Here is a 107584-nt window from a genome sequence, read left to right on the forward strand (position 1 = left end):
GGACCCTGAGGTCCTAGAGAAGTGGGAGAGCGACTGACAAATGATGTTTCATCCAGCCAAATGTACTGTACTGCGTATCTGCCAGAACTGCCTCCATCAGATTGAGACCAAGTACGCTCTTCATGGAGAGACCCTCCAGTCTGCGGATAGCAGCAAGAATCTTGGCTTAACATTGAGCGATGATCTTCAGTGGAAGAAACACATCAACAATACTGCTGCTAAGGACAACTGTACACTCGGCTTTGTAAGACGGAACCTAACATATTGTTCCCCTGTGGTCAAGGCAGCTGCATTCACTACCATCATCAGACTAGGGCTGGAATATGACAGTAGTGTCTGGGATCCAGCAACAGCTACAGAAGCTCATACACTGGAACAGGTGTAGAGGAAAGCTGCCAGGTTTGTCTGTAATAGTTACACTGCCTGTACTCCTGAATGTGTAACTAAGATGATTCAAAACCTCAGATGCGAATCCCTACTATACCGTCACTACCTGGCCAGAGTGATCATGCTGTTTATGATCAGCAACAGTATTGTTAAGGTGCCAGAGAACCCCCTTGTCCACAGCGATACCAGAACCAGAGGTGCCAACAGATTTTACCAAGAACAATCAGGGATTGGAACTTACTGCCAGCCACCGTCACTAACTGCCAGATGCTCAAAAGCTTCAGGGCAGAGGTTAGGGCCCTCCACCCCCAGCAGCAGTAGTACTCGAGCAAGATGTATACATGTATAATTCTACTTGTAAATAGCCAGCTGTTTTATCAGGCTGTACAGTTTTTTCGCAGGATACTAGACATTCCATCAGGATCTTTACCTTTATATTGGAAGAAGAAAAGAGTACTTTGTGCTCAGTCAAGCTAAAATCTGTTGGAAATTCCTAGCCCAAGTTCTATTGTCTAAAACAGATGGACTTTAATAACAACAAAAACACCATGTACATATTTCAACTATAAATGTATTATATATATTTGTAGTTGCATAAGTTACCTTATGCAGTTTACATCATTTTCCTAGAATATTTTACCAAACAAGTTATTACAAAAATCGGATTCACATTACAAATTAATTTGATGGCAATAACTTACATTATATTGGTAAGGGGAAACATGTTTTAATGCATCAGTTTTCTGTTTGTACTTTTCCCTGTTCAAATTTTCGGCATTTGTATACGAAAGTGGATGGGGTAAAGAATTCCTAACATATAAGTTGACTTCAGACCAACATATGTCAATTTCAAACTAATGTACAGTAAATGAACATTAATATCAGTCTCATATCTTAACTGCGCAAAATTTATGAGAAGAAATTATTTTTTTTTCAAAACAATTTAATATTTCACTTATTGTTTTACAATCATAATAAAGTCACTTATCTGTCAGGATTATGGATTACGGTTATGTATTGTTGTATACTAAATATTTCACAATAACATTTTCAACCACATTTCATAACACTACTTTATCAAAATGTTTTTTTTCGCATGCTCTGTTTACATTTCTTCATACCTAATTCTTAATCCCTCGTGCTTTAGTATTAACATTAAAGAGTTGTACTTTCTACTTGAGGCTTTACTAATACCGGTAGTTAAACAAGAGACACAGCATGAAAATATATATTTCTTAACTCTACTCACTCACATTTCTCAAAAACAAATATTTTTTTAATCATTTTTTTTTAAATTTGCTTGCTGCTTCCTTCATTTAGTTAAACAAATGATTAAGCACCAGATATATATTTCTCTTTGCTCACTTTCCTTAATAAAACGTTATTTAAAAGTTTTTTTTTCAAATTCTGCCTGTCGTCTAACTTTTTTTTTTTAATTTATGCACAACTTTTCAATCTTGCTTTTTGTGCTGCAATAAACATTGGTTTACGAAAGTTTCGCCTCGGTAAGAGATTTCTGAATTCATTTTATAGAATTTAGCATTCTCATGTCACTTACATAGCACTATCACAAACAAATGTCTGATGAATAAAGCTTTTCAATGGATTTCTATACATAACAACATGTGAAAATCCTTGGCAACTTTAAAAATAACTAGAGCTTAACACTGAGATTTCAGTCAAACTATCTGAGCCGTGCCATGAGAAAACCAACATAGTGGCTTTGCGACCAGCATGGATCCAGACCAGCCTGCGCATCCACGCAGTCTGGTCAGGATCCATGCTGTTCGCTTTTAAAGCCTACTGTAATTAGAGAAATCATTAGCGAACAGCATGGATCCTGACCAGACTGCGCGGATGCGCAGGCTGGTCTGGATCCATGCTGGTCGCAAAGCCACTATGTTGGTTTTCTCATGACGCGGCTCATTTAGTTGTTGAACTCTGACTTTTTTCAATTAAGGACACCATGAGTTCATCATATCATGTTTCAACACTCTCATCATCTTCCCCCATCTCTTTGTGTACATGTTTATAGTAAGTTTCATACGTTGTTCTTCCATCTCCATAATGCTCTATGTCCTCGTCATCACTGGATAGTTCAGTACCATCTGAAACAAATCAGCATATAAAGTAAAACTGTTATAAAAGATGAATAGCACAGTATTAATGCAACATCCATTAAATTAAATGTAAAATATATAATTATAGTTATTTTTAAGAGCTGACTAGAAATGATTATCTAAATCTAGCATTTCTACCTGACTAGGGTATGTGTTTTCCTAACCCTTGGGACATCAAAGATAAAAAAACATCAGCAGTGCTTGGTTTTCCATTCCATGCTCTCCCTTGGATTTACGAAAAACCCTGTCTTACAAAGGCAGTCATTTAAGATCCATATAAGGTGCAAAAACTAGTACCAGATAAACCAAATAACTACATGTGTACATTCAACAGTATATACAGGTTTTCATAAAGATGTGTTAGAAGCCATTATATAATAAAATTCATTGCCCCTTTATAGTCAACTTACCAATATTACATCTCCATGACATCCAATCAGCCAGCTGATTACCTGTCTCTGTCTCAAACGCTACATACTCATCCAGATCTGTAATCAGTAAAATACAGCGCAGAATATATAAATACTGCCATGTTGATTAATGATTTCATAGACCTGTAGTATAGAATAAATAAAATTGCCATTTAGATTCATGGTTACACAGATGTCTAGAATACACTTGTTATGCCTTCAATGGTTATTTGCATGCAACTAAATCAGTATTGGCACACGGGTATAGCCCAATATTCATATATATTTCGGAGTGCTAATTACCAAGTAAGGCATATCATTAAGGCCATTAATGTGTTGCTCCTGATCAAACAAAACATAAATTTTGGTTGTTGGAATGTCACATGACTTGCCAACAAGTGGTTACTGTGTAAGCTTTCAGTAACTGGCAGGGGTTAAGGACAATTTTGTTACCATTTAAAGTATGTTATAACTTTTTTTTCCTACAAATATCTATATCAGTTGTGACATGAGCTTTTACATGCATGTTAAAAACAGCAACATGCAGAATAATGTAACTCCAGTTATACAAACATAGTATCATCCTAAACATTTTCAAGATCAAATCATAAAGCACAAAATTCACCATCTGCATATAAAGCACGCCTGTAAAACATTTGTATAAATCATCCATGGAAAAACCTATCACACAGTAAGAAATCAAAAAGAAATTGGCATTTCAAAACCCGAAATGAACAGTGATCATCCAATGTATGTATGTAAATATCCACTTGCCAAAACCTTAACTACTGGTATATAACATCGTCATCAAGTGACGCAGAAACCTCATAGATTTTTAAAAACAAGAGGGCCAAGATGGCCCTAGGTCGCTCACCTAAGAAACACTCCATAACAGTGTAAAACATGTTTGACCTAGTGATTTCATGGAAACAAATATTCTGACCAATATTCATTAAGATTGGACCAAAAAATTGGTCTCTTGCAATAAAACAAGCATTTTCTTAGATATGACCTAGTTTTTGACCCTAGATGACCCCTGTTCAAACTCGACCTAGATTTTATCAAGGCAATCATTCTGACCAAAATTCATGAAGATCAACTGAAAAATACAGCCTCTATCACATACAGAAGTTTTTTCTTTGATTTGACCAAGTGACCTAGTTTTTGACCTCAGATGACCCATATTCAAATTCGACCTAGATTTCATTAAGGCAATCAACCTGACCAAATTTCATAAATATCAACTGAAAAAAAACTGTCTCTATCGCATACACAAGATTTTTCTTTAATTTGACCTAGTGACCTAGTTTTTGACCTCAGATAACCCATATTCAAAACCGACCTAGTTTTCATCAAGGCAATCACTCTGACCAAATTTCATGAAGATCAATTGAAAAATACATCCTCTAATGCATACACAGTGTTTTTCTTCGATTTGACCTAGTGACCTAGTTTTTGACCCCAGATGACCCATTTTCGAAATCAGCCTAGATTTTATCAAGGTAATCATTCTGGCTAAATTTCATGAAGATCAGTTGAAAAATACAGCCTCTACTGCATACACAAGGTTTTTCTTTGATTTGACCTAGTGACCTAGTTTTTGACCCCAGATGACCCATTTTCGAACTTGGTCTAAATTTCATCAAGGCAATCATTCTGACCAAAATTCATGAAGATCAATTGAAAAATACAGCCTCTATCGCATACACAAGGTTTTTACGTGATATGACCTAGTGACCTATTTTTTGACCCCAGATGACCCATTTTCAAACTCGGCCTAGATTTTATCAAGGTAATCATTCTGACCAAAATCAGGGTTCATACAGACAAGGCCAAGTCAAATTCAAGGACTTTTCAAGGACTTTTCAAGCACTAGTCTTATAGTTTTCAAGGACTTATTTATAAATAATACTTACACAGATTACCGTGACGAATTGACGCCATTTTAGTCAGGGGAGACAACGCTAACAGAAAGTACGAAACATTCGTACCCAAACTTCGCTTTCGTCCCGAACACATTCGACCTTTTTTATTACGGCGTTTTCGTAGCTCTGCCCATTGCTCGAAACTTGCCGATTTTATTCTAAAAGATTTACTTTTGATTTTCAGGGAGATTTTAATTGTCTAGCATACGAGAAAATAAGAAATTCAAGTACTTTTAAGGTCTTTGGGCAATTTTCAAGCACTTTTCAAGACAAATTTTGTTTTCAAGGACTTTTCAAGACTGCCCTTCATTTTCAAGTACTTTTCAAGCCTGTGCGAACCCTGAAAATTCATGAAGATCAATTGAAAAATACCGCCTCTATCGCATACACAAGGTTTTTCTTTGATTTGACCTAGTGACCTAGTTTTTGATCCGAGATGACCCATTTTCGAACTCGGCCTAGATTTCATCAAGGCAATCATTCTGACTAAAATTCATGAAGATCAATTGAAAAATACAGCCTCTATCGCATACACAAGGTTTTTCTTTGATTTGACCTAGTGACCTAGTTTTTGACCCGAGATGACCCATTTTCGAACTCGGCCTAGATTTCATCAAGGTTATCATTCTGACCAAAATTCATGAAGATCAATTGAAAAATACAGCCTCTATCGCATACACAAGGTTTTTCTTTGATTTGACCTAGTGACCTAGTTTTTGACCCGAGATGACCCATTTTCGAACTCGGCTTAGATTTCATCAAGGTTATCATTCTGACCAATATTCATGAAGATCAATTGAAAAATACCACCTGTATCGCATACACAAGGTTTTTCTTTGATTTGACCTAGTGACCTAGTTTTTGACCCGAGATGACCCATTTTCGAACTTGGCCTAGATTTCATCAAGTTTATCATTCTGACCAATATTCATGAAGATTAAATAAAAAATACAGTCTCTATCGCATACACAAGGTTTTTCTTTGATTTGACCTAGTGACCTAGTTTTTGACCCGAGATGACCCACTTTCGAACTCGGCCTAGATTTCATCAAGGTTATCATTCTAACCAATATTCATGAAGATTAATTGAAAAATACAGCCTCTATCGCATACACAAGCTAAATGTTGACAGACGACGGACGACAGACGACAGACGACGGACGCCGGACATCGAGCGATCAGAAAAACTCACCTGAGCATTGCTCAGGTGAGCTAAAAATACAACAGCTGAGTTAAAAAAGTTTCCAACATCCAAGTCAGTTATCAGAAGAAATGCTTTATAATTAATTAATATAAATGAACATGTGATGAACTGTATCAAAGTCTGAAGTTTTGTGAAATTCTAAATATGTCATACCGTCACCATAGTAGTAGTTGGAATTCTCATTCTCATAGTATCTGGGATCTTCATCTGGATAATCATTTCTCCAATTACTCTCCGCATTCTCGTCTTCTTCATCTTCATACACAAAATCATCATTATTATCATCAACATCTCGGTCAAAAACAAGGCCACCATTGTAAGCCTCGAATGTCAAGTCTCTTTCAAACATTCTAAAATCAAACTGTCTACTGTTGGTATAGTAAATGTCATATACGTAATCATCATCCTCGGGCCGCTCAGAAACCACTTCACGTTCCATAGGTTCTGAATTACATGTTATCTGTTCAGCAGCAGAACTACCCTGAAAATACAATGACTTAAAAAGTTACTGAATTTCATTCACACTTTTTGGACATATATATATATACAGTCATTACAGCTTTTCTGACCTTATACATTGCAGTAGACCAATATACTTTCTACCTCGTAGGTTGTACAATTAAGTTTGAGACAAATTGAGAATGTAGTCATTCCAAAGGTCAACTTCAATATTTTACTTAGAAACTAACAAATCAGCCTGACACTGGAGTCTTCAAAGTTGTTTCAAACCTTAGGTCATGATTATGAATAAGTTTTTGAAAACTGGATAAAGACTACTTTCTGAAAAGATAATAACATTGATATGTAAAAATTACATAGGCATAGGTCACATTAATAAAATGGTTATTGACAATTGAGATTTTTTTTCTGAACTACAGCATTTTACCCTATAAATTTGTTGTAATTAAATAAATCAAAATATTGTTCTGACTAAGCTAAAAGACAGTTCTCTCTGCATCAGGTCTTTGAAGAACAGTTAACACACATTCTGCATACTTTAGAACACTCCATTTAGACTTAGGACATGATCAGAGTACTCAGACTTTTGAACAAAATATATACAATAATTCAATACAAAAGCAAGTTCCAGAATAAAATCAAAACCCTTACCAATGTCTGTCTGCTTCTTGAATTTTCTGCTTCCATGTCAACAAGACAGAATAAACCATCCCTATCATCCTCAGCTTTGTCCATGTCAGTAATGCATTCAGTAACATTGTCTTTATCACACTCTTTAGCACCAACTGTACATTCCCCAGCCTTTTCCACACTTCCATTTTGTTGGTTCAGAGAAGAATTTTCACTATTATGTTTCATATCACATTTGCAAGTCAATCGTTTTTCTTTCTCTTCACTTGTATCACAAATTTTTGCCTTAAAGTTTTCTTTAGCATTTGAAAGAACATTATCCTCTACCGTAGCTTCAGTCACAGATTTATCACCTTTTTGTTCATTATCAGTTTGTTTCTGACATTTACCATTTGTTTTCTGTCCGCATTTCTGACACACAGTTTGTTCCTCAACATTTGTATCAGCACCAGTATCTAGACGGTCTAACTCCAATGCTCGATGTTTCGATATTACCTTGAACCTGTTCTGCTGTGATTGCTGTCAAGTTAATTATTATAAGAAATTTATTGCCAACTCCACTGTTAAACTTAAATAAATCAATAGAAGTATTTCTAAGAAATATAAAACATACGTTTGTCAATTTCTTCATGTCAAGACAGCTTTTTCAAGCTGAGAAAAATGAAACATCTGACTATAATTTTCCCCAAGGACAAAAAGTTAAATGTTTTCCTTACAAACAAGACTGATTTACTTCAATGTCTACACTGTTGTTAGTTGAGCAAAGTTGTTCATGTTGCTTATATTACCTTTGACCTCCATCTGTAACCTTGACCTTAGACCTAGTGTCCTTGTTATGTGCTCTATGAGGTGTCTTGATAATTATGGTCAAAACTGATGCTAGTTTTATGAAAATCTTCACAGCTGTTAAGTGGACATTATACTTGGTAAAACAGATGAACAGACATTCATGACTCCAATACAGTCCCCATATACTTTATATTTGTGGCTATAACTATCGTACCTAAAATCATATCGTAATCGTATCATGTCCATACAGTCTGATCAAGATCTGCACTGCCTGCCATTCAGTCAGTATCTTTTTGATAAGCACCCCTTTTCGATTTATGCAAGGGAACATCACTTAGAATTGCAAACAGCCGCTTAGGCAGTGATTGTGGTAAGGGGGTGTATACTTGTTATAACAGAAAGGACAAGTTCATTATATAGAAATTAAGCATGGTAAAGGTTAATGTGACCAAATTCTCCCATTTGAATAATTTGAGAGACAACCCTGCCAGGCAGCTACCAAACAAGATTGGTGTATATCTGACAAGTTTCAGAGGATAAGATGTTTTAGTTAAAATGATGAATTGATGATGATGGACACCAGACAATCTGTCTACACCAGTAGCTAATCTGAACAAAGTTCAGGTGAGCTTATAAAATTACCTGATGTTTATGTTGCCTTGTCTCTTGTCTTACTGTTCCAAGAATGTTTGCCTGGTGTTGTTTATACTCTCTCTCCAATTTCTCTTTTCTAATTGCCTCCCTTACCTGACGAGATATTCCATCATCCTTCAAGTATAAATAATAAATAATAGATAACAGAACCATAACCATAGTACAGTCCATAAAATAAACAAACGTGTTTGTAAACATGGACGAATCCAAACAGAAAGGGAAGAAGCATTTTATAGTAATATTTCGATGGCAAAATACAATACATATCCGTAGCCCTGACCAACCTATAAACCGGGCAAGTCTATTTTATAAGTACATAAACACGGCTGACCCATTTAAACGAGCTGTACAGTCAATGTAAAATAATCAAACAAGTGATATGTTTATTGACATAAATATTGGTAATACTAATGCACGATTTCTAAATGTAGTCACAATTTTGTTTACTAGACTGTAGTACACATGATGATCAGCATAAGAAACTAAGGAAGTGTTTGTCATATCACCGTATGAATTTGGAAAAAAAAAAAACTTATAAATTATACATAGTCACATCATTTTAACTTGGTTTTGCTAAAAAAATATGCCTCTGTGCAATGGAACCAACAGAAATCTTTAGCCATTTCTGAGATATTCTGACTCAAAGTTGAAATATTTTGGGGTTTAAAAATTCATAAAATTGCATTAGAGATACTTCATATTGTTTACTCCTCCCCACCCCCATAGGTACCTCACTATGACTTACCGATCTACATTTACAAAATTCATACATGTATATAGAAATACATAAATAATTATCACCTTGTCAAAAGAATTTGTTTAGGATATATGACTGCCTTAAGAATGAAAAATTCCTTCCGCCAACCCAACAAGGAATTACAGACTTTCATTCAAAACAATCTTTATAATGGATTTTTAAATGACCAATGTTAACACTATGTAAGAACAGAAACAGGAGAGTCATTGACCCTAAAGTGCTCACCTGTGTACAAGGCTTCAAGCGTGTTTGTATAAATACAAAGTTAGGTTTCTACTATGTTAGCCTATATTATATACATGTCACATACATTTTTAACCTAAGGGCAATAATTTGAACAAGTATGGTAGAGAGTCAAACCCTTATATCACATGCCAAATATCAAAGCTCTATAGAAAAGGTAGCTCTAGCAATCTATATGAATACTGAGAATGGTATTTTCAAAGAGCTAGGACACTATATTTTTAAAACGGGATATAATTTCAAAAATTTGTTTTCGTATTTTTCTTGTTTTAAAATTTAAATACACAGTAAGTCACAGGAAACAAGAGTATTTCATATTCTTTAATCCCAGCAAAAATACAATTGCAGATTTGACAAATTTATAATTAATAATAGCAATATGTACACTGTGATATTGTTTTTTTCAGGAATGATGAATTAAAATAATGAACTTATTTTTTTCTTTAGTATTTAAGACATGGATTGTGGTCATAATTAGTTGAATTTGTTTTAATGCTCGAGTTTATTAATTTTATTCACCAGTCTCAAGACAAACAAGAAAAACAATAAATGCTTTCGATCACGGCATATAAATTGCTGTTAATTATTTCTCAATTCTGTAATTGTGTTTTTCAAGGGGCAGGGATTAAAGAATAATAAATACATGTTTCCTGCCACTTACCATATATCTAAAACTTGAAACAATGAAAAAATACAGAACAAAATTTTGAAATCAGATCATACAGATAAAATATATAGTGTGCTCTTTGTAATTCTCAGTATTCATATAGTCTAAATAATTCGGCGTTAGATTGTTTTGTATTTGTGACTGGCAAACTAAACGTTAAAACTCTGAAGGACCAAAATAATGAAGGATGAATCACAGTACACAGTCATGTAAAGTTACTGGCTTTATTGCTTGCACATATTAGTGTGTCTACACCCAGTAAACGTTAATCGTGTACAGTACATACAAAGGTTTAAATCATCAGAAAATTCTAATTTTGGTTATTATTTGATAATTTTTACATAAATCAATGAGGATTTGAATCCCCTTTTGATGCATGTAAATTTTATTTGAATTTATGGCCAATTCGTGAAATAATCATCATTTAAACCTATGGCATGTAAAGCTTTGACAGCGATAAAAATTTCATAAGAAAATGCTTCAAATATTTTGGTCTTTCGAGTGTTAGACATGTGTGGGGATATTGCCCATATGAAAGAATTATCTCAATATTTCCTAGGATCACATCAAATGAGTTGGACTAGTATTTATACTGATTACCAGACCTCTAGTCTACCCTGTACAGGTTGCCTAGAGGTCTGGTTACTCTAGAGGTCTGGTTACCAGACTTACCCGGGTCTAGAGGTCCGGTTATCTGAACCCTAGCCAGTTCTAATATAAATGCCAAAACAGAAATGTATCGAAACACACGTCATGAGGTTACGAACACTAATCATCACGACCGTGATGCCGACCAACACTTCTTTATTCATGATAAATCTTTGGCAAATCTTTCACGGAATATTACCTTTACAAGAAGGACCGGAGTTATAATAAATAGGCATAAGCAACTTTTCACACCACGAAAACAAATGACAATTTAACAAACCTTTGACGACACGGTTCCTGCAAACTTAAATATGCTTTTATCATCTGGGGCAACGGAAAACGCTTCGCCTGATGTGTCGTTTCTTTGTTTCTTATTTGCCAGAAGCAAAATTTCAAGCGGATCTTCATCCCTGCGACGTTTCACTCGGACAACAGTTGCCATTTTCGGTCATGTCTAAGTTATCTCCCCTTACCCGGAAGTGGGTTTGATTCTGTTGCTAAAATCGTTTGTAAGTTCCCAATTTGCTTTAATTTATTTTATGTAAAACATCTTTCCTGCAAATAACTTACTTAACATTTTGAAATTGTCAGATGCTGATAGATCTATGAGTTCGCAGTTTATCTGATTTTTGCATATTGAGGAGTGTACCAGTAGCCGAACTTGACTTTGCCATCGGCTAGGTACTGGAAAGATTAAAAAAAAATTAAGATCTTTGCCTTCAGATGATTGTCTAGGAGCAGTCCTATAAATAAGACCTGACATATTTTTTTTAAATTTCATGTCTCTCGGTTATGTCATTTAATGAATGCCGAAGGTAAAAAAATTAGTAAAATAAACGGCAATCTACCAGTTTAGATGGACTATTCCTACTGAATGAAGTACATCACTGTCATCTTCTAGTTACTCACTCACATTCATTCCGTAGAGTTGCCTACAGAATTAAGTACATCACTGTCATCTTTTTGATAAGTTACTTACTCACATTCATTCCGTAGAGTTGATACAGTGACTCCTAAATTATTTCCATTTCTCTTTATTTTCACTATCTCAGTCACTATTATATACTCCTGGTTTAGCCCCTGGGTGCTAAACCAGGAGTATATATAAAGCAATGATGGTGGTTATGGGGGCTAAACCAGGAGTATATATAAGACAATGGGAAAAGACAAAAAATTTAAAATGATTGAGGCATCATGGTATCAACTCTACGGAATGAATGTGTTTTTGTAACTAACTATCTTCAGTTTGATTAGATTCATTCCGTTGAGTTTATACTGCGGCTACTCGTACATAAGAATGGACCTGAGAATGTTGCAAAGTCCATCATCATTGCCTTATATATACTCCTGGTTTAGTGATGTGACAAGATTCTGTGTACATATCCAGTCGTTGATGCACTTCATAATGTTGTTGATGCACTTCAAAATAAATTGACGATTGGCAAGGGAAGACAGCAGTATTTATGTGAGGATTCCGAGGCCAGTCACCAAACTCATGGCACCAATGTAATAGGAGTGGAAAAATTTTTCGAAAAATGTGCAGCCTGATACAGGACTCGAACCTGCAATCTTCTGCTTGCAAATCAGATGCTCTACCAACTGAACTAATTGGACTTGCAAGCAGAAGGTCAAAGGTTCGATTCCTGTATCGGGCTGCACATTTTTCCACTCCTATTACAATGATGCCATGAGTTTGGTGACTGGCCTTGGAATCCTAGAGCTAGGGTGAAGCAATGGCAGGGTTAGTCAAAAGAATCAGAGTTTGTCTTTGAATAAAGGAGGGATGAATGTAGCAGTGTGTATATGATTTATATAATTGGTCTATGATATTGATTGTCTGATTAGCTCATTTGGTAGAGCATCTGACTTACAGGTTCAAGTCCTGTATCGGCCTGCACATTTTCTTCTCCTGTTACATAACAAACAACAAAATTTCATTAAAAACTTCATTTTAGGAATTTATAAACATGCCATTTAAACACGCCGATGATGGTAACATCACTGTGATCATTTGCTGATAACATAACAAAATGTCAGCCGATATGATATGAGTGCGAAAAATAATATGGCGAAATAAACAGGTAAATCACAAATAGTAAATAATAAATCACAAGAAATATAATTTATTTAACTAATCTAATAATACTTTATTATACAGTTTATTAAAGAGCCAGCTACATGTACCATGATTTACATGTTCATATATGATATGTATATATAGAGCTGACTACCTAGACCTTCCGTATAGGTAAGGGTTAAGAACTATACCTTGCTATTTTGTAATGATTTGAATTTATTGTTTTCAGAGTTGACTTTGACATTGTGTTTCTGTTTTGTAGAATGGCACCACAACCACTTGTCACAGGTGTCTCACCGAAGGAAGGACCCCCAGGGACACGGGTCACAATTAGAGGTGAAAATCTTGGCAATGATCCAAGGGATCTTATAGGTACACATTTCCATACAAAGATAAAAAATGTTTGGAACTTAGCATGAATCATTAAGGTGCTCAGCTGTGAGATTGATATGTAAAGGCTTATGTATTTCAGGAATTATTTGAAATATATAACATGAATTTGGCTTTTTGATAAGGTAACAGTGTATTATTTTAAAACGAACACAAATTCATTTTATTCTAACAATATTGATTAAGAAAGAACATGAAGAATATAAATATTTTCAAATAATGTGCTACATTGAACTCATTTACACATAACTGATTTCAGGTTTAAAGATTTGTGGTGTAGATTGTTTGCTGTCAGCAGAATGGAAGTCTAGCAGTAAAATAATTGCCCGAACCGGATCTGGAAAAGGGAAAGGTGACATTACTGTTTGTACCAAGTCTGGTGGAGTTGGGAGCTGTACTGTTGGATTTAGGGGCTTCTTCATACAAATCGGTAAGTTTATAAATACAGTACAGCAACTTTCACAAACTTTCAGCTGTATTTCTAAATGTCTCTTGACAAAGGCAGATATTTTTTCTTCATAAAGTGATCTCTGTAGATGAACAGCCTCTCTAAAAGAACAACAGTTCTACAGGAACAACTTCTATAGAGGAAAAACATTTATAGAGGAACAAACTCTTTAGAGGAACGATCTCTGTAGAGGAACAACCTCTTTAGAGGAACGATCTCTGTAGAGGAACAACCTCTTTAGAGGAACGATCTCTGTAGAGGAACAAACTCTTTAGAGGAACGATCTCTGTAGAGGAACAACCTCTTTAGAGGAACGATCTCTGTAGAGGAACAACCTCTTTAGAGGAACGATCTCTGTAGAGGAACAACCTCTTTAGAGGAACGATCTCTGTAGAGGAGCAACCTTTTGTTTATATTGATTGGGAAGGAAAAGACAAATGTAGGAAAAGACAATTTCTATTAGTTATTGCTTAACTTACAGGTCCTTTACAAGAATCAGCTGTTTGGATTGATGAAACACAGACTGTTCTTAATCAGCTTGGTCGCCGTGGCAACACATCTCCTTTGGCGGGAAAAGATGATGACGACCCACTAGGAATTTCAAATGAAGGAACGAGGGCAAAGTCTGAAGAGGAGATGCTTGAACTCTTTCCAGAGTGTAGGACCTTTTTCTCTTAATCTTTTTAAAGAAATTTTAATCAAGTAAAAAGAGGAAGGGCGGTGTGTAAGAAATTATTAGCTTAACTTGTAAACGTCCCTGGACAAGGGGTTGTCAGTGTAATCTAATTGATGCAAACTAAACTGTGTTGTCTCAGAAGGCTTTGTTAGCTCACCTGTCACCTAGTGACAGGGTGAGCTTTTGTGATCACCCTTCATCCGTCGTCTGTCGTCCGTCCGTCGTCTGTTCAGAGTTTTCTTGTGAACACGATAGAGACTACATTTTTAATTTTTGCACATAACTTGTATGGGCATAATATCTCAGTATCTTGGTATTCATTTTCAAAGGGAGACAACTTTTTCCGATTATTTTAAGTACAAGTGGCTTTCATTTTCAACGGGAGACAACTTTTTCTGATTATTTTAAGTAATCGTCGAGAATAAGTTGTTTCCCTTTGAAATTGAATGCCATTTGTAAAGAAATAAAGATAAACAATTGCTTAAAACTGTGTTCCACCTTGTTATGTGAAATTTCATCACTCGCACGCTATTGCAAATGCATCAAAATGAACATGTGTAACAGTTCTTTGAAAATGGTGAGTTTTTAAAGGCGTTTGACTGTCCGGAAGTGGGGCCCCAATAGGCAGTCATTTTCTGGAATTCAATGTTTGTGTCAGTATACTGAGACTTGTTTCGTAAAGTAATATACATGTTTTACATGCTGTTCAATTTTCATGTCAAACAAATCTTTCTTTCTATGATTTGGTGTTGTTTGATTTTTGTTTCTCAAGGCCTGCTTCGTAACCTTAATGTTTGTGCACACAACTTGTATTGGCATAATATCTTGGTTCCTTTCGAAAACTGGCTAGATCCCATCATGGGTTGCAGAGCTATGGCCCCTTAAAGAGCCAAAATTTGCTATTTTTGGCTTGTGAACACGCTAGAGATCACATTTTGCAATCAACTTTAATCAAACTTGCACACAACTTGTACTGGCATAATATCTCAGTTCCTTTCGAAAACTGGCCAGATCCCATCATGGGTTTCAGAGTTATGGCCCCTTAAAGGGCCAAAATTTGCTATTTTGGCTTTTGCGGCCATATAGAGACTTTATTTATGTTTTGATTTGATACAGCATTGCAAAATATCTTCGACAACAATAAATCTTGGATTCCATGACGAATCTATCAGATCCAATCGTAGGTTCCAGAGTTATTTTATATCTGATTACCTCCCCATTGTAATCAAAATGGATTTATATCAGTAAGTTATACGACTCATTTGAAATTTCATTATTGTCATTAGTTGGACTGAGACAATCAGGGTAGAGAATTATGGACTGATCTTAGGTCAGATTACCTCCATTTATCCCCCCGCCAAAGGCGAAGGGGATATTAGAAATGCTCTCAGTCCGTGCGTGCGTCCGTCCGTCCGTCCGCTACGATCTTTGTCCGGAGCATAACTCCAAAAGTACTGGAGGGATTTTCTTCAAACTTCATACACTGATAGAACACATTGGGAGGCAGTGCAGTGTGCAAGAACAATAACTCTACCTTGCCTATTTTTTTAGTTATTCCCCTTTATCATATTTTCTTAAAAAAAATTGTCCGGAGCATAACTCCGAAAGTACTGGAGTGATTTTCTTCAAACTTCATACACTGATAGAACACATTGAGAGGAAGTGCAGTGTGCAAGAACAATAACTCTACCCTGCCTATTTTTTGAGTTATTCCCCTTTATCATATTTTCTTTAAAAATTTTGTCTGGAGCATAACTCCAAAAGTACTGGAGGGATTTTCTTCAAACTTCATACACTAATAGAACACATTGGGAGGACGTGCATTGTGCAAGAACAATAACTCTACCTTGCCTACTTTTTGAGTTATTCCCCTTTATCATATTTTCTTAAAAAAATTTGTCCGCAGCATATCTTTTTCATGCATGGAGGGATTTTGATATTTCTTGGCACATATGTTCACCACCACGAGATGGAGTGTCTTGCGCAAGAACCAGGTCCCTAGTTCTAAGGTCAAGGTCACACTTAGAGGTCAAAGGATACAAGAATGAAAACCTTGTCCGGAGCACTTCTTCTTCATGCATAGAGGGATTTTGATATAACTTGGCACAAATGTTCACCACCACAAGACAGAGTGTCATGCGCAAGAACCAGGGGAGCGTTTCATCAAAGTTCCTAGGATTTTTATTGTAGGACCGCTCCTAGGATCTTCTTAAGATTTTCTTAAGTGCGTTTCAACAAAAGTTCCTAAGACAAAATACCGACTTAGGAGTTACTCTTCCGAAGGAAGTAAAATCAACGGACCCCGTTGAAATCAACATCCAGTGTTAAGATTATAGCTCTAACCCAAATATATGTAAAAAATATATGGCTGATTTTGAGGTGACATACTTTTAGTTTACCAATAAATGTAGATCTAGATTCTACGTAGATTATACTATGATTGGGAAACTTGGTTTTTTTCTGGCAATTTAGACTAGCTCTATATTTATCAGAATATCTTTGTGTCGGCGGATTGCAGTCTCATTATTTTTTCAACCAAAATTATACAAAAATATTGTTTAATAATGACAAAATGATAATAAGTAGCTCTACTCGGAAATTATTGCTGCCGTTGGCGTTGCACTTATTCGTGACTAGACAGAGTTGTTTATGGCAGATTTGTCTCCCTGGACAGTTACTCTCTGTATCGATTTTTCAGGCAGGTGTAATGAAGTATTTCGACCCCCATAGAATAATGACCCCCTGGTCATTATTCTATAGAAAAAATGACCCCCCGGTCATAGTATTATGACCTCCAGATCATAGTACTATGACTCCCCCATGTGAAGTAAACTGAACCTCACGAAGAATATTGACTCCCATAAAAAAACGACCCCCGGTCATTTGGTCAAATTAAGTGATAACTCGTGTATCTTACGCCTAATTGCTGTATTTTATGCCCCCACTCAGGGGAGGGGGGCATATAGATTTGCCCTTGTCCGCCCGTCTTTCCGTTTGACCATTAGCCCCAGATACCATCACTTGACACAGAAATCAGAGCATTCCGCAACGGGAAAAGGGATTCTATTTCTAGACGCTGTATCTTGGTGTATACATTTTTTTTTCAGGAAAATAACAATTCACAATACGTTCACAAAACACACCAGTGTCAATAATCCCTGCAAACTTCGGTATGATGTAATTCTTCAGAAGAAAACTGCACAAGAAACTGCTAGCATAGAACTGAGTATTAATAGAAGTTGCAATACTTAGCAGTGGCAGTAAAGTATGGTCGCGGCAACAATAGAAAGTAGTAGTAGTAGTAGTAGTAGTAGTAGTAGTAGTAGTAGTAGTGGCAGAGGCAGCGGCAGCGGCAGCAGCAGCAGCAGAGGAATAAGTGACAGCAACAACAGCAGCAGGAGAAGAAGTGGTAGATGTACAAGACGTATAAGTGGAAGCAGGTATAGTAGTATCAGTAGTAGCAGTTGTAGTAGTAGTAGTAGAAGTAGTAGTAGTAGTAGTAGTAGAAGAAGAAGTACATGTAGTAATAGCAATAGAAGTAGCGACACCAGTAGTATTAGTACAATCAAAATGTTAACTATTGGCAGTGAGGGTATTAGAGTTGTAGATCTAGTAAAATTGTCCGTTAGGTTTGGTGGGAATCATTTTTTAATAGATATTGTCATCGAAAGTCTTTTTAGGAGCCGGTGTTTTACACGGAAAGAGTAACTTTTTTAAATAGAATAATGTCCGGGAATCGATATTGTATGAGAGTTCGAATGTAGTAATTTTGGCAGTGAGTATTTTATATGGAAGGAGTCACTTTTTCTATAGAATAATAACCGGGGTCGTTATTCTTTGAGATTCGAAGGGAGTCAGTATTTTACTTTGAGGGGTCAGTTTTTCTATAGAATAATGACCGGGGGCGGGGGGGGGGGCCGTTATTCTATAGAGTTTTCAAAGGGAGTCAGTTTTTAGCTCATCTGATTTTTTGAAAAAAAATGATGAGTTATTGTCATCACTTGAGCGGTTGTCGGCGTCGGCGTCGGCGTCTGCGTCGGCGTTGCCTGGTTAAGTTTTATGTTTAGGTCAGCTTTTCTCCTAAACTATCAAAGCTATTGCTTTGAAACTTGGAATACTTGTTCACCATCATAAGCTGACCCTGTATAGCAAGAAACATAACTCCATCTTGCTTTTTGCAAGATTTATGGCCCCTTTTGTACTTAGAAAATATCAGATTTCTTGGTTAAGTTTTATGTTTAGGTCAACTTTTCTTCTAAACTATCAAAGCTATTGCTTTGAAACTTGGAATACTTGTTTACCATCATAAGCAGACCCTGTACATCAAGAAACATAACTCCATCTTGCTTTTTGCAAGATTTATTGCCCCTTTTGGACTTAGAAAATCAGTTTTCTTGGTTAAGTTTTATGTTTAGGTCAGCTTTTATCCTAAACTATCAAAGCTATTGCTTTAAAAACTTGCAACACTTGTTCACATCATAAGTTGACCTGTATAGCAAGAAACATAACTCCGTCCTGCTTTTTGCAAGATTTATGGCCCCTTTTGGACTTAGAAAATATCAGATTTCTTGGTTAAGTTTTATGTTTAGGTCAACTTTTTCTCTTAACTATCAAAGCTATTGCTTTGAAACTTGCAACACTTTTCACCATCATAAGCTGACCCTGTACAGCAAGCAACATAACTCCATCCAGCTTTTTGCAATAATTATTGCCCCTTTTGGACTTAGAAAATCATTTTCTTGGTTGAGTATTGTGTTTAAGTCAACTTTTCTCATAAACTATCAAAGCTATTGCTTTAAAACTTGCAACAGTTTTTCACCATCATAAGTGGACACTGTACATCAAGAAACATAACTCTATCCTGCTTTTTGCAAGAATGATGGCCCTTTTTAGACTTAGAAAATCATGGGTAGGACAATATTTCTATTACACAAAAAAAATCAGATGAGCGTCAGCACCCGCAAGGCGGTGCTCTTGTTTATAAGGGGAGTCAATATTTTACAGGAAAGGAGTCACATTTTCTATAGAATAATGACCGGGGGGTCGTTATTCTATGGGGGTCGAAAAACTTCATTACACCGGCATTAGGGGTGACCTGTCGCTTTTTAATCCCCCGCCATGGCGGAGGGATTATAGGAATGGTCTGCGTCCGTCCGTCCTTCCGTCCGTAACAAAATCATGTCCGGTCCATATCTACTAAACCCCTTAAAGGATTTTCATGAAACTTTGGTCAAATGATCACCTTATCAAGACGATGTGCAGAACCCATGAGTCAGCCTTGTCGGTTCCAGGTCAAGGTCACAGCTAAAATCAAAGGTTTACCCCTTTCACTATCCATAGCAGTGGCGGGGATTTAGCTGTCTTTCAGACTGCCTTGTATTTTTAGATTTGGATTTTCCAGACTGTTCCATTTATTAAATAAGGGTTTGCAAGATATTTGACTTATTTAAAACTATAAATAAATTTTGAATACTCAGTAGATCGAATTCGCATTGATAGCTCAGTTGGTAGAATTGAGGGATCTTACTAGTGATTCAACTTTTGCGATTAAGAGGCTGTGGGTTCAAATCTCAAACAGGGCGATTTGTTTTATGATTGAGTTTGTTTTATTTATATTTTTCATGTTTTTTGTTTCATTTTATTTTGTCATTTCAATTTCATTTTTCATTCCATTCATACAATTTCAATACATTTCAAACACACGCACCCAATGGAGCATCCTTACACTCCCTGGCGGTGTCGGTTCCCTCCGAGTAAGTGTCATCAGCTAGTCGAATGACCGAACTGTCAAAGAGCTATGTCAACCATGTTGAATAATTCACAAACAAAAGGATATTTGAAAAACCTATGTTATATGCGAAAATAGCAAAATGATACAAGTAATGCAATTCAAATACATCTTTAACATTATTATCATTTTAAATGTATGTTACCAAAACATAAAATGAAAAAAAAATAAAAAAAATATTGATCTCCGTTGGAATTCGAACCCACAAAAGTTAGATTCTAGAGCCGTCACGCTTACCACTGCACCACTGCATCTCCATCTCGAAGAGGCAGTAATTTAAATATTTATTATAGAAATAAGTTATAAAAAGGTAGGGTATCCCTTTACTGAAGTGGTTTATTCCAGTAACCTTTCAAATCTATTAATAAAAGCGACAGGTCACTCCTAAATGCTAGTAGCTACACTAACGCACGGTGTATTACTGCTTCGCTGTTTTCCAAGATTATAAGGAAAATGATAAATTTGGAGGCGCCATCTTTTAAAGCATTTCTGACAAAGCTGAAGCTCTAAATAGTATTCCATTTTTATTAGAAGAAGACAATTAAAAAAGCCCTAATTACAAGTAATTATTGTGTAGATGTACTTAGCATCCAACAATTTGCACTTAGGATAACCCATGAGCACTCCTAAGTTAGGACCATTTTGCACTTAGGAAAAACTTTAGGAATTTTGATGAAACGCATTTTGGGCAAAATGTAGGACTTAAGATGAAATTTTGTCCTAGGAACTTTGATGAAACGAACTCCAGGTCCCTAGGTCTAAGGTCAAGGTCATTCTTAGAGGCCAAAGGTCAGATGCAAGAATGACTTTGTCCGAAGCATTTCTTCTTCATGCATGGAGGGATTTTGATGTAACTTGGCACAATTATACAATTATAATTACAGTAACCTGCGCAGTTCCCTTCTTTAGAATTACTTCCCTTTGTTGTTACTTTAAATAGCTTTTATTGTAACTTTTTCATTACTAGTCGTAGGGAAAAATCGAGACCACTTTTCAGTAGTACAACATGCATGCCACATCCAATTTTGAGGTGTATTTTGACCAATCTGTACCTAGTAAAGACTTTTGTGTGGACTTACAATTTTTTTTTTTTTTTTTTTAAAGATTAACTTCCATTAGTTGTTACTATAAAAACTTTTGTTGTAACATTTTTATAATTGACCACAGGGAAATAACAAGACCACTTTTCTGTAGTACAACCTGGATGTTACTTTCCAATTTTAGGTGTATTTTAAGACATCTCTACCTGGTAAGGAGTTTTTTTGTGGACTTAGAAAAACAAAAGACTTACAATGATTACTAAACAACCACAAAATTAAAATTCCATTTGCAAATACAGCTGCTAGAGTAAAGAAATTTGCTGTGACGGGCATAGATTGTGACATTCTGGCACTCTTGTTTCCTGTTAGCTTTCCATTCCTTCTTTTTACAGTAGTCATATAGAAAAACATCATACAGCTATACTGTTCATGAAAATTAATAAAATTTAGCAGTAAACCACCTCACCACTGAATAATTCTTTCTTCCACATCTTTAAAACCCCTGATGTGGACCACAACTAAACAGTTTTTCAAAGCTTCTCCCAAAATGAATACTTTCAGACACTAACTTGCAAGGAACTTTAGCCTTCAATTATAATATGCCCGGCGGGGGATTGGCCATGTCTAACATGGCTCTTGTTTCAAATTAAAATGGCATATCTCTGTAACTAATGAAGATACTGATCTGAAATTCCATATATGTCAACAGATAGACTTGGACAGTCAGTGAAGATACATATTGACTGAATTTTTGACAAATTACCTCCTTTTATTTTTTTATCTAAGTGAATACACAGTAGCAGCTTCTAATTAGATTGGTTTGAAATGTTATTTATGTCTTCCATGGTAAGTAATAGTCATGTTAGATAACTCTTGATTTAACATTTATTGATATGAATACTTTTCTAATATATTGTTGTATAGGCATGTACTCCGTATCTTCTGCATGTGTATACCAATGCATGATTACCTCCCCTGATTTTAATAAAAATGGATTTATCTCCGTAAATATTTATAGAACTCATTTGAAATTTTATTATTGTCTTTAGTTGGCTTGAGGTAATCAGGGTAGATAGCTATGGACTGATTTTGTGTCAAATTACCTCCCATTGTTTCAAATTAAAATGGGTGTATCTCAGTAACCAATGAAGATACTGATTTGAAATGTCGTTTATGCCATCAGATGGGCTCAGACAATCAGGGTAGATAACTAACTTTTGACTGAATTTATGACAAATTACCTCCCTTTCTTTTATGTAAATGAATATATCACAGCACCATCAAATGAGATTGGTTTCAGATGTTATTTAAGTCTTCCAGGGTAAGGAATAGTCATGCTAGTACAAAAATGCAGCATTTGAGCCTAGGACCCTCAAACTTGGTATTGAAATTGGCCCTTACTAGGTCAAAAGGGACTGTTACAAGAAAATATTTATCCTGATGATTTTAAATGTGTATACTTATGTGCTCGATGTCAAAACTTGATCATATCATTTTGAGCAATTTAACTCAGGTGAGCGATATAGGGCAGTCATGGCCCTCTTGTTTTATAAAGTTGTTGGGTATTAGGATTTGAATAGTGGTGCCTGGTAGTAATTCTGTAGTAATTCTCAGGGATTCAATTTATCATAGAAGCCGAAAAGTAGAGGGTGGTCTTGGAGTCCTTCAGTTTAGAACTTTATTTTCTACACTGAGGGAAAGTAACCGGTGTTCAGACCACTATAGCAGGAAGAAATCTCCACTCCCTAGCCCTTAAGGAAACCCTTGAGTTTTTATGCCCCCGAAGGGAGGCATATAGTTTTTGAACTGTCAGTCTGTTGGTCTGTCCGCAATTTTCGTGTCTGGTCTATATCTTTGTCATCGATGGATGTATTTTCAAATAACTTGGCGTGAATGTGTACCACAGTAAGACGACGTGGCGCGCGCAAGACCCAGGTCCGTGGCTCAAAGGTCAAGGTCACACTTAGACATTAAAGGATAGTGCATTGATGGGCCTGTCCGGTCCATATCTTTGTCATCGATGGATGGATTTTCAAATAACTTGGCATGAATGTGTACCACAGTAAGACGACATGTCGCGCGCAAGACCCAGGTCTGTAGCTCAAAGGTCAAGGTCACACTTAGACGTTAAAGGATAGTGCATTGATGGGCGTGTCCGGCCAATATCTTTGTCATCAATGGATGGATTTTCAAATAACTTGGCATGAATGTGTACCACAGGAGGACAACATGTCGTGCGCAAGACCCAGGTTCGTAGCTCAAAGGTCAAGGTCACACTTAGACATTAAAGGATAGTGCATTGATGGGCGTGTTCGGCCCATATCTTTGTCATCGATGGATGGATTTTCAAATAACTTGGCATGAATGTGTACCACAGTAAAACAACGTGTCACACGCAAGACCCAGGTCTGTAGCTCAAAGGTCAAGGTCACACTTAGACGTTAAAGGTCATTTTTCATGATAGTGCATTGATGGGCATGTCCGGTCCATATCTTTGTCATTCATGCATGGATTTTAAAATAACTATGCATGAATGTGTGACACAGTAAGACGACATGTCGCGCGCAAGACGCAGCTCCGTAGGTCAAAGGTCCTAAACTCTAACATCGGCCATAACTATTCATTCAAAGTGCCATTGGGGGCATATGTCATCCTATGGAGACAGCTCTTGTTGATGGTAGTGGTAGTAGTTTACATGAAGATGATACATGTAATAATAAGAACAACTCTTTTAACATAATACTGAAGTTTGGTTTGTGAATTATATAAATACAAATTTTTGACCATGTTTCACTTGTAGGTTCTGGTAACATGTCTCTGGAGAATTTCTCACCTGCCTGGTACCTGTTGGAAACACATCAAATGGCCAGGTAGGTAAACAGTGTGTACCGTTTGTTTATCCACAGTGTGCCACAAACACATGAACATTACACATTAATGAACACATGAGGCAGGAATAGTATCCATATAGCTATGGCATGATTTTATGTAGTTGTAGAAATCTTGTGTAAAGAAAATATTTAATCTACCGGTAGTTGCTTTATCAATGATGTCAGAAAAATAAAGGTCATAATTTTAGACTGGTAAGAAGTACCATAATAATTATGACTGAAGTTTGGCAAATATCCTTCTAACCCACTTTTATTTAATTGCAATTTTGGAGTATTATACTGTAAACTCATTTAATTTTGTGGGCATAGAAATTCTTGGTTTTTGACCATAACAGATATTTCATAGGGATATAAATTTGTGTTTTTGACCTTTGAACATAAATTGAATGGGATTGGGATTAAATGTCATGGATAGGCTCAACCACGAAATCCATGAACATTAGTCCTCCATGAAAAGTTTTGATATCACAGTTTGTATTTTTACTCCTTTTTTTTTTTTTTTTTTTTCAAACTACAGAAGGCTACACCGAGTCTTACTGAGTTAAATTTTTGTCGGTTAGTAGTGTAAATACTCTAGTATCTTACTATCGGTGTTAATGTACTTACCTGTCTGCTGCAGTTTTGATGACCTGAAGTTAGGCTTGAACAATATGCGTTTGAGTGCAAGAACCAGATCAGAGGGACCAATAGCATTTGTAAAGACAAACATTGGAGCTATATTGGACTGCCTTGACAGCTTAGAAAGTAAGGACACATGCTTCATAATTATTGTGTAGTTATTAAAGACTATTACAAATTGTTTCTTCTGTCAAAAATTATTGTATGTGCCATTAATTGTGCTCCCCAAAATGTTTATGTGGCGCTTAGAATTGCCCTTGTCCATCAATCTGTCCTAGCTTACATTTACATACTTAGGTGGCTATAGGAACAATGAGTAACTGTACTACTTCTTTGATGTCATGCATTCTGTAGGGTTGTATGTGGCTTTTTTTCTTTTACATGGCTAAAGGAACAATAGAAAGAAGAAAAGCATAGCCACATAAATACCCATATGTAGGAACATCCGTCCATCTTTTCGTCTGTCCCAATTTGTGTCGTTCATATCTCAGAAAGTATTTGACCCGGAGTCATCAAACCTCACAGTGATATATTCAGTATCATTGATGAATATTCTAGATCAATTATAAAGTTATAACTGTAAAATACTGCCAACTATATTGATATTTACTAGAAGTTATGTCACACTGCAGTGTATAGTTTATTCAATGGCAGTAAAAATAAGCATGCTTGCATTTATACTATTAGTATGTAAAATACTTGTGGAGAAGTTTAGTTACTGATAACATTTCACATATTTTGATTTTGAACAAATTTAAACAAAGTAGGAAGTAAATACCATCACCAACTTAATGTAAAATATTTTTAGTTGATTAGCTAGTTTTGTGTGTTTTCTCATTTTGTCTAGCAATGTATGAGAAGTTTACCGAGGATGATATTCAGAGAGAATGTATCAGTTCATACGCAGTATCTCTGATGCGTAAGTCTATATCATAACTTTATTTTTTCATCATTATTAATGGTATATAGCTTTGTATGATTTACTTAAACAAGAACAACAGTTAAACATAATACTATGCATAGTAAGTTACTGAGGTAAAGTTAGAAGTGAGATCAGTAGAAATGCCAGACTGTGATACCAAGTGAACAACTGCCTGCATGTACCAGGATACCCTAGTAAACAATGATTACTTTACAACAAACTTTGTGGCAAGACCTACAAACTGACCTGTATATAGATAACCTTGCCCACCATATGATCTTCACCCTTGAATTTAGAACCTCTATGGTCATAACCCCATAGGGATTATTTTACGTTTTGAAAACGCAGCTCTTGTTTTGAATTCCAGCTGTTCTGTTTCATTAGTACTGCATTAAAAGTAAGATGTTGTTAATTTAAGATTAAGGTAATATATGCAAGGTAATTCAAAGTAAAATTTGGCTTTTTCTTACAACTTTATATTCCAGATCATTATATTTTTCTATATTTATGTCATTTTAGAGGCTAAATCTTGTGCTGATGGGTTATTTCAAGATGTATTGGGACGTAAAGACAAAGCTGATGCTACAAGAAATGCTCTCAATGTTTTACAGAGGTTTAAATTTCTCTTCTATCTACCACTCAATATAGAGAGAAACATTCAGAAGGTAAGAGTAAAATATATGAAAGAAACAAATTAAAAGAAACTTCCAGTCCATATGTTAAGAATTTCTTACATTTAATATTCTTTTAATCTAAAAGTGTTTCCAGTAAAAGTAATGAAAGTCTGATTTTTCACGAGGATGAACGGAACAATTTTGCTCAATAAAAGAAAAAAAGTGAAAATTGTATTTCTGATTTTACTCGGTATAGAAATGATGCTGTATTTTACCATGATTTCAGGGAGATTACAATCTGGTGATCAATGACTATGTTAGAGCTAGATCACTCTTTGCAGAAACACAAGTCAAAGTTTTCCAGACAGGTGAGTTTGTAAACTCAAGAGCAGTCTTATTTATTTTGTATATACAATGTATAAGGTATCTCCATGCAGCTATCCCTAAGATTTAAGCTTACACAATGACATCTGTGGGTTATTTTTAAAAGCTTGGTATGTACTTGGCAGTTGGTGGTACATATTTTACGCACAATCATACATATCAACAAACCGGATATGCAGCCATTGTACACATTGTACTGTCTATTTGATGGTTGTTACATACGTTCATAATCTACACCCTGTCCAATTTGGTATGAGTGTAACTTATATTTGCCCCTGTTAAAAGAAAATGACTCTGCTAATTTTGTTCATTCTACTATCTTTTTGGTTTCATGTAACATTTGCAGAAAACTTTTTCAAACCTTTGTTTCTAAATTCTTCAATGACAGCTTCCTGAAATGAAATCTAGTCTTTCTATCTTATATGTCTGTTTGGGATATCACATCCAAGTTCTCCCCTTCCATGGACTTGATTCCATAGTTTTTAACCTCCAGGGTAGGAGCAAACTAAACTCCTACATGGCTTACGCAGGGGCTTTAACCACCGTTTTGGATATTGAAACACGTTGTAAGGTCAGGAATGCAAAATTGTCCGACTTGCCCAGCTTGTTCGAAAGCCCATACCGGCAAGCAGAATTTCACCATATTTTACTATATAACCATTATAAGAACAAGTAGAAAATAGCTCTTGGCAAAATTAACAAGTAAGTCAAAATCAGATTTTGCGGCCCCTGAGATTGCAGTTACACTAGTCCTGCCTCAGACGTTTGTTAGGTCAGTTATATACTTGTTAACTTGTTACCTTTGCAAACAGAGAAATGGCCTGTATAGGACAGCCGTAATTCGAGTCATATAGTGAGACTGAAATTTTGTTTGATACTGTAATAGTTAAGAATTTGGTGTTATTCATTTACAGTATACAAAGAAGTAGAGGAGAGAGTTCATGCTTTCAGAGACATGTTACATGCCAAATTGCTGAAACTTCCCAACACACTGGAAGAACAGAAGAGAGTCATCAGGTTCAGTATTGATTAATTTTCTCTCCTGCTAAAGTGACTGTCAGAGTGAATGAAAAGGACAAACAAATATATAATCAAAACAGAACATCACTGGAGCTTACAGTTGGCTTGTTGTTCATTTGTTGATCATTTGTTGAAAATAGTTTTTATGAAAAAAGTTTGTTTTAGCTTGTTCTATAGCACCCTTTTATTATTTTTCAGATGGTTTGGATTGGACCTGTTTAGGGTCTACCAGAGTAAAAAAAAAAAGGAAAATAATCTTTAAACAAATTCTTCTTGTGAATCAGTTGATGGATCTTCAGTAAACTTGGTCTGTAGCATCCTTATATGGACCTCTGTCAGTTTTATCCATATGTTTCTGCTTGACAGCTGTTAGTGGCCATAGGAGCTAAAAACAGAGAAAGACAAGTACAATTTAATGATTTGATTTTGTTTGTTGCAGATACCTAACTCATTTAGAGTGTAAAGGGGATCCAGCGTGGGAATGTATACAGAACCAGCAGCAGTGGTTTACAGCGTTACTCACAGAGTGTAAGGAACATCACATCAGTGAACCAGATGAATCTAGTCAAAGAAACTCTTCAAATACTGCCCAGGTGCTATACACTAGAGGTTTGTCATCATAAAATTCAATCAAATTTAAATTGAATTTTACTGTCATTTTTTATTTTCCATCAAAGAAAATGAATAGAATTTGAAAAGTCATTCTGTCAGTATGTGATTATAAAGATAGATCTTTATCTACATCACATACAGTTGTATTGTTTTGCATTATTGCAAGTATATATCTCAGATGAGGTGTAGTTGGCATTGCAGACAATCTTGTTTATTATTGGAGGTATGTTTTTGTTGCTTAAAATTTTAATTTTCATTTCAGGTTCAAGAAACTCGGCCTATCTGGGAGAAGGAGGTAAACTGTTAACTGACGCTGCATTCATTCAGATATCTGAAGAAATAATAAATTATTTATAACTTGTATTTAACTTGAATTCTGGACAAAGGGTATTAAGGAGAAACGGCATTCAATTAAAGACTGTTTTTTATTTTTTAGAATTAGTTATGTCTGTCATGTGCAAGATGTACTTAAGAGTATGATATGTTTTGTTTGAGCAGTCGGTACTTGAACTGTATGTTGATAACACTTTATGAGTTTTTTCTACAGTTCTGACACCAGTGTCAGAAATTTTCATTACCCCTCAAAAAATTTTACCCAGAGGGATTTAAACCTGTAACCACTTGGTAAGGAACATTTGCTTTATTTCCAGTTAGTGTATGTCTTTTTTTCAACTTTTGTCAATATAACTTGTAATGATTAGTATCAACAGTGGCTCATGCTGTGAGTTTGAGCCCATTGATGGATTGACTTCATTATGAGAAAGCCATCCAGTTGGCTTGCAGGAGGTTGTTGGTTCATCCCAAATGACTATCTCTGTTTAAAACCTTATTGAGAACTGCATTGGGTCTTCCTTCACAGATTAAGTTTGAAAATAAGACCTGTTAAAGGAAGGTTTTATGTCACTATATGTGTAAACTTCTTTAATAATTCTAGGTTGGAAGTTCAAGACCCCACAGAAAGTTTTATTTGTAGAGGAGTTGACTGAGATTATGACAAATAATTTTCCAGAGTTTTGGAAACTTGGACAGGCTTACATTGCTGGTTCCCTTACTGTCAAAGAGGTAAGCTGGGCACCAACATAATTGTACACTAATCTGGAACTCTTACGTTCATCGTAGGTAGAAATTAAAGAAAAGCTGATTTAATATTTAATGATACTATCTGAGACTTTTATTGCCAGCTAGAAAAAAAACTATATGAGCCATGTCATGAGAAAACCAACATAGTGGCTTTGCAACCAGCATGGATCCAGACCAGCCTGCGCATTCGCGCAGTCTGTTCAGGATCCATGCTGTTTGCTTTCAATGCCTATAGCAATTAGAGAAACCGTTAGCGAACAGCATAGATCCTGACCAGACTGCGCAGATGCGCAGGCTGGTCTGGATCCATGCCGGTTGCAAAGCCACTATGTTGGTTTTCTCATGGCACGGCTCATATACACAAGATGAAAGCAGATTGCAATATGATAAATGAGCTTAAGACCATTCTTGTTATCTTGCTAATGTCTGTACCTGGCAGCTTGAGGCCCTCAGACTTTGTATATGGCCTGTTGTAATAATCTACTTTTAATCATTTTTCACTTAAATTTCCAGGTTTATGTCAAACATTAAAAAAGATTAGAAGTCACATTCTGTTCTGCAAATTTAAGAAGATTTAATAGGGTAATATTTAGTTATCTTTTCATGATAATGATGCCTGCTATTTTCAGGAAGGAAAACCAAGTAAGCCAGATCAAACCAAATATAACACATTTAAGGTAAATTACTTTTGAATAGATATAAGAGGGGTTAAATTATTTGCTGCAAATATGCAAGATGTATTACTCTTGAGTATTCCAATAATTCAAAAAAGCAATTTTGCTTGCTTCTTTGTTTAGGGTTTAATGCCATTTTTTATCTGTATATTTGTTAATCAATTGTCAGCAGTTATCCTAACCAGCTTTCCTAGGTTCTGTAGCAGTACTAACCTGTTTTCCACAAGAAACTTTCAACTTCTCCACATGAATCAGAGGTGGAGGATGAATGATTTCTGACACAATGTGTTTTATCAGTCATCAGGAAGAACATATGTCTTGCCCAGGGATTGAACTCACGGCCCCTTGATCCATAAATCTGCTCTTTCCGTCTTAAGCTAAGCAGGCAGACTCAGTAAAGCAGTTAAATGTTCTAGAATTATTGTTACATAGTAATGGAATGCATTGAAAGTTATGTTTCTATGAATTGTATGATAAATGAGCTGCACCATGAGAAAACCAACATAGTGCGTTTGCGACCAGCATGAATCCAGACCAGCCTGCGCATCCGCAAAGTGTGGTCAGGATCGATGCAGTTCACTTTCAAAGCCTATTGCAATTAAGGAAACCGTTAGTGAACAGCATGGATCCTGACCAGACTGCGCAGATGCTCAGGCTAGTCTAGATCATGTTGGTTGCAAAGGCACTATGTTGGTTTTTTCATGGCGCGGCTCAAATATTACTCATTGAAAATCATGTAACAGGACTTACCCTTTAATTCAAAACTAAGGATAATTATCATGATTTGTAAATTTGTTTTGTTCTTTCAGCAAATGGTGTCTTCAACTATAAAATATTTCTCAAATATTGTAAGAGCGGCATTTCTTCCTAAGTCATTGGAGAATGTTCCAGAGGAAGGCTTGCAAGAGTATGGAATGTGGCCAGAGAGTAAGAAGGATATTCCAGGAGCCTGGCTGCCCCATTGTGTCAGATATGTGAGGTAGGCTTTATATAGGCATGATTTAAAGGTATACTAGACCTATTTTTATCCCCCGCCGATGAAATCGGGAGGGGGGTATTGAAATGGCGTTGTCCGTCCGTCAGTCCGTCCGTCAGTCCGTCCGTCCGTCCGTCCGCAGCCATTTCTCAGTAACTACTTGGTAGAATTTCATGAAACTTGAAATAAACATGAACCAACATACTGCGATGATGCCCGTCAAGTTTTTTTTTTGATTGGTCAATTTCCCTCAGAGTTATTGCCCTTGATTTAATAAAAAATGTCCGTCTGCAACTATTTCTCAGTAACTAACAGGTAGAATTTCATCAAATTTGAAGTAGACATGAACCAAGATACTGTGCTGATGCCCGTCAAGTTTTTTTTTTGATAGGTCAATTTCCGTCAGAGTTATTGCCCTTGATTTAATGAAAAATGTCCGTCTGCAGCCATTTCTCAGTAACTAGCAGGTAGAATTTCATCAAACTTGAAACAGACATGAACCAAGATACTGCGACGATGCCCTTCAAGGTTTTTTTCGATTGGTCAATTTTCCATATAGTTATTGCCCTTTAATTGTTTAAAAATCCACAGATCTGTACATAACAAACCAACCAATTGGAAGAATTTCATTAAACTTCTTTCATTCTTTTCCATGAACATTTATTATAAACATGTGATGTTGTGTACCTACACCTGGTCACCACCTTACCTTGTTCCCCCCCCCCACCCCCACCCACCCACCAACCCCCCACCATTTTTTTTTTTTTTTTTTTTTTTTTTTTCATTTTTCATTTTCTATCAATATTTATAATCAACATGTAAACTGTTGTGTCTTCACCCCCCCCCCCCCCCCCAGCCCCACCCAAACAAACCATTCATTTTCTTTTAATTTGATTTTGACTAATGAAATTATTTGCTTCTTGGTAACATTCTTAACTTTTTGCTGGATATATTTTTTTGCCGTTCCTCAACTCTGACCCTTTCGGCGGGGGATTCCAATTCATCGAATTTGCTTGTCCATATTTAACCTTTAACCTGCTAAATTTCTTAAATGGACAGGTCCATCATTCAATTTGGAAAGCCACTTGTTATTCAAAGGACTGGTGTGTTCACTGAAAATCTACCGACTGGCTATGATCAGCCTGCACAGATCTGCACTGGTCGCAAAGGCAAATTTTTTGCTACCAGCAGGCTAAAGGTTAAGATGTGAACAATTACTACTGATATATGGGGCCTGCTTTGCCAAGGTGTTAAGGTTTCTGACTAAGAATCACTTGCCTCTTACTGATGGGGGTTTAAAACTTGCTTGGAGCATTTAATTCTTCATGTGAGGAAGCCATTGTGCTACTCGTACATACAGTTTATGTATAATGAAAATATATGTAATATGTTTAGATGTATAAAAAGTATTATGCATTATGTTTATAGAAAAGATATTTTAGTGATTTCGTCAACAAGTTTTATTATGTCTCCCACCACACAGTGATGTGGGAGACATACTGATTTACTCTTGTCTGTGTGTCTGTCACAAAGCTTGTCCATACTCTAAGTCAAACATTTCTCATCCGATCTTCACCAAACTTGAACAAAATGTGTTTGACCATAAGACCTCAGCCAAGTTCGATAACTAGCCAAATCAGGCAAGGCACTTGAATTATGGCCCTTGAACATAATTACAAACAACTACCGATGCAACATTGTAGATAGGTTACTCCACTCCACTACCGATACAGCATTGTAGACCGATGCAACATTGTAGCTGGTTACCACTACCGACACAGCATTGTAGACAGGTTACTCCAACATGTGAATACCAATAGGCCACAAACAGTAAACAAAGACAGACTTACTATTCAGATGATTAGGCAGTTGTGGGAGACATGCACTTTTCTCAGAAGCACCTCTAGTTTTGTATGATTTAATGAGGTGTGTGATTTGGTAGATGTTTCCATGTATACATTTTGTGTGGTTAAGCATGTGTCAAAAGTATATTTTTATTAACAATAATGTTAAACTGTATAGAGAGTACTCTGTAACTTAGTGGTGAGTGTGCTGACCTCACAGGTGGAAAATTGTGGGTCGAGGGTTCAGTTTTTTTAGCACTGCAAGGCCTACATGAGGGTAACTCTGTAAATGTAATATATAATCTTGTCATTACAATGTTACAGATCATGTGCATCCTCCCTGTGCAGCTTGGATTTACCCAGTGACAGCCAGGAGCTGATCCAGGAGTTAGCTTTTGATATGAGAACCAACTGTATGTTCACCATGCTCCAGCAAGCTATCAGTGGTATGTGTCATATCACTTACCTTTTCATAGTACAGTATACTTAGATTATGTTGTTCCATTTTGAATCATTTGAGCCTCATCATGAGAAAAAAAGGTGCATTTGCCACCAGCATGGATCCAGACCAGCCTGCGCATCCGCACAGTTTTGTCAGGATCCATGCTGTTCTGCGCAGGCTGGTCTGGATCCATGCTGGTCGCAAATGCACTATGTTGGTTTTCTCATGGCACGGCTCATTTGTACCTGCTTTGCAATTAAATAGATTAAAGAAGGTCATAAACATGCAATATCAATATTGCTTGGTTAGTTAAAGGGCTGGAGGCTTTAGCCAACAACTAAGGTGTAATTATGTCCATGACTATTGGGGCATGTGTATTTATTTGAGATAAGAGTGTATACAAGATGAACAACTGCTGTTTCATGTTGTTTTAACTGATGTTATTGCAATGTCAGAAACATTCTTGGAAAAAGACTGGTAAAACATTCATCTACACTATATTTAGCTTCACTGCTGTATGAAATTTAAACTGTTGTGAACATTCTTTTCAAAGTAACTAGAGCGTTGTCGGGTATTCTGGAACCGTAGGCAGTTTTGGTCCGCATCTCGTATTTTTGGTTAGGAACACTGTTCCTTAATTGTTCCTAGTCTGAATTGATAATCAAGTCCACTTGTTTTTGCAGGCGTCTACACGTCGTCTGCACATTCATGTCATTGCTATTATTTTAACTTATTTTGAAATTTGAAGCGCAAAATCTTTTAGTTACTTATACCCGTAAAAAAGGGATAAAAACAGCTGACATTATTACAAGTAAAAACAGCGCATTTTAACAGTTTAATAGTTTTTTCTAGAGTGAAAAACATGTTCGTATCAAAATTAAAGCGTCTGCTTGTTGTTAGCGCTGCTTAATGATATGTTGTGAATGGTTCCAAAATACCTGACAACATTTTATCACTGTCTGGTATATTGGAACCAAATGTCATAAGATTGATAAAATTACATTTTCATCTTCCTAAGTGTTTTTAGAATGAGTCGCCAGTTCCAGTGCAAGTAGTATTGCAAATTCACAATCAAAACTTCAAGTCACTAGATATATATTAAGTAACTATGATAAGAAGTAAAAGCATTTCACTTCACAAAGCAGCTAAAACTTTTGGTATGCTCAAAACAACTCAATTAACAATAATTAAGCCTGAAATTGGGGCTCGCAGTGGCTCTGAAACTATATTAAAGAAGGAAGAGGAGGACATGCTTGCAGACTGGACAATTACCATGACGGAAATGGGATTTGGTTTATAAGCTAGGGCAGAGATCCTAGACACCATTCAACGTATCATTACAGTTGATGGTGTGGCTTCTCCTGTTGTAGATTTTCGACCGGTAAAAGAGACTGGTATCGTGTCATTTTAAAAGACACTCAGAATTAGTTTCTAGAATGCCTCAACAATTAGCTAAAGAGATGTGACATCCAAAAGAGTTGAGCATTGGTTTTCTGATATATTTCATGTCAGTAGAGCGGAAAGATTCTCTGATATGGAAAGATCCCAGTAGATGGTTTAACGCAAATGAATCTGTTTTCTCTTATGTCCTAAAAGTGGCAAAGTACTTGCTCCAAGGGGTGTACCTAACATATATAATATATAATTTTACATCATCTGATAACACTCAGGTAACTGTTCTAGCATATATGAGTATGGATGCTGTTGGTTTATGTCTAGGCCTCTCATAGTACATGTGCTGTATAACCCTCTGGAAGATTTCCCAGATGCTATTCTTGGGTACAAACACAGGGTGGATGGACTCGGAACTGTTTGCATTCTGGCTAAAAGATGTGTTTCTACCTGCACTAGAATGAGAACTGTATCGAACAGACGGTCATGTTGTTTGTCGAAATTTATTGATATACACTTGTTTGTTCTATTGTGGTTTGATACAGGCTAAAATTATGTATTACACTTAATTGATAATAAGCATTTAATACCGACTTAATAGACAGAATTCAATTAACTTTATTCATCTAATAAAACATGATGATTTGTGTTCAATTTAAGCTGTTTAAAAAAAAAAATGAAGGTGTCCCAAAATACCCGACATGTCCCAAAACTGCCTCCAACGGGTTTTATTTTCATCCACATAAATTGCACTTAATGTGCATATGCCTTTACCGGGGCCAAATTTTATTCGACCGAAAAAGATAGGAAATTCAGAATGTTCATGCCCTGTCCCGAAACAAGCATATGTAAAATCAAGGTTAAAAAAGTTTGTTAGGTGTCCCAATATACCCGACAACACTCTACAATAAACAGAGCAAAACATGACAGGTGATATCCTATGACAATTTAGTGCCTTCTTATTTATTATTATGAATTTATCTTTGTGAAAATGAGGTATTAATAGACTTACACTTCTTTTGTGAAAATATTTTTACAATTTTGAAAAGTTGATTCTATCTACAAGACTAATATGGCATTTCAGATGTTCGTTGTCTCCACACAAAGGAGACTTGGGTTGTTGAATTGGATGATGAATTTGGTGGTACAACACAACTAGTAAGCAATAATGTATATTTTTAAGTCAAGAATAAACTGTAAGCAATGAGGAAGTTTTTCCTGCAAAATTTACATTACTTGTATTCAGTTGAAGTCATTTCAGCATGAAAGTATAATCTTACTGGCCTTCCATAGAGGAAAGCTTTCCTGGACTTTATGCTAACAAAATAAATTGTTTTACAGTGCTGTAATGTAGGTATGCTTGTGTATGTACAAGTTTTTACCCTTTGTAGCTCTTGTGCTTTAAATTTAAAATTTGACTCCAAAATAATAGGTAAAAGTTTACTTGAGCAACAGATAGAAGAATAGATAGAACAATTACAGTGAAATAAAATTTTGTGATATACTTTGAAATAATTTAATTAATCCTCTGCCACGAGTGGTGGGGGTTATAGCAGTGGTCTCTGTCCGTCCTTCCGTCCGTCCGTAACATTTTGTGTCCACTCTGTATCTGCTAAACCTCTTGAAGGATTTTCATGAAACTTGGGTCAAATGATCACCTCAAGAAGATGTGCAGAACTCATGAGTCAGCCATGTTGGCTCAAGGTCAAGGTCACAACTCAAGGTCAAAGGTTTGAGCCTTCCATTTTTGTGTCCACTCTGTATCTCCTAAACCCCTTGAAGGATTTTCATGAAACTGGGGTCAAATGATCACCTCAAGAAAATGTGCAGAACTCATGAGTTAGCCATGTTGGCTCAAGGTCAAGGTCACAACTGAAGGTCAAAGGTTTGAGCCTTCCATTTTATGTCCACTCTGTATCTCCTAAACACCGTGAAGGATTTTCATAAAAATTGGGTCAAATGATCACCTCAAGACGATGTAGAGAACTCATGAGTCAACCATGTCGGCTCAAGGTCAAGGTCACAGCTGAAGATCAAAGGTTTGAGCCTTCCATTTTGTGTCCTCTCTGTATCTCCTAAACCCCTTGAAGGATTTTCAGATTCATTGATGTTGTCATACATAGACTATAAAATATACTTAACGTTAATGCTTCCGGCCAATACCATCAACCCTTTCACTACCCATAACAGCGGCAGGGGATATAGCTATCTTTCAGACTGCCTTGTTCTGTATAAATGAAATTTTGTGATTTTGCCAAAAACAACTATTTTATTGGGATATGAATGTGTGAAATTTCACTTATCTAGATAAAAGAATGGGAACTTCTTGTTTGTTAAGATTCAATTTTGAGGACTGATGCAACCATGAGATCTATGAAAATTAGTATGCTGCTTTCTCCTTGATTCGAGCCTCTTAAATCTTTTAGGTGTGTGCATATTTTTTTAAACCTGTTCAATTAAATAATTTTTGTTTGTTGTTACAAAAATATTTGCATTTAAAAATGGACATTAAAAATTAAACGTTTATCATCTCTTAAATGTACTTTTTTGCATGACACTGAAGGAGGTCAAACTCCACATCATTTTAAAACTTTCTCATCAATTTGAGCCCTTTGTTTGGTAGGTCAATAAATGGTAATATTTGCACAGTCTATTTCCATAAAGCAAATTTTTATCAAGATTGACTTCTTGTTCAATTGTTACAACAGTCAAAATATGCTCAGGGTGCTTTTAATTTAAATTTTGACTCACAATATTACCCACTGTGTAATTTCCTCTTGAAATAAGCAAATTTTGATGCAAAATATTAAAACAAGTATTTACTCAGTTTTTCGGTGGTTTCATGTCTAATATTTTCCAAGGCATTATAAAATGTAAATGACTAAAGTTTCTGATGGAAGAACATGCAACATGAGCATGTAATTTACTAAAACATGAGGGCTCGAATCGACGAGAAAGCTCGAATCGACGAGAAACAGGCATACCCCATATTATAAATGATTTTGCATGTTGTTTATTTACAGCCAGCCCTGTTTGAGAACATTGTTAATGAAGCCATTCAACATTTGCATGAAGTTGTTGTGCAGAATAAACTGGGAGAACCTGAGGTAAGACTGCATACACAATCTTTGTACTAAACATTTGGATAAAAACTCATTTCAGGACAATGTCCCTTGTGCCCATTTGTTGTTTTTTTTTTCAAGACAATTTTCTTTATACTTCAAAAACTTATATTTTGTAAGTTCAGTAGTATAAGAAAGGATGGTGCGAGGACATATCTGACCCCACTTGACATATGACCCTTGACCTAAACCGACCAATGCTGACCAATTTCAACAAATTTAAAACAAATTTTAACAAATTATTGTTAAAACCTATAGTAAAATATGATTAAACACTTCCACCAAATATTTGCCAAAATCCTGCCAAGTGGCAACAATGTGGCAGTCGCTGCCAACTTGACAAACTTTTGGCAGAACGTTGGCAAACACAAATTCAACCAATCAAAAGCCTGCCATTTTTCTGCCAAGTGGCAGCAATGTGACAATGTCTGCCAACTTGGCAAACTTTTGGCAAACTTTTGGCAGATTATTTTTATTGAAAAAATGTAAAGGTATTTGATTTTTTTTTCAATTAATAACTACTTTTATTGTTTTTAAATAATTTTAAACATTTGATATAGATGAGTTTCAAAATAAAATATTGTTTGAAAAAAGAAGTTAATGTAATTAAACCTCATTAGTTAAAACAAAAAACGGGAAAAAAAGTAAAGGAATTGTTCATTTTGTGGAAAAATAAAATAAAAGTTTTTTAAAAATCGGGGATAATTTGATATTCAAAAGCAATGTTACCTTTATTCCCTGAAAGGTTAAAAATCCGGGTATAATTATTGTGGGCCGGGAAAAACCCCCAGATAAGGACCCCTGCAATGAATGGATGAAAGATGTATGGCCATGACTTTTGCTTGACAGTGGTGAAAAAAAGGGTACTGTGATAAGCAAATGCTTTCAATTTAAAAAAAACAAAATCAAAACATTTGGAGAAAGATTGCAAAAATTTAGTTGTGAACCCCTTAATTAAAAGTACACACTTGGGTTGGGACAAAAAAAATCAAAAAAGGGAAAAAGGGGGTAGGTACCCCCCGGATTCACATGGAGCGTGATTAGCGAAGAATTCCCAAAAAACAATTAAAAAAAAATTTAAGAAAAAAGAGTGATTGTTAATGTATTGATGATATTTGGTCAGTGATTTGTTGAAAGAAAAGCTTTTTCAAAAAATAATAAAGGAGTAAGTCTTTAACCGGGGTTTTGAAAATTTTAGTAAATATGTTGGGGTTTTTTCCCATTAAGAATAAAATGGAGAATCTGTTACAAAAAATTTTGAAAAATAATATTAAAAGGACGATTACCGAAATTTATGGGTAGATAAAGGAAAAGAATTTTTAAAAAAAAAGTTTAAATCATTTTTGAAAAAAAATAAAATTAATATGTATCATAATTTAATAAAGGGAAAAGGGTTTGAAATTTGGGATTTAATAGGTTTAAAAAGAATAATGTGGAAATTTTTGCAAATAATATTTTAAAATTTTTAGTTTTGCAGGATATGGTTGATAAATAAAAAAAACAAAAATTTAGTATAAAAGCCACCAAACCCGAAAGAAGTAAAAACTTAAAAAGTCTGTTTACTTTAATTTATATGGTGATTTAAAAATCCCAAAAAAGAAAACCCCAAAATTTTAAAATTGGTGATGAGTTTTTAGCAAACAAAAAGTTTTTAAAAAAGGGATATCACCAAACGGACGAGGAAATTTTTAATTTTAAAATTGTATACAAACCAAAGACACTATTAAAGATTTAAATAATGAAAAAATTAAAGGTTCATTTTTGAACAAGAACTTTTCCCTTTCTACACAAGAATTTTTTAAAAAAAAAAGTTTTTAGACGAGATATAAGAAAAAAGTTTTTAGTAAAAATTGGAAAGGTTAAAATGAAAAATTTAATAGTTGGGTCCCCAATTTGGGAAATTTGAAAAAAAAAATTTTAAATTTAAAAATATTATTATTAAATGGTCCATAAAATTTAATTTTTTAATTTGGAAATAGAAAACATTAGACAGAAAAACATTCACTTAAAAAAAATGCTGCTGTTACAAAAAAAGTTTTTAAATTTTGTGGGAGAGTAAGTCCCGGATTATAATTACAGGGGTTTTTTTGGTTGTTCAGCGATTGCCTTTTTCCAGCTATTCCTTTTTTTGAGCATTTGCTGGCGCGTTCCATCAGTAATTCCCATATTTACTAACAGACAAAAACTTGACGACAAAAAATTTTATTTTAAAAGCACATCATCACAAAAAAAAAATTTCAAAGCAGGTTTGGGAAAAAGTAAATAAAGAAAAAAGGGAAAAACAAGTTATTCAGGTTTTTTTTACATTTATTAGATGCGGAAAAAAAAAAAATTTTTCAATCCCTTTTTGAAACGTATATAAAGGATTTAAAAATTAAGGTTTAAAAAGAAAAAAAGAAGGGGTTTAATTAATTTTAAATTAAAGTTTTTTTAAAAGTATTTTATATAAATGAGAAAAATTATATCAGTGAAGGAAATTTTGCATCGGGAAAAAGTCGTTTTTAGATATTTTTAAAGAATTAATCCTAATTTTAATATAATTCAGAACCAATTCCGAAGGGAAAAAAGTTATGGATCCAATTAAAATTCATAAAACCCTTTTTTAAACTTGTGCCAAGAACCCTTCCAAATATTTTTTTCCCTTTTCAGTAAAACTTTAAAAGTCATAAAAAAATGTTATCTTTGCTAAACATTTTGATGGTGTTTTGTCCTTGAACGTTTTTTTTAACAAACGTAATTTTTTAAAAAACAACATCACGACAATGGTGTTTAAATGCCCCGGTGGGCAGTAAAAAATCTTTTTTAACTGATCATTTATAAAACCATACGGAAAAAAAACCAATTGACGGATTTGTTTATGTTAAAACCAAACCCCAAAAATATGTTTTAAAGACTAAAAAAAAAAAACGGGGAAAGAAAAAAAAGTTGGTTTGATTATTTGAAAAAACTACACAAATTCAGGGGAAAAAAGGGTTTTAAACAAAATGTTCAAGAGGTTTTAAAAATTTTTAAACAGTTGATAACTTTTTAGAAAAAATGATTTTAAAAATCTTTTCAAAAGATATAGTAAATTATATTTTTAAATGTTATTTGGGGCTTTTTTAGAGTTTTTTTTTCTAAAAAGATATTATATATAGATGGTTTAAAGAAAGGTGATGATGTTTGTAAAAATTATCTGCATTTGGGGAAAAAATAATGAATCCAGATAAAAATTCATTAAAAAGTTTTTAAAAAGAAGAAATGTTATTAAATAAAAAACTTGTAAAATATTTAGCGATGAATATAAAAAAAATGTCATTTTTTAAATTACAAAATGTTATAGTCTTATCTTCGTAAAAGAACTTTTTTTGAATGGGACTGTGGTTGTTTTTAAATGAAGAAGAAAAGCTGAAAGATTATGTATTGTCCAGACCAAAAAATATTCGAAACAACCCTAAAAAAGTATTGTAACGACTGTGATATAATGAAGAAAAAACAAAAAAAAGCATTATGCAGTTTCTAAAGCCTTGGTATTAATTCTGGGTAATAAAATGTGCTGAAAAGGAAAAAAACGAGAAAAATGTGGAATATAAAAAGTTAATGGAAAAAGATAAAAATTTTAAATATTTTATTTCTTCTTAAAGATAATTTAAAACTTTATTTTTTTTATTTTTTTAACCCTTTTTTGCTTAACGAATTTTATTTTCAAATATAAAAATAGAGGGAAAATTGAGGACTACAAAAAAAATTTATAAGAATTTGAAATTAAAATTAATATAGACAAGATCCAAAGAATAAAATTTATTTAACTAAAAACGATCTTTGAAAATACTTAAATTGAATTAAAAACTTTAAAAGGTTTTAAAAAATAAACGTTTTTTTAAAAAATTTTTTGCAAAATGGTAAAATGTCAATATATACACGTAAATCGCTTATTTTCAATAAAAGGGCTTTAGAAATTTTTAACAAACGAAAAAAAAAAAAATTTACGTCAAGTTTTTGTGAATAAAAAATAAAATTTTGGAAATTGGATTTTAAAAGGAAGTGGTGGAGATAGAGTCATTTGAGCATTATATAAACAGATATAAGTTAGCCCATTGGCGTTAATTTATTTAAAATTACCAAAACCATTAAAAAAATTCAATGAAAGGTTAAAAAATATAAAGAAGGATAACAAATTTTTTAGATGGTCCCATTTAGCTTACAAATTTCCCTGTAAAAAAAACATTTGAAAGATTTTCAATTTATAAAAAACATAAAAACGATCTTGATTATCTGGAAAAAGTTTCCTGTTAATTAATAAAATCCCAAAAATTGAAGTTTTAATAAAAATTCTTTTTTAAATTTTTGGTTTGAAGAAATAGTTTTACCCATTTAATTCAAATATCAATACGAAGAACACTGTGACATTTTGCAAATTAAAATGATAAAATAAATGAAAAAATAATGATGATGATGTAAGCTCAAAAAGTGTCCAAATTTTTTTTGGATAAAGACTTTAATAAATTAATTTTTTTAAAAAAAAACAAAAATGCAAATAAAAAACCTTCGTAAAGCTGTCTGCAACTTTTTTCCAAAAAAGAAATTAAATGCCATCCAAATTGTTTAGCTATTAATGGTTCAAGGTTTTAAAAATCCCAAAAGGGGAAAAGAAAAAAGTACAATTTAAAAATTTCATAAAGGTTTCCCAGTATTTTTGTATTTTGTGATTTTGAATCAAAACTAGAAAGTTTAATGCTTTCCCTCAATAAATTTCATTTATACCTTCAAAATCTAAGTTGGGGTTACGGCTATAAAGTTGTTTTTGTAATGACGAAAAATATACTAAACCCCCCAGATTTATGGGGCCCCAAAATGCATTTAAAAGTTTTAAAAAAATGTTTGAGGAAGAGGAATATTGTAAAAAAAAATTTTTAAAAGAGCACTTTAACAAAGAATGAATGTCAAAAAAAGTGAAGTGAATTTAAAAAAAAAAGTTTTGCATTTTTGTGAAAAAAAATATAATGATAGAAGTTTTCAATCAAAAAAGGATCATGTAAATTAACGGGAAAAATTTTAGGGGAAAGTGCTCACTCGAATGTAATATTAATTTTAAACTAACACATAAAATTTGTTTTTTTTTCAAAATTTAAAAGAGGTTTGACGGTCTTTTTTATGAAAAAAATAAAAAAAAAAGAAATTAAGTTATTCCCTAACAATAGGAAAGAATTGGCATTTAGATTCGACTTGGTTTTATGTTCTTTTCCAATTTATGTCTCAATTTGGGATAAATTTTGTAAAAAATATTCCAGAATTTTAAATATTTATCTAAGAATTTGATTTATTAATTTTTTAAAAGACAAAAGGTTTTTATCCATATGATTCTGGATTTTTAAAAAATTAAAAAAAACAGAATTCTTCTAAAGAAGAGTTTTATTCAATTTTAAATGAAAACCAATTGAAAATGAATCAACTTTAAAAAATATCGGGAAAAAATTTTTGAATTAAAACATGGGAGTTATCAGATCTTTTTTAAAAAAATGGTTTTCTTTTAGCTGATGTTTTAAAAATTTTTAGAAAACTATGTTTGGAGTACTACAAATTGATCCTTGTCATTATTTTAGTGTCCGGTTTAGCTTGGGATGCAATTTTAAAAAATGACGGGAAATTAAGTTAATTTTAACTGATATTGTAGTATTTTTTTTATTAAAAAAAGGGACTGAGAGGGGGGGAAAAAGTTTATTTAAACGATACGTAAAGAAAAACAATAAATATTGAAAGATTATAACCAAATTAAAATCAAAATACATTTGTACCTGACGCCAATAACCTTTAGGGTTTGGGCATGTGAAACCTTTACCTCTGGAAATTTTAAAAATTTATATCCGAAAAACTTTAAGAAATTATTGCAAAAGGTAAAACAAACTTTTGTTGAAGTGATCTTGAATACCCCAAAAGAATTACTACTGTAATAATGATTACCCTTTAGTCCTAAAAAAAATTATTATACCGACAATGGCTTTCTGATTAAGTAAAAATTTTAAAAACGTTTTTGAAATAGGAAAAAGTAATGTAAAGAGGGGTTTAAATTTTAAATGAAAAAAAAAAAATTTGTAGTTTTTATAAAAATTTTGAACTATATACAAATTGGGTTAAAAGTAAAAAAAAACATAAGTATTAACTTTTACAAAAAGCCCGGGTTAAAAAAAGTATATGATTTTAATACTCAAAAAAATCTAAAGCAAAAAAATTCATTTAAAAAGGTTTTTTTAAAATTAATGAAAAAATTTCTGTTTCGGTAAAAACATGGAGAATTTACGCAAGGGGTTTTTAAAATTTAACTATGATAAAAAATATTTTTTAAATACATAGCCAAATTTTTTTTTTTGTTAGTTCAACGATGTTTAACTCAAACCCTTTTTTGGTTTTTCATAAAATAAAAGAAATTTTGTTATTAAACAGCCTTGTTATTTGGAAAGTGCATTTAGTTTATAAAAATTTTTAATGTAGATTTTCTTTATAATTTATTAAGAAAAGTACGAGGTAATTGTAAAAAAATTTTCCCTGCACTGTTCATTTTGTTATAAAATTAAAAACCAAGATGCATATGAGGTTTTTTATAAGGAAAAAGATTTATTTGTTAGTGATTACGTAGTAATTAAAATTTTTTTTTGATAAAATAAAAAAGAAATTTGGGAAAAATTTTAAAGATGAAGTGCTGGCTTCCCATTTTTAAATTTTTGTCGGATTAAAAGAAAAAAGTTTTTTATTTATTAGAAAACGAAGTAAATTTTTAAAAAAGTAAAGGAATTAAAAAATTGTTGTTAAGAAAAAATAGCTAAAATTAAAAAGATACTTTGTTTAATTCACCCAAAAGTAATAACTTTTAAAGTTATTCGTTCTAATAAAACAAAAATTTTCCGTTATGTTAAAATAAAATTTTTTCATGGTTGTGAAAAAGATTATTTTTTGATAAGGGTTTGTTTACATTAGCTTTTTTTTAAAATTTAAATTTAAAAAATTAAAATAACCTTAAATTAAATTTAAATTAACTCTTAAATTAAAATTTAAATTAACTCAAAATTTAAAAATTTAAATTAACTCTTAAATTAACTTTTAAAATTTAAAAAACTTAAATTTTAAAACCATAAATTTTTAAACTGAATATTCAAACTTTTAAAAAAATTATTAAAAAACATCATTTTTTTTAAATTCCCTTTGCATAATTAATAGAAATGATTCATTTTTTCTTTATTTTTTGATTGTTTTGAAGAATTAATTTTCTTTATTTTTATTTGTATTTAGTTCCCCTTTTATCTTTTTAAATTTGCATCAACAAGAAAAATTCGATGAAATTTTAAAATTAATTGTTACTTATTACCTTTTTGGAACTAACCGGGGTGCATTTCGGGTTTTCCATTGAAATAATCCCCCCGGGTATTTTGGGTATAACATTTTAAAAACAATGGGGTTTTTTTTTAATGTCTTTCTATTTTATTACTTTTTCATTTTTATTTTTAAAAATTCCCATTATATTAATTTTTCCCAGAAAATTTACATGTCCTTATTGGTTAAATAATTTAAAATAGTTTTTTTTCATTTCTCTTTGATTATAATTTTTAGTTTTTTATACAATAAATCTACAACGGTACTTTATTTTTGAAACTTTTTAATGAAAAATAAAAAATAATATCCGAAAGCAACTTGTTTTGTCTTGTATGAACATTGTTGTTTTTTACATTTGGTTTTACTTAATTACTTTTTTGGGGAGGAAGCCCAAAGGGGTAAAAGTACAAAGTATTCAAGTAAAAACCAGGGTTTTCCCGGACATGAATGCCAAATTTTTAATTCCCACACCGCCCTTTTTTTTAATTTTAGAAAAATTTTTTCTTAAAAACCCCCAAAAATTTTTTTTTAATTTTTTAATTTTTTTTACCCTTTGTCTTTTCAAAGTTAGAAATTGGTTTGTTATAAATTTTATTTTTTTTTAAAATTTTTTTTTTTTTTCTATGGGGAAGTCGTCGAAAGGTCCCGTTGTGAATCAATCTGTGCCCCTTTTCCATTAACAAAGATGTAATCAAAGGTTTTCCCTAGATGCAGCCAAATACAAAAAAACCCCGTTTTGTTTTTTTTTTGTTTTAAATTTTAAATCATCCAGACCCTTTACTTTTGCTTTTTTTGATTAGGTGTAAGTTTGGTGATATATATTTTCTTTCATTGTACTGAACATCCATTTCAAAGTTTTTATAACACCCGTACTGGGGCCCGTCCAGAAGGGCTCCCTGCTGAGGGGCCATTTTTTGGACTATTTTTTTGCATTGGAAGAATTTTTTTCCTTCAACCCGCTAAAGCCAAAAATCCACCTTTTGCCTTTTGGACATTTTGGGTTTTTTAAATTGTAATTTCTATCCCTTTTTATTTGCAACAGCTTTTTTAATTTTATTAAATTTTTGTTTTTGTTATAGTAAAGGGGTTTCCTGTAATTGTTATGTTTTTAATCTAAAAAAATTGGAAATTTTGTTGTTGTAGGTCGGGTAAATTTTCTTTTGTCCTTGTAAGGTTACTTTTATTCAATATAATTTGATGTCATTAATATAATTTATATTTATTTTTTTAATTTATATTTATTTTATTTAAAAAATGACAAGTTATTTAAACAAAACAAATTTATTTCCAAAAGTTTTTTTTCAACTGTTTTCATAAATACAAATTTTGTAAATAGATTTTGCAGTGGGTGTGTATTTAATTTTTAATTTTTTGTAAATTTTTAGGATTTTTCTGTTATTTCTTCTTTTTATATTCCAATTTAAAAGAACAAATCCCCAAAAAACTTGAAATTAATTTTTAGCAGACTTCCGTAGTCTTATTATTTTTTTTTATAATAATAAATTTAATTTAAAACCCTAATTATTCTTGATTTACTTGTGTTTTCTGTTTTTGGATAAAAAACACCCTTTCAACTTCAAAGACGACAAAAAATCAAAGTCAAGCATTATCTGCTGCATTAACTTTAAATGTATCTAATAAAAGTGGGGGTTTTTTCTTGATTATTACTTTTGTAGGGGCGTTGTAAATAAACAAAAACTGTTGTGGTTTTGTTTTAACCGCCGTTATTCTAAAAAATTGTATTAATCGTTGTTTTATCGTTGATTGCGTATCATTTCCCCAAGGTATGCCCTCTTGCTTTGTAAATCTTTCAGAAATTTTAATTAAGTCCAAATCATTTGAAAAACAAACGCGGAACCCATAGAATTTAATTTTTTTACAATTACTCTACCCGCTTTAACGTTTAGCTCTAAAAATTTAAATTTATCATACTGTTTTCTGCAGGTTTTTTGAATTTTTTGGAGGGATAATATTAGTTTTAAACCCCTTTAAAAAATTTAATAAATTTTTTAAGGAAACTTTGATTTACCCCATTATTTCCTGGATTAATTTGTCTAAAATTAAAACCCGAATTTTATCGCGACAGCCGTGCAGTGTATCTAAATAAAAATTTTCGTTTGTTAGTTTATTCTGATAATCTTGATAGTTAAATAAATTTTTTTAAAATTTTTTACTTTGTTAAATTATTACAAACATAAACAATTTTTCCCTTTTGTTTAACCTAACTGTCAATTAATGAAGCTGCATTATTAATTTGAGAATTTGGGCTCCAAATTTACCCAGTACCATCAGAAGCTTATTTACTTTAAAACTTACTTCAAAAAAACCATTAAAAAAAAAAAATATGAACTTCATCATTAATTGTAAAGTGATATCCTTTTTTTGTTTTTAAATTTTTTCCCGGCGTATTAAAGCTGTATCTAATTGAAAGGAGTTAATTCTATTTTTTCGCAAATTGTTTGTTTTAAAAATGTATTATTTTTATTATTTTATTTTTTTTTTTAGTTTTTATTAAAATTAAAACTTTAGTTTTTTTTTAAGTTAAACTTTTTTTTTTATAAAAATTTAATCTGTTAATCGTTTACGGTCCCCCATCCCGACAATAATCTATTTAAACTTTTATTAAAATCCTCCCCATTATCATTATTTTTTTGTTATTTTTTCTTGTAATTCCTTAGCCCAAATTAAATTCCAACTGTGGGGGCAGGTTTCTTTTTAATTTTTTCAAAATTTTATCGCGCTAAAATTTTCCCAATTTGTGCCCCCCTTTTTTGTTATTTTAAATGCTGCTTTTCCTGCGTTTCCAAAGCTTTTTTTTTTAGCTGTGCTAATGAAGATGAAAATCCCCTTGAAAAAAAATTTTGTTAAAAGTGCAAAAATACCCGTACCATGATGATTTCTTCTTTGGTCTGAGATCCAAAAAAATAAATTTTCCTTTTTTTTGTCATAAAAATTTTTTGTACATTTATAAAAAATAAAATTTATAATTTTATATTTCTTTTTAAAAATTAGGTTAAAAATTGTTTCAACCTCATTAAAAATTAAAAATTTACCAAATACCTGTAATATATATTCTTTTTGAATTTTTATATATTTATTAATTTCAGAATATCCTCTTTGGGTTTTTTTGTAAAAGGGAAAACTCTTGTTAAATCTGCAGTCTTAAAGTAGATTATCATGAAAATTTCATCAACAAGTGAATTATCAATAAGATCCAATGAATGTAAATTGTATCCCCAGAGTTGTTTTTTTGGTGTTGTAGTTCCCCATTAGTATTTTTTAAATTTTTTTTTTTCAAATCCAAGCAATGTATGAAAATTTGTACTTCCCAAATCCAAACCAAAATTATCTGTAATTTAAATCAAAAAACTTAAAAATCTTAAAACAAATTCCAAAAATTATTTGGGGCAATTTTGATTTTTTTAAATTCAAAATCTCTTACTTATTAATGTTTCCTAAAATATTATTAATATCTGTGAACTGTGAACCATTTTTAAATAATTTTTCCAAACCCTTTCCTTTGATTCGAAATTTTTTTTTTTTTCATATCATCCTAATTTATTTCCCGGTGGTTGTGTTAATATATCCAAACCAACAAAATAAGTTTTATTTTTATTAAAATTAAAGAACGACTAAATCTGATTGTAAAAAACCCGGTTTTTTTTTATTATCTTTAATGTTTCGAATTAATATTTTTTTGTTCCCTTTATATATTCAAGAAAAATAATTTTTTTAAAATTTCATGTTGTTCTGGTAAAAATGTTTTCATTTTTAATAGGTTAATCAAATTTTGTAATACTTCATTTTTTTTAGTTCATTCCCATTTTTTTCCGCATCAAAATTGCCCCAAATTCTCCCCCAATCATTAACCATTTCTTTTGGTTCATGGACAAATGTCCCCAACCTTGTTAAATTTCTTTTTAAATTCTAGATCTTTTATTAATGGTAAACCGACTTTTTGTTAATTTTTTGAATATTTTTATTGAATGAGTTTAAAAGTTTTTTATTATTGTTATTCTTTTTTTAATCAAAACAATCAAAAACATTTTTACTTTAGTTTAAATTTCTTCTTTTCCAGTTTTCTATCCCCTTAGCAATTTTTTGTTTTGACCATAAAATTTTTAAGTTTAAAAATTAAATACCCCTTTGTCCATTTGGGGAAACTTTATATGGGTTTTATATTTATTCCTTTTCCCGTTATTTACCCGTGTTTCGAATATCCTTAATTACACTAAATAATTACTTAGTTGTCCTTTTTTTTTATTGGAATTTTTATTTTTTTTTTTTTTCATCTTCTGTTAATGTTTTTCTTTTTTTTATATTTTGTATTTTTTATGTTATTTTCTTTTATCCTCCAATACATTTTCTAGAATTATTAATTTTCCCCTTTATTTTTTTCCATCGATTTTTTGAAAAAAAAATGATGAGTTTTTGTCTCACTTTGGCGGTTGTCGGCGTCGGCGCGGCGTCGGCGTTGCCTGGTTAAATTTTTGTTTGGTCAGCTTTTTTCCAAACTATCAAAGCTATTGCTTTGAAACTTGGAAAATTTTTTTCACCCTTAAGCTGACCCTGTATAGCAAGAAAAAAACTCCATTTGCTTTTTGCAAAATTTTTTGGCCCTTTTTACTTTGAAAAATATCAGATTTCTTGGTTAATTTTTATGTTAGGTCAATTTTCTCCTAAACTATCAAAACTATTGCTTTAAACTTGAATACTTGTTCACCATCATAAGCAGACCCTTTTAATCAAGAACCTTTCCCCATCTGCTTTTTTCAAAAATTTTGCCCTTTTGGATTGAAATCGTTTTTTTGGTTAAATTTTTTTGTTTGGTCAGCTTTTTTCCAAAAATTCAAAGGGTGTTGCTTTAAAACTTGAAAACTTGTTCCATCATCGTGACCCCGACGCAAGAAAATAACTCCTCTGTTTTTTCAAGATTTATGGGCCCCCTTTTGGACTTAGAAAAATCAGATTTCTTTGGTTAAGTTTTTGTTTAGGTAACTTTTCTCTTAAACTATCAAAGCTATTGCTTTGAAACTTGCAACACTTGTTCACCTTAAGTGCCTGTACAGCAAGCAAATAATCCATCCGCTTTTTTCAATAAATTATTGCCCCTTTTGGACTTAGAAAATCTTTTCTTGGTTGGTATTAGTTAAGGAATTTTTTTCATAAACTATCAAAGTTGCTTTTAAAAATTGCAACGTTTTTTTACCTATAAAGGGGCATGTACATCAAGAAACATTTCTATCCCGCTTTTTGCAAGAAAGATGGCCCCTTTTTTGACTTGAAATGTGGGTGGGGCAATTTTTATTACACAAAAAAAATCAGAGAGCGTAGCACCCGCAAGGCGGGGTTTTCCTTTTTTTTTCGGGTTTTCGACTTGCGGTAAAAATTCAAACACTTCTTGTGGGGTGTTATATTTTATCTAAAAAGACCCAAAACAATTCTTTATTAAAAAACAAAATTTAAATTCTTTTGGTCTTGCTCCCCTTTCTTTTTCTGATTTTCAGTTGTATCATATATATTTTTAATGGTTGAATGGGTTTTAATGGGTTTTTGTAGTTTCCCGGGGTGGTTTTTTCTTCCAATTCTCTGCCAATTTTTTTTTTGCATTTTATCAAAAAAATTTTTGGAAGTAAAGTAATTGCTCCTTAATTCGGTAATGCTTTTAATTTATTTATAATTTTTCTTTTTTTTACTTTTTTTTTTTCGTAATTGGGTTTAAATTTCAGTGTACATACCGATTTGTGCTTTTCTTATTTTTTCTTCATTTTTTCTTCTTAAGTCTTCTCTTTTTCCCGGGCAAGTTTTTTCTTTTCTTATTAATTAAATTTTGATTGCATTTTTTTTTATAAAATGTAAGAAATGTAAGTATTGAAAAAAAATGTAAAATAAGTAATATTATATAAAAGGAAATTCCAAAATTTTGTACAAAAGTGATAAATCCCAAAAATTTACACAATTTTTTCTTTTATCCAAACTTTTTTTGAATGTTAAAAATTGTGGACTTTGGTCTGGAAAAAAAAAAATAATTAATGCATATACTTCGAAAAACCTCTTTATATTTGATAAAAAATATTGTATGCTAAAACTTGAACAAAACTAAAAAAACAAGTTTAATTAACAATTAAGCCAAATTGCAAAAAAAAATTAAAATAGACCAAAAAGAAAAATTGAATTTCAGTGATCCCAACCAAATTTAACCCTTTTGAGAATTTTAATCGCCCCCGTAAATATTTTATGTTTTGTATGTGAAGATAAAAAAGTTCAAAATAAATACAAATACTTTTTCAGGCGCATAAAAACTGTGTTGTTATTTTTTAAGTCAGTCTTAATTTTAAAAACACCAAAAGATTTCGAATTAAAATGTTCAAATTAATTTTTTTTTTTGAAAGTCAGGTAAAATGGAAATGATGGATTTGTACTGAACAAAATATAGTCGTGATTCTTTTGCTTGCAACAAATCAAAAATATGATTTTTTATATATTGAAAACCCAAAGGAAAATTTTTAAAAAAAAACTTTCTGGTAAAATATAATGGGAGTTTTTTAAAGATGTTAAAACAAATAAAGAAATCTGAAAGTATAATAAAGTTAAATTTTATATTGATTTAAGGTTTGCTACTAAAAAACAATAAAAAAGTTGAAAGGACTGGAAACAATTTCAAGAAATAAAGGAAATTGATAAAACAATGAACAGGCATTTGATAGGGGGGTAAAAAAAAAAAAAACAACTTAGGAAATCCCCGAAAATCCACCGAATTGTTTCAAGACGATTTATGTTTAAAAAAGTTCAAGTTTAATAGATAAATATAAACTTGAAGATGTCAAAAAAATATAAAAAAAACACTAGAAACAGAAGTAAGAATATTGAAGAATTAACAAAGATTTTAAAAAGAATTATTATTAAAGTTGAATTACAAGGTAAAAATTTTAAAAAAGAAATGAAAGCTTGGTTGATTCTATTAAAGATTGAAAAGAAAACTGATTTGACGTGCAATATAAAAAAAGTATTTAGAACTAAATTTAAAAAGTTATACACTCAAGTTAGAAATTAAAGGTTTTTTGATTAAACATGAAAACTAAAAAAACAAGTTATTTAAGTGAAAAAAAAATTTAAAAAAAATGTTTTGTTTGAAATTAGAAAGAAATAAATAAACTAAATACTGAAAAAGAAAAAAAGCTAAGATTATTAGAATTAATTCAAATAACTTGCAGAAAATTTAAATCGATTGGGAAAAGGGGCTTCACAAAAAGGTGATGACATGATACGATTAGAGGACTTTAAAAAGAAAATTTAAATTTAAAATAGTGACTTTTAAAAAAAAAATTGAAATTGGATTTGTATTGTGCACCGTCTAATTTAAAGTATGAGACTTTTAAGTAATTTACAAAAAAATTTTCAAGCAGATATGGCAGCTTAAAGCTAAAGTTGAAGAAAATAAAAAGAACTGGACTTTGTAGTTGAAAAAACAGTTAAAAAAGGAGATTTTTTTACGTAAAACTGAAGCAATTAAAAGTTAATAACATAGAAAATTTTAAAAAAAACAACTTGTAGACCCGATTAAAAATGTTGTGCACGTCACAATATAAAGTACGAAGAGTTTTGAAAAAATTAAAAGGGTTTTTACAAAAAGATATTAATAAATTTTAAAGTAAAAATTTAAAAAAATTAAATGATCTTAACCTGCAGTTAAAATATCAGTAAACAAGGAGAATCAAACACGCTAAACCCAAAGTAATTTCGCTAAAAATAAAGCAATAACCCCTAAGTCGAAAAAATTGTACTAATGGAAAAAATTTTAATAATTTGGGAAAATTTTTAGAAGTAAAAAATGTTTTAAAACAGAAACACAATTTGCTGAAAAAGAATATGTTGACAATCTATCTGCTTCTGAAAATTGTACACAAACGATTTATGATTAGCTGAAAAAAATTTTTAAATTAAAAAGAAAAACAAAAAAAAGAAAAAAAAAAGGGTAGAGGAAAAGGGGGACATGAATGTTTCTTTTGAATTAGCAGTTTTTTATAATATGTAAAAAATGAAAAAAGTATTTTAACCCTTTGGTGTTGGATAATTCAAAAAATGAGGTTGGATGATCTGAATATTTAAATGGGAAAGGATTTAGATTTGGAATTTTCTTGATTATAAGATTTTAAACCATAAACCAAAAATATAGTGTGCTGTACCAAATGTGGTTTTGAAAGGGGTGTTTGTGATAAAAAAAAAACGGTGAATAATAGATATTAATTTTTTTTAAGGGGCCCGACCTAGGTGAAACCCGGATAAACTGAGTAAAAGCCCAAAATGCAGTTTTATTTGGGGGTGGAAAGATGATGTGATCTAATTTTGGGTTTTTTTGGCAGTAATATAAAAAATATGTAGCGAGGCTTTGACATGATCAGTTAACTTTGTATAAGAAAAGAATTAAGTTTTTTAAAAAAAGGGACAATGTTTGACATTAATCCTTACGAAAATTCACATCTACAGAAAATAACATTTAGCTTTTGCGGGTGTTACATCGATTAAATATGGATGAAACCGCATCGATCTGTATGGAATTTTAAATGTATAAACCGATTGATGAAAAAGCATTCCTGATTAAAAAAAGCTTTTGAATTAAAAGCTTAATTAAAGTTTTAATTACTATGTGTACCCTAATAATATACTTATTAATTGAAAATAAAATCAAATACCTTTACATTTTATCAATAAAAATAATCTGCCAAAAGTTTGCCAAAAGTTTGCCAAGTTGGCAGACATTGTCACATTGCTGCCACTTGGCAGAAAAATGGCAGGCTTTTGATTGGTTGAATTTGTGTTTGCCAACGTTCTGCCAAAAGTTTGTCAAGTTGGCAGCGACTGCCACATTGTTGCCACTTGGCAGGATTTTGGCAAATATTTGGTGGAAGTGTTTAATCATATTTTACTATAGGTTTTAACAATAATTTGTTAAAATTTGTTTTAAATTTGTTGAAATTGGTCAGCATTGGTCGGTTTAGGTCAAGGGTCATATGTCAAGTGGGGTCAGATATGTCCTCGCACCATCCTTTCTTATACTACTAAGTTCACTAATGGAGAAATTCAAATCTTATGATGATATTTCAGTTTAAATACATGTATTTGTTTTTTCTGTTACATTGAAGATATTTCACTTGTTATGTTACATATATGTCACTTACGTTGCAGATATTTCACTTGTTACGTTACATATATTTCACTTACGTTGCAGATATTTCACTTGTTACGTTACATATATATTTCACTTACGTTGCAGATATTTCACTTGTTATGTTACATATATTTCAGGTTGCAGATATTTCACTTGTTACATTACATATATAACTTACATTGCAGATATTTCACTTGTTATGTTACATATATTTCACTTAGTTGCAGATATTTCACTTGCTATGTTACATATATTTCACTTACATTACATATATTTCACCTATGTTGCAGATGTTTCAGTTACGTTGTTGATATTTCATTTGTTATGTTGCAGATATTTAGTCAAAGAACAGTGCAGAAAGAAGCTACTAGTCTGTGTACAAGATTACTTGAAGCCTTTGCTCCGTGTCTAGAGCAGCTTGCCTTCTCGGAAAATGATCACGACACAAAACTATCACCAGACAACAGGTAAACTTGATTATAGGTTACGTTTGTTATTTGTCTAGCTTGAATCCCTTTATCGCAAGTATATTTTGTGCACACTGGACTGATTAATTACAGCTTACATTTGCTGTATGTCTAGCTTGGATCCCTTTATCACAAGTACATTTCATCTACATTGGGTTAATTGATAATATGTTGCAATTGCTATATGTCTAACTTTGATCACTTTATCTAGAGTACATTTTGACTACACTGGGTTGATTGATTTCAGATAACACTTGCTGTATGTCAACGTTTATATAACTTTTATTCTGTAATAATAACAAAAAGCAGAAAACAAGTAAAGCAGCCAAAAATTGCACTAACAAGAGACTTTGTTTCCTAGTTTCAGTCATGATGGAGATAAGCACATGCTGGAGTCAAGGTCACATGAGGATCATATACCATCAAAGGTCAGTAAAGGTCATTGTGTATATTATGAAAGCATGTATAGGCCTTCCATACCAGATGAAATTCTATGGTTTACACTTTTTCTGTCTCTGACAGTCAGGTCAGTAATGCAAATGTGCTCGTATGATATCAGTAACTTGTGACTTCTTTGATTTATTATGTATCATATTACCAGTGTACAAATGAATTACTGCAACCGTAGATTTTTGAAAAGAAAACCAGAGGTCAGTCTGGATTAATTAAAGTATTTGATTACTTTTCTTTTTCTTACAGAAAGCATCTTCGGTGAATTTAGAAATATTCATGGAAGATAACTGTTTGTGGATTTCGTGGTTGCATCATTCCATGAAAGATCCCTACAAACAATAAAATTCCCATTCATTTTGTCTTTGGAAGTTGATATCCCCAAATGCATATCACCTTGAAATTTGCTGTTTTGGCAAAACCAAGTAATTTAATAACCACGAAGTACTACAAATGTACAGTTTTCCTTTGAAAAATTGAGAATAGATAAAAAGTATAATAGTTTTCATGTATACATTGGTAAAGCGTCATATTTTACAGGATAAGAAGTTGATTATAATGTTGAGTAATTGTAACCATACAAAAGGACATCTGATACCTAGACTTGTGGAGAACCTCAATAAACATGGCTATGTTGAAATGAATAAAGTCTTACAGGTACGTCATGTGTAAACGAAATACTTTGAAATCTTAATTATTCATGGTGTACTAATTTTAATGTATTTTGTGGTTCATCAGTTCACAAAATTAATCCCCATAGAACCAATGAAATTTCCATTCTTTACATCTACAAAAGTTGAAATCCGATTATCCATGAATAAATATCCTAACAAAATAATGGTTTTTGCCAAAACCACAACAATTTATGCCCACAAAATGAATATGGCAATCATGCATATTGATTAGTGGCAGTTATGGTTTAGCATGCTATTTACTTCACTTTGAAATAAACTTGAATAGTGCTCACTGTAAAATACTGCAAAGTATAGAATATTATGATCCTGTTATCAGGTAAGAGTGGTAATTTATCTGAAGTTACATTCAGAAACATGAATGTAAGTGAAAAAATTCCCTAATATGCTGTAAAATCAGCTTAAAATTAAGTATTATCCTTAAATGTGTGTGAATTCCTCTAAAAACATAATATTCTGAGTATTACATTTTATTTTACCATTTGACTTGTCAGAAGTTTAGTCGAAGTCTGCATTGTAAATATTTTTCTACACACCAAAATGATTTAAGAATTATTTCTGTGTCAGTTTGCAGTAAGAAAAAGTGATTATTTTATTTACAGGCTAGTCAAGGCACGTATAATAAGTTAGATCAGAAATTATTTGAAGCTTATATCGAGGAGAAATCTAACCCGATAGTGGGTGCCATGGAGCCAAATATGTATAGGGGGCATTTTGACTGGAGGCATTGTCGATCACCAACAGGTTGGTTGTTTTGTGTTTTACATCTACCATTTACATTTTGTAACATGACTGCCTTTGATTAGTACTTCAGGGAAGTTATATGAAAAATTAATGTCTTGATATTTGTTAATATTTCAGGATATCTTAAGTATTGAAATTGAAGCCTGAGATAAAGAGAGAATTTTTTTTTAAATTATTCTTTGTTGCTTTTTAGCTTATCTATTCAAAGAATAAGACGGTCTTTTCTCTCACTTTGGCATCAGTGTTGTCTTTTATGTCCTGTTAAATTCTATTGCAAGTTTCAGTTTCACTTTATCTTCATAGCTAACTGCCCCTTGTATCATCAATCCATGCATACAGTTTGGTCTTGATACAAGGTAGATATCCTCAGGTAAAGTATCGTGATTGTACCCTGCAGATCCTGATTACTGCAGTCATATGTTATATTAGTGTTGGCTGCTCAAACTGTTATCTTCTGCCCTTCTAATAATCAGACATCACATAACGATTGATCTTGTGAAGTGGTAGACATGAGTTGGCTTAGGTACAGGTACCCCACTGGTCAAGGTCATTAGGATCAGAGTTTGCTTTAGGGTTGGTTTTAAGTTTTATGACACTTTTCTCAGTTTCACTGTATCTTCTTAACCCTTACCCTGCTAATTTTCTATAATGAACTTGTCCATCTTTGAATTTGGACAGTACCATTAACTGCTAAAAGGGGGTGCTTACCAAAACGATACTGACTGAATGGTGAACAGTGCAGATCATAATCAGACTGCACATATGTACAGTACACCTCCACATGCACATGAAGATAAAAAGAATCTGTACCATTGTTATGTTGCATTCCCAGTCATCTGATATATTCTTTTGTCTGTTTGCAAACATTATAGGAATCTTGAGCATGCTGTCCATCTGTTCTTGTTATGAATTCATTTTGAAAAAATGTGTTTCCAGATGTACGGAATTACCTGAAGGAAGTTGTAATGGGAATGATTGAAGTACATGCAGAGGTAAGAACTTTTTCTATGTTAAAAGATAATGAAATTTACGTATGGTTAGACAGAACAACAGTACTGTATAGCAACTGGGTCATATAGCAACAAGACCATAGAGCCATCAATACCATATTTGAACAGGATCATGTAACAAGAGGGTCATAGAGCTACAGGACCCAAAAGCCATCGGGATGGTAGAGCAACAGGAACACCAAAGGGAAGTTTTGTTTTCTTGTTTAAATGTATAAGGAGGCAAGAATAACAGAGAGTAGGTAGTTTGATTGTGTGTATGTAAGGAAGAGACTTTGATTAAATAAAAGGTAAGATGTATGTGAATAGATGTTACGAGGTAAAGACGCAGGGTTTACAATAACGGTGTTAGAAGTATGTGAGTGGATATTACAAGGTAAAGGAGTCTGTACATGTAGGTGTACATATTTGACAGGATATACTTGAAGCAAGATCCATTAGGTTAACTGTATGAATATGGGAAGTTGTATTTCCATAATGTGAAAAGCAGCTTCTGTCAAACAGCTTTTTAGTGGCAATATGGATCTGTGGATTTAAAGTTTTAATCTTAAGGATTAAAACTGTTTGACATTTTATTAGTTCTTTTTGATTTATTGATGAACTCCATGAAAGTTAAGCCCCAGCAAATAATGTACTAATAATGTCTAATATATTTTCAGGTCTACTCAATTTCTCCTGCATTTATCTCTCGTGTTATGACAAAGATCGTGGATGCTGTGGTTGAAGAATTGTCTCGGTTGATACAGTGTGTTCCTGAGTTTGGTACTAATGGAATACTTCAGGTAAACCTCCAAATACAGTGTGTGCCATGATTATGGAGACATACCTTTAAATTGTTAGTTCATCTGTTTGAAATACTTGGTGTCTCTGCTGAAACCCTTTTTTAGCTATTCAAGGAATTTAAGTTAAAAACTTTACAAAAATATAAATATTCATGACACTTATAACAGATGATGACTGCAAATTCAACATTCTAAACACCAGTTCAGAAAACACAGATCAGAACCACCCACAAAGGAAATTGACTTTGTAGACATTAGATAAGACCAACCGGTCGATTTATTAAAAATAGTTTTGTATACCCCAGTGTTTGACGTTTTGTTTCTCCATCGATCCCCCCTGAATGAGTTTAAAAATATAAAGCATAATGTGAAGTGTTATATGAGCCGTGCCATCTGAAAACCAACATAGTGGGTTTGCGACCAGCATGGATCCAGACCAGCCTGCGCATCTGTGCAGTCTGGTCAGGATCCATGCTGTTCGCTTTTAAAGCCTATTGGAATTGGAGAAACTATTAGCGAACAGCATGGATCCTGACCAGACTGCGCGGATGCGCAGGTTGGTCTGGATCCATGCTGGTCGCAAACCCACTATGTTGGTTTTCCCATGGCACGGCTCATATTTAGTTGTCAGGTCTTATCTTTGAGGCCACAGGCAAGGATCCTGTCCCAAAAGAAAGCACCAGCCATTTAGGGGTGTTTGTGATTTACTAGCAACGTCTCTTGTATACAATAGGAAAACGCCAATTACTATAATTACAGTCACATAGTTTGCAAAATATGACCTGTAGTTCCATATACTTGAAGGTATAAGTAGTTCTGCATGTTTGAAAGAAAAACTGCTTAACAATGTAGAATTTTATTTAACCATATTTTGTTAAAACACGATTGTATTCATATGAAATTCAGCCAATAAAAATCATATCAAGATCATGTCCTTGATATTTTAGCGGACTCATAAAAAAATATTGGCACGCCAGTCAATTTTCTATGGAAAATTCTCACTTTTGATAGAATTTTTGCATTTAGAAAAAGTACCATAATGAAGATTTTAATGTAAGTTTTCATAGTTGTAGATTTAACTATTTTCAGTTATGGCCAAATTAAATATGTATGTCTAAGACTATGTGCTTAATTTCTAACTTTTAATTAAATGCAATTTATTGTCTCTGCATTGCTGGATATTTTACGTTATAATTTTTAGTTATTTTACATCAGTACCTATATATTATCAATATTAATCTTAAAAGACATTAACAGGTCAAGGTCTTGTTAGGACTGATCCCAATTTATGGCTTTTTGCAGCCAGAATGTCCCGATATAACTCTAGTGAAGAGGACATTTCAGGCTTTAGAATGTAGATTTTCAGACTTGATTTTTGACTGAATGCCAGGCCCTGTAGTATTGATAACTGTTTAAGAAACAATTTATAGCAAAAGAGTGTTTTAACACTATTAATGCACGATGGGCGATACTTCGGGCGTAATAATTTCATGCGCCCTCATGAAATTATTTGTATGACATATTAACACCCGAGTGTATAAATCATGTTAAAACACGGTTTTGCTAAAACTATTTCAATTCTATTATGCCCTTAATCTAATACTGTAGATAAAATATTTAAGCATTCTTTCTTGGTCCCAACAAAAACTTTGTCACTACACTTTAATGTAATGTCATTCTAGCGTAAGAGTGTTTTAACAGAGACAAGCATATCAGAATAACACTTTATACACACGATAATTCCTAGCAAGATTATGCTACTTGTTTAATGGCTACTGGGCATTATTTTAGGTTTTCAGATAAATGACATTACACCATCACTGCCTGATAATCAAATACATGTGTAGAACTACCTTAAAGGGAAGCTGACTTACCCAAACATTACATTTCTTGATGCAATGTACCTTAGTTTCTTTTCTGACTTCCATAGTTAAATTAAATTATGAAGAAAGATGTCCTTACTCTTACTTCTGTTTTATTGCCTTTTTTTTTTTTTTTTTTGTAGGCTCGGCTAGAGATTCTTTGCCTTCAACACACAGTACAACTTTATAATTCTAATATAACTGTGTAAGTATAGCTCTTTTATTGGATTTAAACTCTGCTATCAAACTTACAATATACTTATTCTCAAGGAAATATTTCCGGCTTTGACTGCTCACCTAGCATTTTAAACAGTCGTTTCTAACATGGACCACTAGCTTAGCTTTTTTCAAGGAATTATTTCTGGAAAGGACCACTAACCTACCTCCCTAAAATTATATAAAAAAAGTTTTTCACTCGGGCCAGCTGGATTTCACAGAGCTAAATGGGAAATGACTGCAATGCCAAAAAATTTAACATCATAACAGATTTGCCACCAAGCACCTTAATAATATTATAAGCTGGGTTTGCAAGATTACACTGTTTGCCTATAGATATTGTTTATGTATTATTTGCCTAACAAAAGTCTCCAGAAAGAAGAAAATAAATAATGGAGTTAAAATTGATTTTGAATGGTTTTAATTAGCTCTATAAAGCATGGACTAAACAGTAAATTCTGTTTATGCTGTGTTCTGTTTTTATTTCAGAACAAATTTTAAAGAAGCTCTGGATCATTTACCTGATTTACCACAAGGAGAAAAAAGGTAATGTCTCAAAAAAAAAAATTGTTCAAGGTTTTCTGGGATAAAAGAAATGACTACAACTTAAATTTGACTTACATTTTTCAGTGTTCACACAGACCTTGAAAAGTCTTTGAATTTGATGCTATGTAGTCCTTTTAAACTCCTAACAAATGATTAAAACCCTGAAAAGCCTAAAAGAAATACTTGAATAGCAACTTGTTTTGTGAAAGGAATAAATTTGAAAAAGAAATAGAAGAAAGTGAAGATAATTTGAAAGAAAGTAATGGTGTATGTTGATCTCTATCTGGTATAGCTGAAGCAGTCATTATAGAGAGAATTTTATCAGTTTAGTCAGTGGGCAATTTTTTCTAGGGGCGGACCATATTAAAAGGCTACAGACCAAGTTTAGAAATGGTTGTTTTAAGTTGTGATTATTTAAGATGTCGTTTTGAGAAAAATAAACTTTGAAAAAGTAAAGAAAAGTACTTGAAAAGTTCTTAAGAAGTATTCTAGTTTTATCTTGGGCGTTCTGTATGAACAGATACCATTTGAGTCAGGTGAGCAATTCAGGGCCATTTTTGCCCTCTTTTTCAAAATTTTGATGTAGGTCAGATTACCAAAATCATGATTGTACACACATTGTCCCTATTAGAAATAATCTAGTTGTCTTATATACATATATATCTATGCTTGAATGATGGTAGAACTTAAATTAAGACATAAGGACTTTATATTGGCTGGCAGTAAATTTTGTCAAAAATGTCTCGAGTCAGGGAAGGCCTGTTATTCTGGTACATTTTTTTTTTTCTTGTATTTATACTTATTTCTTGAATTTATATCCGTTGTAATTCCAATATTTTTTTGTTTCAGGAAAGTTGAAGAGTTGATAAACAAGTTTAAATCTCAAATGAAGTTCCAACTTATGTGTTTCACCAGCGAAACATCAACTGCATAGCAATGTCTTATGTGATTTTTATGGGAATCATAAACTACTGTAGGAATGTCTTACATGTTTCACTTGTGAAACATCAACTGTTAAGGAATGTCATATGTAATTTCCATTGAAACATCAACTATGTAAGAATGTCATATGTGATTTTCCAGTGAAATAGCAACTGTGTAGGAATGTCTTGTGATAGACCAGTGATAAAATGAATTTTTTTGTAATGGCTTGTGTGTTATAATTACTAAACATCAACAGTATAGCCACGATTTTAGTGAATTAGCAAATTAACTTGCAATACATTTCTTCTAAAACATCTGCCTATCAACAGCTAGGTATTGTCCTTGTCAGAAGTTCGTTTCTCGTGTCATTTGTATGCTGATACAGCCAAAACTTTTCTTTTCCAGCAAACATGATTTTGTTTTTAATCACAGTCACTCTTATCTATAGACCTTCATTTTGGAACAACCTACATTTGTATGTATTAATAAAGTACAAATGATTTTATAGTAAACTTGAAAAAACCCTTTGTAGAAAGGCAGTAATGGCAGTACAATAAGGCACCCTACACTTCCTTTAAATATGTCTACTGGCTGTTTCAAAAATTGTTACAATTATAGCTTACATAATTTCATGTGCTGTAGTTGTATTTAATGATAAGTGCAATATTTGTTGAATGTGTTTAATATAATGCTTGTATCACTTTGATCAAGACTGATCAATGATTATTGTAATATTTATTATATGTTAGTATGGAATTTGTACTAAATGTTTAAATAAATCTTTAACATATAATCAGTAACATACTTGTAATTTATATTACTCAGTTGTCAGGGACCCACTTTTTGACGGAAGCTCTTCAGTAATCTTTCATTTCTGTCATTAGCCTTAACTTAAATTAAGCTCAAGCAATTATCACAACATTTAATACTGTATGATGTGCTAGAAACTTACCACCCTCTCTTGAAGGTCAAAGAAGTAAGGGGCCAAAAACTATTTATTGAACAGCTAGCCCCACTTCCAAAAGAACAACAATTCCAGTACTGGTATAAATGAAGTCCTTCATATGCTTCTTGGCCTTCTTTTAATATAAGGAATATATACAGAATAAACCTACTAGTATGTTTTTTAAAAGAATTTAATGCATTTAAGCATGTACTACATTTTTGGCATTTATTATACATACTTATAACTTGAATTACATCAAGAAAAGTGACAATATATTTATAGGCTTCAATCTCAATCAACATAGTGGAATGTTTTAAGTCTAACTACAACTAACATCCAAACAGTAAGATGTATTTCTTAACAACAAAGTTTTCACAGATCACATAAGCTTGAAATATCACATGGTTTATATATATCTACTAAGGTTTCTTTAGTTTCTCTTTAATATTGATATTCTAATTTTAAATTCTGACACTTGGTAGCATTGTTACAGAAATCACCTTCAGCATACTAAATTGTCAGCTTAACACAAACTTTTTTAACTGATAATGCAGTTAGGAATTTAATGATACCAGTAAATAGCCAGACTCCTGGAATTATTATGGTATTGTTTTAATAAGAATAATTAGAGCTGATTTTTCATAATAAACCCAGCACCAGTTTCACATGAGGGTTGTTGTGAATTTATCTTTTAAATATGGGAAAAACAATAAGCTGTGCAGTGTAGATGAAAACAAAAAGAGTAAAAACATTTGAAATATAACTTGTATGGAAGTGTTTGAAATGGGATATTTGTCAGTGTGATAATTAGAACTTACTGTATTAAAAACTTACACATTTATCAAAAACAGACGATAAATACAAGCAGGTCATAATGACCCCAGATCTCTCACCAGTGTTTCCAAGTTCAAACAATTAACAATTTTCATACAGAGTAAAAGAAGAAACATTTTTACCAAATTACTTGTAATTTGACCTTAAGATTCAGAGGAAATTTTGTATAGTCATACATGGAAAAGAAGGCCTGCCCCCCCTGGCAGGCATTAAATCAACACCATTTTAACAAGTTTTTTGTAGGGTCATCCAAAGAACATATCTCCCAGGGAGCCTGCATGAAATGAACATGTGCTAATGCTATTCTAACACAAAATGCATAAAAACTAATAAATGAATACATTGTCCCTCAACATCATTAAATTTCCATGAAATGCACCAGAATGTCTGACCTGTTGTTTTTTTATGCTGACATCATTTTCTTTTGAATTATTTGTTTTGAGGCCGTTATACGTTTACGCTTTGCCACGGAATGCTCAAGTATAAAAAAGTATTTTAACAGCATATAAGTGCGAGAATCCATCTGTAAACACATGTTTTCTCTTCTGTTAAAACACCCCCAAAAAGTGACAAGAACAGCAGTTTTCTGCTAGAATATCAGATACAAAAAAACTCCCTGCAGATCATATTTGAGCCGCGCCATGGGAAAACCAACATAGTGGGTATGCGACCAGCATGGATCCAGACCAGCCTGCGCATCGGCGCAGTCTGGTCAGGATCCATGCTGTTCGCTAATAGTTTCTCCAATTCCAATAGGTTTTAAAAGCTAACAGCATGGATCCTGACCAGACTGCGCGGATGCGCAGGCTGGTCTGGATCCATGCTGGTCGCATACCCACTATGTTGGTTTTCTCATGGCATGGCTCATTTATTGTCAAGGACTAGTGAATCATAACCCTCTATTTTATGATGGTCTGAGCCTGTCAGATGGTACATTTTTTACTAAGGAAAGGCCACTTTGCTTACAAACAGTGACTGTTCCTTTCAAAATATGATAAGAATGTTATGTTATACTACTGGGATATTTGAAACCTTGTTCTAGGAGTTAAAACTAAGGTTGCTAAAATACAGTTAAGTTTCAGACAATCGGCCAATCAGATGAGCTTTGAGATTCTATAACCTTGTATCCTGGTTTGAGACCACTCTCAAAACAATGTAGTCTTGCTATTGGTTGTTTCTAACAATGTTCATATGAGGGTTGTTGTGAATAAAAAGGTTAAGCTTTGGGGCCAATCTCTGATCACAGTTTTAATGTTGAAATGTGAAAAACAATGAAACAGATGCTGTCACAAAGAAGAATATGTTGAACAGGGTGAATGGTGCATTTCTCTTCATGCTGAAAACTACTTATGCGACATGGTTGACGTACAATGACTAAACATAGAATTACTGAAAATTATGTATGGATGAAACAGAAACTTCATTATTCATGCAAACATCTTCAGCCTTTCTAGGTGTGGCAAGACAGTACTGTTACCTGTGTCAAGGTAACTTTCTCTGGTTTGAAAAAAAAACAACTAATGTAACAAGAGCTCATAGAACATGAAATGCCTCCCTTGATGCATTCAGTAACTGCACAAGGAACAGAAATTATTTGGTCACTGTGCACTAGACGTTTGGCATACTGACTTCAAATCAATTATTATGGGTCATTTACCAGTCATTAGTAAACTCTGTATCAAATGTGATCTTAGACCAATGCATTCTCTAGTTATTTGGCAAAAAAAGTTATACTGTTCTGGGTCAATGTGACCTTGACCTACTGACCTCTGCTGGTCATGATCAACCTCCCTATTAAGTTTCGTGATCTTAGGTCCAATCATTCTCAAGTTATCACTCAGAAACTGTTTAACTATTCCAGGTCAGTGACCTTGACCTCTGACCTCAAAATCAATAGGGGTCATCTGCTGGTCATGAGCAACCTCCCTATCAACTTTCATGATCCTAGGCCCAAGCATTCTCAAGTTATTGTCCGGAAACAGTTTAACTGTTCCTGATCACTGTGACCTTAACCTTTAATCTACTGACTCAAAATCAATAGGGGCCATCTGCTGGTCATGACCAACCTCCCTATCAAATTTCATGATCCTAGGCCCAAGCATTCTCAAGTTATTGTCCGGTAACGGTTTAACTGTTCCAGGTCACTGTAACCTTGACCTTTGTTCTACTGACCTCAAAATGAATAGGGGTCATCTGCTGGTTATGACCAACCTCCCTATCAACATTCATGATCCTGGACCCAAGTGTTCTTGAGTTATCATCCGGAAACAGACTGGTCTAAGGACAGACATACCGACTGACCAACATCTGCAAAACAATATACCCCACCTTCTTCGAAGGGGGGCATAAATATGACACTCGAGCCAAACAACATGTAGGTAAGTTCATGAAATGTTATACCTGCTAAAAACAATTCTCTTTTTTATTGTTTTTTTTTTTTCTTAAAACTGTCGTGTTGGTTTACATTTTTCTATATCCTTGAGAAAAAAATCTCAGTAACTGTTCTTTTACAATTCAACTGTTAAGTGGGATAATGGTGATATTTTTTTTTTTATATTACGGTAATATTTGTGTCGGACTTATTTTCCAGAATTTCACAGTTGTGGCAATGCTATTATTTTCCACTCATATATCAGTTTGCTACATTCAAGCTCATAAAAAATTCCAAAAAGGACCTAAATCCCTCTCAAGATTTTACAGGACTACTAGATTTTACAATTCTAATAAACTAAAGACATAAATAACCATCTTCCATCCCACAAGATATAAAAACTGCCTTAAATTTGCTAAAAGATGCATATTAATCCAGTCCGTTAAAATTCAAACTGAAGTCAAACAGAAAAAAATTATATCTACAGGCAGTCTTGTAAATATTAGAGAGATAAAAATAAAGTACTTAGTAAAGAGTGATAGAATAAATAATGTACAAAACTCAGTTCTCATAAAAATCCAAACATAGCTTTGGAATTATTTTTCATACATAATCCATGGATGGACGGATATTACAGGTGACATCTTCTATACAAGCATAAAATATCACCAAAGAAAACCTTCCTTGTCATTGTCAGTTCAAAAGTGAATAAAGAGAAAACAGGTGCACTGATTTCATGTTGAACAAGAGCTCGTAGAACACAAGATGCCCCCTTTGATGCATTCAGTAATTGCACAAGGAACAGAAATTATTTGGTCACTGTGTACTGGATGTTTAATGTACTGACCTCAAATCAATAATTATGGGTCATTTACCAATCATAAGTAAACTCTATCAAATGTGATCTTAGACTAAAGCATTCTCTAGCTATCTGGCAAAAAAGTTCTACTATTCTGGGTCAATGTGATCCTGACCTTTGACCTACTGACCTCAAACTCTACAGGGGTGACTTGCTGGTCATGACAAACCTCCCTATCAACTTCCATGATTCTAGGCCCAAGTGTTCCTGAGTTATCATCCAGAAACCATTTAACTGTTCCAGGTCACTGACCTTGACCTTTGACCTTTTGACCTCAAAATCAATAGGGGTCATCTGCTGGTCATGATCAACATCCCTATTAAGTTTCGTGATCCTAGGCCCAAGCATTCTCAAGTTATTGTCCGGAAACTGTTTAATTGTTCTGGGTCACTGTGTCCTTGACCTTCAGACCTCAAAATCAACAGGGGTCATCTGCTGGTCATGGCCAACCTCCTTATCAACTTTCATGATCCTAGGCCCCAAGCGTTTTTAAGTTATCATCCGGAAACCGTTTTACTGTTCAGGGTCACTGTGACCATGACCTTTGACCTACTGATCTCAAAATCAACAAGGGTCATCTACTGGTCATGTTCAACCTCCCTATCAACTGCCCAAGCATTCTTGAGTTACCATCCGGAAACCGGTTAGCTGTTCCGGGTCACTGTGACCTTGACATTTTAGCAACTGACTGCAAAATCTATAGGGGTCATATGCTGGTCATGACCAACCCCCCTTTCAACTTTCATGATCCTAGGTTCTTAAGTTATCATCCAGAAACCAGCTGGTCTACGGACTGACCAACATCTGCAAAACAATATACCTCAACTTCTTCGAAGGGGGGCATAATGACATCTTTGTTAAAACAAGAGCTGTCTGTTGACAGCAAGCTCGAATATTCGAAGAATTAATGTATGGTTGTGGTCAAAATATGACCTGAGATTTTCAGACAAAGGAAGAAAATAGATGAGACAAACAATGTACCTGTATCTGTGGAACTGACTAAGTCTTGCACTATATGGCAATGTGTGACCATGACAGTAAGAAGGTGTTCAAAGATTCAAAGCCATATATCAAACAGCTTGGACAAAATATGGAATGGTATACGAAACTTTCTATTTCTTTTTCAAAAGCGGGCCATAACTGAGCCAAATCCTTGTCCTAGTTATGTAGTCTTGCCTACATATGTAGACTATGATGGTAAACAAGTGGTCAAAGTTTCAAAGCCATATGACAAACAGGTTAGACAAAATATGGACCGGTACAAAAATTTAACTGATTTCCAAGTCCAAAAAGGGCCATAATTCAACCAAAAGAGTTGACAGAGTTATATACTCTTGCCTACAGATGGAGATCATGATGATAAGCAAGTGTTCAAAGTTTCAAAGCCACATGCCAAATATTTCTGACAAAACCTGACTTGTACAAAAACTGAACCAATTTCCAAGTTCAAAAAGGGCCATAATTCAGCCAAAATAGTCGACAGAGTTGTGTACTCTTGCCTATAGATGGAGATCATGATGATAAGCAAGTATTCAAAGTTTCAAAACCACATGTCAAATAGTTTTGACAGAACGTGGACTTGTATGAAAACTGAACTGATTTCCAGGTCTAAAAAGGGCCATAATTCAGCAAAAATACTCAAAAGAGTTATGTACTCTTGCCTACAGGATGGAGATCATGATGATAAACAAGTGTTCAAAGTTTCAAAGCCACATGTCAAATAATTTTGACAAAACGTGGACTTGTACGAAAACTAAACCAATTTCCAAGTCCAAAAAGGGCCATAATTCAGCCAAAATAGTTGACAGAGTTATGTACTCTTGCCTATAGATAAAGACTGTTATAATAAACAAGTGATAAAAAGTTTTAAATCCATATCAAACAGTTTACACAAAATATGAACTGGTATGAAAAACTTAACTAAAATTTGTAAGTGAAAAGGGGCCATAATTCAGACAAAATCCTTGATGGAGTTTTGTCCTCTTGCCTAAAGCTGGTCATGGTGTTGGTACACAAGTGTTGACTACACAGCCATCCGGTATACAGCAATGTGGTGTTGAATCTCTGAGGTCCCCCCAGGTAGATATAGTGCCGGGCTCAGAGACTCGACAGGGTCCACCCACAGCTACTGGGGGTCCCTCCTTCATTCCACAACATGTATGAGGAAGGTGTCTTCAACAGGAAGGCTGAACTTGAGCATATCCTCCAAGAAAAAGACATCAATGTCTGTTGCATTCAGGAAACACATGTACAACCAGAGAAATCCTTCAAAGTCAGACGATACCAGTGTTTTCGCTGTGAAAGAATTGGCAGACAAAAAAGGAGGCATCATGACACTGGTAAGGAACAACATCAGTGCTGTCCAGACCAACATGCAAGGCCATATGGATGACTCCGAGTTGAAAGTTTCAACGCTTTATTTCGAAAGGTTTTGTCAAAATGTGGACTGGTACGAAAAACTTAACCAAGGTGTGATGCCGATGCCTACACCGTGGTGAGTAGGATAGCTCTACTTATTCTTCGAATAGTCCAGCTAACAACACAGGACTATTGTCTATATATAAAGTGACATCAATGTTGTCCACAGACCCACTTCACAGGTAACTGTTTTACATCGGTAAGTGTATTTACAGCAATATGACTACACTGGCAGCAGTACGCTCTGTAACCTGAAAATGCACAACATTTTCTCATTTCCACAATATCTGAAAATACACATTTTCTTATTTCTGCAACATCTCTATGAACTTAATGCTCTCTCTTTTACCATTGATAATTTTCCCCAAGTTTCATTCGATTCCATTTACTGGCTTACAACCTGATGGTAACAAAAATTGAAAAATTACATATTACTTATCAAATAAGAAATTAAGATTTAGCTTAGAAATATAATTGTCAATTCTGCCCAAATTGATGCAGACATAACATTCTAAGATAGTTTATAAAATCTGCCATATTTAGTATACCGGTAAGTACATGTACACTGACCAATATCAATAAAGTGCTTGAATATTTGTATTCCAAGATCAATACCTTCACCAGGAACCATAACTATATGAGTGCTATGGTAAAACCAACTTCAGGGCTTTACGACTGGTAAGGATTAAGAAATAATAAATCTGTTCCTATATTATTTCAGTTGATAAAATATGGGCAGGAGTTAGGATGCATAATAGTTAAATCACTTCATCTACACACTCGTGATTTAATTACTGCACATTAATTAATGACTGCCCATATTTTATCAACTGATAAAACCTATTGGAACATATTTATTATTTCGATTCTAACAATGCAAATAATTTGCATTTAACAGTTCTGTATTTTCAGTGTAATGTGTAATTCGAGACAAATGATGTTACGATTTACCCCCATGGGTAGAAAGTGTAGCCAACGGAACGTTTAGATATTTGTTTCTTTTTTTATCAGAATTTTGAGAAGTATTAGTAATCTAAGATCTCGCAAACTGTTTGTGAACAGAATCATCAAATGTTGTCATTTGACCCAGTGCTACGAGCTTAACTTTTGTATGACATCACATCATAATGACTTCATACTTCATCGTCTTTATGTCATACTTTTATGACATCACTGCTTAATCATAACTGAGCTAATTCGCTCATAGATCAGTGTGTCTTACGGCCCAACGCGTAAGATGGTACGACTTTTTATCATAATTATGTTTTTGAAATGCTGTTTACGACCATTTAGCCCTGGAATAATTTGTTTGTAAATGAACAGAAGTAGAATCTCTTCTGTTACAATCGTAGGGGGTAAAATGTATCAGCATATCATATTTCATCAAAGATCCATATACAGGCTGATATCTTTATATAGCAATTAACGCGAGTTGTGTTAGAATAAAGATTAATGCACATCCATATTGTTCGTTTATCCCCACATCCATAATGTTGGTTTATCAATTTCAGCACTTATATGCAACTGGTTAATATACAGTATGTAGGCCTATCTAGATCACATGGATGTGCAGGCTGATCTGGATCCATACTTGTCACAAAGCCCTTACTTTGGTTTTCACATGGCAGCTCTCGTATACACACTTTCACATTAATAGTGTCCAAACTCGGGGCAATTAAGGTCAAATTCTATCCAGAATTTATTTTCTTCAATAAATCCAGTTTCATACAATTTATTTTTCTGATAAATTTACCTTTTCTCCGAGACAATTTGGATTTTAATCTTTCAAAGTCTGGTGCATTGTTTCGTAAAAATAAATAATCAGTAGAACTGTCCCAGTCAAAATCATCGAAGGAGGCAACTTTAAAGTCACACGATGTGCATCTTATTGTATCACATGATCTGAAAACAAATAATACAGTTGTATGGGGGATATGTTTGGCTTACTTAATTAAGGTATATGTAGTGATGCAGGTTAGATCAAATTTGTTCTACAATGTAACATGTGTTAACTGTTATATTATAATGCTAAGAAAATTCTGCAAACAAGAAAGATTGGACAGTCTACAAATTTTTCTTTGTTAATTTTCAGTAAAAAGGGGGCATTTTTCATGAAATAGTGGTGCAAGAGTTATTGTCCTTGTGTCATATGATGTGGGGGATGATGTGGTACAACTATTTACAGTTTGAATCACATCATTTTGGTAATAACAGAGATAGAGAGGAAGTGCATCAAAACTTTAACTTGAAATTTTAAGTGAAAAGGGGGATAACTCATAAAATACAGGTGTCAGAGTAATGACCCTTGTGTCAAATGATGTACATAATGATGCTAACAATTATTATAAGTCTGAATCAAATTTCTTCTATAATAATAAAGATTTAGTGAAAAGTTAATATAAAATTTTAAGTAAATAGGGGGCACAATTCTTGAAAAATTGGTGCCAGAGTTATGGACCTTGTGTCATATGATTTTGAACAACTACTTTAAGTTTGAATCAAATCTATTCTGTAAACACTGAGATAAAGTGGAAGTGCATAAACATTTAACCTGAAATTCTAAGTAAAAAATGGGGGATAATTCAGGAAATATTTGGTTGAGATTTATGAATCTTGTGCAGTATGATGTGGGTGATGATAAGGAATATCTATTTTAAGATTTAAGCAAATGCATCACGTTATAACAGAAATAAAGAGGAAGTGCATCAAAACTTTAACCAAGGTGCAGGCGCAGAAGGACGCTGACGCCAAATCTGGGTAAAGTAGGATAGCTCTTATTTCAAAACCACTTCATGGATGGCAGAGTTATGGACTGGACAGAAAACAGACAATGTTAACCTCTGATCTCTAAGTGTGACCTTGACCTAGGACCAAGGGGTCTGAGTCTTGCGCATGACATGTTGTCTCATTATGGTGAACATTTATGCAAAGTTATTTCAAAATCCCTTTATGGATGGCAGAGTTACAGCGCTGACAATGATTTACATGGACAGACAGATGGACAGTTCGATTTTAATATGCCCACCTTCGGGGGCATAAAAAGTAAAACTACAAGGTATAAATCATATTACCAGTTCATGAACTAATCAGTTAAAAGGTTCTGTCTCATTTTCACTTTTTCTCCTCCAACATTTATGCATAAATGAGGAAATCGTTTTACCAATTTAATTGCTACAAACCTTTTATTTACACTGTTTCCGTGTCCTTTTGTGACTGATGATCCCCCAATACTCAACGGAAAACACCTGTAAATAAAGTAATACAATTTAAACATGCAAAAACAACTTTTACTTAGTCGAGTACTTTAAACGTGTTAGAACCCTCCACTGCTGCTCTTCCCTCCCACCCTGAAATAAGCGTTCCATGTAAAACATGCCAAGATCCTAGAGAAGAAGTAATGTAGAGTTTTTGTGTTAAATATGTATGCAGTAAATATGGTTTATACAATATGCAAGCTTGATACAGTTATGATTCTTTTATGTTTCCCTTCAATGTTCTGCAACTTTATATGCTGTTTGAATAAATTCCCTTTAGCACTTTAAACAATTAAGCCTCAGACAAGTAAATTTAATGGAGAAAAATAAATAATATAGAGTTAAGTATTGTCCATGTACATTGCAATGGCCTCTCGTGACTGTTCAGTATTAACAAATTACCTTCAATAGTTTTGGAATGATGCAGAATGTTACAAATGTACAGACATATTGACTTCCTGGTTATAGTTTATTATACTTTGCTCATACAACTTTTTATTAAACAGTTTTCTTTTTGTGCCCTCCCTTATGAAATCGGCTTTAAAATTTCCATGGGTTCATCTTTTAATATATCTGCGCCAGGTTTTACAAATACTACAAAAAATGTAACTGTTACTTTCTGGTAACTGATATTATAATAAAATATAAATTTAACAATCTCTTGTCTACCTGATGTGACGTTTTAAACTTACTTTGAAATTACTGGTCTTCTCTGTGAGGTTTTGCTAGGAATTTTTTTAACACTATTGCACTCTATCTGTAATAAACAAAAATAAACGGACTTTTCTTCCATAAAAGAAACAAATCACATAAACAATGAAATACTGTTAACTTTTAAGAAACACTTGGACAAACTCTCGAAATGCATTTTGCCAAAAAAATATTAAAGTCCATAAAATTCACCAAAGTAGAACCCCATAAAAAACTGCTATCAGACGATCTTTGAAAAGACTACTTCACTCTCACCACTAGATGGGCAAATGGGTTTCTTCTGTGATTGAAACTAATGACAAATAGGCAGTGATAACTGAAATAAGGGTACCAAGTAAACTAGAAATATTATCACAATTCAAGGAAAACGCTGATAAAGTCATTAACTGCCAATGTCAACTTACAGCAGGTTCATTCTGCCCACATATATCTTCTATAATTTTGTCCATTTCATCATCCTCTGGTCTCCGTCTGAAATTAACAGAAAAAAGATCTTGAAAAATTGTTTCTGTAGAAATACTTTATCAAAGAAACATCATATAAATGATCATCACATTACACCTTTACTTCTTTCCATGTCTGAGGAAATTCAGAGTAAGTCCTTAAAGGCCCATCCAGAAATTATCCTCATGTGCCTCTCTGTCAATCACTGCAGGCAGGCACCTGGGTTGCACTACCAGGCCAGCTGAAAGGCTTCCTCACATAACAGCATGAAAAACTTTTAACAAAGTCAATGATAATGACCACTTGACAGAAATGACCACACAAGCAAGGCCCTAAAATTTCAGACAATGGTTTGGACTACATAGCCATCCGGTAGACAAATTCATCATCAAGTAGGATAAACTGCAGAACAACAATCTACAGAGAAAACAGTTAAAAGTACAGTGGCTCTAAAACAAAATGGTCCCAAGAACTGCCAGTTCATAAAATTGAAATTGAAAAATAAACTAGCCCTTACCCTATAAAAAGTGGAAGTGTTTTAAATAAGACCTATCACTAATGACGATGAATACCCACAGACAGCAGCTTATTGTCAGAGGAACAGTGGTATTGAAAATATGATACATTGCATTTGTATTATTGTAAAGGGAGAAAATGTACAAAGATGCACAAAAAAATGTTGTGCAAAACTGTATAAGATCTCCAAATTTCATTGCTGTACCTTAAAAAGAAGAAAGTAGGTCAAAATCAAGGTCACTGAAAGTCAGTTTTGAGATGTGTGTTCAAAACTGTACAAGTGGTCCAGATTTTATGGCAGTATCTTAAAAAAGAAGGTCATGGTCAAGGGACCATGTAATCACTAAGGGTCATCAACTAGTTACACTTAACAGCATATGAAATATGTTAGAAAATTATTGAAGTTTTTTTTCAATGTAACTCTATTCATATTTGACACAAATAAAGGGCCGTAACTTCATGAAAAATCATGAGGAACGGTGTCGAAAGCTTTACCAAACTTATAATATACACAGTCAAAAGGTTTGCCTTCATCTATCCATTCAGTCCAGATTTCGATCACATCAAATAATTGTAATGCGCATGAACATAAAGAACGAAAAACGTACTGAGTATATGTATTGTAATACTTATGCACATGTCACGTAAATAAAACATTTACTTACTTACTTACTTACTTACTTACTTACTTACTTACTTACTTATACTCTTTGGAAATTAGTATGCATGGAAATGTTAATCGGTTTTGTGTTGCATAATTATTTGCTTCATCAATCAAATATCCTACTGTATATGAAAAATATTCCTTTGACAGCATTTCCACAAAACAGAGAAAATAAAATAAATGTTGGCCTTCATTTACAACCACCTATTTGTTATAATGGTTTTTCTAAATTTATGTTATTGTACAACAGTTAAGTATTTTATGCTTTTGTTGACTTAAAAAGTGCTTTTAATACCATATCGAGAAATGGACTTTTTTGCAGCAAATCTTGATTGTGCCGAGAAAAGGATAATTCTTTCTCAAATGTTCACACCTTATAACTGGTGATTAATGGGTTTATGACACCTGGTACTAGTATATATATAGCTTTAATAGAGTGTATATCAAAATCCCCATGATCAAAATCCCCTCCACTGAAAAATGACTGGGTGTTACAAAATCCCCTTCACACATTGGCAGGGGGTACCATAATCCCCTCTGTGATTAACATTATAGATATATAGATATCAGTGCTCCAAATCATATTATGTTTGCTAAAGGCATTGTATTTACATGCTTTATGCAATAGACTTTTAAGTTGTATATAATTGTATTTGAACTTGATGATATAAGCAAAAATCACAGAGGGGATTATGATACCCCCCTGCAAAAGTATGAAGGGGATTTTGTAACACCCTGTCATTTTTCAGTGTAGGGGATTTTGATCAAGGGGATTTTGATAAGCCTTCGCTTTAATATACAGCTCAATTAATGCACAGCTATGTATAGTTTAAAGGTGTTGATTAAAACAATTTAGGTGTTAAACAGCTTATTGGAAAGGCGACTAAAGCTCTCAATGTGTTAATAGTTAATTGCAATAGATATCAACTTAAGACAAAAATCTTATGTCAACTTTTTGATTCATTTGTTGGATCGGATATTTAGCTATGCTGCTGAAATATGGGGTAATAATAAGTCAAAAGAAATAGAAAGAGCCCATCTCAAATTTTGCAAAAAGATACTTAATGTTAAACAAAATACATGTGTAACCAGGCTATAAAATCAGCCAAATTCTTTCATAAAATTTTAATGATAAATTAAAATTTTATTATTTTAATTTCAAATCTTGTGAATTAAGTAAAAATTATTCAAAATTGATTTTTCTATTTTGTAACATTATTTGCTTGGACATGTGTTACTTAACTTATTATTTTCCTGCTTAAACATGTCAGAAATTTTTACTTTATCACTTTCTAAACAATTTTGATTATAAAACAGATTTTGCTTTTAGCACTTTGCATTAGGTGCTTTTGTTAACAAACACCTTGGCTTCCTTGGCTGATTAAGTGTGAAGCCCAGGCATGTTCTTAAGTAAACTTCTAAATTCTTAAGTAAATGATTTCACCTTTTTGTTACAATAATTTTCATTGGTTTAAATATAAAATTACTTTTAAATTTTTATTGGCTAATATGGTTACCCTGGAGATTGTCCTTGAAAACTTATAATTTGTTTTCCAACTAAAAATCAGTCTTCTTTGAAATTTCGAACAAGCAACTTCGCTAAACTAAATTGACTGTATGGAATACAATTTTGGTGCTTGTCTTGGACGTGTTTATCTTTAACTGTATTTTGAACATAGAACTTTGATAACATTTTGGAAAACAGGACTATACTAAAATATTGAAATAACATTACATAAACTACACATTGGTGTCCATCATAAAATAAAAGAATTAATTACTGAACTAAAACATGGAGTTTATCATTTGTGCAACCATACAGGGGCAATGACCCCACAACAAAATATCTGTTGACTGATCGGTCTTCGGTGGTCAGTTACCACTTGAGCATAATTTCCCCCCATGTAATGCTGCTGTATATGGGGAACGTGCACATTACCCTTTGTATATATCAAGATAATAATGTAAAAATCGTTAAATACTAGTTTAAATTGTTAGCGACTGATAATGTTATTTTAAAAGAAGTTTATAACATTGCATTTGCTGACTGTAGTCTTGGAAAGAAAAATTGGCTGTCAAATATTAAAAGTTTACTTTGTAACTACGGTTTTAATTATGTGTGGGAATATCCTGAATCTGTAAACGATGAAGTTTTTGTACCTTTATTTAAGAAAACAGTTACAGACTGTTTTATACAGAACTGGCATATGATAAAGAGAACAGTGCTGTATTGAATTTATATAACCATGTAAAAGATTCATTTATATACAAGTTTCCTTGATATACTGCCAAGTAATCTAAGAATATTTCTTACTAAAAATTAGAGTATCATCTCATTCGCTACATGTCCAAACTGGCAGATATGGTGTAAATAGAACTGTTAGAGGTGAACAATACTGCACATACTGTAATCTCAATGATGTTGAGGACGAGTATCGTTTTATTTTAATATGTCCCTGTTACACTGATATAAGAAAAAAGTATATAAAACTATGTTATTACACAAGACCCAGTATGTATAACTTTATTGAGATGTTAAAGACAGAAAATAGAAATATGTTAATTAATCTATGTCTATATCTTAGAAGCGCATTGTCACATAGATTATCTTTATCAACAATTATTACAGAATAATTCATCCTCTGTATCTGTTAAATGTGAACATCTTATATAAATTCGGTCACTGGGATTTTATTTATTGAGGTTTTATTATGTTCAGTGTATATTTGACGATGTACACATGTACAAGTCTGAATAAATTATCTGTTCTTTTCTGTAAATAAAATTTATTTTGAGAAATAGATCTATAGGATTAAAAATATTTAATACAAACTGGAACAACTGATACGGGGACTGGAAACCGGCATTTATCTTATCTTATGCTGTCGTCCAATCGAAGCGTATGCCTTAAGTTATTCTGCTATTACCCAAACACTTACGCCTTACAGTTTAACTCGTCCTTTCAGTGAAAATCTGGGAAAGCATTTGTTGATTTTTTTGTTGAAAACAGAAGTTCTGCCATGAAATTATTGCCTGCATCTGTTTTTAAATGGAAAATATCTACATTAATGTTACTTTTCGCCCTGTGAAAATGGCTATATCTAGACTTGTCTTACCCAGAGAGAAAGATGTCGTTTTTTACATGGTATTTGCCTTGTTGATTCAGAGTATTTAGAACAAAACAATTAGGACATATTTTAATGAAAATAGCAAGTCAAAACTGTAAACTGTTGCCTAAAAATATTTGTTTATGATATTGCTCTGTTCTTCATCCTTTAAATGCGTGTTAAACCTAGATGATTTTCTGCAGTTTTATCTAAAAGTTCGGAATACTAAATGTAACTTCGTTTTCGGCCTTTTTAAAAAAAAAATATTGTTATTTTAATTTAAATACATTGTATTTTTCACACATCAGTTTTAAGATTAAATTTATTAAACTAATTTTTGGAGTTTAAACAACAATTTCGTTTGAAACATTCCCTACGTTCAAGAAGAATGTTTGTTTCTGTATGTAGAAATCTGACATTATAAACAATAATTATAATTATGACTCTACAAGATTAAGAAAAGTGTCAGCTTTCTGTTATTTTCCATTTTTTTATTCAAATACAACAAAAATCGGCCCTTTGATAAAGGTTTGAAGTTACGTGGTAAAATATTTCTTCAGGGAAGTGAGCTCCAGTTAATTCATAATAATTAAGCATATCACCACAAGCAGTCGCATGCTGTTTTTGCTTCAGAATCCCTTTAGATCAATCTCTGATCATCTAATTATCGCCACTTAACATGTGACTGGTAAAACCTTTGAACAATAAGTGTTATAGCTCCGTGATTAACATGAGGTAATATGCTAATTACACGCTAATCGATAGTGGCGAAAACAAAATATCGATCGCTAACGACTGGTCGATATTTACAGGTATGGACGACAGCATAATACAGATAAATGTATTGATTTATACAGAGTTTCTACTCCCCGTATTAGACCTTCCTGATACAAAAGATAAAAAATAGAATTATAAAATGAAAATTAAAAAAAAATATATAAATTTTTATATAAAACAAAACTGGGGGTGTTTTGACCAAATTCTAAACCAAATGGGGGACGTTTGGGCCAAAATGCGAGTGTTTTGATTAGGGGACATTTTGATTTGACACCAGACTGTGAGTGTGATAATGATATTTGACATGCAGACTTAGCGATACCTTGTGGATTTAGGTTGGACTGTCTTCTTTTCAAGTCTTTTCTTTCCTTTCACAAATTTATCTTCTACCTCATCAAGTAAATCATCTATATCGTCTGCCATGATTAGATAGTATGATTTGGCCTAACTTTAAAAAGAACCTGTTTCTGAAACTAGGCAAGAAAAATATTATTTTTAATGTTAAGTCAATATAAACAATTGATATTAAACGAAATAAGTTTTAATTTTATTGTATTTATACTAAGTGTTTAAGAATACTTAAATAATATAAAGTTAAATTGAATTTTAAATGTAATAAGATAATTATAAAATATCTTATAATAAATGTAAAAAAAATAACACAACAAAATTATTTCGTTTAACCGTCACTTCTTTGTGCGCATGCGCAGTTCCACGACTAAAGTCAGATGGTGGAATAATATTTCAGGATTTTATTTTCGATATTATTGAGACGAAGCAGCCCTAAAGATGTCAAAATTAGACCAAGTACTTCAGATTGAACCTTCGGTAGAACTTGTTTTTCGAGGTAATCATTATTCGATGGTATATAGTGCCACAAGTGGCCATTTTCTCCACCCTAATTTGGAAGATCTCCACTTTCTTTTTTCTTTATTTTTCTTTGTCACAGTTTATGAACTGTTCAGCTTATTGTTAGATGCAGAAAGTGAGTTTTCATCAATCCATGTTTAATGGTAAAGTCTGCTTTAAGTTGAAAAAAAAATGCTTTAAATGTTTTGCAAGCAGATTGACATGTTCATAATGAAATTTTCAATCTTTAGAAGTTTTTTTTCTGTTGGAAGTGGCAAGGGGTGCGGTAACCGAACCTCTAGACCCAGAGTCTAGCCTTATTCATTTAGCTTATCGGGATGACTTATTTTATGATCAGATATTTTATAGTTGTCATCCAATCGTTGAATCATGAGCCCTGATTGGCTCGAATGTCTCTCTGGTAGTCGGTCACATTGGTATTTCTTCACGGTATAATTTTCACTCAGGTAGTACTCCACTAAATTAAATTAACGTGAGGGGGAATTGTTCATGAGACGCTTTGTGATACTTATAAAGCTGCAGAGCGTCTCGTTCAATAAATGGTTATTCAGTGTAAGGGTCATCTTTCTTTCTTTGGATTAGTAGTTCTGCATTGAACGAATATACTCCAGTGTATCTAGCAAATTCTAGTCTTAATCTCTCCCTCACTTCTTCATGAAGCACACAGTCTTTCAAGATAATACTGGACTGTTTCAGCACCATGCTGACATGCGCACAACGGCGATTCTGCTAACCCGATCCAGGCCCTTCCCCAGAAATTTTTTAAGACGCTGGGGTAAAGTTTGCATGGCGGGATAAGGGGTGGGTGCGGGAGGGGTATCCCCTCCTGTGTTTTTTTTTTTTTTTTTTTTAAATCGAACCCAAATGGTGCTTTTTTAAATATACCATATGCAAAAAAACACAACAACATGTATTTCATTACTTCTACATTATCACATAATCATATAACCATCAATATATCATATACACTACACAGATGTCCACTTCTTTTGTAAGTATTTCTGAACAACACATATGTCCTTCCACTTCTTTTGTACATACACTAACAATACATAGGCATTTTTTTCATATAAGTGTTTGTCTTTGGCACTGTGCCATTCCTTTACTGCATCACTGAAATTAAGTCATTCATTTTTTGTCCCTGCATGGACACCATGAGTAAATCATTAAGCACTTTCATGCTCACTGGTGAATAGTGGGTGGTCTTTACACATTCAACTGCTGAAACCTCTCTCACAATCTGAAAGTACAAAAAAAAGTATCTGTTATTTTCCCAGAGCAAGGATAACCAAGGATGGATTTATATTGTAAAAGTTCCTAAGATTTGACATTCTTCCGCACAATGAATTGCAATGTCAGTATTTCTGTTAAATATTTGTGGGTGTTAACAACACCATTGCAGCTTTTTTACACACAGAAGCAGGTTCTGTATTTCAAGTTTAACTATGTATTTTACTGCAAGCAGCAAGTTTCAGAAAGAACATGTATACACACCAGCTGTGGAGGTTGGTAGAAGCAGTCCCACTGTAGCGACTTTGCACAGGTTTGGGTGAGACTTGGACAGATTACCAATAATCCAATCCATTGTGCTCAAAGTGTTCCTCTGTGGTGGCTTTCGCCTGTGCCCATTCAATAACCGCCCAGTCTTCTACAAGGGAGAAGTGTGATGAAAGAGCCTGAAATGAAACATAAGTTACAATGACATGTTTCAATGACTTGACAAAATGAATCATAACTTTTTTGTTGTTGATAAGTTTCTTGTTTTTTGTTGTTTTTTTTTCTAAAATTCTTTGGACCATACATGATGCTGTAAATATATTCAGTAAATGGAGATTCTAAATAAATCAATGTTTAAATCATAGTAGATAAAGTTTAATATTTAGAAATTACTAGCACCTTAAACAATAGTAATTAAACATCCTTGAAAAAGTTTGCTTCAGTTCATCGGGAACAATGATTTCAAACTAAATAAATCAATGTTTAAATCATAGTAGATAAAGTTTAATATTTAGAAATTACTAGCACCTCAAACAATAGTATTTAAACATCCTCGAAAAAGTTTGCTTCAGTTCATCGGGAACAATGATTTCAAACTTCAAACAGTCAAAGAATCACTAGTCATTTTAATACAGTTGCCTTTCTCTGCTAATTATTACTCAATAACAATCAACTTACCCATGCATGCCGCCACCAACTGTTATCCCATTTCTTTGCATAGACTAATTATAATCCTTAACTAATTAGCTTCCAATCACTCCAAACTTGTGAAAACACAGACTTTCATCAACATGTGTCGTATTTAAACCCTTATCAGTACAGGGTAAACAGCTAGCTACACTGTGTATTCATATAAACTACCCCGATCGATTTTACCTGAGGTATCTCACGGGGATGAAATGGCTTACTGATTTAAGACGCTGCGCTAATAATTGAGGCACCACACGGGATATTTAAGTGCTGCGGGAAGCTATATTTCGTGTTTTAAGCGCCGCGGTAGCGCGGCGCCTTATGCAGCTAGGGAAGGGCCTGCGATCCTATGCATATACCCATTTAGCATGCAGTATCCAGTTCTCAATTGATGGATGACACGCTGGCATTGTACTTCGATGCTGGTGTTTGTGGGGACCTTAAGTTTAAGCCCGACATCAGGCATGTATTGGTGAAGATGCCTTCTGGTGTCTGTTAGTTGCCATCTGTTCTGCCATTTCTTCTCACATGTCTTCTTTGCTGCTTTCTTTATGTCTTGCAAGGTAGTTGGGATATTAGACTCGCCCATTGTCTCAGCTTCACTTGCAGCTTCCTTTGCAAGACGGTCAGCTATTTCATTACCAAGGATGTTTGCATGACCAGGTGTCCAGGAGATGTCTGTTTTGATGCCTACTGAGTCCAGATCTTTCATCAGTTGTTTAGTTTCTCTCACAGTTGTTGTGTATGTGTCAGCTTTCCAACCTAACTGTAGAATTCCTACAGCAGATTGGCTGTCTGAAAATATCTTTATGTGGTTTATGTGTCTTCTTCCTGATTCTTCTTTGCAGTGTTATTTTTATAGCTACAATTTCACCAAGCAGGATACTTGCTGAGCTTGACACAGGTTTCTTCAGTTCTGTATGTGTGTCGTCAAGTGGCATAAATATGCATGCCCCGGCTCCACATGGTCCTGGATTGCCCTTGCAAGAACCATCAGTGAATGCTAGTAAGGTGTGGATGTCGCCTTACCCGTTTCTGCATTTTTACTGTTAGGAAAACAAAGACATTAAAAAATCCGAAAAAGTCATAATATACTGGTCAGACTTACTTGCTTTAATACATTAAACATTAATATTCATGTAGAAACTTCAAATGGGTTGAATTTAATTCATATTTTTAAATAAAAACTTAAATCTTCGAAAATATGATGTGACAGGTGGAAGGAGATATCTACCCTGACTCCGGTTTCAGTAAACAACAGACTACCAAATTGCAGAAACAAAACACAAAATATACATTCATAAAATGTCAGCGAGGCAAGTTTATGCTTTAATGTCAACATAAATTCATTATCAGACATGTAATCATTACAAATATTTTGTACATGTACCAGAAAACATTATTTTATCCAAAAAAACGGGAGATGATTTCAAAAGTTTGTTCTCGTATTTTTCTCATTGTTTTATAACTTTTAAGGTTTAGATGTATGGTAAGTCACAGGAAACAGAAGTATTTATAATTCTTTAATCCCAGGAAAAATATGATTGCAGATTCGACAAATAATTAATAGCGATTTGTATAAAACCTTCCGATCACAGCGTACAAATTGCTATTAATTATTTGTTGAATTTGGGATTGTATTTTTCCCAGGATTAAAGAACTATAAATACTTCTGTTTCCTGTGATATGGCATGCACTCTGATGCAGGTCAAAACGTACACAAACCAAAATGTACATGTACCCTAAAATAAAAGTTAAAAATGTACACACACGTAAAGTAAAATGTTTTTTAATATGAGTCGTAATGTTCCCATATGAATATTGATCATTTGCTGACTGAACTATATGCACTCCTGTTCATAACACTCAAAAGTGGGTGTGACAATAATGGATAGATAAAATAATACTGTCCTGTAGCAGTATCAAGCCATGCAGTGTTGCTTCTGATACATTTGTTCAACTTTTGTTGCTTTTTGTCAAGCCCACTGGCGATGAGCTCGACATAGTTGTCACAATGGCAGTTGGTGTATGTACGTCCGTCCGTCCGAGTTTGCTGTTTTGCTTGTCCATTAATTCAGCCATGGATTGAGAGATTCTTAAATACTTTGGCACAAATGTTTGCCTCGATAAGATGATGTGTCATGTGCAACAACCAACAGCTTGAAAGTCAAGGTCATACTTTGAGGTCAAAGGTCAAAACTTGGTGAAGTTTTCCTTGTCCGGGCTGTAACTCAGCCATGGATTGACAGCGATTTTTTCCTTATATAAGTGGTAGCGAATATTGGACCCATTCACAATTGCAAATGGTCTTTCGCAATTTTCAAATTGGGTCATCCGGACCCATTCACAATTGGTGTGAAAACCTTTAAGAATGGTAGAAAAACGTCGAAAAAGGTAAGCGAGGCATTAATTCATGGAGGCTGCCATGTTTGCAATGCCTACTGGTAGTAATCTTACCGAGCATGTGCATTGGGAAACACCATTACTAAGATTAAAGTATGATGTAATGGGGTACCCAAGAGGGCAAAATTTTCCGAAGCTCTGGAGATAGGGCTAAAATCTGGAAGGCGGATCAAGCCGTCTGTAGCACGGTAAGAGCTGAAGAAGTTTGTTATGAACTTTGTGAGGAAATCAAGATTAATTTACGTTCGTCACCTTATATTATTGACCCTTGAACGTTAATTCATAGTGTGTTTGGGTACGAAATGTTAATTCATATTGCATTTAGGTACGAATCGGGTACAAATCATTTAAATGGTGACCTCATGTGTTTTGGAATAAATATATGAATGTAAGTTTTAGATAAGCCCATATATTCAATCTTTAAAAATTTTGATTCACAAAGTATTTAAAAAAAATCACAATTAAGGGGGGAAAAATTCACAATTTTGAGCAAAACGGCGCTAATTTTCATAATTTTTCTGGTAGCCATTTACAATTTTGAGAAAAAAATCACTGATTGAGGGTTTCATAAATAACTTGGCACAATTATTTGCCGCAAGGAGACAGTCTGTCAGGCGTAAGTAGTTGAAAGGTCAAGGTCACACTTAGGGGTCAAAGGTCAAAAGTTGATGCACTTTCTCTTGTCTGGGCTGTAACTTGGCCAAGGATGGAGATGTTCTTAAATAACTTGGCAGAAATATTTGCCTCAATCAGTTCTGTCACTGTAGTCCTTTTGACAGCTGGCGGGCTCGACATGTTGCCCGTGGGCATCTAGCTGCATTGATTCTTAATCATTGTTTTCAGTTTATGAAATAACCCATATTCCTTTTCATTATCATTGCATTGGATATTTTTATTTATTTTATTTTAAACAATATTCTGTAAACTTCAGTGTCCAACAAATCAATAGCGGGCTACCAAAAATTTTTGTCGGGCTACCAAAAAAATCAGAAAGTAAGCCCGCCGGGCAACCATAAATCTAAAGCATCAGTAGCCCGGTCATTGTTGATTTACAAAATCAATATCCGGTTGTTTACTTTAAAGGCATATGCAAAAATTATGCATTGTATTTTCTATCCATTTGAATTCTGTAAATGAAAACGATCAACTGTTTTCCATAGATAAATATTCAAGACACAGTAAATGGATCTCATATTTTATGTAAAATTTGCAGTGCTGATTTATAAAAAAATTTAATTCTTGGATTTTGTACAGGTCCGTTTAATGAAGTTGTGACAGCAGATCTGAAGTTGACCAATCCGTCAGATAAGCGAGTATGTTTCAAAGTGAAAACAACAGCACCAAAACGATACTGTGTCAGACCAAACAGTGGTGTCATAGAGTCAAAGGGAGCAGTAACTGTGGCTGGTAATAACATTGTGACACAGCTTGTAACTTTCTGCAACACTTAATACACAATAATGTTTCTTCTCTGAACTTTGGAATGTCAGTATACTTTGCGGTACATTGTTAAGTGGGTTTTAAAGTTTGTTGTCAAGACAGTAATACTAAGTGTATTGGAGGTCTTGAAATTGCTTGAGTAGGCGCTTAACAATGCATTCAAATTTAATTTTTTTTCCAGAAAATATAATTTATCATTTGATCCCTAGCCAACATTTAAATAACAAATGCATTATGTTATGTGTTGATTTAAGATAAAATTCAGTCAGAGCTCAGCTATTGATAATGTCTTTAGTGAGGCTCTCGTATATATTTTACTTCATATTTTGATAACAATGTTGGCATAATAGGACAATACCTTAAATTCCAAAATGAAAGTAATGCTTATTTCTTTATTCACAGTGATGCTGCAACCATTTGATTATGACCCAAATGAAAAGAACAAACATAAGTTTATGGTACAGACAATGTTTGCACCTGATGGTAAAATAGAAAACCAAGAACAGTTGGTAAGTTTTATTATGGTATAAGACATACTAGCCTACGATACAGGATTATGAAGCAAAGTTGGGAAACCAGTCTCAAAACTTAAGCTTTTGATTGGTACTAGGCAAAGTCTGGGTTTAGAAAAAAATGCATTTTGATATGCATGGATAACCTCAAAATGTTTTCCTCCCATAATTTAGTACTTCTTAAAATGTATTAGTGAGCAGTAAGAAATTTGATTAATTCAACTATCTTAGCTCACCTGAGCTTTGCACATGGGTGAGTTGTTGTGATTATTTTCTGCACATCATCATTCTGTCTAGTATCGGATAATCCTGTGTTTCCTCCAAACAAGATCTGTTCCATATTGTATCATAGACCTGTTGATACAGTAAAAATAGAAACATTGGATTAAAACATTTATACAATCATTGTTAAAGATAGTAACTAAACAAATTTATCATTTATAAAAAATTCTTTAACTTATAAACAAATTTTCATGTACTTTCCAAGTGTAGGAACTTTGATTTTTGTTTTTCATTTTGTCACATGAATGCTGACTTATGGTACTCAATTTGTATCGCGATATGTACCGTTTAGTTGCTTCTGTATCCCAATATATATTGTATTGTGTGACTAGAGTATCGTTACACGCCTAAAAAACATAAGTCACCATGAATGTAAAAACACTTACAGAACTTTGATTATTATGTTTAAAATTCACTGGCAGTGAAATACTTTTGAGCCATTATCTGGAAGGGAATGATGGATATGTACTTAACAGGGATTGTAAGGAAAAAGTATTTCTGTGTATACATACTAACTTGGATTATTGTGACAGTGTACAATTCTTAAAATAATTTGAGACAGATTACAGATTTACTATACTGTAACTAGTTACAAGATATCTAAAGAAAGAAAATATTGCTTCGTTACATTTATAAACAAAGACATTATCGTTTTCAGTGGAAGGATGTATTACCAGAACAGTTGATGGATTCAAAGTTGAAATGTGTACTTGATCCCACTGGGAATTCAGCAGTAAGTAGAGTTTCAGTATGCAGATAAGCTTATATCTAAGAGATACATTTATATATAAATGCTGCTTTTAAATTAATATCTGTTTCTTACAACTGTTTCTCCAAACTTTTTGACATGTCTGCTTTTATATATGCCTTGGATAGAAATAACAATGTCTAATTGACAAACACGGTTAAATGTATAGATATCACATGTGCAGAAACCTATGGGATTGGTTGGAGGGTACCAGCTTGTTCCGAGTGATATTGCAAATGCGTTGACAAGAAACAAATGTGTTGATACTATTCTAGCATGAAAAGAGTTTCAATTTCTCTCAGATTTGTTCCTGGGATTTGTAAAATGACAGAATATATTTGCTATTTCTAATGGATAGCATACATATAAAAGGGTGAGTTAAGTTAACAGCATGTGATCTTGTTAATACAATTTTGCTGTCCTGTTAAAACATCCTTTAAAAATAACAGTTACAGCAGTTGTATGCTAGAATATACATGTATATAAGTAAGTAATGAAGATACTGGATTTAATTGGTTTGATGTAATATTTGAGTGAAAGTTGTCAACACTTTCTGATGATTTTATTTCAGTCACAGAATTCAGTGGTACATGAAGAAAAGGTAAAAGCAGTTAAACAAGAAAACGTTCATACTCGGCCCGACCTCCCAACCCCTCGGGCCGAGGCCTACCCCGCGTCAGCCCAAAAAGTAAGGTGTTTTTATCAGTTTTGCTGAGCTGAAGCATTAACAAGATTTAGATTAACACCCAGAGCTTAGACACATTGCTACCATATACTGTATTTATTGAAATAAATGCTCTAATTGTATAAAATCCTTGTTCGTTAAAACAGTTAATGTCATCATTTTCTCGCATTAAATATATAAAACTTTTCCTTTAAAAACAATTTTGTTGTCTTTTTCTCGCATTATATATATAAAAAGAGGAGTTTTTAAATTAGTCTTTTGCTCTTAAAGAATAGGTTTAGTACAATTTATCTAATCATGGTAATTAGTCTTGCAGTCCATATGAAATTTACCATGTATATATTACCAGTATGCAAAAAGCAAAACATAAAGAATATCAGTTGCAAATGGTGTGAGGAAAGTTGCTATCCCCCTTGACGCGTTTAAAGATATAGGGACTGAAAAATTTGTGTCATGAGTTTTTAGCTCATATTTTCAAAGAAAAGGTAGAGCTATTGCAATCGCCCCAGCGTCGTCGTTGGTTTAAGTTTTTGGTAAAGTCAAATATCTCTGTTACTATCAAAGCTATTAACTTGAAACTTAAAATAGTTTTTACTATCAAAGCCTACACCAGGAGAAACAATCCCCATAACTCTGATTTGAATTTTGACAGAGTTATGCCCCTTTTTAACTTAGAATTTTTTGGTTAAAGTTTTTGATAACATCCAGTATCTCTGTTACTTTCAAAGCTTTTGACTGAAACTTAAAATAGTTTTTTACTATCAACTTAGTATCAAGGCTACACCAGAAGAAACAATCCCCGTAACTCTGATTTAAATTTTGACAGAGTTATGCCCCTTTTACTGACAAAGCGCTAATTCAGAGTCAAGCAATAAGAAAAGCCAAGCATGCTGTCTTACGGACAGCTCTTGTTCAAAAAAATATTTTACCAAGAGTCATGAAACTTCATAGAAATATGATACAGCATTTGAAGTTGCACATCTAGGGTGTGCTTTGGGTTTTCACTGAGTAAGGCTTCAGTCCCTTGACATTATGGTAGGCATATTGCTGAAGTTATTTGATCCAGAGTAACAAAACTTTATGGGAATTTTATTCAGCATGTGCAGTTGACCCAAATACACCACCAGTACTCTCTTTTTATGCCCCCAAAGGTGGGCATATTAAAATCGCACTGTCCATCCATGAGTGCGTGTGTGCGTCCTTGTAAATTCTTGTCTGGGATGTTAGTCTGCCATTCATAAAGGGATTCTGATATAACTTGGCATAAATGTTTACCATAATGAGACGACATGTCATGCGCAAGACCCAGACCCCTAGCTCCAAGGTCAAGATCACACTTAAAAGTCAAAGGTTAACAGGGTTTGTTTCGTGTCCAGTCTATAACTCTGTCATTGATGAAGGGATTTTGAAATTACTTGGCATAAATGTTTCCCATAATGAGACGACTTGTCCTGCACAAGATCCAGACCCCTAGCTCTAAGGTCAAACTTAGAGGTTAAAGGTTAACATGGTCTGTTTCTTGTCCAGTCCATAACTCTGCCATTGATGAAGGGATTTTAAAATTACTTGGCATAAATGTTCCCTATATTGAGATGACATGTCATGTGCAAGTCCCAGACCCCTAGCTCCAAGGTCAAAGTCACGGTTAAAAGTCAAAGATGTTTCTTGTCTGGTCCATAACTGTGACATTTATCAAGGGATTTGAAAATAATTTAACAAAAATGTTAACCATATTGAGGTTTGTCACACTTCTGACCCAGGTCTCTTAGGTCAAGGTCACGAAATGATGTGTGATTTTTTTGCGCAGACACTTTCTTGGGCACGCTTCGGGGGCACTTGTCACCAATAGTGACAGCTCTTGTTTTGCTGGTAATATCATCCATCCTCTAGAAATAACCTTGCCAGTTTTGATGTTAAATTGAAAATTTATGTAAGTTTACATTGTGAACATGTCCCCATACAGTAACATTAAGCCAAGGCCTATATGTAGAGCTTTTTTTATATCATAAATGTAGTTAAAAAAAGGAGTCTGCTCCACAAATCATCTGTGTTTTTTAGCCACTAAATCTGTGTTTTTTAGCCACAAACTAAAACGCAGAAATAGTAAGCGACATACTGGAGCAGGAAGTGTCAAACTTCAACTGACTCCATTCTATAAACATATTTGTAATGTAAAGTCTGAAGTTGACATAGGGATATTCTTTGTTTGTGGGAAAACAGAGCATTTATTTGAAGAAAGGCAGTATGCACCTTCCTGTATTCACCCTTATAGCTTTCTATACGCTTTATAAATTGGCATTTGGAAAAAAAGGGAATATACTAATGGTGAAAGAAATTTAATATTTGGGAATTGTTTCAACAAATTTACACCTACTAATAAAATAATAATTGATTAAAAATGAATGGGTATGAATTGTAAGACAGTATATATTGGAACAGGTAAGTCCTCTTGTATAGAGAAAAAAATATGGCACTGGTGTTTTTCAACTTTTAGAATTTATACCTTATACTGTGAAATTGTGGGCATAAAATTTCATGATTTGGACCAACATCTATTTCATAGGGAGATGAATTGATGGATTTTAAATTTTTGATTTCAAGTTGTGGTTTGGCTCAACCACAAAATCCAAGAAAATAAGTTCCCATGAATATTAATGATTTTGCAGCACTTGCATTGCTGTTTCAATTTATGAGGGTTAAATCAATCTTTTCAAAACAATATCATCAGTTGAGTTAGTAACATTATGATGACATCAGTAAGAAAAGCATATGATCTACACTGCCATGGAAACTAAACTGCAGCAGATTCTTTTTTTTAACAAATTTTAAATGAACAGCGTCATTCAGTGCTTTGTTTACATCTGTACACATGTTTTGTTCTTTACCTTTCAATTACTGAGCAACATTTATTTTGACCCAGTTTGATGACGGTGGCTTAACCTTGACCTACATACAATTTTTATGCCCCCACCAGCATGTGTAGTTATGCACCTGGGGTTTCGCGTCCGGATTCATTCAGTCGTGTAGAAGTTATGGCCCCTGACTTTGTAAAAATTGGTCATTTTAGTGTTGTGTTGCGCCTAGCTCCAAAAATATTTGACCTAGAGTCACCAAAGTTTACAGGAATGTTGGTCAGCATGTGCAGTTACGCACCTGGGTTTCGCGTCCGGATTCGTTTAGTCTTGTATGAGTCATGGCCCCTGACTTAGTTAAAAATTGGTCATTTTAATGTTGTGTTGCGCGTAGCTCCAAAAGTATTTGACCTAGAGTCACCAAAGTTTACAGGAATGTTGGTCAGCATGTGCAGTTGTGCACCTGGGGTTTCGCGTCCGGATTCATTCAGTATTGTAGGAGTTATGGCCCCTGACCTAGGAAAAAATTTGCAGCATATTGTTTTCCCAAAGTTGATCTGTGTCCTTTGTCATGTAGTGGGGGCATCTGTGTCCCATGGACACATTTCTAGTTCTGTTTATACTGACTAATGATCCAGAGAATGTATGAGAAATTAAGTGATCATTGAGCACATCCATGCAGGCTGATCATGGTCTGCACTGTTCGCTGTTAAGTCAGTAAATTTTCATTTAAAATCCCTTTGAATAATGGTATTGCCCAAATGCAATGATGGACAGTTCATTCTCGAAATTTAGCAGGCTAAAGATTAATGATTTCACTGTAAATTCTGTGCTGAAATGGATTTAAATGGGTTAGGCCTTATTTGCTTCTTGTTAGCAAGTCAACTGCTACTGTCTAGTTGTCTCTAATGATACTGTGATATAAAATTTTACACTTCTGCAATTGCTTCTTACTAGTTAGAATTCTGCTTGATTTAGTGAAGCATACTTAATCTGTGAAAGAATAGGTAGAGCTATTGTACTCATGTGTCGAGGGCAATTCTGATTTGTAAGCTGGTATCTCAGTCAGTGCTTGTGGAGATGAATTATAACTTCATGCTCTTGTTCACTGTAATGTTATGACATGGAATACACAGATCCTGTTTTGCTGTTTCACAAAATTACGCCCATTTTTGTTGGAGCAATTTTTGTGTTACCTGTTTTCTGTCTGACATAAGAGGTGACAGTTTTATAATTCAAAATTGTTAACCCATTTTGCACTAGTTTATGTCTGTGGTGTGGGAGACTTATTGATTTACTATTGTTTTCTATCTGACATAAGAGGTGACCGTTTTATAATTCAAAATTGTTACCCCATTTTGCACTAGTTTATGTCAGTGGTGTGGGAGACATATTGATTTACTCCAGTCTGTGTGTGTGTGTCTGTCTGTCACAAAGCTTGTCCGCACTCTAAGTCGAACATTTCTCATCCAATTTTCACCAAACTTGAACAAAATGTGTTTGACCATAAGAGCTCGGCCAAGTTCGATAACTAGCCAAATCGGTCCAGGCATCTTTGAGTTATGGCCCTTAAATTACCAAAAATCGGCCTTTTTTTTCTCTTGTCCGCACTCTAATTCAAACATTTCTCATCCAATCTTCACCAAACTTGAACAAGATGTGTTTGACCATGAGACCTCGGCCAAATTCGATAACTAGCCAAATCGGTTCAGGCATTTTGGAGTTACGGCCCTTGAATTATCAAAAAATTGGCAGTTTTACTCTTGTCCGCACTCTAAGTCGAACATTTCTCATCCGATCTGCACCAAACTTGAACAAAATGTGTTTGACCATGAGACCTTGGCCAAGTTCGATAACTAGCCAAATCGGTCCAGGCTTTTTGGAGTTACGGCCCTTGAATTATCAAAAAATTGGCAATTTTACTCTTGTCCGCACTCTGTCGAACATTTCTCATCCGATCTTCACCAAACTTGAACATAATGTGTTTGCCCATGAGACCTCGGCCAGGTTTGATAACTAGCCAAAGCGGTCTAGGCATTTTGGAGTTACGGCCCTTGAATTACCGAAAAATCAGCCTTTTTACTCTTGTCCGCTCTCTTAATCAAACATTTCTCATCCGATCTCCACTAAACTTGAACAAAATGCATTTGGCCATAAGACCTTAGCCAAGTTCGATAACTAGCAAAATCCACCCAAGCACTTTTGATTTATGGCCCTTGAATTACTGATTGGATCCACTCATCGAGACCATATAATTGGATCCACTCGTCTAAACCATCTAAAGAAACTACATATTTTACATAGGGGCAGTTGTGGGAGACATGCGCTTTTCTCAGAAGCATCTCTTGTTCTTTCATTATTTTAGATATTTTGTGACAGTGGATTTGAATAGTTGAGCATTTCTGTTGGCAGCTTGTTTTCTTAAAAGCTAAAGCTTTGCTATATTTTCGTTTAAAAAATCTGCTAATTTTAAAGCTATTTCAGTAGATAAAATAGTGCCATCTATTTGGATATAAAAAAATCTACTTTAGTGTCAAATAATAATAAATTGATGATGTAATGATTGTTATTGATATAAATTTTACTGCCCTTTCTTTTAAACTGTTTAATTTTTGCAGTAGACTTATTTCAAACTACATTTTCTCAGAAGGTATGTTTTATATATTGGAAGATAATATATATATATATCGTTTGTAATTTTCGTATCTTCGATTTTCTAGCCAACTGTTGGTAATGTGGATTCACAGAAACGGCAAGACGAAGAAATAAGACGACTTAAAGAACAGATAAATGCTTTGAAAGAAGAGAATTCAAATATCAAGGTTTGTCTTACCCTCATCTAGCAAGCTTCACAGAAATCACATCAATTGTTTTCTCAAGTTGTCACATGTTTTTTCTAGTTTTGACTATTTCAAGAATATTGAGAGCTGTTCTACTGACCTAGGTGTTGATGCTGCTACACACCTTGGTCAAGTTCGTATCTCAGGAACCATTGCATGTATTTTATTGAAACTTTACACAAGGCTTCCAAGTCAGGCCAAAGATAAAATATCATTTGTTTTCTCTCCACCTACCTATCCACAAAAATCGCCAGTATTGCAGATATGAAAGCAATATTATTTTTAGGAGAATGGTTCTGATGCCAGAAGATACTCATCTTCAGTTTTCTTACTTTCAGTCAGACTGATAATACAGATTACAAATTTATCATGTCTGTTTATAACTTAAAATATTGCCAGATATGCAGGAGGCACAGTATAATTTTATATTTCAAATTTCTTTATTTGTTTGTGAAGCGAAAATGCATGAACATCAGTAAATTGTAAAACAAATATTTTCCTTACATACCTATATAGCCTCCAATGTTATGGGTGGTTGTGGGGGGAGGAAAAACGACATTGGCCACTTCAAACCTACTAAAATAATCAAGTTAGATAGCTCCTGGTTGAATTTTATACAAATTATGGCCCCTTTTTAGTTAAGTTTTGCCTGCAACTATCAGGTTGCATCTCGGGAACAGCTAGATGTATTGAATTGAAACTTGACACACTGCTTCCCAGTCATCAGACCTTCTGAAATAACCAAGTTATATAATTCTTGGTTGAATGTAAATCAAGTTACTGCACTTTTTATATACCCGAAGGGACGTATTATGTTATACCCCCGATGTCTGTCCGTCTGTCCGTTAGCAATTTCGTGTCCGCTTTGTAACTCTTGAACCCCTTGAAGGATTTCGAAGAAACTTGACACAAATGTTCACCACATCGAGACAATGTGAAGCGCATGTTCTGGATGGCTCACTTCAAGGTCAAGGTCACACTTAGGGGTCAAAGGTCATGAATTTGTCTCGTGTCCTCTCTTTAACTCTTGAACTGCTTGAAGGATTTTAAAGAAACATGGCACAAAGCATGGTATTCAAGGTCAAGGTCACATTTAGGGGTCAAAGGTCATACCTTCGGGCGTATATTGCTCCTCATTGCTGTGCTCTTGTTTTAAATAAGAAAGCTTTTTTTTTAAGTTACTGATTGACTGACTGTTCAAATGTATCTCTATAACAACTGCATTTATTGGACTGAATGCTCCACCTATCTTACTTCAGGCAAGTTACCTTGGTAATGGAAAAACTCAGAATGAGGGACTAACACAATGTTCTATATTTCTATGCTCCTCAGTAATGTAAACATTCAGAATGAGGGAGTAACAATTATGTTCTATATTTCTAGGCTGAAGAAGTACGCTTGAGGAAAGTTGCTATGTCAGATACTGTATCATCTACGCCACCGCCGTCACAGCGAGTCGAGGTCCCAACACAAGCTTCTGCTCTTCCACCATATGTCTACCTTATAGTTGTACTTATTCTTGGTATCTTAATAGGAAAAATCATACTGTAGTTTCAACCTCGGGAAAAGGGAGAGACGTTTTTACTAAGACTGGACTTATTTATTTTTAAGCACATAAAAATCGTAAATGCAAATGGGGCCATAAGCAGTAAGGACAGGAATAAGCGGCTTGCTGGTAAAGGTGACGCAAGTTTTGAAATGATATATGATGATTCAAAATCCAGAACAACCACGTCTCATATTGTTCGTATGTTAAACAGGCTTTAGTGAATTTTATTTGCTTCATTCAGTAACTGCATATTATGGTAACTGAATATATTGAAATTTAGTGACAAAAAATCATGCAACGTGAAATTACGATTAAATCATCGAAATCTGTGTGAAGTACTTCTGACTACTAGGGACTATAATATCTCCATAAGTACTATAGTACAAGAGAAAATTGTATATAGAACAGTTGTGATCATAACATATTGAACATTTGGTCTGTAACAGACATTTGCCAATATTATGTAATGTTTGCAATTAGTTGCCATGTTGACCATGTTGGTCTGTAATATTCAGATGGTGAAAATTGTTCTATATAATGCTTTTTACATAGCATTAATTATCTCCCCTTGTGGCCATTTTTTTCAAGATCTGAAACAGATTACTGATTAGACGAGAATTTCTCACATTGCTGTGAAATTCTTTTAATTGACAAAAAATTTTCCTTGTACTCCTGTTACATAATTTAATTATGAAATATTCTGACATTAGGTGATATTAAATATGAAAGGTGTCTTTGATACGTTAGAGGTTTTTTTTCTCAAAGACAATGATTTCTTGACTATGTCTATAATGAATATTGAAAATTTTGACCCCCAAAATGGCTACCAGTTACATCAAGGAAAATAACTTCCAGTATTTAAAAATATCCGAATGTATTTATACATGGTATATTGCAGCTTTACATAATATTTACCACTGTCTGCTTTGAGTTTAATGTTTTGAGTGAACTGTAGATATTTTAAACTTTTAAATGTGAATAAGAACATACTAACAAGTCTGTTAAACAGATTAAAATACAGTTTCTTCATAATCTAGCTTTCACAAGCCATGACATGGTATAAGGTATATATAAAAATCTATATTGGAAAGTAAAAAAAATCATTATGAGGTAAAAAATTAATTTGTTTTTAATGTTAAGAGGGAATAATGTATAACATGAGCTGAGTATGAAATGTCTTTGTGAAATTTGCATTCTTAATTGGTTTTAGATTTGATTAAAAATCATGTTGTACTTTATGTAGAATAATGTTTGCGAATATTCTGTTTTCTAACTGTATAAATGACTTTTCTTCTTCTTACTTTGCTAATATATGAAATATTGAAAAGGGCCTCACTGAAAGAGAGGAATAAGTGTAGTTATTTGTGCTGGTTTGAGAAGACTTTTATAAATATGTATGTATTTTGGAATGTAGATTATTTTCGCCTGTATAACAATGTGTCTCTAAATTAGATTGCTACTTATAACGGTAAATCTACTGTGAAACCATTTAAATTCGCTGGCATGAAATTTTGCGCAAATGTGAAAAAGGACTGTTTCGCGCGGGCTTTAATTTGCGCATTTTCAATTTTAGAAATTAAAAATAATAATAGCGCGGTCTTTAATTCGCGCATCAGTCCTAGCGCGAAAATTCGTCCTACGCAAAGAAAAATGATTTCACAGTATTTTGCAACTGCTGCTGAATTTTTCCAGTTATGAACATACGTACAGATCTATGAAAGGATAACCAATTGTATTTGAAGCAGATGGTTTAAACAAGGAAGTATGCAAGATTTTTTTTATTGCATTTATTCTGAATGTTGTGGCACAGTTTTGCTGAAAATAACCAAGGCTTCAGACATAAATAGCTAGATTTACCTTGGATCCTGGCTCTTGCAGACCACACTGGTACATGTACTTGCGTACATGGTGTTCTTCTCAACTTCTGCGTAGAAACAATGTGGAATTAGTGCTTCATTGGTCTTCACTATATTGTTTTTCACAACTTGACTGTATAAGAACAATGTGGAATTCTATAATGCTTCACTGTTCTACACCACTTGACTGTAGGAACAATGTGGAATTCTATAATGCTTCACTGTTCTTCACCACTTGACTGTAGGAACAATGTGGAACTGTATAATGCTTCACTGTTCTTCACCACTTGACAGTAGGAACAATGTGGAATTGTATAATGCTACACTGTTCTCCACAACTTGACTGTAGGTACAATGTGGAATTCTATAATGCTTCACTGTTCTTCACCACTTGACTGTAGGAACAATGTGGAATTGTATAATGCTACACTGTTCTTCACCACTTGACTGTAGGAACAATGTGGAATTGTATAATGCTTCACTGTTCTTCACCACTTGACTGTAGGAACAATGTGGAATTGTATAATGCTTCACTGTTCTTCACCACTTGACTGTAGGAACAATGTGGAATTCTATAATACTTCACTGTTCTTCATCACTTGACTGTAGGAACAATGTGGAATTGTGTAATGCTACACCGTTCTTCACAACTTGACAGTAAGAACAATGTGGAATTGTGTAATGCTACACCGTTCTCCACAACTTTACTGTAGGTACAATGTGGAATTGTGTAATGCTACACTGTTCTCCACAACTTGACTGTAGGAATAATGTGGAATTGTCTAATGCTACACCGTTCTTCACAACTTGACTGTAGAAACAATGTGGAATTGTATAATGCTACGCTTTGCTTCAAAACTTGACTGTAGAAACAATGTTGAATTCTATAATGCTACGCTGTGCTTCACAACTTGACTGTAGGAACAATATGGAATTGTATAATGCTACACCTTTCTTCACAACTTGACTGTAGGAACAGTGTGGAATTGTATAATGCTACACCATTCTTCACAACTTGACTGTAGGAACAATGTGGAATTGTATAATGCTTCACTGTTCTTCACAACTTGACTGTAGGAACAATGTGGAATTGTATAATGCTACACTTTGCTTCACAACTTGACTGTAGAAACAATGGTGAATTGTTTAATGCTACGCTGTGCTTCACAACTTGACTGTAGGAACAATGTGGAAATGTATAAATGCTACACCGTTCTTTACAACTTGATTGTAGGAACAGTGTGGAATTGTATAATGCTACACCGTTCTTTACAACTTGACTGTAGGAACAATGTGGAATTGTATAATGCTTCACTGTTCTTCACAACTTGACTGTAGGAACAATGTGAGCTGGCTGTGGTAGATATAATGTTCAGGTGGGCACTTCGGGTCTCCCCCCACCCCAACCATTAAAGCTTGAAAGTCACTGAAGTGAACTGTGTCAGTTTGACCTAAAACTTTAAGTCAGACCAAATGATCTAATCCACATATTATTAATCATTAATAGCAATGATATATATCACACAAGTAATTAAATGCATACACAAAATAACCTTGCTGTAAACGTTTTGTATTACTGCTTTTCCATCACTGCTATTGTATGTAAACATCGAGGGTTGATGGGAAAAGTAGAAGTGTTTAAAGTGCATATAATATCGATACTAAGGACTTAAAAAAACATTGCCATTGGGCTGTTATTTAATATCAACACACGATGGTATTAGTCAAGTCATTTTATTGTTCTTATCAAAAGCTACATACAGTAAGCCAGCTAGTGTTCATGTGTGTTATTGTGTGAATGGGTAAACATTGATTAACTCATGTATGTAATGGTCCAAGACAGGCAATGCTAAAGTGGGTTTTGATTTAGCTGTACATCAAAACTTAAAATGTCATCAAGCAAGATGAGAAAATATGTACAGATTGTATGATATTTAGCAAATTAGAACTGACTGTTGAAACTTGGCTTCATGACAACTTAAAAACAGAGGTAGGTTTATTTGATGTAGTTATGGAAGAAAGTTACAGAATTGTGCTCTGCGCTATTTTCTCATGGGTGAGCTTTCAAGCCTATTTACTATATACTGAATCATAAATGGGATAAAGAGGCATTTTACTTTAGTATTATGTATGATATCTTACATGTAGCTCCCTGACTTTACCCTTTATATATAAGCTTTCCATCTTTAAAATGTGTACAGACTTATTATCAGATTTATTGGATGAGTGTTGAGATAAATGGTTGGTCTAGCAGATATAACATTCTGTAAATATATAGTTGGAAGAGTCTTCAGAGATTTGTGCTTTGTGTTTTTGAACCTGAATTGATAAAGAGTTTTACTGTTTTCTATTTTTTAAGCTCATCTGATTTTTTGAAAAAATGTGATGAGTTATTGTCATCACTTGATCGGCGTCTGCGTTGCCTGGTTAAGTTTTATGTTTAGGTCAGCTTTTCTCCTAAACTATCAAAGCTATTGCTTTGAAACTTGCAACACTTGTTCACCATCATAAGCTGACCCTGTACATCAAGAAACATAACTCCATCCTGCTTTTTGCAAGAATTATTGCCCCATTTGGACTTAGAAAATCAGTTTTCTTGGTTAAGTTTTATGTTTAGGTCAGCTTTTCTCCTAAACTATCAAAGCTATTGCTTTAAAACTTGCAACATTTGTTCACCATAATAAGCTGACCCTGTACAGCAAAAAACATAACTCCATCCTGCTTTTTGGAAGATTTATGGCCCCTTTTGGACTTGGAAAATATCAGATTTCTTAGTTAAGTTTTATGTTTAGGTCAACTTTTTCTCTTAAACTATCAAAGCTATTGCTTTGAAACTTGCAATACTTGTTCACCATCATAACCTGACCCTGTACACCAAGAAACATAACTCCATCCTGCTTTTTTTAAGAATTATTGCCCCTTTTGGACTTAGAAAATCAGTTTTCTTGGTTGAGTAATATGTTTAGGTCAGCTTTTCTCATAAACTATCAAAGCTATTGCTTTAAAACTTGCAACACTTGTTCACCATCATAAGCTGACCATGTACAGCAAGAAACATAACTCTGTCCTGCTTTTTGCAAGACTTATGGCCTCTTTTGGACTTCGAAAATATCAGAATTATTGGTTAAGTTTTATGTTTAGGTCAGCTTTTCTCCTAAACTATTTGAAGCTATTGCTTTGAAACTTGCAACAGTTGTTCACCATCATAAGCTGACTATGTACATTAAGAAACATAACTCCATCCTGCTTTTTGCAAGAATAATGGCCCTTTTTGGACTTAGAAAATCATGGGTAGGACAATTTTTCTATTATACAAAAAAAAATCAGATGAGCGTCAGCACCCGCAGGGCGGTGCTCTTGTTTTATTTAGAGGCACATGTTTGTGGCTCTGCCTAGACATATTCACTAGCAAGAGCTATATGTCTTTTTGACTGTCCTGTATTTTTCTTTCAAAGAATTCTTAGAGTCTCTTTGATGAACTCTTCTTAACGGTTTGGTTGACTTCGCCAAACCTGAGTCATATATTAAACACCTTTTTTGGAGAGTCTATGGTCAGTTGTTTCTGTACAGAAATTGACCTTTATGCTACTCATAATGTTTGTGACAGTTGGCATTCATTCCATTTCATCTGCTTGTTTCATTACTTTCATGTTTGTCAGAGCAAATACAACTTCACAGGTTGAGTTGCTTCAGGCAATGGTGGCCCTTGGCTCTGTGTATGATGAACATAATCTTTGTAGATGTACACTAACCTATGTTTTGTAAGAGAACTCGGCAGATTTTTTCTCGAGTGTAAACTGATGACAGAAACTGAAGTTGCAGCTGTGCTATACTTCATGTTTGAAAACATTTACGATACTTACAGTGGTAGAAAAAGGGATTTTATTTCTTAATTTTATTTGGGTGTATCACATGCAAAGAAAAAGATTACTAACCTAAATAGTATATTAGTTTAACCCTTATCATGCTGGACACTACTGATTCTGCCTTTGCGACCAGTGTAGATCATGATCAGCCCGCACATCCATGCAGTCTGATCAAGATCTGCACTGTTTGCCATTCAGTCAGTATCCTTTTTATAAACACACCTTTTAACAGGTAATGGTGTTGTCTAGATTGAAAAATGGACAAGTTCATTATAGAAATTTAGCAGGGTAAGGGTTTAAATTTTAATTGATACTTTAATTTTTGAATAACAACACTAATTTAACATTGATACCATGTTTTTTTGATGATAAAAATAAAATTATTTTAGTAATTGTAGTGTTTTTTTCTCTTGTAAAATTAAATGCAGGCTCTTGAGACACTGAAGTACATGAACAACAACATTTTAGGATATCGGGGGGGTTTTTCAATGTAAACACTAATGTGAGACGAAACCAGTCCAGTTTAATAGTGCTTCCCCTGAGCCTATAATAGATTTGGCAGATAAATTGTTGTTTTTAGAGCTAGATTTGATGGTGTATTTGTAAGAAATGAGTGAAATGAGAATGATTGTTGTAGGATAAAACTGTTGATATAATGTATTTGTCCAAGATGCATCACCACAATTTTAGTCAGTTGCCTACTGAATAACGAATTAACCCCAGTCATAATGGTGTTATCATTTTAAATGTTTTTATTTATTAATATGAACAAATTTTGCAAAGAAGAATTTACAGCTTAAAGGTGAACAGTTACTTTAAACATTTCTTGAAATTTTTCACCTCATTTATTTATTCTGTTAGAGGTTTATTAATACCTATTACAGTGAAAATCTAACTTGGACTAGCAGTAAGTGAACGCAAATAAGTGTAAGTGATCAGATGTTAAAGTTATAAACAAATGAGCCACGCCATGAGAAAACCAACATAGTGAATTTGCGACCAGCATGGATCTAGACCAGCCTGCGCATCAGCACAGTCTGGTCAGGATCCATGCTGTTTGCTAACGGTTTCTCTAATTGTAATAGGCTTTGAAAGTGAACAGCATGGATCCTGACCAGACTGCGCGGATGCGCAGGCAGGGTTTGGATCCATGCTGGTCGCAAACGCACTATGTTGGTTTTCTCATGGCACGGCTCAAATCTAGTGTTTGACCAAAACCTGATTAAACACCTTTAAATGAATTGTAAAGTTAATTTCTGTCCAGTTTTGCATTGAATAAAGTACTTCCTTTTTTGGAGATTTGTTTGAGAAATTAGCAAGTTAGATTTTTAGATTTTTGGTGAATAAAATGTAATGAGGGAGAGGGCAAAATATTAGTGATCTATTTTATTTTCAGTTTTTAGAAATTTAAATTGATCAAGACCATATATGGGATTCCAGTACTGTTTGAAAATGTGAAAGGTGTAAGAATGTAATTGGAAATAACTTCTGCTGCTAGGTGATACATTTTAGAGCTTATCATCACTTTGAAATTGAAATGTGAGTCATTTATTCTTTAACAAACTGATTGATGTACATGTATTTGGAATAACAGGACTGTAGTGTATACTGCAGTACCTTAATTGTTCCTTACATTTTTGTGATTTTCTTTTTTGCAAAGTTGTATTTATATATGATGTCTGAGGCTGGAAAAAAAAAGGTTCGTTTCAACATGGGAGAAAGTATTTTCGCATGTGAAAATGAACACAATATCATTGGTCTAAATGTTTTATGTATATGCACTGTATGACCCTTTTCTTGAATTCCTTAACTAGTTTAGTGTAAAGTCAGGTGTATATGTTTATAAGGGACTGTGTACAAAATTTTTCCTTCACCATAAATTTTGCCATAGCTTTAAAAATTCTAAAGACATTTTTCCACAGCGCTTCAGTGAACATGTACAAAAGTCCCCCCAAGTTTGTAGATTTTTTGTTACACAATACATGTATAATACTGAGGTGCATTCAGATCTATAATTAGTCATTGTTAAGATGCTGTAACTTTACTTAGCTTGTTGTTTTATTGTGAAAAAAATGATTCCCACTTTACTGCAATAAAGACATTAATGTTTAAACCATAAGTAATTCTTGTTTTTATTTAATTCCAAAAAAAGAATTCTTACCTTTGATGTTGGGCTTTTCAAAATGTAATGCTTATTGGTAAATTCTCACAAAAATTTGAGAGAGAGCCTTTATGTTGCACAAGTGTACTGCTGTATTCAACATGAAAACAAGTTGTATATTGTATTTCAAATCTCATGCATTTGACTATTGTCCTAACCTTCAGCCTGCTGGCGGCAACTGATTCTGCCTTTGCGACCAGTGCAGACCAAGATCAGCCTGCACATCTGTGCAGTCTGATCATGGTCTGCACTGTTCGCTATTCAATCGGTAATTTTACGTAGAACACCCTTTGAATACTACAAGGTATTGTCCAAATTGAATGATGAACCAGTCCATATTAGAAATTTAACGGGGTAAAGGTTGATACAGGCAGTCATTGACCACTGTAGTAATAATTGTTACAAACAAGTTGTTGTTACCATAGTCCTAAATAAAAAAAAAAACTCTAGACAGTCTGTCTGCAAAGAAAATTATGACATTGTGAACTGTAACCAACATAGTGCATTTGCGACCAGCATGGATCTAGACCAGCCTGCGCATCAGCACAGTCTGGTCAGGATCCATGCTGTTTGCTAACGGTTTCTCTAATTGTAATAGGCTTTGAAAGTGAACAGCATGGATCCTGACCAGACTGCGCGGATGCGCAGGCAGGGTTTGGATCCATGCTGGTCGCAAACGCACTATGTTGGTTTTCTCATGGCACGGCTCAAATCTAGTGTTTGACCAAAACCTGATTAAACACCTTTAAATGAATTGTAAAGTTAATTTCTGTCCAGTTTTGCATTGAATAAAGTACTTCCTTTTTTGGAGATTTGTTTGAGAAATAGCAAGTTAGATTTTTAGATTTTTGGTGAATAAAATGTAATGAGGGAGAGGGCAAAATATTAGTGATCTATTTTATTTTCAGTTTTTAGAAATTTAAATTGATCAAGACCATATATGGGATTCCAGTACTGTTTGAAAATGTGAAAGGTGTAAGAATGTAATTGGAAATAACTTCTGCTGCTAGGTGATACATTTTAGAGCTTATCATCACTTTGAAATTGAAATGTGAGTCATTTATTCTTTAACAAAACTGATTGATGTACATGTATTTGGAATAACAGGACTGTAGTGTATACTGCAGTACCTTAATTGTTCCTTACATTTTTGTGATTTTCTTTTTTGCAAAGTTGTATTTATATATGATGTCTGAGGCTGGAAAAAAAAAGGTTCGTTTCAACATGGGAGAAAGTATTTTCGCATGTGAAAATGAACACAATATCATTGGTCTAAATGTTTTATGTATATGCACTGTATGACCCTTTTCTTGAATTCCTTAACTAGTTTAGTGTAAAGTCAGGTGTATATGTTTATAAGGGACTGTGTACAAAATTTTTCCTTCACCATAAATTTTGCCATAGCTTTAAAAATTCTAAAGACATTTTTCCACAGCGCTTCAGTGAACATGTACAAAAGTCCCCCCAAGTTTGTAGATTTTTTGTTACACAATACATGTATAATACTGAGGTGCATTCAGATCTATAATTAGTCATTGTTAAGATGCTGTAACTTTACTTAGCTTGTTGTTTTATTGTGAAAAAAATGATTCCCACTTTACTGCAATAAAGACATTAATGTTTAAACCATAAGTAATTCTTGTTTTTATTTAATTCCAAAAAAAGAATTCTTACCCTTTGATGTTGGGCTTTTCAAAATGTAATGCTTATTGGTAAATTCTCACAAAATTTGAGAGAGAGCCTTTATGTTGCACAAGTGTACTGCTGTATTCAACATGAAAACAAGTTGTATATTGTATTTCAAATCTCATGCATTTGACTATTGTCCTAACCTTCAGCCTGCTGGCGGCAACTGATTCTGCCTTTGCGACCAGTGCAGACCAAGATCAGCCTGCACATCTGTGCAGTCTGATCATGGTCTGCACTGTTCGCTATTCAATCGGTAATTTTACGTAGAACACCCCTTTGAATACTACAAGGTATTGTCCAAATTGAATGATGAACCAGTCCATATTAGAAATTTAACGGGGTAAAGGTTGATACAGGCAGTCATTGACCACTGTAGTAATAATTGTTACAAACAAGTTGTTGTTACCATAGTCCTAAATAAAAAAAAAAACTCTAGACAGTCTGTCTGCAAAGAAAATTATGACATTGTGAACTGTATCGAATGTCACTGCAAATTCTGTTGTATTGTTGGACACTGCAAACTTGGCTGTGTGGTATAACATTGTGAACTCGGCTGTATCATATGTCACTGCAAACTTGGCTGTATCGTATGATAGCCGTGGACAAAGAAATTCAAAAATGGTGTAGAATCTATCAAAGACTTGCAAATAATTTGGTCATACAAAATCAGCATTAAAATACAATGGTGTAGTACAAGATGTAAGCTACCTGCTATATTGTTAAGGCATAATGTGATTTGGGTATTTTGCTATCTGTCTTTCATTTTTAGACTTTGTAGACTAGTGGTAGAGCACCCTTTGAGTTTGAGAGGTGGTGGACTGGTCAGCCTGGTGTCGGTATAATGTGACTGGGTGGGGTATCATGTCATGTGTCTACTGTGTGATATTCCAGTGAGGCAGCACTATAAAGTTGGACATTGCTCTTACTGCTACAAGTAGACACTAGTTTATATGACTAAAAATAATAATTAGAACGTTACTGAAACTATTATTATGCCCCACATAGAAGAAGATAGGGCATATTGGTTTGCTCACTGTCAGTAGCTAGCTAGACCATTTGCTTCCATGTCAATAACTAGAGAATGCATTCTCTTACAATTTACAATCTTTAATAGGATGATTGCCAGTGGTCAATAAATGATCTTCATATTTTGGATGACATTTTGTCAAAGGTCAAGGTCACATTGACCTTCAGACTGAAACTGTTTTAACTCAATAACTAAAACAACTCTTTGGTCTACTGTTGTTAAACATCATAGGATGATTGCCTGTGGTCAGTAGATTATCCCTACTCTAGGAGTTAAGTAGGCCAAGGTCACAGTGACCTCGAGATGGAAAATAATTTCCGCTCTAAAACTAAAGGATTGCTTTGGCCTTCATTCACCAAAGGATCAATGCCTGTAGTCAGTATATATCCCCTATTGTTTTATGGGTTGTTAGGTCAATGTCACAGTGGCCTAGACTGAAAACAAGTTCCGCTCAATAATTAAAGAACACTTTTGCTTCAATCTTCATAGGATGGTTGCCAGTAATCAGTTAATGACTGCCGTTATTTTTAGGTCATTTGGTCAAAGATCAATGTCACAGCATACAAGATCATGTTCTATAAACATCTCTCGTTATATCGGTATCTCATTCTTGTTTTGTTCAAGTCCTCTCTGAGTGGTTTTTTTTTAAGAAATAATGTATATGTTTCTTAGTTTCGAGACGAGTCACGAGAAACCGTTTGCAGTGTCCGGCTATTTGTGAGCACCGTCTTTAAATTGACCAGTGACAAGGTATGAGAGTTGTCTCCAAATTCAATTTCAAAACTGTAACGCCAACGATACAAAGTCCCTTTTTAGCTCAAGCACTCTCCATGTAGGTATTTTGACAAAAGACATTGTACCATGCATTCATTCATTGACCTGTTTAGCCCTTAGGCCTACTATGCTGGACACGATTGATTTCGCTATTCAGTCAGTAAATCAGTAAACACCCCTTCAAATGATAAATTGTACTGCCCAAATAGGAAGATGAACCAGTCCGTTATAGAAATGAGGACCTCTTATATCGCTCGCTACAATACCTATGCAACTTGTTAATGTTTATATATCTGGACACTTTTAAAAAGTGAAAAAAATATGGCATTACGTACAATATAGACAGTCATTACTGAGCAATCTTGTCTGTTATTGGAATTTTCTATGATCTTGCAGTGTATATATTCTAGCTTTACGATGTGAAAAAATGACGATTTCGACTAATTAAAGGACAATGACTCTGGTGCTATTGAAACAATCTTGCCCATTAGAAAACTAGTCCATGATATCTGGAAGCCACTACATAAATTATGTGCGAGTTTCGTGAATATTGGTCAAAAAATAGTTTGCTCGTTATTGATGAATCTTATGAACATTCTGTGCGGGATGATACGCCAGAAAGCCACCTTTGTAAGTTTTTTAAAACTTTGGTAGTATTATAAGTATGAAGCTTCGAGCTTCCTGTTGGACAGTGGTAAGGAAACGTTATTTATTAATATCATACTGAAGATAAAATATACATCAGAAAACCCTGATTTTATCTCTTGCATGCGGTGCCTCATCTTTAAAAAAAAAACAGTGCTGTGTCTTGTCTGTTGCATGTGAAATAATACATT

The 107584-nt window shown here is 33.6% G+C and overlaps 4 protein-coding genes and 1 long non-coding RNA gene across 8 annotated transcripts; 2 read left to right on the top strand and 3 right to left on the bottom strand.

Annotated features, from left to right (window-relative positions):
• Positions 1–938: 938 nt before the first annotated feature.
• On the bottom strand, positions 939–11359 carry LOC123549456 (probable RNA polymerase II nuclear localization protein SLC7A6OS). The gene is made up of 6 exons (XM_053545353.1): positions 11174–11359; positions 8567–8692; positions 7157–7654; positions 6200–6527; positions 2918–2995; positions 939–2495 (listed from the first exon to the last, which is right to left on the bottom strand). The coding sequence occupies exons 1-6, from the start codon at positions 11333–11335 to the stop codon at positions 2368–2370; spliced, it is 1320 nt and encodes a 439-aa protein (XP_053401328.1). The 5' UTR covers positions 11336–11359; the 3' UTR covers positions 939–2367.
• On the top strand, positions 11275–62902 carry LOC123549455 (exocyst complex component 2-like). 2 transcript variants are annotated; one of them, XM_053545352.1, is made up of 28 exons: positions 11351–11402; positions 12849–12974; positions 13233–13342; positions 13620–13790; positions 14290–14466; positions 24113–24182; positions 24823–24947; positions 25669–25740; positions 26263–26408; positions 26644–26725; positions 27656–27758; positions 28201–28370; positions 28636–28668; positions 29308–29435; positions 30083–30130; positions 30937–31106; positions 33272–33393; positions 35866–35939; positions 37805–37888; positions 54750–54883; positions 55245–55311; positions 55874–55990; positions 56628–56769; positions 57706–57761; positions 58436–58558; positions 60564–60625; positions 61126–61182; positions 62032–62902. In XM_053545352.1, the coding sequence occupies exons 3-28, from the start codon at positions 13234–13236 to the stop codon at positions 62114–62116; spliced, it is 2727 nt and encodes a 908-aa protein (XP_053401327.1). In that variant the 5' UTR covers positions 11351–11402; positions 12849–12974; position 13233; the 3' UTR covers positions 62117–62902. The 2 variants fall into 2 exon arrangements, with proteins under 2 accessions (XP_053401326.1, XP_053401327.1); XM_053545351.1 differs by lacking the exon at positions 12849–12974 and having other exon boundaries at positions 11275–11402.
• A 322-nt stretch (positions 62903–63224) lies between these two features.
• LOC123550269 (cilia- and flagella-associated protein 418-like) lies at positions 63225–79506 on the bottom strand. Its single transcript, XM_045338693.2, has 6 exons — positions 79330–79506; positions 73904–73970; positions 73481–73545; positions 72714–72779; positions 71288–71436; positions 63225–69785 (listed from the first exon to the last, which is right to left on the bottom strand). The coding sequence occupies exons 1-6, from the start codon at positions 79428–79430 to the stop codon at positions 69688–69690; spliced, it is 546 nt and encodes a 181-aa protein (XP_045194628.2). The 5' UTR covers positions 79431–79506; the 3' UTR covers positions 63225–69687.
• A 206-nt stretch (positions 79507–79712) lies between these two features.
• Positions 79713–103216, top strand: LOC123549452 (vesicle-associated membrane protein/synaptobrevin-binding protein-like). 3 transcript variants are annotated; one of them, XM_045337563.2, is made up of 7 exons: positions 79713–79854; positions 85722–85874; positions 86310–86416; positions 87360–87434; positions 88021–88137; positions 93707–93808; positions 95210–103216. In XM_045337563.2, the coding sequence occupies exons 1-7, from the start codon at positions 79797–79799 to the stop codon at positions 95375–95377; spliced, it is 780 nt and encodes a 259-aa protein (XP_045193498.1). In that variant the 5' UTR covers positions 79713–79796; the 3' UTR covers positions 95378–103216. The 3 variants fall into 3 exon arrangements, with proteins under 3 accessions (XP_045193498.1, XP_045193499.1, XP_053401330.1); XM_045337564.2 differs by having other exon boundaries at positions 88021–88050; XM_053545355.1 differs by lacking the exon at positions 88021–88137.
• LOC123549454 (uncharacterized) lies at positions 80956–82179 on the bottom strand. The gene is made up of 3 exons (XR_006686042.2): positions 82053–82179; positions 81372–81553; positions 80956–81117 (listed from the first exon to the last, which is right to left on the bottom strand). It is a non-coding gene; the product is annotated as an uncharacterized LOC123549454 (long non-coding RNA).
• Positions 103217–107584: the final 4368 nt, after the last annotated feature.

The sequence above is a fragment of the Mercenaria mercenaria genome, chromosome 6 (genome assembly GCF_021730395.1).
Source record: "Mercenaria mercenaria strain notata chromosome 6, MADL_Memer_1, whole genome shotgun sequence".
Classification (NCBI taxonomy): Eukaryota; Metazoa; Mollusca; class Bivalvia; order Venerida; family Veneridae; genus Mercenaria; species Mercenaria mercenaria.

Excerpts from the sequence above, each read along its gene's own strand:
- LOC123549456 (XM_053545353.1), bottom strand. The coding sequence starts at position 11,335 with ATGGCAACTGTTGTCCGAGTGAAACGTCGCAGGGATGAAGATCCGCTT. Across the intron at positions 7,655-8,566 it reads CAAGGCAACATAAACATCAG|CAATCACAGCAGAACAGGTT; the intron begins GTAATTTTATAA and ends TTAACTTGACAG. Across the intron at positions 2,496-2,917 it reads GTCATGGAGATGTAATATTG|ATGGTACTGAACTATCCAGT; the intron begins GTAAGTTGACTA and ends GATTTGTTTCAG.
- LOC123549455 (XM_053545351.1), top strand. The coding sequence starts at position 13,234 with ATGGCACCACAACCACTTGTCACAGGTGTCTCACCGAAGGAAGGACCC. Across the intron at positions 25,741-26,262 it reads ATACGCAGTATCTCTGATGC|AGGCTAAATCTTGTGCTGAT; the intron begins GTAAGTCTATAT and ends ATGTCATTTTAG. Across the intron at positions 33,394-35,865 it reads GCTCCAGCAAGCTATCAGTG|ATGTTCGTTGTCTCCACACA; the intron begins GTATGTGTCATA and ends ATGGCATTTCAG.
- LOC123550269 (XM_045338693.2), bottom strand. The coding sequence starts at position 79,430 with ATGGCAGACGATATAGATGATTTACTTGATGAGGTAGAAGATAAATTT. Across the intron at positions 73,971-79,329 it reads GTCCAACCTAAATCCACAAG|ACGGAGACCAGAGGATGATG; the intron begins GTATCGCTAAGT and ends TGTTAATTTCAG. Across the intron at positions 72,780-73,480 it reads AGAAGACCAGTAATTTCAAA|GTGTTTTCCGTTGAGTATTG; the intron begins GTAAGTTTAAAA and ends CTTTATTTACAG.
- LOC123549452 (XM_045337563.2), top strand. The coding sequence starts at position 79,797 with ATGTCAAAATTAGACCAAGTACTTCAGATTGAACCTTCGGTAGAACTT. Across the intron at positions 85,875-86,309 it reads GGGAGCAGTAACTGTGGCTG|TGATGCTGCAACCATTTGAT; the intron begins GTAATAACATTG and ends CTTTATTCACAG. Across the intron at positions 87,435-88,020 it reads ATCCCACTGGGAATTCAGCA|TCACAGAATTCAGTGGTACA; the intron begins GTAAGTAGAGTT and ends ATTTTATTTCAG.